Source organism: Molothrus aeneus, chromosome Z (assembly GCF_037042795.1).
Source record: "Molothrus aeneus isolate 106 chromosome Z, BPBGC_Maene_1.0, whole genome shotgun sequence".
NCBI lineage: Eukaryota > Metazoa > Chordata > Aves > Passeriformes > Icteridae > Molothrus > Molothrus aeneus.
This window is the reverse complement of record NC_089680.1, coordinates 17815351-17946412: the sequence shown is the minus strand read 5'-3', so window position 1 is coordinate 17946412 and position 131062 is coordinate 17815351. Positions and strand designations below refer to the sequence as shown.

Here is a 131062-nt window from a genome sequence, read left to right as displayed (position 1 = left end):
TGAAAATGTTCACTATGTTTAACGTATTCTCTGTTTTCTACATAGCACTGACTTAAATTGTCAGACATCTTTGTCTACTGTTGACCTTCTTTATCCATGCAATGTCATGCATTGTAGAGTTTGAGGATCCTGCCTTTGAATTATCACGAAAGAATGACAGTGGAGATTTTTTATTTTGTTTTTTTTTCAAATTTCACTAAGTCAGAGCTAAATGCCAAAACCAAAGAGGGCTGGGATGCTGAAGACAGGAGCTGAAAGATGGATGATGTCCTCTGCTTCTGTTTTCAAATGTGGGCATCTGAAATCCATGTTACATTCTTCAGAGGTACTGAGCATATTACAGGATCTCAAAGATCACATCTGCAACAACATTTTCAATAGCACAAAAAGTAATAGACAAAAAGTAATATGTGGGATTTTTCTTCTTCTGCACAACATGTGTGCATGCCTATTTTTAGTGTGTGGTGACTTCTGGGCACATTCAGGGTCTGACCTATCATCAAAAAAACCTTATAGGCCACCCACCTACTGAATGTCAAATTATGGCCTACATTTTTTCAGGATGTACACTTTAGTGATGACATTTGGCTTTGAAAATATATATCCAAAAAATCTTGAAGTAAAATGAGTGCAGGCTGAAACACTGAATAAAAAGCTGTCAAATGGAATCTTACTGCAGTCGTGTGTTACTGAAGCCCAGACAATGATAAGGGGTTTTCTTTTCTTGTCACAGATTCTGTGTGCTTTCTCTGAGCGATTCTGAATGGTGCCCCTGGGCTTAACTTGTGCAAATGGCAACATTTTTCTGGCTTCTTCAGGTCTACAGAAGTTGCCTCAGTGTCAGTTCTCTTGCTTAATTGCACTGCCTCTTTCAGAGAAAAAGCCCAATGTGTTCTGATATGCAAACAAAGAGCTTCATGAAAAATCCAGACCAGCTGTAGGAATTACAGTTAGGCAGGTTAGTCTTGCTAAGACAAAATCAACATCTACTGTAAGAGCAATAAAATGCCACCTTAGAAAAGAACATGTTGACTTGGAGAGCTGGATCTTTACCAGATGACCTGTCAGCTTCACTGATTGGCTTCTTTTTCTTCTTTTTTTTCTCTGTGTCTTTGGTATTTTGGCAGCTAACTTGTCCTATTCTGGGAAATAGGCTTTTCATTCATGAGATGCCTCTAAATATTGCTTTAGGAGGTTTATTGGTTGATGTTAATCTTCCGTATTGGTTGATGCCATTTTCTTGGGAAAAGTATTACCTGCAGGCAATGGCTGTATTCACTCTTGGTGGTTCACCTTGGATGCCTATGGAGTCAGAATTAAGTCAACCTTTTCTCTTCAAAAATTATAAATAAAAGAGTAAGACCCTTCTCTTCAAGCTCTTTTGGCTTCCATATGTGTAAGCCAGTAAGAGGAATGGAACACATTATTTTCTCTAGTTGTTATATTGATGGACAGCCTTCTATGATATCAGTTGCATATGCAATGAAGGATGCCAGTTTTGCAAGCATTTGCTACAACCTTGTGTGTATGACTACAGTCCCATGCATGGGTTACAGGCTAAACCTGGTTTTCCTAGAGCATGGGCTGATATTTGTAAAACTTAGGACTATTTGACTGAAATTCATGAAGTGAAGGATATAGCCTGACCTCTGCTGTGCAATTACAGAGCAAATCAGTCTTCTCTGTTCTTCAGCGAGTCAGAACAATAATGCTGTTTTTACCTAATGAGGGCACTGAAAGGCTTAACTTATGAGGGATAGCACATGGCTAGTCCAATACATAAAACAGGGTTTAAAAGTTGAAAAAAATTCTCTCTGGGTCTTGAATGTCTACCCAGGAAACAGTGATATTTTCTAGAAAAACTGTCAGTGATACAAAACTGCAATTCTGCAGCAAAGGGCAGTGTTAGTTGACATGGTAACTGCAAGTTAGCAGTTTTGGCTAACTTGCCTCACTTAGTTTATAGGAAGATAAAACATATAAGGATCATTTTTTCCACTTCTTAGTACCAGAGTTCACATCCTATAAGAGGATATGGTAATGTAATGATAGACTGTATGTAACTGTATTCTAGCTCCAGTGGTGCACAGTATTCTAGCTCCTTGGTACAGAGCTCTGGTGTTGTTACAAACAAATGTTTGATATCACTTAAAAAATCATTGGTGAGGGTATCATCAAAAGTCAGATTTAATATTAAATGACATCACGACAAAGCTCATTGGCAAGATTCACTCAACTATTTACAGGATAGTTAAGGCACGGCAAGGAACAACAAAACCATACAAAATCCAAAATCAAAAGAGACATGAATGGAGAACTCTCTAAGGGTGTGTATATGGCCAGGGGTTGGGTGTGTGGGTGTGTGTGGGGGTGGGTGTGTGGGTGTGTTTAGATATGTGTGACAAAGGACAGTGAGGGCAAGGATAAAAAGGAACACAACCAAAAACCTTAACAGCACTCAAACTTAATAGTAATTTAACTTAACTTATACCTTAAACTTAATAATTTAACAAAGGAACAACACTTAAATTATACCTAACTTAAATACCTTAAACCTAATTTATAATGTAACTTTAATAATTTAACAGAGGAATAGGTCTTAGTGGCATTTAACCTAATTTATAACTTCAAAGTTATACTTAGCAACTTAGCAAAAGAACAACACTTATCAGCATTTAAGAAAGGTTAAGTCTTAAGTCACAAGCTTACTTACGGGCCTAACTTACAGGGTACTTAAACATCTAAGAAAGCAGCATTTCTCTCAGATGTTGCACATGCGCACATGCATGCAATTCTTTCTAGACAGAAAGAGTCAGTGCAAGCAAGGTACCTGTGAAAAATTCCCCTTGGAGATCAGTGAAAAACTCACTTCAGATGCTTTTGCATTTCCTGACAGATGAAGGATCAGGCCTGGAGGAGTGGGGACATCAGACCAGGACTTGTTGCTGCTTGCTGATCCTCCAAGTATAGCAAACTTGAGAGTTAGCTGTCTCAGAAAGGCTTCCCCCTCAGAGGGAGGCTGCTGGTCACAGCCCACTGAGATCCAGGAGAGCTCAAAGGGTTTCGTTTGGACTGCTGTTTATAGGGTCTCAAGACAGTAGGCTTTAGTCATAATGTTTCATCCTGGCCACAGTTTGGATTGGCTCTTTCTTTGAATGTGTGAGAACAGGAATGTTGTGCCATTGAGGCAAGAAATATACTTTCCAAGGTTATTCACAAGGAAAAAAGGAGCTCCTTAGACAACAGTTCCTGGGAGCAGACCATGTTTCTCATAAGCTCAGGAAGAGCTGAGCCCAAGTGCTGTTTCCAAGGCTGAGGCCTAGTGAACATTTCTTAGACTGCAGTACAGCCTGGAATGGGGGAGAGGGGAATGCACCACTGCAGGTGTCTATAAAGCATAGGCTGATTTGCACCTCTTTACATGATTCTGCATTACATTGTACACAACACCTGCTACATATGCAGGTACAGGGCAAAAAGGAAAACAATTATAAAGGTTATGTATAAAGGGAATTGCTAGAACTACTTTGGAAATGCAGGTGGGAAATTGAGAAGTATCCAGCAAGGCAGTCTACCTACAAATCCAGCACAGTAAGACAAAAGGAGAAGTATATTCTGTTTAATTTACAGAGGCTCAAAGCATAGGTTTCATACAGTGGTATTTGTTTATGTGAAGGTAATGCTGTGTTTCTGGGACTGGTGCCTGAGAGGCACAAGAGTCTATGTGTGAAACAGATTTGTCACCTTACGGGTCACAACAGGGAGGTAGTACAGAGTGACAGCCTTGCCAGTGACTTAGCACCAAGACAAAGCAAAGTATTTCCACTAGGGCTGCTAGCTAATTGTTCGCTCTTGGGCTGAGACTGCTCCCAACATTAACTCCCTGGCTACCTGTGTCAAATCTTTTGTCAGCAGTTCAAAGACGGTATGTACAGGAAGCCACTGAAATTGAACAAATGTTTCCATACTTCCAACATAACAGCCGGAATAAGAATACATCACCTTTGAAATACATCACATCAACAGCATTTGCACCTTTTGCACCCAAAAATATGGTACCACAGCAAATCCTGAAGTTTCAGATTAGACACAGCCTCTGTGACAGTCTTTTCCTTCTGCAAACCTACAAGTATTACTGTACAACAGGCACATTAAAAATAAATTTTACACTACTGTTACCTGAAGAGACAGAAATAATTAGCAAATAAAAATACAGAGTGTGGCGATAGCCACCAGATGGTAGTAAACACATAGTGTAGATGTCTGTCAGATGTTCTCAATTATACTGGACTTCTTGAAAGAGAAAACACTCATGTACATGTTTAAACATCTGAGCTCAACAAGCTCATCTATAAAAATACAAATAATACATCTGTGGTCCTAATCTCCCTAGACATGAAGACAACATAACATTTAGGAAACAAGTCTTTCTAAAGCTGAGTGTATGTATAAGGGAGACTGCATGAGGCTTTTTGGGAGCTTCCTTTGCCCTTTGTTTCTGAGTGAAGTGCCAAAGCTTACATCTGCAGGGGTTATCACCACCAGATGTGAACAAACAAACAAACAAGCAAACCAAAGCAAAAAAACCAAACCAACAAATAAAACCCAAAACAAACAAGACAACCCCACTCCAGTCTATGCCATCACCACCACAAAATTACTGCCATTTTGTTTGTAGAACTCTCTGATTCAAAAATTGAGATATTGATCGGAAAGAGGATGATAGCTTTTGGAGAGCTCGCAATATCACTGTCATCTCTACACAAAGGATGTTAATGCTACTTCATTTTCCAGATGTCCCAGGCCTCTAAAATACTTTGTGTCAGAACCATGGGATATGGTTTTGGATCCTTTGCTTTTTAAAACATGTGAAAACAACAGTTTGGGGTTCTATATATATGGATAAATTGTTGCAAAATTACTGTCTTCAAGTTCTTTTTTGGCCCTTATGCTTTTTTGGATGTCTTTTTTGTACCTCCTCCCTTGATACTCCAGAGGCAGCCAGTAGAGCTGTTGGGCAAGTGTGCATCCACCATGAAAAGATCTCATCAAAGCCTCTACATTAAATAATGTTCTGTCTGGATTGCTTTGTTGTTTTCTGACAGCTGGGAAGATGTAACTTTATTATAGATAATCCCTTGCTTCTGCTTCTATTACCTTCCTTGTGATGACAGAAATTAACAGGTATCTGCACCTGTCTTCTTCACCAGTGGCTGCAGTTTTCCTTGAGAAGAGGTACTGTTCAGTATTATGTTCCATCATGTTTCCAGAAGATTAAATTATTTCATGGGGACTAATTATACAGACAGTAGAAGTAGTGGAAAGTGTAATGCTAGCAGTGCTAATCCCACTATTGAATTTGTATAGGAAACAGACAGCAAAAGTCTATTTGGAACAACAGTGATAAATTTATCACCCTTGGCACAGTGATGCAATCCTGCTGCTGTATCTTGGAAAAGGAGTCTGTGCAACTTTTGAAACATAACTCTGTGTACAGAATCTGTAACCTTTTGCCTGTTTATGGCATGCCAAGGATAATTCCTGAACTAAATTCACAGTCCTCTGCAGAGCCATGGACTGCCTTAGGTCCAGCAATAAACAAGCACCTTTCATGAGCTAGCAGCTCTGCAGCAAGAAAAGCACAGCTGGCCCAAAATAGACTAGAGCTGTATCAGATCTGCATGTCACCCACTGCACTACCCTGAATAGCTCTTTGTGGATGCCACTTTTAGAAGTGCAGTCAGACTTGGCTCTGAGACAACATCCATAGGCCTTTATAGACTTGAAGGGTCTAAAAATAATGTGTTTGGAATAATATACTTCAACTAAGACTGTGACAACCCACTGGAGCATAGCTCAGTACAGACTGTTTCTTTTGCTGCCTGAGGAACAGTAAGCAGGAACTAATTGCCTTGATTGTTTCTCTTCCTGAATTGTGTGAATTTGATTTTTAAGACCCTGGTATCAGCTGCATGAACAAGCAATTACAGACTTGAGAATAATTTCCCAAGCTGTTGCTGCCAACAGAACTTTGCCTGTTCCAGTATACTCTGGGAAAAAGGGAGAGCATAAACAGGTTCTCACTTTTCCCCTCCTCTCTCCACAATGACTGCTCAACAGTACTCCAAGCCTTCAGCCTTACTGCTGAGAATGATTTGTGTGCTATTCATTCTACTGATATTACACTGCTATCACAGAAAGAAGGAAATTTTCACAATCTTCTCATAACAAATCCACCTTGTCAGGAAAAAAAAAATCTCCCAAACTTTAGAGATTTCCAAGAATGATCTGTAACATTTTTCTGTGTCTGCTCTCTGAGAGATTGCCATTTGTCATGGGAAGGAAAATCCAGACTGTCTAGAGGTGTCTTGATTCAAATTTAGTCAGTCCCCTCTAGATAAATCTAATGAAGCAATTTGAAGCACTTGCCAAGCAGTTGTGCTTTGTCACATCTCAGTGTATCTGCTGTAGTTTATGCCACATCTCCAGCTCTTGACTTTTTCTTCATGATTTTTTCCACAGGCTGCACCCTCCCAGTCTGTTCTCTACAGTGCCTTGGGAAACCACAGTCAAGGTCTTGCAACTGTGTTACATAGAATTTACAACTGTGAATTCTGACAGTCATTTACATATAGTTCTGCTCATGCTACTTTGGCAATGCACAGGGACTTCAGAATCAAAAATACAAGAGAAGGAAAATTTGTGTTTCCTTTGGGACTATGCATGATTTATTTACAAGGCGCAAATAAAGAGACTAAAGTTAATAGCTCCTGAATGTTATTTCCAGCTGTTTTACTTCATCTATGTGACTTTGGGATACCAGTGTCTATATTTGAGCTTCCATGCATGTATTTGTTCCTTACAATGGCTCTAATCCTTTTAAACTGGTAGTTGTCCAGTGTGTGTATGTGCACCAAACATATGACACAACAGAAACATCAAACCACATCATAGAAAGTCCAAATTTACAAGCTTAAAAGAAATGGACAGAAATGTTGGCTTGCAAAGTGGGAAAATAAAAATAACAACAACAAAAACAGTAACAACAACAACAAAATTATATTACCTGGTAAAAAATTTTGAAACATTCTCTTACTCTGCCCTTTTCATGATCACAGCTTCAGTCACCAAGTGTCTGTTTTCAAGAGCTTGGGGACAGCCAGTGAACCACCCACTCAGATTTCTAAATCCATGCATGAATGTTAGGGAACACAGTCAGGCACTGCCACAGCCAAACCTTACCTTAGAACCAGGCACACAAACTAACAAACAGTAGAAATTTGTTGTATGTTAGGATAAATTGTTGAATACTGTAACTTGATAGGCATTGTAGCAAATCTGTACTAGGCAAATAACTATTCTACTGCATAAAAATCACAGAATCACAGAATCTTTTAAGCTGGAAAAAGCTTCTGCGATCATCACACCTAACTTTTGACTGATCAGCACCTTGTCAACTAGACCATGGCACTAAGTGCCACGTCCAGTCATTTCTTGTACATCTCCAGGGACAGTGACTCCACCAACTCCCTGAGCAGCCCATTCCAATGCTTAACAATCTCATTTATGAAGAAATTCCTCCTAATGTTCAGCCTGACCCTTGCCTGGTGCAGCTTGAGGCTATTTCCTCATGTCCTGCCACTTGCTGCTTGGAAGAAGAGGCCAATCCCCACTCGGCTACACCCTCCTTACAGGTGGCTGTAAAAAGTCATAAAGTCATCCCTGAGCCTTCTTTTTTCCAGGCTAAATAACCACAGTTTCCTCACCTGCTCCTCATCAGACTTGTGCTCCAGACCCTTCACTGGCTCCATTGTTCTGCTCTGTGCAGAGTAAAACTCCAGCTGCATCACACCATTGCTCCACCTTACTCTTAAAACATAATGATAAAGAAAGACATCAGTGAGGATTATAAACTCCTGATGGGGATGGACCATTTCTTTCCAATGTAAAAATGCCCCTGTTTCTTTATGTTTTATAAATAATTCAAAAGAGACTGGTCTGTTCACTCCATGGTAATTGCACAGTGAAGCTGTGCTTCAGATGAGAGAAAAAACAACCCACTGAAACCCAGCCATTTCTAGCAACTCAAGCTGTTACAGTACTGATCACAAAGCAAATAAAACTGGTGTGACTGCATTGTTGGATTAGAGATAGTAGCAGCCATAAAAGGGCAGAAGCCACCTCCCCCACACATCTTTCTTTTTTACAGATTTTATTTGTTTCACAAGAATCCACACTTGCGAGTCTGAAATATCAGAGAGCTAAAGAAAAACTGACTGGAGCTAGTTGGGGGAGGAGAGGGAACAGAGGGGAGAGGTTTAAGATATCATCTTTAATCATCTTGCTGCATAGCAGAATTCAGCCTCACAATAGACAGAAAGGTTTCCTCTGCAGTGAGCAGGCAGAGTGCATTCAGCCAGCTCCGGCACCCTGTGTAGAATAAAGCACTTCAGAATTAAACATTGAGCATCACAACCATCACTGAAAGTTGAAGTCTCATGTCTGAGGTGAAGTGAGGAGTAATAGTTCGTATTGTTCCTCAGTAAGTGTAGTAGATACTGAAAATTTGAAAAAATAGACTATATGTCTCCTACAAAATTTTAGTTCCTCAGTTTCAGCAAAGATGTTGCTGACATAAAATAATATTATGTTGCTGACATAATAATAATAATAATAATAATAATAATAATAATAATAATAATAATAATAATAATAATAATAATAATAATAATAATTGTTGCTGACATAAAAAAATAATTTGTATTAAATTATTTACTATAAGAACTACTACATGAATGAAAACATTCATACAAAACACAGGTTAGAGTGCATTACTAATTCTCATTTGTTTTCCCTCCAGGAGCTTCTCCAAAGGCTCTTATTTGGTTTAGCTTGTCTGTGAATTTTAAACATAATTAATAAAGACAGCTTAAGCTGATCTCCTGGAAGTTACACAATCTCTGTTTTATACTAGGAAGTCTGTCCTACAAATTACAGACTGTGATCAAGTATGATCTTACTACCACTGAAACACAAGCACCGGTTTTCTTTTGTTTTGTAAGCACTTGCTCAAGGATCTACACAAGCTGTAATTTGTGTTACATATTTGTGGTCCAGCAGTATGGACCCATCCAAAGAGATGTGAGATTCATGTTTTGAGTGTGGCTTTATGTACAGAAGGAATCAGAGTTTTTTTGCTTTATGATTCACTAGATCACTTTGCAAGGGAAGTACTCTCCAGTATTACACCAATATCAGGGAGAGATATGAGTCTGCAGGAGTTAAGGCACAGCCTTTCCTTTGGGCAGCAATAAAACCCCTCCTTCTTCAAAATAAGTATTTTCTACAGCAAATGTATATAACTGTCTTGCAGCTAGAACTCTTTTGTACATTTATTTTTTTTCAGGAAGCTCCTTCTCATGTCTGGGGAGGACACATATCTGGGAAATCAAGCTATGTGTCCTTACAAACTATAATTCTAAAGCAGGAACAGCTATTATCAGAAAATAGCCAGAATACTCACTGAATAGTAATCTTTCCTAGGTCAGAAGGAATCCATTCCACACTTCATGATTGTAATCCAAAAGTTCACTGAAGCCTGGGGGCTTTCATTAACTTTGAATGAAAGGTCTGATTATTAAAAAGAAAAAAACCTAAACTAAAAAAATCACAAAGCAGCACTTCACCACCCAGATGCCAGCCTCTGTGTGGGGATACAATTAAAGTTGAGCAAAGTAGAACCAGCTGAGGTTTTCACTCTGCTTTGTACCACACCACTTATGCATCTGAGGAGAAGGCTTTATAGTTTTATAGTAATTCTCTGGAGAAGTTCCTACACAGCTCTCACCCAGAGGGATTTCTGAGAGAACAGCTAGTGATGGCAGCTAAGGCAGCTCAGCATTCTTTTCTCAGGTATCTCCATAAACACCAGCCAGGACCATGCTTGCTGAAATAACTGTTTTTGTCACTGTGCTGAACAGTCTCCATATGTGTCTTCAAGGAATAATTTGTCTGCATGGTGTAGAGACATAAAGAGCACAGGAAGCTCTTTACCAGGAAGCTTCCAGCAATGGATCAACTTCCCAGTAGTCTGAAGTTGTTTCTGGGTACCTAGCAAGAAGAGAGGCTCTGCTGAGGAAACACTTCTGTACAAATTTGATTTCCTGATTGGCAACCAGGAAATCCAAAGATGTTGCTAACACTTGGAGACATATTGTGATCAGGCAGAGAGACCTCCTTTGTAACCAGAACTGAGAGAATTCTGTCATAAAACAGGAGAGTCTGATGAGTTAAAGGAGAATTGAAGAGAAAGGAGGAATACAACAGGGATATGTGTTCCTGAACAAAAGAAAAGGACAGTTCCCTGGGCATTGAATGCTAGGACTTCTTCTTCATGACCAGTAAGAGTAGACTGAGAGGAAAAGTGATCAAAAAAATATTAAGATGTTGTCTGTAAAGAGGGTAGAAGACAATGGATAAATACATAGAGAGAGCTGAATAGAAAAAAAGTAAGAAGAGAGAGAAATGAAAGGATGAGAGAAGAGGAAGGGCAGACTTGAGTTCCTTAGTCTGGGCAGGGCACAACCTGTTTAGTTAAGTGCAATGTTTACTGTAGAACACGCCTGCTCTCAGGACCACATCTGACCCAGGGATGTCTCAGACAGCAGTGAACTGAGCTAGTCTCTCTAGACTAGGAATTACATTGAACAGAAAAATGCATACGACATTTTATTTATACTATGTTCCAGCAGAGAAAAAGAAATATAAGCATATTGCTTTTCTGAAGGCTAATGTTTCCTTCCAGCTGCTCCACATTGAGGAACACTAAAACACTTGGGAGAGTCATATTTTTCTGCTGTGTTTGTACAGCATGAGAAGGTCATGCTTCCCACTCAATTTCCAGCTACTACTACAGTCTGAAGAATAATTTAAAATAATGGTAACTTTATAAATTGCCTATAGCACTTCAGCTTTATTTGCTTTCTCTGCTGAAGTGCAGTATTTTCCATTTAAATTCATGATGCAGAAAAGGATATAAAGGATAAGCAGAAAAAAATATTGAATCTTCTCAGACTGTGGAAAATCACATAGGTATTTGTGACATTGGCAAAAAAAGTATTATTTTAACACATACATATAATACAACATTTTCCTAATAATAAGTGTCAGTACATTGTAAAAAGGCAGAACATTGACCTCTGTATGTTGAAATTAAAACCAGTGCTCAGGACTCAACACTTTCAGTGAGATACCTACACTTGATAAATATCTCCATTGTTATTGTTATTTCTTAGCAGGAAAAAAACAAAGAAAAAAAAAAAACAAAGCAGAAAAAAGAAAAAGCAGTCCTACTTCTGCTTTCATTGGGGTGAATGGAGTGATTTTTACTGATTATAAAGTCATGATGTAAAATAACTAATACATGATCACTGCTTGGCACTCATCTTGCCAGTCTCAGTCACAAAGCCAAGGGCTAGATGTCAGCTCTTGACAGCTGTACGCTCTTACAAGAGTGTGTTGCTGGCAGGGCCAAGACAGATTTGAAGTGATGCTGCCTATGTTGCATCTGTTATTTGAAGCAAAAACCAGATCTTATTTCAGCTTGTTTCAGTCTGTCCCCCTATTAAAGCCTTTTTCATCTAGGTACTGATTTTGTTGCTGTTGGCCTCTGAGGAACATCTAGGCCGAGACAGTGTGTGAACCAACAAAACCAGCTGCATGAACAGTTGTCAGCTCCTTGGGAGATGAAAGGAAGGGGATGCTATGGCAGTCTTCAAGTGATGGCTCTCCTGCCAACAGCCTCCATCAAATAATTCCTTGAGGATTTGATGCTATATCTGAGAAGCCGAGAACTAAAACAGTTAGTTTTTCCTGAGCTATGCAGAAAGGCCACTCAGAGCTATGGTGTTTTGCTTAGACATGCATGCACACAGGCATACACACACACAGGAGGGTAATAGATGAAAAATTCATATGCAACCCTGAAGTACTTTGTAGTAATGAAGGTGGAGAGGAGGGAAGATATATGGAAAATATTGCTTTGGCTCAGATTCTCCCTTTGTTGTTCAAATAGAACTAAAGATGCACTGGTATGGTAACCTCTTTGCACAAAATTGTCACAGTATATGCAAGCCATTAGCTGTAGCAGATTCATAAAAAACAGCCTGTTAATACATTTCACAATAGGTGTGCTGTGTCATGATTTTAAGAGGTGAAAATTGTGTAGGTTAATCCAGATCCCACCAAAATCTACTACAAGTTTCCCACTGAATTCAACATCAGGAGCAACTCACAAGCTCTTTTTGTAGGAATCAATTGCCTGTATGCACGTGTATCTGAAAGTGCTCCCAAAAGCCTGTAGGGCTTGCATATGTTTTTAATATTTGTCATGATTTTGAAGAAAAAAATCTTGTTTTGTGTAAATAAATGTAGCAGATTGTTTGCCCACCTCTGCTTTGACAAATATCTTTTCATATCCCAGACATTCATGCTTCAATTACTGACAAATTGCTTCCGACTCTAATGTCTGAATTCCTGTATCCACTAGCTGACTCTTCAAATACAGACTTTTCCTTCTTTTCCTTCAGAATTTTCCTTCTGTGGTTCCTGAATAATTTGATTTGTAGTACTCTGAAACATCCATAAATAATTATCAGTACAGACTGCTCACCATCAGAATTGTGTAATGTAGACATGAATGAAGTCTTGAATGTTGACTGGAGCTTTTTCTCTTTCCTAAAGTGTTTTATTTTGCACAACATTTCTTTCCCCTATCTTGCCCTGAAATATTTGTCTTGGATCAAACAAACTGGCAGTAACACATAAGGAAGTATAAGTTTTTTCAATGGCTCACACACCAACCTCTCAGTGTCCTCCAGCAACAGGTACTTTTCACTTTAAGAGAACTGACTGACATCTTCAGATATGGAACTGTGTGAGATTCTTATTCCTGCTCTTATTGATTCAGCATTTTGCTCTTCAGCATCTATTTGCGAGCAGTTGCTAATAATAGGCTCATTAGAAAGCAAGCTGTGTTTGTTACATGCTGTAGCACTCCAATTGTTATACCTTACTGCTAACAAGCATAGAAGAAAGATTTGTGCTTGCTCCAGAAAACATAGGTACCTTGCTGCTGATTTTTAGTATTTGTGAGAGATGATGACAATTCCTGAAAAGCATATTGGAAAATCTTCATGTGGAGAGCTTTGTAGACAGTTGGCTAGCTGAGAAATGTCACGTAGACATGATACCGCTGGTTAAACAAGAAGGAGACAAGTCTAGGAGTCAGCAGTCAGTGTCCAATGATGGGCAAGGACATTGTGCCCTTGGTGCAACAACAGGATAGAGAAGGGGATCTTTTGCCAAAAATATGAGGACAGTTTGAGCAGAATAATCACAAGAATGTAGAAGTAGCAACACAATAACCATAAGAATACAGAAGTAGGCGTAGTTGGCTGAAAAGTAACTAACCAATAATGAGCTCTTCTTTGCAATATGTATGAGCTTCATTAACACCAATATAAATATGTGTGACTATCAATAAAGTTTGAGACTTGCTGATCACTCATATTGGGTGCCGCATTTCTCCCCCGATCCTACAAAATGGTGACCCCAGTAACATGATACCGGCAACGGCAACCACGGTGGATCGGTGTAGGGGTTCGGGTCCTGTCGCAGCAAGGACAGTGAACAAGCACCGCTGAAAAAGGGAAAGGTGCCGCGCCCTGGGTGACCTCAACAGAGAGCCTGGCTGATATGTGCTGCCGAGACCTTGTGGGGCTGCAACAGCACTGACGTTTTCAAAATGGATAGAGAAAGGCAAGCAGCATATGATTTATTTACTTGCTTTTTACAAAAGCGTCAGGTTAAGGGCATAGATTTGCAGAAAGACCTTCCCGGGTTGTTAGCTTATGGGTATGAACAGGGAGTTTTTCAAAATCCTCATACAGTACATGAATTAACGGAATGGCGTAAATTTGGAGACAAGTTGTGGGAGGCAGCTATAGATGAAGATAAAACTGCAAAAAAGTTGGGAAAGCTATAGCGAGTCATGCATAATGAGTTATTACAATATCAGGGAGAAAAGAAGGCTGCACAGCAAGCTAGCGTGGCGCATGATAAGAATAAGGGTTATGGGGACTGGTATAATTGTCTGTTACCCCCTGCCACATCTACAGTCATTTTGCCACCAACATCAGCTCCTCCTTCAAGCAGCAACTCACCCCCCACGTGTGCCACAACAGCACCATCCTCACCGCCTGTACCATGGCCAGACCCTCCATCTCCTCCTCCTAGTAATGAGCCAATCCCTGGGCCAGAGAATGACCTAGCGGGGGTCATTGCACAGGAGCAAAGGGAGGCATGGGCAGTGGTAGCAAAAGATATCATGGATTCGGGGGATAGAGAGGCTATAGCAGCAGCTATGGATGTTGCTTGTCTGGTGATATTTTCTCCTGTGGCAGGGGGCGGGTATCAAGCAACAATTACTGCACTAGACTGAAAGCTGTTGTCGCAATTACAGTCCACAGTTAGTCAATTCGGGGTAACCAGTGAGCCCACAAAACAAATGCCTGATTATATCTGGGGGACTCAGGTGTTACTGCTGGCTGATTGCAGAGGAATAGTGAAGCTTATCTTCACTCAGCATCAGCAGCTCTTGTTTAATGCACACTGGCAGGTACTCTGCCAGGAATGCATAGCAGTAGCATGGCAGCCAGGCGACCCATGCTACTGCTCTACCCAGACCTCTAGGAATAACCCTAGAGGAACTAATGGGTCTAGGGCCTTTTCTTTGGACAGAAACACAAGCATTAATCGGTCCTGATAAGTGTCGGGAGGCTATGCGCCTGGTGCGATTGGCTATAGATAGGATAAAAGAGCCAGGGGGGATTCCCTCTTATATGGGAATAAAGGAAGGAAGAGATGAGTCATTCAGATCTTTTATAGATAAGGCGGCCAATGCTATCGAGCAGGAAGGAGTCCCTGACTTCATGAAGGGTACTTTGTTGAAAAAATGCACACTCCAGAACAGTAATCAGGCGATGAGGAACGTATTAAATACCCTAGGAGCTAATTGGTCTATAGAAGAAGCTTTAGAACGATTGGCGAATGTGCCCGTAGGAAATCAAGCAATGTTAGTAGAAGCTATTAAGGAGTTAGGAGTAGGATTTCAAAAACAAGCAGCAGCCTCACAGAGTCAGGTGTTGGCTGCTCTTGCACCCCTACAAGCAGCGGCAACAAATACTGCTCGGGCTCCATCTGCTGGCCGATTCAAATGTTACCGGTGTGGAGGCATGGGACATACGTGATGGGCTTGTCAAGCAGCCAGCGTCTGGTGCCAAAGTTGTCGCTCGGACGCCCACAACACCGGAGCCTGCCGACGCTGCTCGGGAAACGGGAAGGCCAGCGCGTCCACCAGCCACCGCACCCAGACACAAGTAGCTGCTGTCAACACCTCAGCCCAGCTTCCCTTCAATCAGCCACCGCCGGGAGCCTCGAGCTAGACGTGGCAGCTTCAGTAGCAGTAACATTGATGACCACCCAACCGGAAAAGGTTCCGACTGGAATAAAGGGATCAATCATCATTGATGGACAACCTATGAGAGCTTTGCTCCTGGGACGATCATCGGCCACCATGATGGGATTATTTGTTTTACCTGGGGTAATAGACGCTGATTATACAGGGGAAATTTGTGTCATGGTACATACTCCTTTTCCTCCAATACAAATTGAGAAAGGACAGAGGATAGCTCAATTGGTTCCATTGGAGCAGATGACTAAAACATTACCCCCTCATCAATCACAGTTGAGAGGGGAACGAGGCTTTGGTTCCACTGGAGGACTCACTCTATTAACAATAAACCTGAATGATCGACCAAAGCGCACTGTAATAATAGAGTATCAGGGTGGGAGGCAAACCTTGGAAGGTTTATTAGATACTGGCGCAGACTCCAACATTATTAGTCCAGATTTCTGGCCCCACAACTGGCCATTACAGCCAACCACAGTGACAGTTACTGGGGTTGGAGGCCTAACGCTTGCAAGAAAATCACCCATGTTATCCGTAACTATTGATGGAAAAATTTTACGGAGTGTTTTCTCAACTGTACCTTTGCCCCCTACTGTGCAGTGCCTCATTGGCTGGGATATTTTGGTTCAAATGGGAGTAGTGCTGACAAATGAGCACCCTTTAGGCTAATGGCCATTGCGTGGACTTTCCCAATCCCGCTAACTTGGACCACTGACGTTCCAGTGTGGGTTAAGCAATGGCCGTTAAAAAGGGAAAGTCTGGAACAAGCTCATATACTAGTACACGACCAATATAAGCAAGGCCATTTACAATTGTTGACAAGTTGCAGTTGAGGTCCTGGCAAGCAGAACTTCAGGCATTTACAGGGTTACCTGGCCACCAAGGGTAACAGTTGTATGAATCCCCAGAACAGAAAATTCTAGCATGGTTTAGGTGGGAAACCCAGCACTTAGTCAAACGCACTTTAGGGCAATCTCAGTCGTGTATTTTACAGTCTAAGTGTGGTCGGGGTATTCCCCTGTCACAGTCAAGTGTAATAGGTCCGATTTCAGGAGATCAAGATCCCAACCAAGTGTGGGACAATTGTTTGAGAGACCTAAAGAGATTAAGTCTGGGCAGATCAGGGAGGAGAAAGGGAAAAGGAAAGAAGAGACATTTTTAATGATTTTTGAGAAACATGTTTATTTCCCAAATGTCTGGGTGGTTCAAAGCAGTGCCTGGAAAGATCAGGTTGACGTGGTGGACTTATGCTGTTGCTTTACTAATCTTCACCCTCTTAATAGACAGTGCAGACGTCGCTGGAAGAGTGGAAACCCATCAAGTATGGGCCCCACCTCAGCCCAAGACTAACATCTGGGTCACCCTGGCAAACTTAACTAAACAGGAGGCTATTTGTCTGTCATTATTTTCTCCCGGTAATCCATTTACAACCTGTTTGGTTGGGTTACCAGCGGATCCCTGGCCATGCCCCTCATATGTACCCACCTGCAGGACCAACGATGCTAGGGCAAGTGTAGATAATTGGGACCAATGGGTTTCCTTTTTTCGCATAGCACCGCAGGAACCCCAAGAATTGGAACTGTTAGGTTCAGTGATGGTAGACGCATGTCTTAATTTCAACCATAGAAGCCAGCTGCCAGACAAGAACCATTCCACTATTGTAACTTCCAGCATGGCTGTCTACCAAAATGCAACAGCCTGGTGCAATTATACCACAAAGAAAGTATCAATCTCATCAAATGACCCTATTCAATTGCCAGCAGGATACTTTTTAATATGTGGAGACTGCGCCTGGCCTGGTATCCCATCTATGCTGTGAGGGGGGCCATGTACAATTAGACGGCTGTCTCTACTTACTCCCAACACGTCCATAATAATAAATATGAGCCACCACCATCATCGAAATAAATGAATGGCTCATGGATTTGCTGCAGACTGCAAGGACGATGTAAAATTTAGGTCCCCAGAGGCCATAGTTGCAGCATCTTTCTTGGCTCCAGGGGTATCGGCAGCAGGTGCTCATGCCATTTTGAATAAGTTGGGATGTTGGCTTGCTAAGCAAACCAATGCCACCTCTTAGGCACTTTCTAGCCTTTTGCTTGATGTTGATTCTATTCGCCATGCAACGCTTCAAAATAGAGCTGCAATTGATTTTCTTTTACTTCCACAAGGCCATGGTTGTGAAGAATTTGAAGGCATGTGTTGCATGAACATTTCTGACCATTCACGATCCATCCACTCCCAGCTCTCTGAGTTGTGGAGGTTAACTGGAAACTTACAGGTAGAATTGGGTTTTAGTATTGATGAATGGCTCAAATCTTTAGGCCTGGGATCATGGTTACGCTCTATTGTTAAGGTTAGCATTATAGTGGGCATTATAGCTTTGTTAGTAGTATTAATTTTGCCATGTTTTTGCATGTGCCTACAGAACATGGTGCAAAAGATGATATCTGCTGCATTTAATCAGACCATGCTTGTTCAACAGAAAAACGGGGGAAGCGTGGAGAGCTTTGTGGACAGTTGGCTAGCTGAGAAAGGTCACGTAGACGTGATACCACTGGTTAAACAAGAAGGAGACAAGTCTAGGAGTCAGCAGTCAGTGTCCAATGATGGGCAAGGACATTGTGCCCTTGGTGCAACAACAGGATAGAGGAGAGGATCTTTTGCCAAAAATATGAGGACAGTTTGAGCAGAATAATCACAAGAATGTAGAAGTAGCAACACAATAACCATAAGAATACAGAAGTAGGCGTAGTTGGCTGAAAAGTAACTAACCAATAATGAGCTCTTCTTTGCAATATGTATGAGCTTCATTAACACCAATGTAAATATGTGTGACTATCAATAAAGTTCGAGACTTGCTGATCACTCATATTGGGTGCCGCATTTCTCCTGCCAATCCAACATCTTCACATTGATGGTGCAGGACTGTAAAAATATAAAACTTGGATGACTCTGAATTTTTCTGTTGCTTAAATTTTTTGAAGACCAGAAGTTTTGATAAATATGCAGTTCAGTAGCAATTGATCATCATACAACACAAACAAATCATCTTTGCAAAAGAAACCTGTAAAATCTAAACCAAAAATAATCACAGGCTGATTATGAAAGTAAATCACAGAAGAGAGAGACAACCATGTTCCCAAACAGTCCACAATAATGATGAGTACATTTCCTTTGAACGCATATGTAATATGCATATCTTAAAATATTTGTAGTAGACTGCAGATGTCAACTGCTCTGTGAAAAAAAAATTCTGCATTATGCCTTGGTTAATAAAATGGCCCAAAAGTAGTTCAAAAATGTAGTTTGCCTGGAACACTGTGTACATGTATAAAACAGATTACTAAGAAGAAGAAAGTGAGCTTTAGGAAGCTGTAACAGTGTGTATATCTCTGCTGAGTTTATGTCCAGAACCCAGGTCAGCCAAATGCCAACCTATCTCTTAGTAGGAAGTTGTGAAAATGAGCATGAATGGTGAAAAAACCCAATGCTTCAAAAGCTAAAGCTGGTCAGAAAGCTCCTCTGCTTTCTTTCCATCTTGGAAATGGTTTGGCCATTTCGATTTCTGTGATCATTTGCCAGGTGTCAGGAACAGATATAAAGCACAGAACAAAATGCAAGAAAGGCAAACAGCTGAGCTGAGCAATGCTTTCCACCTCTATAGGCAGAAGTACTCTGGTATTTGGGAAATCTAATAGGAAACTTGGAACACGGACATGAGGAAAGAGGCGATTTGCCTTTTGAAACGTGTGGACTGGAAACTTGCTGCAACCCAGTGTCAGAAGGTATCTATTCCCATGAACTAGCCTTTGGAATTCTACCCTGTCCCTAGACAGACAGGGTCTGGGGCCCCTGGGTTCTTGTGTGAGAAGCTTGGGGGGCACAGCTGCTGGCTAAGACACGGACAGGCTGAGGCACAGCCCACTGAAAGGGAGCATAAAAGGGGAGAATAAAGACCCTGGTAAAACTGAGTGGTTAACCTTCCCTTGCTGTACCTCTCTTTAAGAAAAATGCCAGAGATTGCATACAAATTTTGCTATTCAAATGCTGTTCAAGCCCAAATCCATGTGGAATTGCACTAAGTATGTACATTTTCCTCACCATGTTGAAGCAGGACATCTCTTAGGTGCTAAAAGTGGCAGTAACGTGCACAGCAGCCCAAACTGCTCACTGGCTGGCAGATTACTTCACAGACAAAAAGTTGTATGGGTCATCAGAAAAAGTAATTTCGAAGTATGATTTTATTTTAAAATTTAAGCACTCTTTTGAGGGTTATTTTGGGTTGAAGACTGAGGTGCACATTCTGACACTTCAGACAACTATGGAATACTTCTGAAAGAAGGAACTGCAAAATTTTAGCATCATAAAATATTTGTGTCATGAACAGCCAGGCAGCCAGTGTTAAGCACAAAGTGGTATAGGTGGAGATTTTTTCCACCATTGAAGGTGCTGATTTAAAGAAACAGGGCTAATAATAATTACAATTACAAAAAAACCCAACAAAAACAATAGAAGCAACATAGAGCATATAAGAATTAAGTTTAAAAAAAAGTTTCTTTTGCATGAAAAAAGTCCCTGAATCTTTTTTATTTTAGCTCCTATTAATTTTGTTCCATCACCTCATGTCCAGTTGACTTGCATATTGAGCTACTCATTTTTTTCCTAAACAAATTCTTCCTGAGCCATTCATAAAGAGCTATAAAACTTGGTTGAACAGGGATATCAACCTGGTTGAGCAAGCAAGTGGTTTTTCACAAGTTCTTAGAGAGCTCCCAACAGAAAAGCTCCTGACTGTATGAAGGATTTCCTCTCTCTCTCTCTGGAATCATGAATATGCAATTGTATCAATGACCTCTGACATTTTTCCAGAATTCATTACTTCACTTTCTATTGTTCAGAATCTTCACCTAACAGCAAAAGGAACCTTTAGGGGTGCAAAGACTGTATCTAAGAGAAAGCCCCAAACGTGTCACGGACATAGTACGCTATAGAATATGAGTGCCATGATACAGCACTGAAGTGGAACAGTGAAGAATACCCTTTGACTCTCATCCTGGAAACACCTAGCCAGCTCCAAAAACCTTTTATGTCAGCAGTTACTTCAATCAAAATCATTATCCTACATTGAGTCATACCATAAAGATTTTTGGTATGTGAAAGCCTTCAAGATATATTCATCTTGTCTGCTATAATTTTTACCATGAGAATAGTGTGCAATGAATTTTAATAGAAGGCTGTGCATTAACAGTGCACTCTCCCAGATGCATAAATATCTTGTGTACATAGTTAACTATTTTTTTTGCCATGTATTTCTATGCCATTTTAATGCTGTTAATATCTGAAAATGTTTAATATTTTGGGGGAATACTAAGTCAGGTAACAGTAGCATTGTGTCTACTTTGTAACCCCAGCACACAAGCGTGTTCTCCCCCCAGTGCTTTTTTTATTACTTTAAAAAATCATTCAAGATAGGAATATTTCATGGTTACCAACAGGCTATATTTATTGTAATTGAGGACTCTACACACATTGTTGCACAAAATTATAATGGACCAATCAACAAAACCATACAGTTTGTATGCAATTGTAAATAGCACTTTAGCAGAAGTTTAACATATTGTGCATTAGTTGTCTTAATGAGGTGACAACTTAAGATGATTGCTTCATGGCAGTACAAAAGTGCAAACTTCCATTCAAGGCATACACAAACACACAAAAAAGATTACTATACATGCCACAGGTCTAAAATAAACCTCAAACCAATGCTCTCCACCCCAAAACAAGTTAAATGAATAAGTACCAGCACTCTTAGCAACCACCAGTGTTACCACATTCAAAGTTTTATCTCTAGCAAGAAGCAGAGAAATGCAATCTGAAGAAATGCCCTTAGCTTGGAGTTTTAGATGTAATGCAACTATGTCACATGAACTCCATGTTTTTGTTTGGCAAGAGTGAAAGAGTTACATCACTAAAGAAGCACTTCACCAGTGTATTACCACTAATTCCTGAATCACTATATGGAGTAACTGTGTGCAACAGTTGACTGTGAAGGGAAATAGTGTCTTTACATCAAAAGGTGATATTCAACTAAAATTCAAGTATTTACTATTAGACTGTAAGTAACTCTGATCTTCTGTTCCTGTGCACTACAAAAAGCAGATGAAGCGTAATTTTTTTTTTCATTTTTATTCTTCCCTTTGCTCTGGGAAAAGGTGTAGAGGGAAGAACCAAAATGTAGGTGCAATCCTACATCTACAGCAGTTGGTGACAGGTCTGTGGGGTACAACTGTCCACATCAAGATGATCTCTGGATTTTCAACACGCAGCCTTAATGCTCTCAGATCATTCCCATCTCAACACCTACAAGACTCCTGCTGTCACCCTCTTTTTTATTTTCACCAGCTGTTCAAATCTGTTGCTCAAGCAGACATGTTACCTTCTATTCTGCACAAGTGAGCACCTGAGCTGCACAATGTCATCTCTGGACAATGAGGAGATAAAAGGATGGAACAGTTTCTCTCTCTCACACCAGGTTGGGAAGGTCTGGAGAGACTTTTACACTTCTGTATCAGCACCAGTGAAGAATTGCTGCAGATTGTATAAGCTTGAAAGACACTTGTTTACAAAACCAAAATTATGATTAAGTAAATTCCAAAGAAAAAATGGCCTCTTACAGTATTTTAATTACTGCCTAGATTAATTTAAAAATAATATGAAATACTAAGGGTTTTTCATAATTAAAAATTATTTTTCTCCTGTTATCAAGTTAAATCCAAGGCAGGAGTTAAACACAGGGGACCACAAACTTTGGTGAAAAAAATCTGCTACTTAGAGTTATGAAAAAGAGTTCAAACTCTAAATTAGTAGCATGCATGATTACAGAAAAAAAAAGTAATGAGAAATCTGAGATTTGTCTCTCAATAAGTTTTCATAGATTTTGGTGCAAACACAGCACATTCTGCGAAGATGGGGAATAAGAATGTGGAAGCAGTTTGCCACCTTTGCAAATTAATTGAGACAAGATAAAAAACTGAAATGTGAAAAACAAGGCCTGCGTATCACTTTTTAGCCCTCCAGTACCAGATACCTCATGCTTTGAAAATGACAAAGTACAGCAGGGACTATGCCTTCAACAAAGAAAGGAAAATCATTAAAATTAGGCTAGCCCTCTTCCAAGCATTTCTACAACAGGCGCTACCATAGCTTATTCACTATATTAATACATGAACAACATTTTTATTTCCCTGAATTTAAGGGAAAATAAACCACCAGAAAATGCACTTGTAAAAAGATGAAAGCATTGGAAAAGTACAAAGTAAGTAAGGACTGTGTGCTTGTATATATAAATCTTTATAAATACACAGAAATGGTTACGATTTTTTGTCCATTGGTTTGTTTGTTTTCCCCAAATCAAAGCAGAACACAATGTATTCTTTCAAATGGGTTTTGAATGGGGAAGTACGAGTAGGATTGACAAAGAAAATGACAGAGGAAAAGAACAGTGAAATTTTATTTCCTTGGCAAGTGGAAGTACAGAGATGTTACTGCAGCACTCACTGTTCTTACCTTTTAGATCCCAATTCATCAGAAATTACAGTGTAACTATATCAGGGTGGAATTTAACACACAGCTTATATTTTTGAATATGTAACTTTATTTTTCTTAATAGTATCCCCACTTTATGCAGCCTACAAACCTGAAGAAAATGCATTTACTTCTGAAAGTCATAATAGTAAGTGTTTTAGGCTGCTGAAAGTCAAAGAAGTAATCCTGAGATTTCAGATGTTAAAGCTTTCTCCACAGCCACATGTTCCTTTGATGTTTGGATTATTGAAGACAAATTCACTGGACAGTTTGTCTTCTACATAGTCCATTTCAGTTCCTAGAAGTGTCAGCTGTGCCTTCTTTTCAATAAACACTCTAACCCCTTGAAAATAACAGAAAACCAGAAATTACATACAGCAAAACCATCATTCACTTTGAAATTCACTTTTGACCAGTAATAAAAAAAGAGGAAGCTAAGCATAAAGACTACTAGTACAACTTGGTTTCCCTGGCCTAATGTGGGGCACTTCAATCACTATATTCTTTCTACCAATAGAAGTCTGGCAGACGTCTGGAACTGTTAACTTATGTGTGCACACGAATGTCTGCTTTTTGACAGGGGACAAAAAAATGATGCTGAGGGAAATAAGCTGTAGAACATGGCAACAAATCTCAGCTTGAGTACACAATTCCCATGCATAGCAGACAGTAACCCATTCCATACCCTTCTTAAAGTCTGTAAATCCAGCAAGATACAAAACTTTGACAATATAGATTTCTTCTCTCAAAATGGCCAGGTTTTATACCCTCCCCAAACAGAATCTTGTGCTGCTGCACCAGAAACTCACCATCTTGAACTACTTCTTCATCAGAGTCTCCTTTCGATTTTGTATATTCTAATGTGTAAGAAAGTCCATTGCATCCCCTTGTACGAACACCTACTTTCACACCTACCTAAATAAAAAGAAACAACAAAAAACACCACCACATGTACGACTTCCTTTTTAAAACCTATTCAGACCATCAAGTTAAAAAATATGCAGAACAATGAAGTGCTGACATTTATTTTTCTCCACTGCCTAAATGCAAAAGTGAATTACTGTAAACAGGTAAGAGGTAACTTTTTCTTTTTTCTTCTATAAATTTGACTGCCAAGATAAAAAACGCATCTGATCCTTGCTGGAGTGGATCACGCCCTCCAGTATGCACAATTTTTGAAGTAATGAACCATAGGCAGTCATATAGGAACCAAGTCCCAAAAAGACAGTCAAATTTCAAAGACAAGTATTTTGTGACTTCAAATTACAGTTTACTCAGATGCTAATTCCGGTCATATGACAGTAACATAATTATGAAGCTGTGAGGCCAAAATAAGGGCAGTTACCAGATTATCACAGAACTCTTCTTCTGTGATAATCTAGTAACTGCCCTTATTTTGACACCGTCAGAAAACTTACTTTAAACCAAAGTTCTGAAAAACATGCATTGATTTTTCATTACCTCTATTGCCAAGAAGCAAACCCCTCCCTAAATCAAAGTATGTATATGTGTATTGGTTAACTGGCCTTAAAAGCCAACTTACCCAATGTTTCTAACATTCACAGCATTCAACAATCAGACAAGAAGAGCATCCATGTACGGAGAAAATCAAGATGTTTTAACAATGTAGACAACTATTTGTATGTAAGAATCTTTAAGAAGTATCCCTCTCACCTTCTACGCACCAGAGCTTCATAACTGAAGAGCCAAACTTCACTATCTATGTCCATATGTTGTGATAAAAATGTATCAAAATGTAACACTTTTCATTAAATGGGCTCTCAAGATAAACTGCATCTGATCCTTTCAGACTAAATGCCTTTCTCTACAGGAACTGCTACAAATAATGGGTTGAAAAATGCAGACACCATTTAAAGTCAGGAAACGACTGACCATATAAACTGTAGGCTCAAGGCTTCCTTAGGATGGTTTAAAACATTAGAACAAATAAGTCTAGTTACAAACATGCAGGAAGCAAAACAAACAATGGCCTTGGTTAATAAAAGAAATATTCTTCTTGGAACAATACTTACTGTAAAAAAAACCCTAATGCTTGTTTTTACAATGATTATAAAAGAAGCCTCTGTGTGTCTTTCCCTCAAGAAGAAAAGATGACAAGCTCATTATTTGGTGAAACACTGGTTACTTAAAAAAAACACATTGTCTGGCAAGTTTCCTAAGAATTAGATATTCTCCAATGCATATGAATATAACTTTATTACTGCATATTTCACAATGAGAATTCCTACAAGAACTTAAATAATAACAGCTGAAGAGCTCTCTCCCTATCAGAAATCATTACTATGTCATACTAAAGGGCTTCATTAAAATGTAGCTCAAAAATATCTGAAGCTTTAAGCTTTTCCAACTTCATTAATCTCAAAAGTAACTGTACAGTGAATTGTCTTTACAGTCAGTTGTTTCCAGCATTTCATTTTATAACAAAACAAAGCTGGATATATAAATAAGCTTATGCATTCCTCACCAAAAAAATATGTCAACATCTCTAACAAACACCTCAGTGTTCAGTTCAAACTTCTAAGTTAGCCAGAAATGCTTTGCAATCATGAGCTGTACTAATATCTTAGCATACCCTACAGACTGACTCTATCTACACTTACATGGTCAGGTTTATCTTTCAGAAGCTCTTTTATCTTCTGGACAGCAGAAGGGGTCTGAAAGACAAAAGAATACATATAAATTTGATTTTTTTTGTTGCTTATTTGTATATTTGCAATGAGTGCTTGCATGTATTAAAGCTGATGCCTGTACTGCTGTAAAACAGATGTCTGCTCAACCTAACTGACACAGAGCACACAACCTCTTCTCACCCACACTGCCAACAAACAGATACCTCAAAAATTCAATCCTTAATACTTAACAGTGGGGGTTTTGGCTGTTAGAATATCAGAGTGGCTTGGGTTGGAAGAGAACCTTAAAGATAATCTAGTTCCAACACCCCTGCCATAGCAGGAACAGTAGGCCAGGTTGGTCAAGGCCTTGGACATAGGCCAGGTTGGTTCAAGCCCAAACTGGGCTTGAACACATCCAGAACTTCCCTGGGCAGCCCATTCCAGTGTCACACCTCGCTCTTCCTAACACCTCATTTAAATCTCCCCTTTGTCCTATCACTGCAGTTCCTGATGAAAAGTCCCTCTCCAGCTTCCCTGTAGGCCTCCTGCAGATTCTGGAAGGTTGCTGTGAGGTCTCCAGACAACCCTCTCTTCAAGGTGAACAGCCCCAACCTTCTCAACCTGTCTTCATAAACGAGGTGGCTGCAGTCCTCTTACCACCTTTGGACTTGCTCCATGTCTTCCCAGAGCTGGATGCAGGGTTCCAGGTGGGCTCTCAGCAGAACAGAGCAGAGGGGCAGAATCCCCTCCCTCCCCTGCTGCCCACGCTGCTTTGGCTGCAGCCCAGGGCACGTTTGGCTTTCTGGATTACAAGTGCTCATTGCTGGGTCATGTCCAGCCTCTTATCAACCATCACACCCAGGTCCTTCTTGATATGGCTGCTCTCAATCCATTCTCCACCTAACCTGTTGGTGTGCCTGGGATTGCCTTGCATTTCACTTTGCTGAACTTTATGAAGTTTGTCCACCTCTCAAGCCTGTCAAGATCCATGTTGTTTCTTTGCAACTTTTTCTTCCAAAATCCCTATCATAATTCAATCAAGTAACTCTTTCTTGTAAAACTTTTGTCACATATCCATTACAGATAAAAATCAGTAAGATATAGAGGGCTTATAGCCTACATCTCGCTCCCCATTAACCTTAAGGGGACCTCTGACTTAACAGCAGATAAAATTCACCATTCATGCAGATCTAGTTGATGCACAAATGCAAGAACAAAATGCAAACGTCGAAATTTCCATTACATTCCCACAAGTTTCTAAGACACTGAGAAAAGCATTAGTAATGTGAAGCTCTTGCCACGAGCCGAATTAAATACACAAAGCAAACTTCAAGTAGACTTGCAGCAGAAAATCCTTTCTAATTACCACTACCACTCTTGTTGCTAGAGACCCATTACTGGGCAGGAATTACCCGCTCTGACAAACGACTGAGCTCTGTGCACTTGATCTGCCCCTGTTCCCGCGGAGACATGGCTGTACTTTTCTCTGCAGTGCTCTCAGAATCAGAGGTTGGAAAAGACCTCTGAGATCACCGAGTCCAACCTACGACCAAACACCATGTTTTCAAGTTTGACCTCTCCAGCACGGCCGCTAGTACAGAATGCACGCACTTTACTATCAACAACAGGATGTAAAGCGTTCTTGGAAAGATCCTACGCGTCAGCCTCGGTAAGTAACGCATTACCCTTTTCCAAAAAATTTCATCACATACTTTTTTTGGAGTGTCTATGCGACCAGGCCCCGCGCTCGCAGGGGCCGCACGGGTGCTGCCCCGGAACCCTGCGGTTCCGCAGACGGAGCGGCGGAGCGTGGGGCCTCCTCTCAGCGGGACCGCCGCGGAGCAGGAGCCACCGCCCGCCTCTCAGCTCGCCAGGGGAAAGAAGAGCCCGCTGCAGCCCGCCCGCCGCAGCCGCCCCGCTGGGGCTACCGACGCCGGCCCGTCCCCGTCCTTGCGCCCGCCCCGCTGTCGCCAGGGCCCGCCTCACTGCCCGTGGCGCAGCTCCCGCACCCGGGAGGTGCCGCGGTCCCCGCGTCCCGCCCGCTGCCGGCCCGCGGCACTGACCAGCGTGAGGGCGGCGCGGGTCGCCTGGATCCTGCGCTTGCTGACGGCGCGCACCGTGGCGCGCACCACGGACGAGGCCATGGCCCGGCGCCCTCGGCCAGGGCAGCGCCGCCTGCACGCAGTGACGCCACCGCGCACGGGCCGCGGGCGGGGACGGGCGGCGGCGGCTCCACCCCCGGAGAGGCGCCCGGTCCCGCTCCGGCCGCGGCTCCGCGCGGGCGGGGCAGCGCAGGCGGCGGGGCAGCGCGCCCAGATAAGCGGCAAAGATAGCCGGGACGCCCTGCTTGCCCTTCAGCCGCCCTGGCGGAGGCCGCGGCAAAACAGCCGCCCAGTATCACGTGGAAAGGGGAGGTTTTTCCTGAAAGCCTTCAATGATTGGTCTGTCAGCGCCGTTGAAGGTCCAAGTTAACAGGTTACGGAATAACAATCTTTATTAATTTAGAGTGCTAGGGGGTTGGAATGGAGCTTAAAGATCATCTAGTCCCAACCCTTTTGCCGTGGGCAGAGACACTGCCCACTAGACTAGATTGGTCAAGGCCTTATCCAGAACTTCCCTAAGCAATCCATAACCAGTGCATCACCTGCCTCACAGTAACAAATGTCTTCTAATACCTCATTTGAATCACCCCCTTGTCTTGTCACTACAGTTCCTGACGAAGTCTCCAGTTTCCCTGTAGGCCCCCTGCAGATATGGGGAGGTTGCCATGAGGTCTCCAGTTAACTTTCTCTTCTTCAAACTGAACAGCCCCGACCTTCTGAGCCTGTCTTCATAAGGGAGGTGGCTGCAGTTCTCTTATCAGCTCACTGCAGAGAAGGCCACACGCTTAACAATTCCATATCCTTCTAAAATTGGAGGTCCCAGAGCTGGATGCATGCACAAGAGGCAAGCAGGAGAGACAGAATCCCCTCCCTGGTCCTGCTGCTTTGGATGCAACCTAGAATTCTGATATTTTAAGGTGCAAGAATTGCTGGTGACCGTAGCTGACCGTGAAAACATATTCAGAGCAATATTTTAATTCAAAGCACTGTACTAAAAACCTCTAATCCCTGACAAAAGCCAGCTCAAGACAACAATTTACAGAACACTGTTCTTACCCCATAGTTGTCCCCACAGGGGCAAAGACAGATTGAGCCTGTCAATTGACTCCAGAAGTTACAATGGAGTCTTTCCTAACTTCTCACCCTTCTGAATTCATTTTTGTACTATTTGCTTATGTTTAGATGGAGCTAGAGTGGCTGTAGTCATATAGCTTACCCTGTGAGGAGTGGTTGTACGTTGGGGGTGGGTATCTCAGAATACATAGTATGTCAGCCTAAGGAGAGTGATTCCACCACAGCTGCTGATTCGTCAACAGGACACCTTCCTTTATCTCCCTTGGTGTTCAGCTGCTGTGCAGCTTATCAGCCAGAAAGGACCACTAAGTTCAAGCCTCTGCAAGAGCCTGGTGATAGTGTATCTACTCCACCCACCTTTAGCATGTACAGTGAGTGGGAAGTCAGGCACGCTGGCGACATTCCACCCAGGGAGTAGCAATCCTATTTTCCTCTACAATTTCCGTACCATTATCTTTTTACCCCCAGACATTTTCCCACACCAGAGAACAATGGAGGCCCATGAGTGCATAGTTCCCCACCTACAAAATACAGGCACAGAATGTGAATATTTATGGACTGCCACACTGGCAAGCATTTTAAAATAATGCATATGGCTATTCAATATGAAGCTTTGGCTCAGAGGGCAAAATGCATGTGTAGAGTAATTCAGTTTGGACAAATCCCTGAGCAAAGTGCAGAGGACCTGGAACCTTCACAGACAATGCATTGTGTCTGCCCTCCTGCTGAGCAGGATCCTGCCCTTTCCTCTGGGTTCATGCCAGTCTGGGGCCAAGTAAGAGGATGGCCATGCAGTGGTCAGGGCCCAGCTGCCCTTCTTGATCCCTGCCTGGTGCAGAGGCAGTGTGGGAGGAGAGCGTGAAAGCTGCTGGATGAACTGAGCTGCCATTCCTCAACTCCTGGTGGCTGCAGCGACTTCAAGTTGAAGAAACCCCAACAGCCTTGGTACAGGGAGACTCTTACTTTAAGTTGAATGATGGCTATGCCAGAAGGTAAACAAGTACTCATTTTTCATTTCCACATTCTAGCATCCTTAAATATGCTAGATAATACTTTAAATCCCTGTTAATGAAGTCCAAGCACAAGAAACACATTTGAGTCTCATCACCTCACTTACTTCCCTGATTCTGAGCTTAGTAGTTCTGAAGAGCTTGGTAGTAAGTCAGATGTGTTAGGTGTTTTTTACATACATAATTATGCTCTTTTCTGAGGCACAGTACTACTACTTCAAATATAAAGACAGCAGGTGTATAAAAAATTTGTATTTTTTTTAGCTACAAAGAGTGTGTCTTTTCACATGTAATTCATGTACCTTGAGCATGCATCTCAACTAAACTACGCCTTCTTAGGGGCAAGGGGGGTTTAATGCACTACTGGGCTGAAAGCTGAAGTCAGTACACTTGAGGGGGGGAAGCTCATGAACAAATGCAGCTAATACCTCCTTCATCATTTAAACTCGACTATGCAGGCACAACTTTCTTCAGGATGCCTCCAATCATCAATCCTTAGTCCCCTGCCTGCTGAATATATGTCCACATGGAAGACTGAACATGGGCTAGAAAAATTGCCTTCTCCAGGACAGGATAAATGCAAAAATCAATTTTAAAATATAACTATTTCAAGTTAGATTTCAAGAAATATTGATATGGTATCAGTATGGAAGAAAAAGCCAACAACTTTCTATGCTAGAAAACTCCCATTCTAAGCAGCTATTTCAAGCCCTGGAAGCTTTAAGTAAAATTTTAACAGATGGGGAAGCAGTTTTAAATATAGCTAGGAAACAAACCCCACCAGAACAATTACATTAGGGAAAATGTATGTGTGTGATCTCATGGTTAAACAGCTAAATGACATTGAGTTACCTGTTTAAGAAAGTTAACTGTGTTGCAAACCTGAAAAACCTTCATATTTCTAAATTTCTGATAACCTACTGTTCACAGCAGGTTAGCAGCACTGATAACCTACTGTTCACAGCATAAAACATATTCCAGCTTTGGAAACATAGACATCAAAAGCATTTGAAATTCCTTTGAAATATGATGACAGCACTTTTTTCCAATAAAAAGGCAGCATAAATAAATAACTGCCTGTCCCTCCGTATCATTAAGAAGGACAGAGTATACACCTGGTTCAGAAGAGTTTATACACTTCAATCCCACCAGCAAAATTGGATGTAACTCTGTTAAAACTAAATAAAGCACAAAGGTAATATGCTTGAAAATGTGTTTAGGAAAGAACACAGAAGAAATTATTTGTGAAAGCAACACATCTGTAAGTTCATAGATAGCTGGCTTCAGATGGGTGAAAACCAGAACAAGACTTGGGATGCTAGTTCCCTAAGACCCCTTTGGCAATTCTAGCTTTCAGCTTCCATAAAAATAGCTAGGGAAAAAAAATTGAACATGATGGTTCTAAATCCAGATAATTATAGTAAATCCGTTTCTACATGTCAGGAAGATTGAAAACTACAACCTCAGGAAAAAAAAGAGAGACCTAAGTCTGATTTTCACTTTTTTTTAAAATTTATTTCAGATTCATAAATTAACAGTGGTTTCAATTTTAACACATAACTATTTCTCTTTTGAACAAGGTAGACGGTGCATTACCACCTCTGGAAGGATTTCAAGTAAAACTCAAGTTCGTACTACTAATGAATGTAAATTCTTGACTGGTACAAGGATCCTCTTCATATTCTATGAAAATGGACATGTATTTTTCCCCAGTTGCCAAATATAATACCTCTATTTCTTAAAGCATTTTTGTCTGTATCCCCAAGGCCTTGAAAAAGATTCTTAGCAGCAACAAAACAGGACTGACCTGTTACCTAATCTCTCTTTCTTTCTTGAACACGAGCACAGCAGCAAATAAACTCCCATAAAATCACAGAACAGAAAACAACCCCACAAAATCTCAGTGGCACTGCTTGTCCAGAGATTGTTTAAAATATGATGACTAGTGTCTATCTTTTTAGTTCTCTGGAGAAATAAACAAGAATATAGCAGTCTACAAACATCTCAAACACTTACACAAGGATTCAGTAAACAATCAACATTAATAAATATCATTTGCTCCTTCAAAAGATTCATTTTTGAAGAAAATATAATTTATTTGGCTAGCACATGTTTTAGTGCAGTTTAAAATGGTCAGGTGGAACAACAAAACCCTGAAAACAGTTCATTTTTAGTACCTGCCCTTTTCTAAATGCATTACCTAGTAAACAAATACAAAACATCATGGCTTTCTATTAAAATGCTCAAACAATCTATTGTAAAGAGCAGGGGTCTGTATTAAAATCCACAGTTGCTTGTACTAGCAATCTAAAAGAAAACACCCATATTTCATTGAACTTAAGCTGAAGGTTGTCTATGCTGCTGTCCTGTGAATTCAGAGGCTTTAGCCAAAGACATTTCTTTTAAGTGAATAATGGGCCTGTGTTGCAATTTATCAGTGCTTAATATCCCTCATCATTCTTGCTGGGTCCTCTTCTGTGAGGCTTTTCCCTGAGTCATGTATTTATTGGAAAGGCTGCCTAAATTGGGAAGAAAAAAGCATAATGCTTTAAAGGTATTATTTGTTGGTTTTTAAAAACCAAAATCAAACAAAAACAAAACAAACAAAAAAAACAAACAAACAAAAAAAAAACCCCACAAAAACCCCAGAAGGACATAAATGAACTGAAACAAAAAGACAGGAGAAAATTACTGTCAAGTCAAACTACAATGAAAGGACACACAGTTCAACTTAAGATCATTACCTGCTAATGGAAAGTAGGAAATAATCAGATACAAAATTGAGAACTAGCATTTTCTTGAACTAAACACCTTATGACAAACCACTTTGGTGGTTTCACAAAATCCCCAAACTAAATTTGAAAAAGCTTACCAGGAAAGACAAAAAAATGTGTCTTCCCAACAAAACTGATAATTTGATTTGAGGTACTTAATTGCAGTCAAGTCTTCACAAACTTCAGAGAACTAATTAGGTCCCCCTCCAACTGCAGAGAGATTAGTGTATACAATGCATATACATGGTGCTGAAAGGTTTGCAGATTTGTATTAGAAATTGCAATTAAAACAAAAGCAGCTATTCTTAAAATCTTCATTGTACTTGCTAATAAGTGCGTGAAATTGCAGTAAGGAAGCTACATTGTTAATCAGGCATTTAAAGCAAAACATTTCTGATTCAGAAGGAGTACACAAAGGCCTTTATAATACAATCTCACTGCTACTTCTAAATGTAATTTTTAACTTCTTTGCGTTTTAGCAACCAAGGATGTGGTTTGATAATCTCTAAGTTAGTTTATCATGTATAATTCTAGACAATTACTGCAAGAAATCCTCACAGGAAAGCATTGCATGTTTTGTCCCTGAAAAATCAGAGAACCAACCCCATGTAAGCTGAAACAGGTGAGATTGATACAAGTCCACCATACCCTGCTGCAAAATAAATCCACCAGAGTCAGTGATATAAAGGCACAGAATTGTTATGCCTAAGTTTTGCTTCAAATACAAAACTCAAAATTTGTACACTTCTCCAGATTAAAAATTAGGTGGCTTCAGCCTGTTCAAGCTGCCACTGTGTTCAGCAAATTGGCTTGAGTTTCTATAAGGACTGATGAAGAATCATACAATTATAGAACGATTTGGGTTAAAGGTCATTTAGTCCAACTCTCCTGCTGTGGGCAGGGACATCTTCAACTACATCAAGTTGCTCAGAGTCCCATGCAACCTGACCTTGGATGTTTTCAGGGGTGAAGCATCCACCACCTCTCTGAGCAATCTGTGCCTGTGTTTCACCATCCTTGTTGTAAAAAACTTCTTTTTTTAGTCTAATGTAAATTGACCCTCTTTCTGTTTTAAAACATTACCCCTTACTATCCCCTGCTAAAAACTTTCTTCCCACCTTACTTAAAGGCCCCTTTTTACAACTGAAAGCCCACAATAGCCTTCCTTGAAGCCTGCTTTTCTCTAGGCTGAACAACCCCAACCCTCTCAGCCTCTCCATAGGAGAAGTGCTCCATCCCTCTAATTATTTTGGTGGCTCTCTTCTGAACTGGCTCCAATAGGTCCATGTCCTTCCTGTGCTGGGACCCCAGAGCTGGATGCAGGGTTCCAGGTGGGCTCTCACCAGAGCAGAGCAGAGCAGAGCAGAGCGGTAGAAACCCCTCCCTCCCCTGCTGGCCAGGCTTTTACACATAGTTTCTGAATTGAAATGAAGATATACATACCTGACTGGGGACTCAAAAATACTTTTCCTTTTTGTTTCTTTTTTTCTTCATGCATAAGCACTCCCTATAAAAACATTCACATATCAATAAACCAACAAAACTGAAGTATTTGATTTCACCACATAGAAGTTTTTCCTTGAAAGCTTAGGTAAAGCTTTTCTTAATTACTTTATATGGGCTTTAAAACATATAAAAAGTAAAAGATGAAACCAAAGTGGCACTTGGTGTTTACCTGATTTAATCTACCAGCATGTTTGAGAGCAGTGGGTAAAGAAGGGGACCCGCACACCACTTCTGACTTTGAGCCATCTGAAAAAATCATAAGAAGGAGTTGCTAACTGGAAACTAGTTTCCATTTCACTTATCATAAAACAGAAAAACACCAAAATATTTTCTATCTAGAATCAGAAAATGTAGACTGTGGGACATTGTTATTTTCCTCAATTTTATAACATGGAAAACTCACATAATGTGGAGACATACATTTAAGCTAGGAACCTACAATAAATTAATCTTCGTATCCTGCTCCAGAATCAGCAGAAGACAGGGAACTTAGAATGAATGAAGGTAAGGTGGTAAGTGAAGTGTCCACAGTCTCACAAAATGCAGCAATGCAAAGAGTGAAGTCTAGACTCTTTGATCCATTTGTTTGTAGTACTTTATTCAACTAGGAAGAACACTTGAGGCAGTAAGCAAGCAATAAAAGACAAAGCCCAACCTACAGCAATTCTTTCAAATTGAAACATATTGAGTCCCAAAATACAAATCATAGATAAAAACACCAATTGCAGAATGTATTATTTTAGACATATATACTGTACAGCCTAATAATAGTTCTCCTGTGATGAATGCTAAATGTGATTGACTATGAAAGAGTCAGGAGTATTCCCCTCCACCTTAAAAGAGGCTCAGTATCACAGCAAACAGAATGGCTGGAAGAGAAGTTTAATGAGATAAGGTCAAAGATGAACAAACTCAAAAGTTAAATTTAGACTTGACATACATCTTCAAAAGGTTAGAAGCTGAATGAAGCATGGTTTCAATTTTTAATCAACTCTTCTGTCCCTCCAGTACTTCTAGTAGTCTATCAAAGTAAGAATACTTCTAAATATATTCACAATTTTGAATATACTTGCACCATTTTCCTCCCTCTTCCAGTATTTTAACACAGTCCTATGCTTTCTTCCACTAAATGCATCTGATTATGAAGAGTTTCCTGATCTAAGGCAGACAGGATATTTCTGCAAGTAGAGAAAAGCTGGTTTGAAAAATATGATATAAAAGACTCCAATCTGTTCCTTTAAGAGGTCAAGTTATGACTAATTTGTAAAACAAATTTTTTCCAGCCTGAACTTAAGTGCACCCAGGTTTACGTACAGGGAAACAGTGATACTTTGCTCCTTTGGAAGCCAATCACAAATACCACCTACTGTCTTAAGTCTCAGTTTTATCTTAGAAAGGTATTCCTTCACAACACACATGATGAGTGATCAATCATATTTGAAAGATGACTTAGATGATTATGTACTTTTGCTTAGCGGTGATTCATTCAGGTCTGTCAGTCAGGATCTATAAGACGAACTTTTGTATCCCTTCAACTGCTAAATCAAAACCATTTTAATTTTATTCACAAAACTCAATCTGAGCAAATCTGTACACTTTTCATTTTGACTTCAGGGTCATATAGAATCGCTCTGGTTTAGGTAATGTGAAGAGCTGTAACACAAGCTTCTGTTGCAATTATGATGAAATGGAAGAGAAGCTTCCAGTAATTTGAAATGTTGGCAAACTCATATATTGTGATAACAATGAAAGCAATTTCAACATATTTGATACTCATACCCTTTTTATTACAACTATCTTATCAGCTAAGAGAAATCATGCCAAATCTACCAGGATACAGCACATTTCTGAAAGGAAGGCGAGGATGAGGGGAAAATAGTTAAATGTGACTACATTAAAAAACCCCCCACATTTACATGATGCAAAAACCTTATCGGTTAGTCAACCACGTTAAAAATACAAAAAACCCCATAAGTGCTATTTAAACTACTCGGCTTTATCAGTTTCATACCTGCAACTCCTTTGTATTGTGGGCATTCCTTTTTAATATGACCTTCTCTTCTACAGATAAAACAACGTTTTTCTCTTATGTCTCTGTCTTCCAGGAGCTTCCATTTCTCTGCTGATTGCCTGGGAGTCTTCTCTCTCCCAGTTTCCACTATTACCCTTGCTAGTTTCCTCTTCTGAGGTGTACATAGGTGCAACTTTCCCTCCTTGATTGAGTTCTCCTTTTCTGTTGGTTTATTCTGCATTTCTTTGTCCTCTCTGCTTTTTTTCTCCTTGATTTCTCCATACTTTTGTGTACCTTCATAATCACGACGCCGTCTTAGTCTGCAGGAGCAGAAAAGTGCTGCAGAATTCAGACTCCTTACATTCACACAGAGACTCAATAAAAAAAACCAAACAGAAAACGCATGTGCTATCCTTAGACAAAATAATTCTTAAGCAGGATCAATAAAGTGAATTGCCGTACTTTTCCTTTGACTCTTCCACCAAACAGTGCTCCTCTTCATCACTCATGATGTTACATGTATTTAATAATTTAACTTTACAATTAGATGATAATACAGTCCTAAATTCTAATAATGGCAACTCAAAAAATATAAGAACAACTGAAAATCTGTCTCCTCAAGTTGCATACAGTGGAAGAGAAGAAATACCAAGCAAATTGCTAAAGAAGTACAAAAAAATAGGGCTACAGTTCTGGGTTTTTTCTATTTGTATGACTCAACCAGAACTCAGTTCTTTCCTTCTGAAACTGCATACTCACTTTAAATGTCTCTTCAGTTGAGAGAAGCTTCTAACACTCTGTGACCTGAAAGTCTAGTAGTGAGGAAACACTACCACTATCAGACTTATTTCATCTAACGTCATACATGACTAGAGAAGGTGACAGGAGTGAAATCTCCAAATCTGAAGGTGATACCAGAATCCTTTGGCAAGTTGGATGTCTTGCTAATGGCTAGAAACTTGGAAAATACTTCACAAAACTGAATGAAAGGCAAAAGAATGGCACGAGCTTCAAGGAAAGCTTCTTTTTTTAAAAAAAAAGGCATAAAAGGAAGGCCTGGGGAACTGGTCATTCTCACCTCTGACTGGTAAGATCATGGAGCAGATCCTCCTGAAAACTCTGCTAGGGCACGTGGAAAACAGAGAGGCAACTGGTGACAGCCAACATGCCTTTGCTAAGAGCAAATCATACCTCACAAATCTGGTAGCTTTCTATAAATAAGGGTTACAGAAATGGTGGGTAAAGAAAGTGACTGATAACATGTACCAGGACTTCTGCAAAGCATTTGACACTGTCTTACACAAAATCCTTGTCTATAAAATGGAAAGATGGATTTGATAGGTGGACCACTCAGTGGATATGTAATTGGCTGGATAGTTTCACTTCAAGCATTGTGGTCAATGTCTTGATGTCTGTGTCAACACTAGTGATGAGTGGTGTTCTTCAGGGGTCTGTATTGTGACCAATATTATTTAACATTATTGTTAGGGACACAGGCAAATGGATTTAAATGCACACTCAGCAAGTTCTTGGATTATTAAGATTAGCTTTAAACAGATACAGGAAAGCACTGTTTTACAGATCAGTCAGAGCACTTAGAGAACTGGTTGCCACAGGAGACTGCTAAGGACACCAAGAGAATCAGGCTCAGGAAAAAAAACAAAACCCAAAACTAAAAGGACAAAATCATAAACAAGTCCAGTCCACAAATGAGCATTAGCAGAGCAGGGTAGGTATGTGCTCTAACATCTCTTATACAGGAACTCCAGATGCTGAGGGAATGCATGAGAAGAGACTACAGAAAACAACTAAGTTTTCCCTTCATAGACAGCACTCCCTCTTGCAATAAATGGCTGAACAGAGGATTCAAATCTATCAGTGGTTTTACCCCACAGGGCGTTTCTGTTCTTAGATGCACAATCCCATTTACTTTTCCTCTAATGTTGTATAGAATGTAGCTGAGTATGTGCAATGAACTGGTGTTTTACTTCAGAATGCAAGATTAAAAATCGATAGATCTAAGACAGCAGTTTGGATGTTGGGAAGACTTTCACACCACATTCGGCATTCTTTAATTTCAAACTATCATCAGCTACTGTGCTTGCAATTGCTAAAGCTGCGTAAATTGCCAAATTAACAGCATCAACAATGTAAGTTCACAAGTCTCTAATGTGTAGTGGAACAGCCACTTCAACCAACATGACGTTAGTAGCTTTTTTTTTTAAACTTTGTTACAGGAAAGTGCAAATGATTTCTAATGACAGCTTTTAACATAAATAGATTCTAAACAATGGTTAGATTTTTCCATCCATCTTAAAAGTGAGCATAAAGGTTTTAAGATTTCACTGTTTTTCAGACATGAAGTCCTTAAAGAGCTTTGTTGTAACTAAAATAAAATAAAATAAATAAGTAAACTAAACTAAAATAAAAATTAAAGGAGGAGTTTTAGGTTTAGGCATTTCATAAGAGGAAGAACAGCAAAAGCCACGTTGCCATTCATCTGTTGCCAGAAGAGAGTAGCTGAATATTGGACTTGGCTACTCAGGGACAGGAAGCATTCTCTTGGATGTAAAACAGGACATTGTTCTCATACATGTGTGCTTATGAAAAGTAATGCTGTGACATTCTTGCCTTGCTTTTGATAGGAATTGCATGATTCTGTGAATTTGACAAAATCATGCCTTGCTAGGAGCAGCAAAATTCTGGTAGTGAAGCTATTAAATAAATAAAAATACAGACTATATCCATATGTACTTTTCACAGCATGCAGTTATTCAGCTCTACGGAATATTTAGATTCTCTGTGACTACTCCTTTCCTATTTAACAAGATGGAGAGTCAGTATTGATACTTTAACAGTTCTGCAGCAACACTATCCACACCACTGCCAAAAGAGGTACTGATACATTTTAATTCAGGTTATGAAATAATGGAATAAAGTTACACACAGATGCCAATACTATACTCACTTTCGTCTCATGGGACAATCTTTCATGAAATGGCCAATTTTACCACAGGTTCTGCAGCATCTATCATTTGGTGCCAATTCGCCTTCTGTTAGAACCTCAGGATCAAAAAAGTACTCCTGTAGAAAAAGTAATATATTTAAAATGAAAATCCAAACACCTGGAAACCAAGACAGATACAAAAGTGTTAAAACAGCAGTAAGAGTTACAGAAAGGAATACTCTTGGGGTCTGTAGCTGAACCCTGAAAGATCTAATGAATTAACTGGTCACTGATCTCTTTGACAGGCAGCCTACTCACCACCAGGTCTGCACACTGTTATAAAACTGCAGTTTTTAAGAAATGCTAAGGTGGTTTTGATTTGGATTAAAATATATAAATCTGTACAATTGAAGCGCTGACTTGACTAGTATTCTGCATACCAAAATATTTTAAATGCGAGTAACATCAAAACAGTACTCAGTGGTAACTTCCACGACATTCAGAGTAGTGTGGAAATTTAAGAGAAAGAGTTTACAGTGATGTAGCCATAGTCCTGCAAATGCTAAGTTATATGCCAAAGAGCTCACACACACTCCTCTTAGAAGTAACTCACCATTTTTGACGGGTATTCTTTAGGAAATATTTTTATAGGGGTACCAAATACCCTTCTGCCATTGATAAAAGCCTTCATTATAAAATTTGTCACTGTGGAAGAAAAAAAAAACCCAAACCAAAATAATCATTTAAATATCAAACTAGAATGTAAAATAATATTGAAGACAAGATCTTCACTTGGTAACTGAAATTGTTAACAGAAGACTTACTTTTTCTTGACAATCCAGCTCCAAGATTGTGGTTCAAATCAAAGGGATCTGTAGAAAATAACATGATAGGCATTCCTCAATGTGCAGACAAAAGAGTAGAAATTCTTCCCATGAAAATGAAATGGGCCAGAAAACAGGTTACAGATTATTTCTAAAATATCTAACTGTATTTTCTCTGTCAGAGAGCACAGTGATAATAAACAGCGATAATAAACAGTAATCATAGAGAGCTGAATCATTTAAGTAAATACAGGCTCAGCTAAACCTAGTATTTTTGAGAACACTTCAATTGAATTACACCTAATTTCTTTGCCAAAGGATTTTGTTGAATCTATTTTTATGCCATTTACTTAATAACGAAAAGTGCAAAGTTTGCTTTGCAACTTCTTTTCAGTAGCCAAAAATCCCTTAAGAATAATGTTTAGCACTACTGAAACTCAATGGCAATTTTGAGATGCTTTCAAAACATGGGCATTTAAAAATTTATAATCTAGTAATAGAAAAATAAATAAGCCTTGTGAAAAAAGCAGAATTTTCACATTAAAGAAGTTCTGTATATTCCTGTATTTTATACGGTTTTACCTTCAATTACAATATATTTGGAGGTCCACTGCTTCTTGAAAGTTGTAAGCAGATTTTTTCTCCTGATGCAGATGACATGCTCTTTGAAATCAAATTCTTCTGTGTAGAATCGGAGAAGTCCCAGCCACAGTTGCCCAGTAGATTCAGTGTTTTTCCCATAGTCTGGCCAAACAACTGACTAAAATGACAAAAATATTGTTACATTCAGTACTTACATTCAGCATTTTCATGATTTTCATTATATATTTTCAACATTTCTTTTATACAGAAAAACAACAGAGTTACACTAGAATACTTCCTTTCATAACTTTTATTCATAATCCAATATTGATTTTAAACAGTATATTTTTTAGTCTATTAGTAACCAAAGTGGACAATTACTAGAACTTCTGGCACTAGGTTTTGCCTCTTAAGAAAAGAATTTATCAATTCACTTTATGAGTCTGTATAAAACAAAATTATTCAAGGAAATTAACCAGATATGACCAGATATATAGGTGGTAGCAGTTATCTTCATCCAAAGAGACAAAGAACAATTAATCATCCTTAACAGCTTAAAATAATTTTGTGATCTATTTTGTCAGATTTTGGAGGTTTTTTTTTTCAGAGATGAATTATGACCGACCATATTTCTAAAGCTTTACGAAACAGGAATAGGATTTTCAAAACAGGAGCTACTCCACTTCTATTCCTGCATTTGTTCTGGATAGATGAATTTTTTTCTCAGTAGCTGGTATAGTCTGGGTTGTGTATTTAGCATAAGAATAATGCTGATAACACTGATAACTCACTAATATTTTAGTTGCAGCTCGGTAGTACCTACCCTAATGTCATGGACTTTCCTGTTTCCCATGCTCTGCCAGCCAGCAGGAGCACAAAAAGCCAGGAGGGAGCACTGCCAGGACAGCTGACCCAAAGCAGCCAAAGGGATGTTCCATACCATGTACATGAACTCAGGGGGAGTGGCCAGGAGGTACTTACTGCTGCTGAGGGATGGGCTGGGCGTCAGTCAGCAGCTGTGAGCAGCTGTGTTGGGCATCTCTGGTTTCTCTTGCGTTATAGTCCACTCCCTCTCTTTTAAATACTACCATTATTACTACTACTGCTACTACTGTTATTATTAACATCATTGTAACAATTAAAAGTACAAGGACTATTATTTTATTTTGTTTCAATTAATAACGTGTTTTTATTCCAACCCACAAATTTTACTTTTTTTCTCTTTTAATTAGCTTTCCCACCAGGGAGGGGTGTGGGGAAATGGGAGAGTGGCTGTGTGGTGCTTAATTGCCAGCTGGGGTTAAACCACAATATTCAACCTCTATATTAGGGAACGCTGTCTTTAAAAGGAATTTCTATTCATTCGCCAAGCTACAGACAACATTTCCAATTAGCCTGATTTACTCACCAACTCCTCTAGCTTATCAAAGAAATATACATTCCAGCCATCAACCAAAATTTCAGGCTTTTTTGGTTCTTTGTAGATCTGAAAGAGTAGTATTAAAACTCATTAGAAGAGCCTTTCACATTCAGCACTGACATCCTTCTGATCAATACCATGTCCAGTTACTCATTTCTTTACAGTATACTGTACCTCTTGAAGAACAGGGATGACTGGTGGATTTCTCTGTTGAAGGAAATAAAGCACCATAAGTGTATACGCGTAAGATGACAGGCTACCTCGAGATGCATCTCCAATGTCACATATCTAGAAAAAGAATCGTGATTATTATCTTTCATGGTGACCATCCCTTGCTGAAGGAACTACTGCTTCTAGAATGCCTGAAACATACTTACCTTTGTAAAGACTTTCATTGTGTAACACAGATATTTTACTCTAGGATCAATAGCTGCGTATGATGACAGAAGTCTGGTGTTATGCAAGGCCTACAAAAATAAGAAAGTCATGTAGATAATAAAGAAGCTCTGAAGTTATGAAGAAAATAAGCTGAAAACATGAAAAAGAAAAACTCTAAGGTGCATCATCAACTAATACATATGTGAAGCCCTGTGCAGTAGGAATATATATTGAGAAAGGAAGCACTCAACAATGAGGTTATCACCTGCTCTTTTAAAAGCCTATCAACTTCCTTGATCTGTATGGAAGTGGTACAAAGCAGCATTCACAGAATAATACTTCAAAACAAGAAGCATTAATCTCAGACTATAGTTTCAAAATATTTGGTAGAAGGTTGAACCCAGAGATTTCAGTCCAGATGTGTAAGAGCTACCAACGGACACATATGAAAGCATAACTTCAAGGAGAACACTTTTCACACTTAGTGGTTATCCTCCTCAAGACTTCCTTTGAGCCCATAAAAAACCTTCAGAAAGCCTAAACATTGTCTCTATGACTTAACTTTCCTTTGCTGTTTCAAGGAACAGGGTTTTGAAAATTAGAGACATTGAAATAAACTAAATCTGTTTTCAAAAAGTTTGGCCAAGAATACATGGATTGGTTTTGTTTGTGGTTTGTTTTTGTTTTTTTCTTTTTACTTTCTGATATGTTACATTTCAGGCAAGCTGGGTTCAAAATCACTCTTTCAGTTCTCAAGGCTGGGCAAGAGCCATGATGCTAAGAGGAGTCTAAAAAAATCTTCAGTTTATTTTGACTCTCATTTGACAAAGACTTACAATACTTAAACCACTCTTTCTTACTATAACTGAAAAACTAATAGATTTTCTTAGGAAGGACAACTCTGAAATCACAACTGTGCAGCTGACTCACTCATAGTCAAACAAACAAAACCAAAAAGGTTTCTTTGAAACACAAAACTGCAACAGGTAATTGGAAACAGTTGCTTTTTGAACCTCAACCAAACCATCACTTCAGTCTCAAGAAACAGACTCTCAGTTTTTTGTTACACAACATAAAATAAAAAAGGAGATAACCTTACCAGAGTATTATATAAACTGATGTCTACTTCAAGACCACTTCTGACATGGAAAAATTTGACAATTGGGACTTTAGCAGTTGTTATAGGCAAGACATTTCTTAAACCTAGGATGAAATGTTTTATTACTGAATGGCTACAATACAGTCCTACACAGTATCACTTAACTTCCAACTGTAGCCAAAAGGCTACAAAATAAAATCTTAGTTGACACCAAATTTGTATTTCAGTTACATTTTAACACTGATTTCAGAAATTTGTCAAACATGATCAATCTGATAAACATAGTTTATATAAATTCATGTTTAGCCCCCTCAAAAAATAAATAGCAGTCTAAATAAGAGTTTAGAATTTCTTTATAGAGAAATAAGCTTAAGACATAAATGATAGTTCATTACAACTCATTGGAGATACACCAGAACGAGCACTATAAAATTCATGATTTCTTGTAGAAAAAAGCAGGATTCAAACTGCAGACTTGTATCAGAATATCTTTTACTATCAACTTCACATACAAGTACGTAATTATTAAACTGAAGCCTCAAGTCTTAAATCATTATTTTTATGCATGTAAGTTATAAGCATACTATCTGTCCAGATCAGATGTGGTCCCATAACATAATAACCTTGAATATCTATATATACAAACAAAAGTAAACCCAAACGTTAAAAATATTCAACCTCACTCTTACTAACATAAACTCTTTTATGTTATTTATATCTTAATGATTTTCACCCACAGTGCCCCAGAACACTGTCACTACAGCAAATGAAGTAACAAAACTATAATCACTTATTTTAATTTTCCAGAAAATTACCTGACTGTTTCTTGAGAACTTTTGCTAAATCTTCAATGATTCTGATGCAATCAAGTCCCTAAGACATTAAGAAAAAAAGCTGAAAGCTGTATCTGCTGCAAGTATTTTAGGCAACCTTTTATTATGTGCCCTTAAGCTTAAAGCTGTATAATCAAATGTTTCATGTTATACAGAATTATGCAAATACAAGAAATTCTTTCAAAATGGCATATGTAAAATCAACAGCTGATAATGTAATAATGGGAACTTTTTAAAAGCTGATATTCAGCATGAAAGGAGACAGATGTGCTCTTCCATTGTTTCCCATTCCCAGTTGTTCATGCAATCAAAAATGTTACTTATCTGCACAAATAAAGCTAGAAATGCAGAACTTGGGAGAAAACTGGCTACTTCATTCTTATCCCTAGGGCAACAGTAAACACCCCCAAAATAATCTGTCTCAGTGGTACCTTAGTATTTCCTTCTAATATTAAAAGCTTTTATAAAATAATGAATTTGTTATGCTAAATGCACAATATAAGAAAATTCTGCATTTATTTAAAAACCAAAATCTGAACCTACCTCAGCAGTTTCCAGACCATCTATTGTCATACAGATATCAAGATCACTTTGTTTGAAGCCAAAGCCATTTTTTGAGGAGCCAAACAAATCCAGCTTGGTTCCTGTAAGGCATGAGTTGTATTACATCCATATATCAACAAAAAATATCAAATTATATATAACACAGAATCTCAAATTGTATGTAGCTGCAAACCACTGCATGTATTCTAATACAGGAGAGAAAACATTGTATTTCTGTAGTACATGAAAACTTTCTGATCAACTTTGCATATGAGAAAAGAATCTCTACTATTATTGATTCAAATAAGCAGTCTGACAAATCCAGAAACAAGTTAGGTTTTCCAGTAATTAAATCATCAGCATATAGGTTCAAGCTGACATCTGACTGAAGATGTTTTGTACAGAGATTCTCAGGGAAAGGGATATACCTGGCCCCAGCCAAAAAAAAGTATTTTTTGAATTTTAAAAGACCATGAACTGACGTCCAGGTGTTACAGGTAAGAACTCCAGAAAAAAACAAAGGAAAAACAAATCAAATGCCTAGGTTCTGTGAATAGGCCAGATCTTGTGCCCATATTTTAAAATATTCCAAGGCCAGTAAGTTTCAGTAGGAAGTACTAAAATAACCTTGTTATTTGTAAGAGCAGTTACAAAAATAAGTCTGATTAATAGTTAAAATAACAAATGTAAAACTATTCCACTTCTGCTTTGATTGTTTCTTCCTTAACTTGCCATTGTTCCTTCCTACTAATGTGTGCTATATATGAATAAATGAAAAAATTTCAAATTTAAAAAAGCCTGAAAAGACTTAGAACAAAAATTAATGTAATGAAGCATTCCAATGCTGAGCAACAATATGGGTTAAATATTCAAAACTAAAGTGTTTATTGTACTGAAATTATGTTTTCTTGGAAAACACTCAAGTATGAACAATCAAAAATATAAATACGAAGATAAAATGGCCTAATTACCTGGGAATTCCTGTCTAATGAAGATTTCCAAGCTTTGTCTTATATGTTCCCGAGCATGATCTTCTACTTTATTTGGAGCAAAATCATCTTTAAAAAAAGAAGAAAAAAAAGACAACAATTTAGGTAACTAGTTTTCACGAAGAGCAAAGATTCAAGTGAAAATAGAGAGGGGTTTACAGTGGGACAGGGGAAGGGAAAGAGAAAGAGAAAATTCACATGTGAAGGAAAGAAAGCAAGGATGAAGTAGAAGAGAAATACCTGCTCAAAGAAAAACATTAATTAGACAAATAATGCATTTTGTCTGGTCAGAAATGGCGAGAGAGAAAGGAGGAAAGTTGGGTCACTCTGAAAAGAACAAAAGTGGAGAAATGTTACAAAACTATATTTTTCACAATTTTTTCTAGAATACTGAAGTCTTTTTTTATGAAAACTACAAGTTAAGGAACAGTCAACATGATTCAAATCAGACAAATACAAAAGCATCAGTCAAAAAGTCCACCCAAAATTAGATTCTCAGAAAATGTATTTTCCTGTATGAGTAATCAACCAGCTAGTTGGAAGAAAAATCTAAACACTTTCTAGTTCTCTAGATAAAAACTACTCAGCAGTTCTTTAAGAGCCATTACCATTAAGCCAAATTGTAGAATTGTATCCAAGAGCTGGAGGCAATGTAGGAAATAAACTGTCACTTTATAACACCGCTAGTTGGTGGGCATTACGGTTTTTTTTTCAGATTCTTTTTCTATAGCACAATAATCAAAGGAAAAAACTTACCGTAACACTGGACACAAACTTGATCTAGAATAACTGAAAACTTGGGTGGCAGTGGTGGCAGTGGGTCAAGCTCAATTTTCTTGAAGTCTTCTGGACAATCATTCTTTAAATGACCTTCCCGTTTGCACAAGCTACATACTACTGTAGGAGACTGCATGAACAAAAAGCAAGATTAGTTTTAAAAACTATGGTACTTTAATAAATTGGAGCAACACTTTCATATAACTTATAACAGAACACAAGCAATATATTTATGCTCTGATACAGCTTGCTTACCTTGCCCTTTGTAAATGCTTGTTTACTGAATTCATAAAAAAGTTCAGATTCTAAGCACTGCCGTACTGCTGTGGTCTCTTCAGAATGGCTTCCCTTCTCAGTATGATATTCTTGACTCAAATTGCTCCTCAGAGGTCCACCTACACTTTCTTTGAATTGTTTCTTTTCATATTTACTAGGGATGGAAAAATCATCTTCTTCCTCTGACACTGCATCATCATCTCCAGATCCAGTATATGTGTTATCTAGTTCAGCTCCAGCTCTAATGGTAGCACTGCATTCTCTCTGATTTAGAAGAGTTTGTGCTTCCTCTTCTTCCTCTTCATCATCTGAGTTAATCATTTGGGATATCTGACTCTGTGCTGAACATAAGAATTTTTGTGGGGATTCATCCAACTCATCAGTACCTTCAGTACTACTATACTCATCAATGTCGATCTTATCATCTGTTATACCACTGCACTCCAAGCCAAATTCATCACTCTCTGTAAGTGCAGTGTGTTGAAAACCTTCTAAGTCTGAAATCCTACATGTCTCTACTTCATGCTCATTCACCATAACAGGGAGTTCTCCACTGTCACTGTCTTCATCAATTCTCTGCTCAGCAGCCAAAATAGTATGCCATTGTCTTTTTTGTTGTTCATGTTCTTCCTCTTCCTCCTCTTCTTCATCTTCATTTTCACTCTCTGTCTCTTCACAACTAGGTTTAAAATCCTCATTATCTCCAGAAATAACTTCCTCAATTATGCAGTCTGAGTCTTCATGGGTAATTCCCAGATGACTTATATCATCAGCCAATTCTTCTTCTGTGAAACTTTCTGAGCCATCACACAGTTTTGAAGGACCAATTTTATGTTCCCTGGGAATATGTGTATCCTCTGTTATGCTATCTTCTATTATGGCCGTGTTTGTTCTACCAATCAAGTTTTGCAAGTCAGAATCTTCATGCTTTATAACATCTTTTCCATGGTCCAGCATTTGGGATTTCTCTTCGTTTGCATTTGAAGAGGGTATTTTGCTCCATTTTGCACTTTTTTTGTGAGGCAAGGCAAAATACTTGTAAGTTGCTCTCAGACAGTGAAGAACATACACATACACTAGTTGGCTGTTCAAAGTTCTTGCCACATTCCTTTTGACTGAATATGGGTCTAGTAGAAAGAAGAAGTGAGCCAGCAGTGAAAGAGTTAATTTCTTAAAAGAAGAATACACTTACATCCTTACAGAGTCTGAATTGCTAGTAACTCTTAAATATTGTGTAGGGACACAAGATCTACAAATTGTGCTGAAAACAATCTTTTAGTTCACTTAATTATTTCTGATAATGTTTAAAATAATACTCAATAGAAATATCAAATAGATTTTTTTAAAAAGAATATTCTATTATAACCAGTCCAATATTAAAAATTTCTAAGTTGTAACACTCAACATTAACAGCCAAGTCAGCACCTTACAAAAATTAAAGTTACAGTTCTTTGACGTTTGTCGAGAGATATTTATATACCTTCCACAGCAATGCGCTTTTTAGGCCAGTCCTTTAATTCACGAGACACTGGTTCCTTGAGTCGTATGCTAATAACCAAATCAGCCATATTGAACTCCAAAGCATAGAAACGAAGCAGTTCAAGCCACAGCTGACCAACAGGTGCTGAACACTGCTGACCTACATCAAACACTAAGGGAACCTGTCAATTACAGAACAAAACCTTAAATAATATTTAGTACACAGGTGTTTAACAGTTTTACTGCTACGCTTCCTTTATGTCATCTACAATCTACTGTGGCAGAATTTATCATTGGTTCTTGACTCCTGCAATTGCAATAAAAACTGCAATTAAAAAATTAGAAGATACAGTATAAAGCTTCAAAATTGAAGAGTGCAGCAATGGTAAAGACTAGCATCAGTGATTAATAAAAATTGCTTCTTTAAATGTTTATGCCATAATTCATAGATTTCAAAGAAATAAGCATATCTCATGTCACAGGACAGAATAGATTATACAGCCTGTTTTTCAGCCAAGTCTAGCCTGAATTTTTAACTCTCACAACATGCAATCACATCATGATACTCTTTCTTACAAAGTTATTAAAAGAGGAATAATTTGTAAGAACAGCTCAAAGCAAAGACAAAATATTTTTCATATGCTTAATCTAATTCCAAGATAAAACTGGTCCAAGACTATAAACTATATTCTCCCAAATAGACTAAAATTCAAGGTCTTATCAAGGAGTTTGAAATTATATCTATTTTCCTGCCAGCTCCTTAGCACCAAGAGCTAAGCACAACAGACCTTGAAGCAAGCAGGTGTGCAATCTCTTAGTTCAGCTCATGGTTTTGAAACATAAGCACAAAACTGAAATAGAAGGTTGTCCTTTTTTGAGAACAGCAGTGTCTGCTGGACTACTACAGAAACAAATTTAAAAGTTCAGACCTTGCCCCTTCTAGGGGAAGTTTCTTGTGGCAAATCAGAATCATCAGTGGGGTTATGCTCCCAAACCACAGCATCATTCTTGACTTCTCTCAGATGAAAATTAGTTAATTTGTTTAATGAGAATCCACCGATCTAGAGGAAACAAAAAAAAAGAAACATAGAGCTAAACATCACGTGAACTTTAAATTTTAAGTCCCCACACTGCAGTAGACCAAAGTTGAAAAACAGCTGCTCCACATCTAGAATATGCCCCAACCTTTTTGTCTCTTCTCCCAATACTTCTCTACAAAAAAACTCCCAAGAGCTCAGTGTTCTTGGAAGGGTGTGCTGGTGTCCACAACTGAGGAAATACAGACAGTGAGGCGGATTCAAAACTGGATGAATGGATGAATGGCAGATCCCAGAGGGTTGTTATCAGTAGCATGTGGTCTAAACATGGGCTTGTCATTAGGGGTGTCCTACAAGGGTCAATACTGGGCTCAGTGTTGTTTAATTTGTTCAGCAGTGACTGAGACAAAGAGACAGAGGCCTCCTCAGCAGGTCATGATGACACAAAGCTGGGAGCAATAGCAAATACCCCAGAGTGCAGCCTTGACAGGATGGAGAGATGGGCAGAAAAGAACTGTCTGAAATTCAACCAAAGCAAAAGCAGGGTCCTGCACCTTGGGAGGAATAAGCCAGGCACCAGCACAGGCTGGGGGTGGTTCTGCTGGAAAGCAGCTCTGTGGAGAAGGACCTGAAGGTCCAGGTGGACAGCAAGATGTCCATGATCCAGCAGTGTGCCCTGTGGCCAAGAAAGCCAATGTTGTCCTGGGGTGCATTGGGAAAAGCATTGCCAGCAGGGCGAGGGGGTGATCCTGTCCTTCTACTCAGCCCTGGTGAGGCACATCTGGAGTGCTGTGTCCAGTTCTGGGCTCCTCAGGACAAGAGAGACATGGAGCTCGTTAAGTGGGTCCAGCAAAGGGCAACAAAGATAATTAAATGACTGGAGCATCTCACTTATGAGGAAAGGCTAAGGAAACTGGGCTTGTTCAGCCTTGAGAAGAGGCCTTGAGAGAGAACCTCATCAATGTCTGAAGGAAGGAAGGGTGTCAAGAGGATGGATCCAGGTGGTGCTGAGCAGGAGGACAAGAGGCAAGGGCAGAAACTGATGCAAGATGTTCCACCTGAGTATGAGGAAGAAATTGAGTCAAGGTACTGTGTGGATGACCAAACACTGGAACTGATTGGCCAGAAAATTCTGTAATTCTGTGTCACGTAACCATTTCTTTGCACATTAGACAACCATAAATATGTATCTTATAATTATATGGCCATATACAACAGGACATTTTTCTCATGCAGTTCAGAAAGTGCATGTGCTTTTGAATGAGTCAGGAATGTAGTAGGTATAATTGCTAACTGAAATGTTCTTGTAATTAGTTAGAGCAAACGGAACATGTGTGCTAAACATAACAAGACACTGTAAGTATAAAAATGGGTGCAATGAATATAATTGAATTGGAATTCAATTATTAGAATTGAATTATTGGAGTTGTATTATGGATGTCAATCCAGAATTGGATTCATTATTGGCATTCATAATACAACTCCTGATGCATTTTGGTTTCTAAACCAAAGAAATACATGCTGTAAACTCCTAATGCGATCCCTTCTGATGGTATTAGTGCACCAGTGTGTTCCCCAACCATGGCCTATTTTTTGGAGAATTAGATGGCAAATTCCAGGATGTTGTTTTGGGATGTAGCTATGTGGATTGACTTCTCAACAGTCTGGAGGAAAGGCTGAAAAAAATGAGGAAGTAAATTGTTGCAAAATGCATTATTCAATTATTCACAGAAGGGGCAACAGAGCACTTAATCCAGTGACTAGGATTGTGAAATGCAACCTTACAGTCAGGCATACTAAAGTTAAGTGTAGTCATTGAATGATGATGAATTCACACATGAATTCACATTTTTAAAACCTGCAGAAATGGCTTGCTTATGGCTTGCTCAGAGGAGCATAGAACTGACAGATTATATACCACCATAGGCAACTGGTCCTCTCATTTATACTAATCAGTGTAATAATACACATACCCATGATCCCAAATAGACTGGCAGAAAGGGCTCTTTCCTCTGTTGTAGGAAGAAAATAACCATTAAAGCGAACACATAAGGTGACAAGCCTCCCTCTTCAGGACGATCAACACAGCATAACTGTAAAAACAAATTGTACAGCCATTAAAGCTTCAAGTGATACTACGAAAAATATTGTTCTAATTACTGTTCAGAAGTCACATTGAATACTACAGAAACTCAGATATCTTTGAGCTCTTACCAGATGCAATTTTTTCTCAAGGCCTGCATATTCACTGCAGTTATGGTATGCCATGCTACCATAACATTTTCAGTGTAAGAGCCATAGGACACAGACTGGCAAAACAGACAGCATAGACCACATTTGCAAAAAATGATAGCTCCTTCTGCATAGATACAGTAGTCTTTCAATTTTTGATATTTTAATTGCAGACACATCAATTTCAAAAGTTATGTTAATTCCCAAGGTTGTTTTCATCTACAATAGAGGCAAACAGTTTTTTCATTTTTTTCATTTTTATGAGAAACTAGCAATTCCATCTCCTATACATTCCTCTGACTGGTTTGGTAATGGAGCAGGATACTTACAGTCTGCATTCCACTGAATGAAGCAAAAATTCCATTTTTGAAATTTAGTGGAACATTATCACACAAAAATGTACATTTTATATATTATACTATTATTGATTTATAAAAACTTATGTCCTTATTTCAACTGTTTTTCAAGGGCTGTTTCAACAATCATTTTCTAAACCATAACTACAGGCGTAATATCAAAGTTAATTCAATATTTATTCACAGATAAGGGAGTACAAATGACTCTCACCTTTGCCCAGTACCTGAAGGCAATCACTAAAGGTACAATAGTAGGTTCCAGCTTTCCAAGTGTAGCCAAATGGTTTGTTGTCAGACAAGCATTCTCATTCCCTGCACTCACTTTACAAATAAGGCCACTAAAATCCAAAAAGAAATGAAAGATCTTTAAGGTTTTGTAACATCCATAGATCAGAAAACACCTCACAGAACAGTGTAGCAGAAGGCTGTAGGGAAAGACTTGACAGCCTCTCAAAGACAGCATCTCTGCATGAAAAGCAGCATGCAATACTAATTAGATTTATAATTAGGTTGAGAATATGTGATTATAATTTTCTGTACAAGTGTTTTAAGATACAATTCAAATTTAAGTTTTTTCTAATATTAATTTACTGAATTGAAAAAGTTACAGTGCTCATTTCCTTCATGAAACAAAAATGTCTTCCCACACCATACCCACCATCAAACAGTTTCTATGCTGTTTTCACATAACATAAAATATTTTTAAACACCAAAAAATCAAGGTAGCACCAAATAACTGGTAATATTTTTATCAGTAGCTGTTCATAGAATGTTTCATGAATCTTAATTGACATTCATCAAATGGGCAAAATAAAATATTTTTCACTTTTCTCAAAATACAAGCGAAGCTAAGCAAACTGTTCTTATCCTTACAGAAATCTATAATTTAATATGGTATCTACTCTACCTATAAGAAAGGAAAGTTTCTGCTTAAGCAATAATCCCAAATGGAAGGGTAAGGGTACATGCTGGAAGCCATAATGGTTGAAGGGGTTGGGAAATACACAGCTGAGGACAGAACAACCCTTACCCTCTTATTCTAGGCTAGGAATGACTTGCCCATGAGTGTTAGTTTGTGTTTCAAGATCCATGGAACTGTAATAATTTAGTACAGAAAGGTCATTTATCAGGTGGTAATATAATTTACATTGCTATATACTATTAGAACACACAAAGTGACAACCGAGACCTTTGCTTTTCTCTGCACACCACCACTGGTACTCTAGCATGGAAATCTGCATCAACTTCCATAAAAGATTCTAAATGGGAAAAAGAAAAAGAAGAAGCCACATTAAGCATGATGTTGATAAAAAATACGTTAATCTGGATGCAACTAGAGGAGTACAGGTAGAATTTCAGCTTCTGATATAATGACTTATATTGAGAAAAATAAAGTACATGTGATAGGAAGAATATGGTCTATACATGAAGGACTGTTAGGAAAATACTGAGAAAAACCAGAACTTTTCAAAATTCATATATATACAGCAGGTAAAATTAAGGAGGTATATTTTTGTTAAGAGCTGGCTTCAGTAATTGAGGCATGCAGAGAGACCTACAACACCTATGGAACAATATTAGTGTGAAAAATAAAAAAAAAACCAACAGTGTTACATCACTACTATATAGAAAGAAACTTTTCCCTGGTTATCTGACAATCTTTTATGTAAATAGAGAACAGGCTTTCCTACATGATATCCTTTTGCTATGCTTTTTCTCTTTTTTTCCTTATTCTTTATATCATTCAGCTGTCAGCCCCCCTAGTCCCTTCTCTTAGTGGTGCTGATTTGATCCAAACTAGACTTAATTTTTGATTAACTATGGTTTCACTGGGCCAGGAGCGGAGGAAACTGTCAAACAATTTTAGATACTTTACTCAAAAATTCTGAAATGACAATATTTCTGTGATATTACTTAGCCAACTGGACACCTAATTTCACTGAAAATTATCTTGCTTTTGCAGCTGAGGTACATCAAACATTTAATACTCTATTCTTGTATCTTCTCACTCACAGAGAAGACTCTGCACAACATGTTAATGCAAATATTACTTGCTTTTGTGATACAACAGTGATCCTAATTTCTTATGAGATCTGGGTCTTCTTCCTCTAATCAAACTTAAAAATAACCCCATTCTCAAAGACCATAATGGTCCAGATAATAAAATGCACATATAATGATGGTGGGGATGCCACTGCGAAAATCTAGGTCAGTAAACATACATGTTTTGAATCATATGGTGTGGTTTCCCATCTGTGGGCATAAAGCAAGGCAAGAAAACAGTGAAGCTACTTTTTGCAATCTGCATTTAAAAATAATAGAGTTTTCTTCCCCCCTGCCCAATATGTTCATTTTTTTTCTTGTCTGCATATGCTTGAATTGGTTTGAGTTAGGGCAGTTTCTTAAAGGATCTTAAACTTTATTTCCTTGTATTAATGCGCAGAGCTAAGCTATCTGAAAAAAACCCACGTGCCTGTATGCAGTCATCAAGGCCATCATGTGCACTGACAGACACGTGCAGGTAATTACAGGAAAAGAGACCACAATGTGAAAGTACATTACTGGGTTTCTGTTATGTATGCTAAAGAACTTTGGCTGCTTTCTGTACAAGGCATGGCTAATAGAGCAGGTGGGGAAGGACAGCAGAGTCTACCTCACGTGTAATGACATCTTCACTCATAATGTAGAAGAAAGCCTCCCTAGAAATTTCTCACATCATCAAAAATAAGAGGACTTCAGCCCTTGTAATAATGAATGTCAAACCAAAAGTAGTTTTCCTAATGTATTCTTTTCTGCAGTATTATTCAGTCTCATATCTTTCTAAAAAACAAATAGCATGTGATACACCTGCTCAGCAGAGGTGAAATTCAACAATACTAAACAGGAATAGTTTAATGAAATTGACAAGGCAGCAATTTTTTCTTACCACTGTTCTGGAGACTTTCTTGCACAAGTAAGAGAACATCTGGTTGAGTCATCTGTCAATAAAAGGAATAAAGCTGGTTTTGTATCAACCACCTGTCAAGAAAGTGATTTTCTACAACTCAAATTTAAAACCACCTCTACGTGTACTTCACTATTATTAAGTTGCATCAAAAGGAACGGGAGCTCTGCTTGCTTTGAAGGAAATTGTTCCTGAAGTTTTTACCTCTATCAAAGATTTGGTTATGGTAAGAAAACCCCCACCAACAGAATTATTATTTCAGTGTGCTTAAATATGACTGCATTCTGACACAGCGGACCTACATCATGTTAAAGACTGGAATTATGGCTTTTTAGAATTCTATGCACTTTATGAACTTAGATCATTCTCGGTTTCCTAAAGGAAATGTTAAATTCTAACAATGTGACTGCCAAATCAACTACAGAATGAGTAAGTTTAAGTATGGAATCATGTCCTTAATTCCTTTTCAATGTTCAAGCACAGAGACGCATAAAAACAATTAACATGACAAATAAAAACCTTAAATTACTCCACATACAAATAACCATGAGGTTTCATGGCTCAGATATAACCTAGTAGTCAAAATGTGCATATGTGAATATATCAGTACAAAACCAGGATCAGTACTGAAACAAAATCACAGAAGTGTTATTTTTTCCAGCTGTTAGAGAATATAAATAATCATCTGTCTCAGAGGATTGCTAGAGTACAGATGTTTTAAGTGTTTTCAGAAGAAGTTTCAACAAAACACAAAGATGTATTACACTGCCTGATGACTACTGTTCTATGAAGAATGTTATTTTAAGACCAGACTGCCTGTTTTACCCAAGGGGCTTTTATAAAAAGTGTTACTACCACACTATAAAAACATATTTACAATATAGTCTACATGAAGATGCAAAACCCCAAAAAAACACATTCAAAACCACTAACACATACTTAATAAAATGGCCTTACTTACATTGGCAGGAAACTGGGTATCTATGTTTAAGTCTGAAGTTTTGAAGCCAAATCTGCTATAGGAGGAGCCATATAATCTTAATGAACACTCTGCAACAAAAAGAATTATACTTCATTTACACTATGCCTAACTCTAAGTCTGTAGCTACTTACAGCATTGCTAATAGATCTTAAACCTACACCTGGTTTTGGTAAGCACAGGAAAAGAAAAAAGGTCCTCAAAGCCCTGAACTGTTACTAAATCCTGCCTCCCATGCTATTGTTGGTAAAGGCTTATCATGAAGGTCAAATCTTTCCCACATCCTTTTTATCTTCACTTTTTACTACAGGCCTGTTTGGGTCACGAAGACCATTGTAATTTAATTCTGGAACAGGTTTATATTGCTACATCAAGTTGTTCAACCGACTAGTAACTAAACATGCTGTTTTAGAATTTAGAGAGCCAAGGTTTTTAATTCAGTTTTCACTTCATAAGCTGTTGGGGATTTTTTTTGGTTGATTTCTTTTTTGTTCAGTTTTTGTTGTTATTTTGCTTTTAATAAGTTGGCATATCTAGCACTTAAATTGCAAATAATACCTGGCAATTTTTGACGCAGCAAGTTTTCCATCATTGTTTTAATGTTAAGCCTTTCTTCTAGATCTTCATTACTTAAGCCAAACTCCTGCACAACATTTTCAATAGCAACACCAATAGCTTGTATCTGGGAAGGCGTTGGAGGAGGAAGAGCAGTCAGCAGTTCTTCTTCTTGCTTTTCCTTTCAAGATAAGACCAATGTTTTAATGAGTTTTGTGAGTTGCTTTACATACTAAAATGAATGCCAACAACTCATCCCATGTAATACCACCACCACAAATTTTCCAGGTAATGTAGATAATTGGAAGCAATAAAGAATCTGATACTCCAGGAGGCTTCAGTAACATTCAGAGATATATATATGTATATGTATTTGGCACATTTAAAAAAAAATTCACCAATTCTTTCAACACCTATGAAGTGTGAAAAGGCAGGAGCTAAAGAGGAAGAAACAGAAAATCTGCATAAGACATATTTTTGTCCACTTCAAGCTGAGAAAGTAGAAGATTTAAAAAAAAAAGGTAAAATTGATGTTATGCTGGAAGTTATTTTGAAGCTTATGCTCAAAACAAACCTATTTCCTTTACATATAAACAAATCTGTAATACTCCACAGGTGCTTAATTTTTGCAGTATTTCTGAACTGAAATATTAATTCTGACATATAAGCTATAACTTCTAATTCTTCCATACCAACTTTATTTGCTTATTCCTACTGCTCAAAGTCCAGGTCCCAAGCTTACTGTTTTCATTAGTATCACTATACAACAGATTTTAAAAAGATTGAAACATGGTAAAAGCTAAATGTGGAATGGTTTTAAAAGTAGTGCAGCTTAATAATTTTAATGGGGTAACAAAGGTTTCATTAAACTACAATTTATACTTTTTTCTTGTGCTAAACTCACCTTTAAGCTTTTCTTGTGTCTTTTTTCTTTAATATGCTTATGAGCAAAAGCCACTGACTCAATCAGAACATCACACAACTTGCAGGTATATTTTGCTGATGGGAAGTTTCGAGGTTGCTAAAACAAAGATAGTAAAAAAACACCCCTAAAATAGATATAAAAGTACTATTTTCACTTCATTCAGTACTCTCGCTAAGTTCAATGGATTAACTCTGAAACGTATACTCACTCACTTTAGCTTTCTTCACTTCTTATTTGCCATCAAAAAGTTTGCACATCAAATATAATGTCAGAAGAATATCATATCAATCACACCAAACACCTTATCTTTTACAGGAGAAAATACCCAATGCCCATGGAAGAATATATTAATTGAAGAAACAACTACTCCAGCAATTTAATTAAGATCTGATGTAATTTCAAGAACTAAAGGAGCAGCCATTTTTTTGAGCTTGAACTGTTAGCAATGTTTTAGCAAAAAACCCCAAAAGGAAAACCCTCTTTTTTCTACCATTCATTAACAGCAATATTGTTACTTAAATTCTGTAACTAAACTTTCTAGCTACAACCACAGATATTGCTCAAAGTGTACCATCTAGAATATACAAAAGTGCAAAAAATAGGAGAGGTCTATCTGTACAAGTAAAGACAGCAGCACCTTCTTCAGTCTATAAATGTAGTCTCGTTTCAAGCGTTCTTCAGCTTGCTGCAGTCCCAGAAGTTCTTTTGCTGACAGCACAGATTCATCTATGACTGGATCTTCCACTTCATCATGATCACACTCATCTTTTTTAGTTCTTCTCAATCTTCTTGGTTTTCTAAGCTTCTTCATTTCTTATAAAGAATTATGAGAGGAAACATGTCAAATAACTGCAGATTGCCACAGAGCATTTAATTTTTTTTTCCTTAATTAACATTCTACTTACTTGAGAGTCAAAGAAAGCACAATGCACCTACCTGGTTTGGTTTCACAATTTGTCCTGTGCAAGTTGGATAATGATAAGTGTATATTAGTATCACAATCTATAGTACCTTTGTCGCAAACTACAAATAAATAAATTAATTTGTTCCACTGAAGAAAATTACCTTATTTAGATACTTCTGTTAAAACTGGCAAAAAAAAAAATAGAACTAAATGCAATAGATACACCTGTATGTCATTACACCTATAATACAGAATATGTCCAAAGATTTTGGGATGCCTGGCTAGGCTTTGGTAGACAAATAAACTAGACTAAAAGTATGACAGAATTAAAAAGTGTAGTCCAATCTGAATGATTTATATGACCTAGTAGCACTCTGGTATGGCACTGTTGTGGTTTAGCTCATATATGACAATTTATTAACAAAGAATTATTACCAGTGATAATGTAATTTACCTTTCAGCTAAACCAGTATATGGATTACTACTACCTTCACAATATTAAATAAACAAGTGGAAAAAAGTAAGCACCACTGCTGGCTACAGAGTGTAAAGAAATGGACTTGCTAAGTATGTGCACATTGCTTTAATAAAGATGTAAAACTGTCATCATTATTATAATAGTAAGCCTTAAAAAGCTTGTTGTGTTTACAGCAAAAGGTCTGGAACAAATTAAGCTAAATACCACTTCTACTTTTAAGCAAATTTTTGAAGTAGAAGCTGCTATTGACCCAAAGCCAACAACAGATGTAAAATTCATCTCAGGAATAAATATACACATCGGATTTTCACACCTTGCCTTTCACTTGTACAGCTATACAGGATGTCCCAATGCCTGGGATTTCTAAAGTTCCCTTCTTTCTAAGGAAGTTTATGCCACTTCCTTAGACTCCCAAACTTTTATCATAGCATGAGGATTTAATTTGTAGTAATTAAAAAAGCAAAAAAAACCACCTCCTCTTCCAAATACCTTTAAAAAATTTCTTTCTCATGACCACAATTTTTGTCTCTAATGATTGGCAAAAGGGTAGCAACAGAGTTGTGTATTTGTGACCAGTTATTTGATTCAGTTCACTATGCAGCATGCATGTATTAGTGGTGTAAACAGTATCAGGGCAAAGATGGTAATATAATTTCTTTCTTTCAGCAGTAGCACAAGTTTAAGCAGCAATAAAGAGAGTTTAGGCCTAACAGAGTGTAGAAGCAGTACTCCAAAGGAATCTCTAGGGAGGAGAAATAGAAGTCTGAACTTCTGAACCTTCCCCACATGCTACATTTTTGCATCGACACTTCTGCTCAAATTCCTAAGATGGGCCACATCTGTTTCACTACATTTTTTAACTAATCAGTGTGGATAGAACCTGGAGGTATATCAATGTTTTCACAGAAAAGCCTGTGACAACTACCTACTTATCAATTATTTCAGTAGCCAGCAAGTAACTTAAAAAAAATTTACAAACTAAATAAATACTTCTAATATTTGGTAGGTACAACAGTGACAATCTAATTATAGGTTAATGATTAAATAAAGTACTAAAGACTAGTGTCTCAGAGATTTGGTAAACTTCCTTATGAGCTACAATAAAAAAAGACATGAAGGCAATGAAAAGTACAACTGCACAAAATATTTCAAGTAAATGCTAGAAGAAACATTTTCAGTAATTTTGCTACTTGACACAGAACTTCTGAAGGGACCTCAAGAGGTGAGCTATGCTATGCCTGTGCTTCACAGCAGGATGAAACGAACTCTGTCAAATCTGAGCAATGCTCACCTAACCTGTTCTTGAAGGCCTTCAAGTACCTTTTCCATGAGCTGTCCAGACAACCTCTCCAGAACCTCCCTAGCTTTACCTTTAGAAACTTGACCTTTATTCCTCATCTGAATCTTTCTTGCTCAATTTTAGGCCCATTGCTTTGTGTCCCATCTACTGGAAAGAAACAATATAGTTTACTACATCAGCTTTTTACAGCTTCCTACACAGACGATTGTTAATATGCCTCCCTACCCTCTTCATTTTGCAGAAATATTGAGCATTGTTTACAGTTTGAATAGCTTCTGTTTCCTACATATCTTGACAACCTTCTTGCTTTTCTTTGCACGGCTTCCATTTTATTCTTACAAGTGGGGTGTCAAAACTAGATGGAGGACTACTCAGAAAAAGGGGTACTTCAGACTGTGAGCCATTTTTCATGTCTCACAACCCCATGATAATGACTACTCATTATCATCTTCTGATTCACTATCATTTCAGATCCTTCTCCAAAAAAAATATTACTTTATGGTAACTTTTCCTCCTTTATTTGTACAGCTAATATTCCTCCTTAAACAACGGCATTTACATATCCTTTGTATTTCATCCTATATGTAGGTCATTTCTCCAACTGTGCAAAGTTATTTCAATCGACCTTCCTGCTTTCCAGCATTCCATTCCTACCAGCTCCACAGCATATTCAATTTTCAGAGCACACTATTAATAGGTCTGCTGTCTTCATTCATCATTGCAGTAGTATAACAAACATTGAATGGAATAGAATCCTCACTCACTAGATGTTAATTCACTACTTTCTTTAACTGATAAAATCTTCAGTAGTTTCTGAGTATAGTTACCTAATTAGCTCTGCAAGTCTCTTACATTAATTGAATCCAGACAATTTTCCACTAGTTTACTTACAGAACTGTCACATAAGAGTATCCAAAGTAGTACAGTACTAGTACAAGCAACACCTACCAACTGCCTTTCCCATGTCCACAGGGGACTGATGCCTATTTTAAATAAAAAAATTAGGGCTTGGCATACCTTTAGTAAAAAATGCATACTTACTACTTCTTATCTTTGTTACCTTTCAAATGCTTACAGTATATTATTTGTTCCAAATCTGACCCCCAAGATTTAAACTGCACACCAATTATTTTAATTCCTCTTTTAAGAGACACATGCCCATTCCTGTAATCGGTAGCTCACTTCTCTTAAGTTCTCAAGTATAATTGCCAGTGGTTCCAAAAATCTATTTTGGTGAGTTCCTGAAGTTTCACAGAAAAAAGTCCATTACATCCAGTAAAAGAAGAAACTGAAGAAAACTTTAACTGAAGAAAAAATTTGTGAAAACATCCTGCTCTCTCCTCATGAGAGAGATGAGGTTGAGCTGTGTCCAGCTTACTTCTAACAATGAGAGACCCTGGGAATCTGTTCGCAGTTTCTTTTTAGTGACAGCTAGTATCACAGGAAAGGACATTTAATTGCTGGACTTCCTAGTGTCAACCAGCCAGAGCTCTTCTTCTCAGCAGAGGGTCTGATCACTATTGTCTTTGACTCCCACTCAAATAAAATAAGACAGGTTTCTTGTCAACTGGCATTCCATGCTAGCAGCATCACACACACGTTATATTCTCTATATTATTTAAGCTTCCTTTTTCTGCTTTACTTGCATTCAATGAAAATACTATTGTATCAATCACTTCACCCTCCCTTAGGCTGTCGTTCCTGACATTTCAATGCTTTGGGTTTGTACTCTGAGTATTAGTACCAACTGCTCACAGTACCACTGCTTAACAGGGAAGTTAAATATATATGAAGAACTAGACTCATGTTACTGCTGTACTGAGTTCTCACAACACTGACACAGCATTGCTTTCAATCTTCAACACATTGTTAAAGACCTCATTGGTAGCTCCAAAAATCTGACCCTGTTATCAGCTTAATTGAAAGATCTCTCACCAGCCTTGACAGATCCATCAAATTGTATGGGAAAAACAACAAACAGGGACACTACACAGATGCTGCAATCTACTAACTCCTATCACTCACAGGCTAAACTATAAAGACAACACAATCTATAAAACAAGTTCTGTATTATTTGCTGTAACAATTTGTCTGAAGTGCTAGAAGTACAGAACAGTCAATAGTTTGCAATACATGACAGAACAAAACCACTTTTTTGCTTTAATAGTGAATCTTGAAATTTTACTTTTCAGTAACACATGTAGTAGCTATGCAAAACAAAAAAATGTGATTACCAGAACTTCCTTTCTGCATGTCTGGCACATCTTTGCTCATTAAATCTGCCTGAAGTTGTCGTCTTACATTTCTGTTTCCAGAACCTTCAACCTCGTGAAAAGAGTCCTTTCTTGTCCTGCCATGCCCAGGAATCCAGGCAGCAGAACGGTACTCTCTCCAGGTGTCAGAAGTACCATGGTGATCATCAGATCCCCACTTCTTCATGTGGTCTCTTTGGATATCATTTAACTTTGACCCTTGACAGTAAGCTGTGTTTTTGAGTGAATTTGGGCTACTCAAAACACTTCGTGGCCCTCGCCTGGGACTGCTTCCATAATGACCTGGAGATCCCTTTTTCTTTTGCAGGCTGGTATCTATTTTATTGCTACAGCCACTTCCATATTCATCCATGACTTGGTAGTCTCTCTGTAAGGGACTTTCTTTTAATTCTTCTGGATACAAAGTTTCCTGTCCCTTATTTTGTTTGGCAAAGCAAGGTTTTGCAGCATCTCCCATGGTTATTGCTGTTCAATTCAGCGATTCCCACCTAGAAATCAAAAAGTTAAAAGCTGTATTTTAAAATCAAGGAATGAACACTGGGTATTAACTGCTATGGAAATCTCAACAATCAAAGCCCTGGCTTAAACCAAGGCAAGAAAAGGCACTCCAAAACTCAGCTAGGTCTCTTGTCTTAGTATGTCTTAACACCTGTGGGTGGCTTATAAAATGTAGAGACGGCCTATGGCTTTTCCAGGCCCTAGGGTCTTTAGAACAGATATAAAATTTTAAGAGTCTAAATCAGCCTCAGCTTAGCACAGGAAAGCTTTGGAAGAATGGCTGAAGGAGGCAAAAAAGGACGGAAGGATGGCCCCAAGGCCATTCTACATATCAGAATATTCTTCTTTGCCTACAGTAGACACAGTTCACCTTGTTAAGAATGAAAATTGTGATCATCAGAAGACAGGCAGATGCGAAGTTAAGTTGCAATATAGTTATGAGGCAAGTATAATACAGTGACTTAGAAACAACGTGCTCTCCTGCACATTTTAGGCAGACCATCACTCAGTATTAAGCACTCCTATTTCATATTATTTTAGCATTGTCTAAAACATCTAGACCACTGAATTGCTTGCACATCCATCCCCCTTTCTTTGGTTACCTCCATTTTCTTAATGCAAAACACTCCCCCAGAGGTCTAACTCCAATGTTATCAATAAACCATGTGGACTGTGAAAAGGAAACTACAGGAAGAGACTATGTAAAACATGTTAAGTGGCAGTGGTCTTCTCAACACTGAGTATTTTATGATTTAAATATAGACACATACAACCAAACAAAACAGATTTTCTCTTTCAAAATACACATATATTCTCAAGGATGCAGATAAAACTGTAAAGAGCATTTTCAAGCACCTAAATATCACAAAATGTCCTTCTGTTACCATTAATATGGGAGTAGGGTCCCTGATTTTTCACATTTTAATTTTTTTTAAGTTCTACAGGCCACAAAGGCACTCTTAAGAAACTCAGTGTCTGCATTTTACTGAGGCTTTTAGTGTTTATGACCCTCTTAAAATGAAGGTAGTTTTTTGGTCCCACACAAGCAACAAAACGAACAGGATTCCTGTCCTAAAGAACAGTATTTTACCCAGTTATGTACATCTCTGGAAATGAAGCTGCTCCAACTAAGAGCGGAAAGAAAAGTTTCAAACACACGAAGTGCACTTGCTTCCCATTTTAGGCAAGAAACGCTGTCAAACCCGAATTTCAGAGTGACCTAAACCCAGCCTGTTTTAGAGTCATCCCCAGCAGCAACGCCCTGCCGCCAGGCTGGATGGCGACACGTCCCTGCACGGGAAGGAAACAGAAAAGTCAAAGTTTACGTTCGTCTCCGGCTCCGGACCGCGACTGGAGGTGCGAGCCTGGTGTGAGCAGGGGGCTGCCCTGGGGGGTCAGCGGCGTCGCAGACGGGCAGGACACGGCTGCCAGCGGGGCCTGCAGCATCGGGCAGCGCCGCCCAGGCTGCCGGCGGGACCCAGGCGCAGGTGTTGGGATACCGGCACAGGGAACACACTACGGCAGGCGGGCCAGGGCTCCCTTGCCGCCACGCTGCAGCTCCCGACTCACTCCTCCTCCGCCTCCCACAGGCTAACGAGGGTCCCTGGCCCCCTCCTGTCGAGCCCCGACTCCGGTGGAGGGACTGCGGCGCAGCATAACCCAAACCTGCCGCCTCAGCCGGACACAGCCCGCGAGCAGAGGGGCCGCGGCAGGGCCAGGCACGAGGGGACCGAGAGATGTAGGGAGGGAGAGAGGGACGAAAAGGGGCGAGCGAGGGGCACAGGCCGCCGGCGGACACAGGCCGCCGGCGGACACCGCCCGCCGCCGGGAAAGGCCTCGGCCCGCCGCCGGCCGCCAAGAGAAGGGCACTCACCGCCCGCTACCGCCGGGCCGCCCGCCGCCCAGAACTCGCCATTGTGGCGCGACGGAAGCGGCGCTGCTCCCCCGGCGCGCCCGACTCACGCGAGGCTTCCGGCAGAGCGGGCCCGCCCTCCGCGCCCGGTGGGGCGGGGCGGGGCGGGACAGGGCCGGGCGCGGGGGTGGAGCCGGCCCGGCGGGCCTGGAAAGCGGGTGTGGCTGAGCGCCGACGTGTTGCGTAGGGTCTTCCCTTAAACCTCCTGTCAAGGTGACTCCACCACCTCCCTGGGCAGGCCGTTGCCGCGTCTAATCACCCTTTCTGTGAAGAAACTACTCCTGATGTACAACTTGAATCTCCCCTACCTCAGCTCGAGGCTCTGCCCTCTTCTCCTGGCACCTGATGTTGTGAAAAGAGGCCGACCCCCACCTGGCTGCACCCTCCCTTCAGGCAGCTGTAGACTGCAAAGAGGTCTCCCCTGAGACCGCTCCAGGCTAAAACACCCGCAGCTCTCTCAGCCGGGAGTGGTGCAGGACTTGTGCTCCAGACTCTGCTGCCTCAGGCCTGCACAGGTACATGGCCCTTCTCTGGACAGGCTCTAGCACCTCAATGCCCTTGCAGTGAGGAGCTCAAATATGAACACAAGATTTGAGGGGCGGCCCCACCAGTGCGGAGTACAGGGGGACAATCACTGCCCTGGTCCTGCTGGCCACACTTGCTGATAGAGGCTAGGAAGCCATTGATCTTCTTGGTCATTGAAGAGGTGAATAATGTAAATTGCAGTTATCTCCCAGAAAACAAGTTTAATTTACTGGCTAATTTACTGGCCTAATTTGCTGGCTTGTTGAGAAGGGTCTCTTTCTACCATGCTTTTGAATTCATATTTATGGAAAAGAGGGACTCTTAATAAGCCTTGCGAGGTGGTCCTCATGAGAATTCGCCTTCCCCTTCCAGTTCAAATTTCCTTTGCAAAATGTGTGTACAAGTATATAGGTTTTGAAGATTGGTAAATAGCAGAGACTTCCCAGAATAATTTATGGTTCCTTTCCAAGATAGGAACTTGCAGCCTAGTGCTTTGCATTAACAGTCAAAATATACTTTTGACCTCCCTTCTATTACCCTTTCCTGGTAGGATGCTTTCTGGAAAGGGCCTGGCATGGAAAGATAGCATATCTTACCAAAACAACTGCTGTAAGCAGGTGTGGCTGGGATACAAAACATGAAAACGTTTCTGAACCCTGTCTTGCCTCCTTCTTCCATAAAATTGTTGAGTGGCTGCAGGCTCAGCATGTTTCATAGCTCAGCATATGTCAGGCTCTGCTTATGTCATAGTGGCTGTGGTGGGTCAAACAATCTTCGGTCTGATGAAAGCTTCTGCCTAATGCAGCCATGCAAGACTGTCTAAAGTTTTTGTCATTTTTATGAAGCTAAAATTCCTATGATTTTTATAAAAGTCAGTGATTAACATATAAATTTCAATTAGATGGATTATTGTATACTCAAATACTAGCATTTTCTATGGTCAGACAAAAATAAGAGAAAATGGGCTAAAAGCATCATGTGTCCTAAACACATATGCTGCTTGCTTGGAAAGCCTAAATTTTGATCCACTGAGTTTTTTTTCCTAAATAGGTAGCATGAAGATGCAATTAGTCAGTTTTTGTTTAAAAAAAGTAAACTTAGCATGCGGAATACAAATATCCTGAAACAAGAAAGATAACTAGCAGCTCTTTCTGAATTTATCAGTAATTAAATAAGAGAGAGAAATTAAGAAATAGTAAAAGAGTACAACTCACTAAATAAAGTAAGACCAGCCAGACGCATATAAATTATAAGACTGAGCTTGAAGAACAAACACAGAATTGGCCATCACAATTTTTTTGTTAAGAAATGTAGTCTCTGGAATTTTTTGAGTACTGATCTTCAATCTGATGCAGACATTTTGTTCTACAGTTTGCGAAAGCAAATATTTTATATATCCTTTAAATAGGTTTTGTTTTATTTTGCTGTTGTAGAAAAGATACTATTTTCCTTTATGAAAGCTTGTTCACCAAGGAATAAAGGATTGCATTTTTATGTGACTTTGCGAGACAAACTGGGCCAGTTTGGGATTACACTTTTGCCATACTTGTGCTAATGTGGATGGGATTGCCCAGGCACAGAGTTGGTAGGAAGCAGAGGTAGACTCCTGTTTTGACTGTGACTCAGACAGCTCTTGGATCCTCACCCCATACTTGCTTTGTCACCTCAGCATTTTAGTGTTGGAACACTCTCCATGTTGAAAAGCTACTAAGCTACTAGAAGCAATGTTGGAAGTGTTGCTCTTTGTCTTCATCAGTGATAGACTGATGAAGACAATGTTGCTCTTTGTATTCATCAGTGATAGACTGTGTCACTTGCAGATAAATCAGAAAATCTATCTGACACTTTATGATGAGATTTTCCGGAAGACAGTGGATATAGCCATTTACACCCCAAAAGAACTTGGCCAAATACGGTGTCCTTTTTCTTGTGAGTCTCCAGACTTCTTGCTGGTGGGGTAGTATGAGGAGCAGAAAAGGCCTTTATGCTAAGTGTTACCGAGCAGTAACTAAAAGATCTCTGTATTACCAAAACTTTTCCCAACATACATCTAAAACGTTGTCCCCATACCAGCTACCATGAAGAAATCTAGCTCTACCCCAGCCCAAACTAGAACATTCTCCACTAGTTATTCCATATCATTTATGTCATCTTAAGATCCCACCTTATCAAATACCTGACTCCCCTTAAAATGTTTGTGAAACGTCCATAATTATCAGCAAAATGCTCACTGTGTGTGTTTGTTGTTTGACTTTGTGCTCCATCTGTTATGGTGGTCACTCAGGATGGGAGAAGTAGTGTGTTGCCTGGAGTCATTTGGCACCGAAGGCAGCTCTGGTCAGGTCACTGCTGCACTCACACTGTGTGTGGAAAATCACACCATGGAAAGCCAGTGTCCGCAAATGAGAGAGAAGAGTCCTGCAACTTTATTTTATAAAGGGAATGGGCCCACTGGGGCATACCCCCATCAGGTTTCTCTCTAGAGATTTTAGAGGATGAAGCCTCCTTTTGTCCTAAATTCCCATTTAGGACAAAAGGAGGCATGTTGCCCTCTTACTATCCCCATTGGCTGAAGAACTATGAAGGCACAGGTTTCCTGAACCACTTACCACATATTTCCCCCTCGAACCTGTGATTTTCCTCCGAAATCCAAAATTTTAAGTTTTCTCGGTTCTGCAGTACACTTGGTCTGGACTCATTTGTCTATTTTCCTAAAATTCTACAGTCAATCTGTCTAGGTTATGTAACAAACCCGCTGCTTGAGGTTGGTAGAAACATTGAGACCCATTTCAAAGACATTAACAACCATATTGTCAGCCATCAAATTGTTTGATTAGACATTACCACACATCTTTTCCTGTCAACTGCTTCTTATGATGTTCATCCTTCATTGTATTCATTCTTCCATCATCCTTGGAGTAGTTTCTGCTGTAGGGCTTTCTGTAACAACCAGCTCAAGTCACGTTTTACAACAATTTAAAAGTACATCCATTACATTCTCCAGCCCTGGTCTCTTTGGACTAGGCTGTAAATTTTAACAAGACAATGAATTCCTGCTCTTGTCTCTAGCTTTGCTAGCAGCAAGAGGTTTTTGCTATAATACCTTCAATAGGTTGCAGCCATAGCAGTGGTGATATACAGTGTTGAGTAACACTGCCATCTTACAACTCAAATAGTGAATTATTTTCACTCATGATTAAAGCACCTTGAGGTGCACATAGCACTTGCCCATCTTACTGCGTTTATCAAGTCCATCCAGGTCCCTGAGTAAAAACCATCCCATGAATAGGTTTACCCTTTCCTGAAGAAGGAATAACTGTTTCTTTTAGTCAGTTTCTCATACATACTGGTTGGATCTTTCTTCTTCCACAGTGCACAGAGACCTTGATTCAGCAGGTCAAGTGGCAGATGCTCTAATATTAACTAGCTAAGTGGCTTCTGCTGAATGTTTTTCACAATGCTTGAATGTATGTCCTGGTTACTGGAGATGCATTCCAGTTTAGCACTGGGATGTGCCCTCTACACTAGTTCTGACAAACTATTAATGATGGGTTTGCAGTAGATGCCCAGTAGATGCCCAGCAGTTGCCCAGCTGACACCTCAAGCTACAAGCTGGGTGTTAAATGAGATAAGGGAGAAGAGCCAAACACTCTGAGGAGTGGAGGGTTTCTTTGTCTTCACAAATGACTCTGCAATGCTAACTCCTTCTGGGGAAACACCAGCACAGTCCCACCGATCCTGAAGAGGTCATCTCTGCCAATGGCCCATAATGGACTCAATGGCACTAGCAGAACAGGCAGCTGCAATGACTCAAAGTATTACATCATTCCATTGTGAAACTGCCTGCCCTGGGGGAGGTACTGAGCATTCCCATCTGAGCCTGACTATGTATAATTCTGGTGTTTGGGGACCCGCACCACCCCTGGGTAGATCCAGAGGAGGACCACCACTTTTGACTGCAACCATCACTTCAACAGGACTGCAATCACCATTTGATAGGACTGGGACCACCACCTTGGCCAACAGGATTCCAGGCTGTAGTCTGACTTTATGGATCTAAGCCAGTTTTAATGTGTATTATTGCATTATTGTAATCTTTCTATTAAATTGTAACCTTGACCTGAAATGTCTATTAAGGTAATTGGGTGGTCTTCATTTCTCCCACTGGTTTACTTTCATACCAGCCCAATGTCCCAGCACCTGTTACTCTCACTGTAGTTTTTAACAGCCATTCAGCTTTCCTGGAGGCTGGTGCATAAGTGGGAATGCGATCACCTGGTTGATGTTGAGCCCCTTGACCAGGCTACAAGTTTGCTTCTGGAATGAGTCCTGTTGTCTGATTGAATTATTTCAGTTACCACCAAAGTTGCTCTTTAAGGCCCAAAACAATAATCCCGGCAGTGGCATGGATCACAGGGTATGTTTCTAACCATTCAATAGTCACTTCCATCACTGTAAGCAGATGGTGCTTTCCATGGCAAGTTCATGGTAGTCTGATAGTCTTCCCTGTATTGGTATTTCAGCCATCATCTTCAAAATCAAAAAAGTTTTAGCTCCTGGCTTGTTTAATTGTGGTACATTCTTTGCATTCATGAGTAGCCTCTGCAATGGCATCAGTGATCAAATCCATGCCTTGATCATGGCCCCATTTGTATGTTTCTTCTCTTTGTACATGTTTTGATATATCATATCAGATATATGCCATAGGTCACCCTTATATTCCCAGTCCAGATGCATCTGAGTCACTTTCATTTTAGCAGCTTGGTCCACCTGCTCATTGTTTTGATATTCTTCAGTGGCAGACTATTTGCTACGTAAACCCTTATGTGATGTACTTTTACAACCAGGTTCACCACACGAGCAGCAATAACTCACTGCAATTCAACAGCCCAGATGGGTTTAATTCTGCTCTGCCACCTGCTTTGCTTTCATTGCTATAGCCACCCCTGGAGCATTTGCCACAATCCATGAGTCACAGCAGAGATAAAGTACTGGCCATTTTTCTCTTTCAGTAGTGTCTAAAGCCAGCTGGAGTGCTTTCTCTTCTGCAGACTGACTCAGTTTACCTTGTCCATCAGCAGTTTCTTCAACTTAATATATAGCACAGCAGCTTTCCACCTTTAATATTTCCTATAACGTGACAGGATCTGTCTGTAAACAAGGCATATTGGTTCATTTTCTGGTAACTTCTTATACAGTGGGGTCTCTTAAGTATGAGTCACCTCCTCTAGTGACACTCCAAAATTTTGTCCCTCTGTGCACTCCATGATCACTTCCAGGATTCCTGGCTGGTTAAGGCTTCCCATGTGAACTCATTGGATTATCAGTGTGATCCACTTAGTCATGTCACATCAGTTGCATGATGTGTAGAGGAAAGTCTCCTTTTGAACATTCAGAAGAGCATGGGCAATCAAAATTGCACCAGAAGGAACTGTGCTTCATTAGCAACTGGCGGCTCAAATTGCTTTACAGACTGCTAGTATTTCTTTTTCAGCTGGAGTGCAATGGCTTTCACATCCTCTATATCCCTGGCTTCAAAACCCTAGGGGTCAACTTTGAGTCCCTCTGAGAGCTTTCTGCCAGAGCCTCCACATATGGCCATTAACCATGGCTGAAGTATAAAACACATTTTTAACATCTTGTCCTCTTCAGACTGGCCCAAGTGCTAATGCATGAACTGTCTCCTACTGGGTTTGTTTGAAAGCTTACTGCTGCTCAGGACCCCATTCAAAGTTGTTTTTCTTATGGGTCATGTGATAGAGAGGGCTTGCAATCAGACTGTAACCTAGAATATGCATTCTCCAGAAACCTCCAACACCCAAGAGCTTGTGTTTCTTTTTTGTTAGTTGGTGAAAACATAGCTGTTATGTTATTGATCACATCCATTGAGACATGATTATGCCTATCTTGCCATTTCATTCCTGCAAACTGGATTTTCTGTGCAAGTACATTGACCGTACCTTGTTTCATAGCAAAACCCACTTTCAAGAGAATTGGCAATAATGTTCTCCCCTTCTCATACTTTTCCTTGTCTGTGTTGCACCACATAATAATGTCACTAATATATTGCAAGTCTTCAGAGGTCTCACTTTGTTTGAGTCCAGGCTGGATCTATCTGCATCAACTGGTAGGCCTGTGTTTCTACCCTTGGAGCAGTTGATTCCAAATGTATTGGATAACCCTCCATGTGAAAACAAACTATGGCCTGCACTCTGCTGTCAAAAGGATCAAGAAAAAGAGATTAGTGATATCAGTGTTTGCATACCATTTGGCTGCCTTTGCCCCCAGTTCCCATTGGAATTCTAGTATGTCTGATAGGGCACCACACAGTGGCAGTGTGGCATCATTCAAGACATGGCAGTCCACTGTTCGCCTCTACTTTCTGTTACATTTTTGCTCTGACCTAGAGGGACTTATTAAAAGGTGAATGAGTCTTAGTGATGATTCCTTGACTCTCCAGTCACTGGATTGGGTTATGTATGGGAACCACAGAGTCTCTGTTGGTTCAGTATGCAGCTGATGTATTGTCCTAACACCTGCTGTTCTCTAACCTACAGCAACCCCACAATGGAAAGATCATCTGAATGACCAGGCAAACTAGACAGCTGTTTAATCCTCTCTGTACTCATGGCAGCTACACGAAAAGCTCTACCTTTTTGGGTCCTTGAAATATTCTCTCCTGAGGTATTCTATGGCAAGGACACATGGGTCTGTGGGCTGGTCACAATTGCTGCTTGTAAGATAGGCTTAGCTCAGCCTCCAACATGGACAGCTCTCAGGATACTTGCATTACTCCAGATGCAGAGACGGATTCTGCCTCTTTGTAACTGGTGGTTTTGGTGTATACTGCGCACCAGTGTCCAGTAGAGCTTTAGACTCCTGTGGGGCTGATGTTACAGGCCATCAAATGCATGCAGTCCAGTAAAACCAGTTGTCCTCTGCCTGGCTGAAGGCAAGGCCCCTCTATTCCTGGTTGGGATCTTTATTGCTTGATTTTTGGAACTGCAAAATGGAAGTCCCTTAATCAGGGTCAAAAGTACAATCTCACCTTCTACTTGGCTCAACAGACAGAGGTACAGTAATTGTTCTGGGTGAATGCTTTTTGGCTGTTGCTTTTCCTTCCAGTACCCCTAGTCACCAAGTAGGTTTAGTGTCCCACTTCCACATGTTCTCTCTCTTTATCATGCAGGAAGAACTACAGGGTTGCACGCTTTGTGTGGTGGTGTGAGTACACTGGTACCTTCTCCCTTGAACAAGAAAAGAATCTTAGAATCCATAGAATCCTTGTATTTGGAAAAGACCTTTCAGATCATCAAGTCTAATTGTTAACCCATACCACTGTGCTCACGACTAAATCATGTCACATCTACATGTGTTTTAGATACTTCTGGGGATGGTCACTCCACCACTTTCTTGGGCAGCCCATTCCAATGCTTGACCGCCCTTTCAGTGAAGCAGTTTTTCCTGCTATCCAATCTAAACCTCTCCTGGTGCAACTTGAGTCCATTTCCTCTTGTCTTATCCCATTGTTACCTGGGAAAGGAGACCAACCTTTATCTTGCTACATCCTCCTTTCAGACAGTTGTAGAGAGCCATAAGATCTACTCTGACCTTCCTTTTCTCAGGCTAAAGACCTCCTCTTCCCTCAGCTGCTCAAGTCCTCATAGGACTTGTGCTAGGACCCTTCACCAGCTCCTTTGCCCTTCTCTGGACAAGTTTCAGCACCTCAATATCTTTCTTGCAGTGAGGGGCCCAAAGGTGAACACCGTACTCAAGGTGCAGCATCACCAGTGTCAGTACAGAGGGACAGTCACTGCCTTGGCCTTGTTGGCCACAACATTTCTGATGCAAGCCATGGTGCCATTGGCCTTCTTGGCCACCTGGGCATGGGCTGGCTCGTGTTTAGCCAGCTGTTGAACAGGAGCCCCAGATTCTTTTCCACCAGGCAGCTTTCCAGCCTTTCAACCCCAAGCCTGTTGCAGTGAATAGTGGTGTTGTGACCCAAGGGCAGGACCTGGTAGTTCACATTATTTGAACCTCATACAGTTTACCTCAGCCTGATCCAGCCTGGCCACATCCTTCTGTAGAGCCTTCCAGCCCTTCAGCAGGTCAGCTGTCCTACCCAGCTTGGTGTCATCTGGGAAATGACTGAGGGTGCACCTAATCTCCTAATCCAAATAATTGACAAAGACATTAAATAGAACTGACCCTGACCCTGAGCTTTGGGGAGCCCACTAGTGACAGGATGCCAACTGGATATGACTCTACTCACAAACACCCTATGGGCCCAGTCAGTTTTTAATGCAGTGAACAGTACACTTACCTAAGACATCAGCCAGAATGCCTTGTGAAATGGTGTTAAAATCTTTAGTAAGGTCCATAGATAGCCACAGCTCTTCCCTCATCCTAAGTGTATCACCTCTTCATAGAAGGAGATCAGGTTGGTCAAGCTACACACTAATATGAAGGGAGAGCAGAACAAAATCTTGCATGTTCTAGAAGTTAAAATGACTGCTGTCTGCAAAGCCCGTACATTTCAAATTGATGTCTGCTCACTAGATGGCAGCAGATTCAAAAACATTGCTGGAAAATTACAGCTCAAATCACCCATGAATACTTGATGTAAAGACATGCTTTTGCAGTGAAATAAAAGTATAATAAAACATGGTTAAAAATTTAGCTGGTCTGGATAAGGACAATGCATGGTCAGGGGGAAATGGGAGCACAGGCTTCAGACTGGTCCAGTAAGTAGAGCCTTTTGCCACAATTTCTGTGCAATCTCTGCTTTGCCTGCCCTCCCAGGCTGAGATTTCTGCCATTCCTCTGGATCACTAGATTACAGCTAGCATGTACCACATCCAAGACCTCTGTGTCAGTAGCATCTAACAGAATATATTAGAATAGTTTACCATTCTGTGAAAGACTTTCTTATTCTAATGATGTTTCACCTGAATAATTTCTTTACTCTGAAGTACGGAGACTGTATGAGAGGCAGGTGAAACATATTTAGCTAACTATCATGTTCTTAAAAAGCTCTAGAAGACCTCTTTATCTGATCTTTTCCTCAGAAGTGAGTCACTTCCCTCAGACAGAAAACATGCCTATATCTGTTATAAAATTAAGAATTTGAGAAATAAAAGTCCTGATGAAAAATCTCATAAATTGAAAGGGTAATACCTTCTGTTCATATACATAGAGTTAGAAGACATGTCTGTCCAGTTACATGGATCTGTAAACTTCAGTGTAGTTCCAAAGGTTTGTCAATACTACTGTTGCAGAATTGCAGCAGGGCTGAATTTGGAGGGGACATCTTGAGATTCCCTAGTCTATAAATCTCTGTCAAGCAGAGGAACCTGGAGCAAGTTACAGAGGAACACATCCAGTTGGATTTTGAGTATCTCCAAGGATTGAGATGCTGTGGCCTCTCTGGGCAGTCCTGTCAGGCTTTTAACTGTCTTCACAGTAAAAAATACTTTCAAATGGAAATCAGTATTTTGATTTGTGCTCATGTCCTTGTCCTCTCGGTGACATCACTGAGTAGAGCCTGGCTCTGTCATCTCTGCACTATCACATTGTGTACATATGTACACTGATGAAATCCCTTGAGTCTTCCACAGATGAAAAGGCCAGCTCTCTCACCCTCTTCCTCTATGAAAGATGCCACAGTCCCTTCATCATCTCTACGTCCCTCTGTAGGACTGGCTTCAATCTGACCGTGCTTCTTTTTTGTTTTGAGCACCCCAGAACTGGGCCAAACCTCTATTTAACTCATGAAGCCTGAGTAGAAGGAAAGGATCACATCCCTCAGCCTGCATGTAATGTCCTTTCCAGAAGCTGCTGACATGTTTTTCTTCAAATTTTTGGTTTGTAGTAAATTTGACCACCAGTCCCTTCTCTGCAGAGCTGGTTTTCAGCCAGTTCAGAACCCAGCATTTACCTGCCCCTGATATTTCTCCTCAGGGTTAAGACTTTGCACTCTGTTTGTTGAACTTCATGAGGTTCCTGTGACCCAGTTTCTCCAGGCTGTCCAGGACCTTCTGGCATATTAGCCTTTCCTCACATTTTTGTACTGTCTGCAGACTTGGTGAGGGCACACTGCGTACCAGTGTCCCAGTCATTCATGACAATATCAAACAGTAGGGGCTCCAGTATGAAACCATAGGGCTCGCCACCAGAAAATAACCTTCAACTGGACTGCACCACTGATCACAACCTTCAAGCTAGAACCGAAGAGACAGCTACACAGGCACATCCTCCTGATGGAAGTTACATGTCAAACCGGTGGTGCAGTGAAAAAGGCAAAATGGTTCACATGCTGATACAGTCTGCAATTTTTCGCCATATAAGTTAAAGGATGCTGGCAAGGGGACTTTGTTAGACTGTGTCTACAACAAAGCTTCTGCTAGAATAAGCAGACTATGGGATTTTTCCATGCCACTGTGAAGTGTAAACCATGCTCAACATGTGAAGGTATAATGAAGCCTGTTTGTGATGCTGTCTGATGGCAGACATTCCAGGATATGTGCTCACCCCGTAAAACAGATGTCTCCTACTCTCAGAGCAACCAGGGGATTTTGACAAGATTGCTGACGTTACGGAAAATATTAAGCAATAATCCTTTCCATCAACCTAAATCCCAGTTCCTCAGTTAGCTAAAAACATTGTAAGTCTTTTATTAAGTGGATAGTTTTATGACCCCCACATGTTTTTTAGTTCCCAGCTTAATGGATTTTTTGAATATTATAATAAATTATAGGTACAGAACATGACAAATTGCTTATTGTGCAAATTTCTTGTTGTATATATAGTATTGGTTTCTCTAATTTACTGTTTATAGGAAGCATTGCTTTGTAAGAAGAATTAAATGCTTTCAGTAAATATAGCCTACGTACATGTACTTACATATATGTGTATATATATGAATGTGTAAACATGAGGAGTCAGATACTCAGTTCTTTAGCACAGATATGTTTCTATTGACTTTAAAAATAGAAAACAGCCATAATTCAGCAAACAGCATGGGCTAAAGTCCCTTTTACATCAAGATTTTCTCAAGTTGCTTGCCTGTAACAACTGGGCAGTAAAGCTCAAAGTTGTGCACTCTGTGTAGTCAGAAATAACGATCTTCCTTCAATTCTGGGATTCAGTGATGGTCCTTAATTTCTCTAAAATCAGGTTGCCTATGTGTTATCTTTAGACCCATGTGTTATCTTTATGTATTTAAACTGAAAATGTTTGCTCTAAGTTTTAAGGTAAACTAGTTATAGTTGTGATTTTGTAATATGAGTTGTTAAAAGTGAAAAGCTACAGGCAGATGAGAGAGAATATGACTTTGTAATATTGTTCTTTCTGGGGAAAAGTTTCCCATGTTTTACCTCTAAAAGTCTGATTTGAAGCACTGACAATAACAGTTATACAGTAGGACAAGACCCAGAAAATTACTCAGTTCTGGACAGTATCTTTAGTATGTCATGTAGCTGCACAGTGCAGGTACATATGAACAGAGCTGTGTTGGAAGTGGTGCCTGTGGGATCACAGAAGGACCTGTGCTTTGTCCTGTTGCACTCAGCCTCTGTGGTGGGACAGCACACTCCCTGTGCCCCTACAGATGTAGCTTCTGTCTCTGGCCACTCTGGATAAACAGGGAGAGATAGGATTTTTGCTTCAATCCTCTTGGAGGATGGATGCCGTTCTTGTGCCCTAGTAGAATGTGGAGGATTTTCAGTAGTGTCTGGTGTGAACAAGCACTGCTTTCTACTGAGGCTGTTGTATGCCTGAAAATCTAATGTAAATATGCAGTCCCCCAACTCTTCCCCAAAAAGATTTCAGATTTGGCAAGAGGACATAGCTAAGAAAATTGAAGAAAGCCTGTTTTGGAGGTCACAAGTCCACAGAATTACAGAATAAGCTGAATTGGAAGGGTCCCACAAGAATCATCAAGTCCAGCTACCGGCCCTGCACAGCACCATCCCCAAGTCACACCATGTGCCTGATAACATTTTCTGAATGCTTCTTGAACTCCATCAGGCTGGTGCTCTGACTACTTCCCTGGGGATCCTGTTCCAGTGCCCAACCACCCTTCACTCTGGGTGAAGAACCTTTTTTCTAATATCCAACCTAAACCTCCCCAGATACAGTTTCAGGCCACTCTCTTGGGTCCTGTCACTGTTCAACACAGAGGAGAGATCAGATCCTGCCCCTCCTCTTTCCTTCCTGAAGAAGTTGTAACTGCAATGAAGTCTGTCCTCAGTCTCCTCCAGGCTGAACAGATCAAGTGGCCTTGGCTACATTTCAAGGCCTTTCACCATGTTTGGGCACTCTCTAATAGTTTACTATTGCCCAGAACTCACCCCAGTACTCGAGGTGAGGCTGCCCCAGCTCAGAGCAGAGCAGGACAATCCCCTCCCTTGCCCAGCTGTGATGCTGTGCCTGATGCCCCCCAGGACAGGGTTGGCCCTCCTGGCTGCCAGGGCACTGCTGACCCATGTTCAACTTGCCGGGACCCCCAGGTCCCTTCCCATGGCTCTGCTTACAGCATCTCATTCCCAGTCTGTCCATATATCCGGGGTTGCCCCATCCCAGATGCAGATTCCAGCACTTTCCCCTGTTGAGCTTCATATGGCTGGTGATTGCCCAGACCCCCAATTTGTGGAGGTCTCTCTGCAGGGCCTCTCCCTGCCCTGGAGGGAGTCAACAGCTCCTCCCATTTTTGTATCATCTGCAAACTTGCTCAGTATCCCTTCCAGTTCCGTGACCAGGTCATTTATGAAGATGTTGAAGAGCAGAGGGCTGAGGATGGGGCCCTGTGGAACCCCAGTAGTGACAGGTCCCCAGTCTGATGTTACCCCATTCACTGTAACCCTTTGTGCCTGACCCGTGACCCAGCTGCTCACCCACCCCATGATGTGTTTATCCAGCTGTGGGCTGCACATTAGGTCCAGAAGGATCCTGTGAGAGACAGTATCAAAAACTTTACTGGCTTCCCTTGGTCAGCTGGGTGGGTTACCTAGTCATGAAAGGAAACCAGGTTGATAAGCAGGACTTCCCTCTCATGAGCTGTGCTGGCTGTGACTGGTAACTGCGTTGTCTTTCAGGTGTTTTCCAGTACCCCTGGAATAAACTTCTTCATAACTTTACCAGGTACTGGAGTGAGACTGACAGGCCTGTCGTTTCCTGGGTCCTCCTTGCCCTTCCTGAAAATCAGGTCAGTGTTCTCCAGCTTCTGATCATTTGGGACTTCTCTGCTTTCCCAAGACCACTCAAAAATCATCCAGAGAGATTTTGTAATTGCATGAGCCAGCTCTTTGAGGACTCTTGAATGAATTTCAACAGGACCCATAGATTTGTCGGGATAAAACTGGAGCAGGACATCCTGCACAATTTCAGGGTTGACCGGGAGTTCATCATTCCTGCAGTTATGGTCCTCCATCTCAGGACTCTGAGACCCCCCTTGGCCTGTGTCTTGGTTTAAAAGACAGGTGTCTGCCAAGGAAGGCAGGAACCTTCTTGGAATGGAAAGATGATCCCCTCCCTCCAAATTATTATTATAATTTCAAAACTATGGGGCTTTGAGATAAAAATATGGGAAAAGGAATAATAGTTCTTTACTAGAAAATATATGTGTATGTAAGAAGACGTAGAAAATATATATGTATGTAAGAAGAGCAAGGAACAACAATAAAGCAGTAACAGTAATTCCCATGTGTACAGTGTGAGTATCCTAGCAAAGGCAGCTGCTGATGTTCCAGTCAACCAACAGCAGGGACCCTCTCTCTGGACAGAGAGAGGAAGGGGAGGGCCCAATCTTCCCCTGAAACACTCACACAGATGGTGAGCGTCCCCTGGGAATGGCAGGTCCCAGTCAGCCAGCAGCTCCTGTAAGCAGCGGGCTCACGGACAGGCAGCAAGGAGAATTCTGCAGCAGCACCGAGCCCCTGAGCAGGAGCAGTCGAGCACCCAGAACCACAACCATCTCCTCACCAAGCCGGGCAAAGACTGCCTACCCCCAGCAGAGAACTGCCAAACCCCCATTCCCTCCCTCCACAGAACCATTTCAGCAGTGTGTCACCATTTCTCTGGCAACAAATGGGAAGAAATTCCCTGCGAAGAACCCAGAACAGTCCATCTGTGTTGAAGGCAGGAGGCAAAGAATGCACTACATACCCCTGCATTGTCCATGCCTCTGTTTTTGAGGTGACCATCCTCATCCTGCAATGGGCTGATGCTATTTTATACTGCCTATTGCCACTAATATATTTGAAAAAAAACTCTTTTTACTGTTCCCCACAGTTTTGGCAGCTGTAACTCCAGCTGAGTTTTGGCCGCATGAATTTTCTCCCTGAAGTGGAAAGCAGCACTTCTCTGTTCTTCCTATGTCACTTGACCTTGCTTCCACTGGGAATACACTTTCCTTTTTTGTCTTATTTCCAAGAGAACGTTCTTGTTTAGCCAAGCTGGTTTTCTGCCTCTCCAGCTTGACTGGTGACTGTTTGGAATGGCTCTTAAAAGAGGCAATGTTTAAGTGGCCAGTACTGATGGATGTCAACACTTCAAAAACATTTTCCCCCGGGACCTGATTACTAATTGCCTGAGCAGCCTGAAGTCTGTTCTCCTCCTGTCCAGAGTTGAGGGTTTGCGGGCACTCTTCGTCCTGTCAACAGAGATTTTAAACTCAATCACTATGTGGTGTCTGTGGCCAAGGTGTTTGCCAGTCTTGACTTCACTTATGAGATCCACTCTCTTGACAAGCAGTATGTCAAGGAATAAAGAGAAATAAGGTAACATTTTTGGACTAGTTTCCTCTTCCAAGCATATGTAATTTTAAGAGGGCAGTGGACATAAGGAAATGCAGGTTTAGTTCCAGTCAGCCTCAACTACATAATTCTGGCATTTAAAGAATTGTTAGCATTATTATGGCGTGGTTTTCCAAGCAGTGGAGGCCCATTATCTTTATGTGGGAAAGGTCTTCCTCTAAAAGGAAGCAGAACAACAATAATACACAAAAGACTAATTCTGCTTTTTTGTTTTTATTCCTTTCAAAATATGCATTGTCCAGTGTTACAGACTGTCCAGTGTTAGAAATATATTGTATTATCTTTTCACATGCATCAGGTTATTTGTATTTAGGCAAGTTTAAAAAGCCTCTTGAGTATATCAGGAATGTAGGAAGATGTAAATATTTCTGAAATGGGGAAGCTAGGAAAGTGGACAGTCTTAAGCCAAAAGCTTTAAGATTGTCTTTCTAATGTTGGGTCACGAGATATGTGGATTAGAGGATTATTTGGAAAGAAACAATGAGGTTTTATCTGAACATATTGATGTATACTGCTGTTTATAGTTCCCAAGAAAGTGTGTAGGGAGTTTGGTTGCCAAAATTGGAGATGCAAGTTGTTCCACACTACACTGATGGATGTTTGATATATGTACTAGTACATTTGCCCTTAGTCTGGAGAAAATAGTTTTTTTCTTTAATGTTTCCTCTGTGGCAAGTAACAGTGAGCCAACATTACAAATAAACTCCGAGTAGTTAAAGGCTTCTGTGTGGCACAGGCAAAATTGAATTTTACTTCCCTGTGGATGAAAGCAAGAGAACTCTTTGTGGGCAGACAAGTGTGGTTTTGTGGTAGTGTTAGACCTGATGATGGGGATGATGGTGCAGGTAGGTGAAGGAATTTGGGAGGGGTCAGTGGGAGTTAGGAGAAGGGGGCTCAGAGGAATGTTTGGGAGTTCTAGGGAGCTGTTCAAAGGCAAGGAGGGATGAGTGGCATATCATATGTATTTTTTTAGGAATAGGGGCAAAACTGTGCACTTATATCTGGGAGGGGTGGGAGACCTCTGAGGCCCTGAGGTGACAGGTATTTGGGCAGTAAAAGGATGTGAAGTTGTAACATTTCCCATTAGTTAGCAAGGTTGAACATTGGTATGGCCAGAGCAGACAGCTGGATGATGGAGAAAACAAGGGTCCAACAAGCAGCCTTTTGTCTGGGATTAGCCTCCTTCATAAGCACACTTTGATCCCACATGCTGCTGTCCTTTATGACTTCAGATGTTGCACTGGTTTCTTTGCCTAGATGCTGCTTTATATCTCTGTGACCCTTTTATGCCTTCTGAGTAACTGCAGTAGTAGCAAGAGCAGGTGAAGGGAGGAGCCAACACTACTGAATCTCCTTTGGAGCACCTTATGCCCAGGACTTGATGTTATTTGCCTTTCTTGGTGCTTGGTTGCCTCTTGGTGCTTGGATGGAGCCAGGTACCAAAAAGAGGTTGCTGCTTTGGCCAGGGCCACCCATTTTAAGGAAAATTTTCTCGCTCCATCTTTCTCTTGTCTTTCCCAAGTTTGTGATTTCAAGCTATAGCCTAGATGTTAAAGCTGTTTTTGAGGTTGTTAAGCTACCAACATACCGGAGCTCCGAAAAATTGGGTAAGTTTATTTTTCATATTTTAATAATTGAAAAGATGTCCCCAAAACTAAATTTATATTGCCCCAAACAGACTTTTCTTTGTAGTAATCCCAAAGGCTGTGCTTCAGAAGAAGAGTGCCTGCAAAATCTTGAATATAGAAATATACCATGTACAAATCTTGAATGCACAAAATCTTGAGTATACATCTATTCAAAGTCTCAGATATACTATCTTGGATGTTTATCTGGAAGTTATCTGAAATACAGGCATATCCTGATATCCTTTATGCATGTTGTGTTGTAATCTATAATAGTTTCATAAATAATAATTATTAATTATTAATCAAGAAGGCTTCAATAAAAAATGGAGTATCTCTGTAGTACATAGTATTTCCCTGGAATTTCAATAGTTTTGGTAATGATAACAAACGGACATGGACCACAGATTACTAGCACCTTTTCCCTTTCTTTGTCTGTGCTGGATCGGGCCATGTTTCTGGGAGCATGTATGTCTCTCTGTGTGTCTGTGTGTTTGGGATCATGCAAAGGTATGTTGATGATGGCAGCTAGTTGCTGCTGGACCACAAGAGGGACCCAAAGACATGCATTGCTGCCTGGTATCCCTTGAAAACTGGAAGGGTCATTAGCTTCCAGCTTGGGTTTTCAGAAAAAGTAGCTTATTTTCTTTTAATTTTAGCTTTCAGGAATTTTACTATGACTCACCTATAAGCTTTCTGAAGGAAAGTCTGAGAAAGGCTCTAGAAAAAAGGCTGCTAGAGATAACAGATGATTTTAAGCCACTTTGCCATGGCTGCCAAGTGCACTGGGGAAAGCAGTGTAGCATCAGGACTAATAGTGATAAGTCATCTGAAGACGTTAGAAGGAAGGGATCTTCACTCATGTATTATATGGCAGGTATAAGACTAAGAAAATTAGCATCTGGATTTTTCCCTTTATTAGTATTTTCAACAGTATTAGTATTTTGAACATTCAGCCAAGCAAACAACTGCAGATGATGAGACCTTTCCATAAATTAGAAGAAAAACTTACCAAAAGTAAAGTAGCTCCAAAAATATGATAAATTTGAGGCATTCTGCTTTGCTGCAGAATGTCTCAAATTTATCATATTTTACTGCTGCAGCTTTGCTGCTGCAGTAACCCACTGTTCCTCCAAAAGACGAATGTAAATTATACAGTGCATGTGCAAACTGGGCATATCTTTTGTAGCGGTGGAAAACATCTTTGATATGGGCTGGTTTGGTCTGGAAAGAGCAGTGTTACCTGGATTTACCTGCCTCAGTGGACTCATCAAGTAGTCTTGAGAAATGTCTTCCTCTGTGAAGAGATTTGATCCCTTCTTCACTGGGACTGCTACCCTTCTCTTTCTCCTGTGGGCAGGAGACATGAGGCAGGGCTGGCTCTCAGTACTCATATACCCTATTCTTTTCAATGTAAATAGTAGCCATGTTTTTCTGTGTACAAGAATAATTTCCAACAGAAGGGTGAGGGAATGACTGGTGATTATTTTATTGCAGTGACAGCTCTTTATTTTTCAACTAAAAATTTAGTGTTATTGAGTGATGATGTGGTAATCTAGCATCATTGACAATGACAGAATATTGTTATACCATGTTGCATCTGGGTAGCACCCTCAGTCTTAGATCAAGCTGAATCACTGTCATTAACAAGCTCTGCTGATGTGTTCTTGGAGGAGGTAATACAAAGTTATCCATGATTTACTGTTAGGGCAGTTGGGCCAATGGAATATTTTCCTTGGTGTCAGGGAGTGAGTCAAGAGCATGACTGACAGCAGTGTCCTTCTTGGCCAAGGAGGTGATGAAGTGATCTTCTCCACAACCTTTCTCTTCTCCTTCTGCTGTCAGCCTCCAGATCACTTTGCTAGGCTGAGGGGCACTACAGAACAACATACAGGCTACAGATATGCACCCACCCACTGTGGAACTACTGCAATGGCTTTTCTCTGTCTTCTACTCAGGACAGACCATGCCAAATTCTGACCAACAAGAAGGGGCTGCAAGAAGTCAATTTGTATTTTCACCTCTGTGCTGTTTGAAGGGAACATACTGTATGAAGTGTAATGATAGACTGACATGAAAGGCTGTTCCCTTCCCTCTCTGCTTTTTCTGGCAGCAGCTGAACATGCAGTGACAACACACCTTCCATTACTAATATTTTGAAACCTAGAGCAGGAGAGTGCCTCAAACCACAGCCTTATAACGTAATGAAGAATACACACAGCTGCAGTAACAACCACATAATTATTTAATTAGTTTTTGACAGCTTCAAATTGCATAGGCGAAGGAATGCATGAACCGCACATGGAAACCTGCCAGCAAAGGTTTTACACGTACGCAGATGGTTTTAGATATTGTAAGCGCAAAGCCAGGTTGCTGCACTTTTATTGCAAAGCACATAATAGCACATCATGCTCTGCAGAAGTTATATCAGGGGAATAAAAATGGCATATGTAATTATTTCATCTCCTTTATGTCATAGAATTACTTTTCTTGTATATAACTTCCCATACGTGAGCACTGTGAGACCAAAGATGGGAATATTTTTAATCTGTAAAGTAACAGCTTCTTTGGGCTTTTGGAATAAGTAATTATGATACCACTACTTAACATTACATATACATTTTTATTTTAAGATCCTATTATGGAGATGAATTAATTATTATCTCTGTTGAGAAATTAAGTATTTGTGGTTTTATTGTGAAAAAAGAAAGACAGACTCACAGAAGTGGAACAGTTTGTCAGAAGCCATGGTGTGATTCAGGGACAAAAGAGATGACAAATTAAGAATTTCCTCAGTTTTCGTTTGACTCTGCAGAGAACTAGGGCAAGAAATTTCAATATATAAATGTGGGAAAAATAATTGTCTGCAACAAAATGGATGAAGAGGGCACTAACATTAGTAGAAAACTGTCTTTGGCAAATTGATTATTCCAAAGGGGAAGATAATAATTTAGAAGTGAAGCAAAGCATAATGTACTGTAAATATTTGCTCTTTGGCTGCTGCAAAACCAACACCCATCTCCCAAGTCACTCAAAGTGTTTATAATTTCCATGTGTCACAGGCTCCATGATTTTATATTAGAGGGGAAGTGATTTCTCCTGAATGTACCTAATTAAGGCTAACAGCTAAAATAAAACATGAATTAATTCAAAAATTCACTCTCCACTCTAAACAAACACAAACACTGTCTGAGGTTTAAAAAGTTAAGTCCCCTTTTTTTCCACATAATTGAAGTTTTCATATTTTCCAGCCTTTGCTTTTTATGGTTCTGGCTGGGATAGGAAATGCTAAAAGCCCACAAGAAAAGGCTATTCCCATAGAGCTGTGTAAGATATTCACAACAAAAACCTAAACCATGCAGAACACATGTGGTTTCAAGTTTCACAAGAAAGTCAAAACCCAGACTCTGTTGAAGTCTGTAACACGTTTTAAATGAAACTGGGCCCGTTTTCAAGAAAATCTGGTCAGATTCCTGGTTTTGAGTTGAAACCATTGAAATTTGGCATTTGGCAAGTTCTCAGGAGAAGTCTTGAGGCCTGATCTCACTGATGCTTCAAGGGGGACTTGCTGTGGACGGGACATAAGTGGAGGGGATGTCAGGTCTCAGCTGGGGGAGTGGGGCAAGGGCACTGTCAGGGGCTTTGGGGCTGAGGAAACAAACACAGTATAGGTGGTTCTCCTGAGGTAATGAACTGTAGTCAAGAATGGTTGTAAGAAAGTCATGTGGCTCACATCCAGGGCAGGAGATCCTGGATATATCCTGCACACCCCTCAAAGGACACTTTGCTCTGCCTTCTCATGTACTCCCGGAATAAAGATTAGGGGACCCTGAATACTTTGAGACTGTGTTCATCACTACACTGCATTTTGTAGGATTTATGTGGATGTCACTGCATCCACATCAAAAACACATCTTTATTTTACTTACAGAAATCTCTCTGACTAAGCAAATGAAAGACTGTGAAGAAATACTTGCCACCTATGATGAAACTGTGCACTTTTAAAAGAGCTCTGTATAGAAATGAGTCAATAGTTGACGCTGCAGCCTCAGTCTCTAAGATATTATCAAGGTAAAAGTTATGAGCTAAAGTCTGATATTGCAAGGATAGATATCAGGGCAGAATTTTTTCTTGTGCATTCCTAGAAATTCTTTATCTGATACTAATACTACTGTAAATTATTGAAACTGTAAGACTTTTAAATCATATTAAGTAATGTTAAAACCTTACCTTTAGCTTTCTCTCCTGCTATCACTTTTAAAATTTCTGTCCCTGCGAGAAGTGAAAATAGGCTAGGAAAGTTATAGTCAATGATTTAATAATATGATTAAAATGCAATATTATCTATACAGACAAGTTTATTTCTTGATCTCATAAACAGATATCGACAGCTACCATTCTCCCACATATATTGCTCTGTATGGGAGTATTTAACTGTGAAAATAAAAGCTGTTTTGTGCTGAGGCCAAAATGTAAGCAAAGAACAGAGCAGATGGTTTATGAGTACATGGAAAAACAGCATATGTCTGTGAATTAGGAAAGAGCTCTATATCAGACTAATGAGTAGAGAGTATAGTTTTCCTGTTTTCCCTAATGGTAATTTATATGTGCAGTTCTGTGAATCCAGCACTGTGAGGACAATAGTTATGCTCACAAATGAAATATGGCTCGTTAAAACTCCAGTTCTTCCAACCACACTCACTTTGATTAAGCACAGGTCAATCCTGTGTGAGATAATTATTTATTACCCTGTCACTACTTCTTTTTTTTTCCCCAGATGTCTGTGTTTTGGCTTTATATAACATGGTAAAGTCCCTTTCCCTAACAAGTCTTTTAATGCACTATAGTTCTGCTCTGAATCTTAACAAATGTCCACAGTGTGCAATTTTTCATAATTCATGCCTGTGGTTGTTCCTCTTAATAAGAATACCAAAGGAAGTAGGCACTGTCATCCACCAACTTGCTTCCCCAAGACCCAGTTGCCCTTACATTCATCTTGTCCAGAACTAGCTGAAAATCCCCCAGATGACTGGGTTTTCATCACTTCCCTAAGGGGCAAACAAGTGCCTTTGTGGTTTTTGTCATGATGCTCTTCTCTTGTTCAGAAAGAACTTGTGGGAAACACTCCCCAAACAGACTTGTTTTCTTTAAAACCATCTTTTTCTGTAGCTCCCCCCAGAAGCAGACAGCAGTTGAGCTTTGGGATATTGAGACTACTACTGAGTTTTTGCCGCACTGCACTCACAGACTGTCTGCATCTGCTTCTAACCTGTTGGCTGCAAACTCAGAGGCTGCTTTTCCCACTGCAGTGGGAAGTGAAGGAGCATCTACTGGCTCATGGAAGTCTGCTCCCTTGTCTTGCTTTTCTTCACGCTGCCCAGGCCCATGGGGTTGGTTCTATACATGGCATGTACCAGGTACACATCTGGTTATGCCATCCTTTATCAGGGTCTCAGATACAATGTGAGCAAAGTGCTGCATGGGTGTCCTGGGGCTTTAACAGGATGGAGATGACTGGTGGGAATGAGAATTGCAAATTATTTTCTGCTACTAGTGACAGTAGCCTGAGAAAATTGAGCAGCATTAAAACTCCTTCTGTTTATAGGACAATAATCATCTTACATGTCTTTAGGAACAGAAGCAGAAAATATAAGAGAGTCCAATTTAGTTCACCATGGCAGAATGGAAATGGAAAATTCCATCTATTTTGTAATCAAAATATATTTCATACTTATGCTGCAATATTTGTCAACATAACTACAACAAATAGAGTAATTCAACCAATGATTGCAAAAACCCAGAAGGTTTTAAAAATCATGTTAATTTGTAATGATTGCATTGCAGAATGGCAGTTTTTATCTTTGAAAACTTTCTTACTCAATTCTAAGGCTCATTTATGCCAAATTGCTAGTATTTAACAATAAGATCAGTAGACCTTAAAAACAGAGAGAAAAAGAAAGAAAGCAGAAGCTACTATGGATGCTGCCAAACCACTTCACAGCTTTGTAAAATGAAGCACATGGGAAAAATCAGCATAAATTGATTTCCAAATTATTTAATTTTTTTTTGCAGTTTCCACCCCAATATTCTTATGGAAATTTGATAAGCCATGAGAAAATATTATAATAAATTCTCTTTCAAAAGGAGATTTACAAGTATTTTGCTGCTTATTTGTGCAACACATTTTTTGTATTTCTTAATGCTGTATCAAAGGTCCTGGCACAGCACTGGCACTCTTTCTTTTAGGAATTCTGTTTCTGTCTCTTTTCCTCAGGTTGACTGGTTTCTTATTTGACAAACATCTTCACTCATTTCAGCACCTTTTGGAATTAAACATAGTGCAGTCTAAGCATTAACAATTAGTGCTTATTGTCTTGCCTGTTTTTTCCCAACACAAAAGAAATATTACTATTTCACAGACATTTCCAGTGATAATTATTGTGTGGACTTCCACATTTAATGTCACTCCCTTCTTGAAAGCTATATGCAGTTCTTACTTTGGATTACAGCTAAACAACAAGTTTTGATTGAAAGAATGGCTGTGACCCAATCGTTAACTACCATACATGTCAATTTGAAATGATGGAAATAATTGCCACTGACAGTTTTACTTTGTAGAAACCTATTTTCCTCCCTTCAGAATCTTTTTTATCTTGGTTTACTGGAAAAAGTGAACAAACACAAGGAAATACTTTCAAAATTATCAGCTTCTAAAGAACACCAGTAATCACTTTGCATAATCCACATCTGGGCTCAATCCAGTTTTCCTTAATTAGCTACAAATGCCATGTCTGCTTCTATGTCTGAATTTTTCACTCCATCTACCTATTTAAGTGTAAAATGAATTAGATTTTTAAGTTCAAGAATATTACTTAGGTAGTTAAGTGGATTTAAACACAATGGCATTTCTTGTGCTAAAAATAGTATAAATATGGCTACTTTTCAGATTTTTAGAACTAGGGCACTTCTGGATTTTGAGGATCACACTGGCTACTAACAGATCACAGGTACTTAACAGATATTATTTAACCAGTAAATCACACAAAGACACTCAGGCCTTTTGTTCATCCTGTGAATGGAAATAGTTTTGTAAACTGTGAATTACTATAGCTTCTCTGAGTCTGGTGTCCATATGACTGCTTGTCATGTTTCTTTTGTCAAGGCTGCATGTGGTATTTACATCCATCTAAAATCTCATGCTGCCTTTACACCACTGTCCAGAAAATGGGAAGCTCAAGCAGCTAACTTGCTCCAGAGTATCCCATAGCTCTGAGCTGTGGGATTAAAGGTACACAAAGTCATATGTTTTGCTTGTAGTGGAAAAGAAATCAAGTCCTCCTCAGACTTCTGTTGATTTGTTATCACTGGAGAATGTGCCCTACTAAGCATGAGTGGTGTAGGAATAGTGTAGACAGGTGAACACCATCTTCCAGCCCTTTATCATTAACAGTTTTTAGTTGTCACTGAGAATTGAAATTATATATATGTATATTCACAGCTTCAAGTTGAGCCAATATAGGTTTATGTCAGATATTAGGGAAAATTTCTTCACTGAAAGGGTGATTGAGCATTGGAACAGGGAAGTGATTGATTCGCCATCCCTGCAGGTATTTAAAACGTGTAGATATGGGGATATGGTTTAGTGGGTTTACTTGGGGATATGGTTTAGTGGGCACTTGGCAGTGTTAGGTTTACAGTTGGACTCAACTATCTTAAGGGTATTTTCCAGTCTAGATGGTTCTGTGATTCCATAACTCTGTGAATGACTGTCCAGTCACAATATGCTGTTTTTACCAATAGCAGCCGAAACAAGGAATACAGGAACGTTCTTTGGTGTCCTATCATCTGGAGAAGGATTTTGAAATGCAGCACCACCTATGTAGGGCCTTTGGCATATTGTGGTTGTCATCCCCATGTGCTCCCTTCTCCAAGCTTGTGCCAAGCCCTCTTTGAAAAGGGAATCTGCTGGAAAGCTGTCTGCTCTTGAAGATAATTTTTTTTCTTAAATTCAAAACTCAACAAAATGTGAAATTACTTCCTGTCTGTCTCTGCTTTCTTTTCCCCTGAATTTTTTCTCACTGATGCATTTTTAAAGGCATGATCTAACCCTTAGACAAGCCAAGAGAAATCTTTCCAAGGTCTTGAGAATAGGATAGATCAATATCTAAATGAAAATGTAAAAATGGCTTAAGAACTGATTTTGCTAAAGGAAGGCATTGAAAAAGCTTTCAGCACTTAAAAGAATAAATAAAGTTGCTAGGTTTCACCTTGATTTTTAAATTGCTGGGAGCAAATCTGGAAGACCACTGTGCTCCTTCAGCTGCTAGCTGCAGTGTGCAGGAGAGAAACACAGTCTACAGTTTAGATCTGTGTGCACGTGTCTGGGGATATTTCCTTTTGGAGGATGTTTCTTTTGTTTCCCCTCTGATTCCAACCTGCATGTCCTCTGCATCTCTTCATGAAGAGAAGAGACGCATGAAGAAAAACTTGATGATGTTTGAAGATGCTTTATCCTGGAGCACTGTCTCAGTACAGAAAAGGGTGAATTTAAATAAAATAAACCACTAATTGAATCTTTCCCTCCCTGCCACCACAGGGCTGTGTAAAGCTGAAGTGACTCTTTAAAAGTCAGCAGATTTATGTTGCTGTTACTACAGGACAGTGCTGTAGGGAGCAGCTAGCCTATTTCTGTAATTCATCATGCAGAGGTAGTCAGGTGGCTCCAGAAGGTTTCTAAGGAAGGAGCACCAACAGTTAACCTTCACTGCAGTTGCATGGGACAGACTCAAGAGGTGGAAGTCTAATCTGAATGAAGGACAATTGAATCTGAGAATTTGGAAGATGTTGCTATTCTATTTTACAATCACTTCTTCCTTCTGTCATTCCCCAGAATACTCCTCCCTGTCCTTCAGATTTCAGAGCACACAATAATCTAACACTTGAAATACATGTTTATGAAATACTGAGGCTCCAGACCTCTTCTTGTGTGTCATGGGACAGTTCTGGTGATTTGTCTGCAACTGGGCTGATTTATAGGAATAGAGGCTCTGGTTGATTGTGTCTGCTCAGAGCTTGGCCCATGGCTCTAAAAGTGTGCAGAAAATTCTCTCTCAAAATATGCTGTTCAGCTGTTTCTTACCCCTTTCAGTAGTGACAGCAGTTTGGGGCTTATGCTTTTTTGCTTTCCAAAATATGCTATTTAGGAACTAAAGACTGAAATGATTTCTCCTTCTGTTCACATTTTTGGTTGGTTTTCTTAGGTAAGATGTTCTCTTGGAAGTGTTTTTCAGTACTACCCACAACTATTTCCAAAATGACTAAGTTTGTTTTTTAAAGAAGGATAAAAAAAAAAAAAAGACAAATTGGAACCTTATGGACTATTAAAACTCTCTGGCAGAAAGAACTGTCAGCATGATTGATATCTAGAAATTCTCATTTCAAAGTCATTAAAAAGCTGTGTTCCAGTCTTTGAGGTCTTGGGAGAAACCTCACTAGATTGCTTCCTGTTGTCTAATTTCTGAAAATATTCTGCCCAGAAGAGGCACAACAATAGAATCATGTCAGAAATGCAAATACCAGGTAAGCCACATGCATCAGCAATAGTGGGGAAATGGCTTTGTTTATTTGTTATTCAAACATTTTTTTGGTAAGAATTAAAAAAAAAAAAAAGCTGGAATCTCTAGGTGCTCCAAGTAAATTGCTCATTTTGGAAATATGGCTGTCTCAAGAGTACTAAATCCTATGTAATCTTGACAGCCCAAAACACTTGGCTCGACTAAAAACAGAAGAGAAACATAAATTCTATTTGGTAAAAAGGGAGGTCATCCCACTTAGTGATTTTTCAGCTTTAATAAGAGTCTTTCATCCTGAAATGTGTACACATTTCATCCTAAGTTGATGCTCTTTCTACAAATGTTTTTCTTGTTCAGCAAATAAACAAAAGGCTGTATGGGAATTTTGCTGAAATCCTTACAACTGCTGAGCTCAATTTGTTCTTGAGACATAAATGTGAATTATGTGCCTGTTGCTACCTGTGAGCTGGTTGGAGCTGATGGCAGGCTGCAAGTGCTGTAGTGCCAACCTGGCAAACTTACAGCAGCAGCTGGCAGCTGCCTCATTTTCTGGCTTCCAGCAGTATGTGGGCAAAATAGAATAATGTTAGCATTTGGCTAACATCACACGATAGCTTCCAAAATATCAGAAGGCTTCTCTCATACAAAAAAATGGGCTCTCACTGGGTATTTGCAGTAACACACACACACACACACACACCCACACCCATAATCTGTGGGTGTAAAATGTGAAAAGGATGCTTGCCAGGGAGCTTTCAGATCCAAAGCTGTGAATGAGAACTGCATGCTTGGAATGGAGGCATCAGAATGCTCTTGCTGTTTGTGTCCTTTTGTTCTTCTGACATTTTGGGATTTTATGTGGGTGTGATGACATATTCCCCTAAAGCCTGCAGAACCAAGTCTCGGGTTTCAATGCCTGCTACCAGAGAAGGATAACTCCTCAGAAACACGACTGCAGGGAAACAGAGAGCAAGCCTCGTGTGTACTGGAAGGATTAAATTGTGCCTAGGGTCCCCTAGCTGGTCGCAGTGAAAGCAAAGGCAGAGGGAGAAGCATATCAGCCCCCTCCCACTGCTGCGTCCCCGCCTACATCCAGTTGCTGCTGCCATTGCTGGCTGCTGCCCAGCTGAGTTTCCCACGGGATGTGCGAGGCCCACACAGATAAGCACATTAGCACAGCTTGTATCTGCACAACGGAATTACTGTTTGCACAAAAGCATACTGCTTCTGGCTTACACTGAGCTGTAGCATAAACAAAAGTTGGTTCCAAACCACTTAGGAATCCAGGAGGGTTTGTTTTGAACGAGCCCTACTGACAGCAGAATTAGGCTACACATGTGGCTTCATGGAAGACTTGAGAGATGGAGTCAGCAGGGAAATTGCAATGCTAGATGGACATGTAATAGTTTAGCTGAGAAGAAAACAAGCCAACAATCTGGGTGAGATGTGGGGATTGGAAGTCTGAGAACTCTGCTTGGAATGTTGTTCTGGAAAGCATTGTGCAGCAGAGAGCAAGGAAGGGTGGAGTATGATGCCACAGATCACTACCCAAGTGATGGTCATGCTGGAGCACCTCAAGAGTCCAGGGACAGACAGTAAGAGTGGGATATTTCATCAATTGTCTATTCAGTACTGTACCAGACTTTGCAAAGAAAGACATTTCTTAGTTATGGAAAGAGGCTGTCAGGGGAGAGCAAGAAAGGCAAAAGAGTGGAGACAATATGATCAAAAAATTAACAATAAACCACCAATTAAGTAATAAAGGACTAAGAGTTAAAGAAAAAATGAATGGTGAGAGGAGAGAAAAAAAACTTTATAGTCTTCAACCTCCTGGACTGTAACTGCTGTTTTTGTTACCTGTCTTACCTTTTTCGTTACCTTTATTCCTGATTGCTGTCATAAACCTCTGATGTATATCATCTAGAACTGTTCAGATGACAAATTTCATGCAATTTTTTATTCTGACACCTCCAGCTTAGCAGATATTTTATTGACATTATTGAAACAGTAAAGATTATTGAAAGAAGTTGCACATCTCATCAATAGGTATCAGACATCGCTCATTTCTTTCATGGGTTTGCTGAGTCTGGTACACCTAATTGATCTGCTAGTGTTTCTTTTAAGGCTTTATGCTATTTGCCATGGAAAATCCAGTTTAACCATTTTCTTTCATAGTTCCTCCTCTAATTTATATTCTTGTTTGTTGACTTCATCTGTGTCAAATTTCTAAATCATGAAGACTTTCTCTTTTCTTCAAAGAGCCCTACTGCTTTCATTACACGGGAAGACCTTTTCCTGTCTGGTTTCCGTTCCTGGTTGTACATACATTTTCTGAGTCTCAGTAGTCATCTTTCACATCTAAACTACTTTTCAGGGTTTTACTCCCTCTAAGTTATCAGTCTTTTGTAACTAGCCTCGAGTTTTAGTGAAGTCTCCCCTTTATCAAATATTGCTTCTTTCCAATTCCTTTCCTGGGAGTCAAACGTAAATGTAACAGCTGCTGCTTGTTGTGACCTGAGTCCTTATCTAGGTGAAATAGCTCTTCTATGTTATTTAAGACTAATTCAGAATTAGCTGCACCTTCTGCTTCAGAACTTGAATTGTACTTTGGGTGTTGAGAACTCAGATGCTCACCTTTGCAGAATTTTGGAGCAGTTATAATATGGCACTCAGTAATGAAACTGAAAAGCTTTTTCTAGGTAAAAAGCTTATGTCTCTAAGTGCTTGGAAACCACTGCCAGTTTTTCCAATTAAGTAATGATGGCAGTTGCAGATTTTTCTCCCTGTGTGGAGTCCATGCTGAAGTAAGATGAATCTAGCAGAGAGAAGAGAAATGATGGGACAAGAAGATGTGGGGAATTTGGTGTTTGAAGCAAGCATGCCGTCCCTCTCACAGCTGTGAGTTTCCCCCTGGCTTCACACTGCTCACCCTCTCTTCAGCAGGTTTGCCAGCAAAGGAATTTCAGCAGCAGAATCTGCAATTCCCCAGTCTTCTGGAGTTGGAGTGGCCAGTGGGATGAGCAGTTGTGGGAAGGAAGACTCCCTGAGAAGGGCTTTTCCCACATCCATGAGTTAATTTTTTGCTGAGTTTTCCTGAGTCTTCTTCCATTGCCCTCTGTTTTATCTCAATCCTGTCCCAGCCCCCACTCCACTAGATTACCAACTTTCCTAAATCCTCGTGTCCAGTCTCCATGCCTGCGTAGCTCTAGCTCCAGACCCTCATTGCCTTACTGAGTTCCCTCACTGTTTCAGTCCTGTGGTTGTGTCCTGTCACAACCCACACAGCTGAACACCACTCACTTTCCATTCTGGCTTGCAGCATCACTGCCAGGTGCACCTGGTTGTCCCATTTGAAACACCCCTGAACTTGACATGCCAAGTCTCAGCTGACATTTTAACTACATACAGCAATGAATTACAGCTGGCCATTGTAATTGCAGATGAGCACAGCCTTTCTGTGGAAGTTCTGCTTTCTGCAAGCAGTGATAGATGGTTTTAAATCCTTTTGTCATCACCATCTAACTAGGAGGGAGGAGGCCCTGACATGTCTTCCACCAGGGCAGATTTACATGCAGATCTGGGTGCATGTCAGAAAAATACTGCAGAGGCCCTCAAGCTATTAGCCCTATTAACTAATGGGAAATCTACACCCCAGCTCCTCTACCCAGCTTTTGGTATCACTCCTGCCAAACATGAACCATGAGCTGGGGCTCCCTCCCAGAAACCTGCCTAGGTTCCTTGTGAGAACAATTCTGCTTTTCTTATATTTTGTGAACAGCCAATTTAGTCTTGTGGGGCACAGAAAAATGGCAGGTACATTCAAACTGGTGTCCAGATTTAGAAGGTATATAGCTCTTTTTGCATTGTAAATCTCTGGGGGACTGGGGCAGGGTGGAGCAATTACCAGTCTCCACACAAAACTTGCTGGCCGCACTTAAACATCCCCCCATGGGCTGTGTATTTCTTGTAAACTTAATTGCCAGGGATTAGAGTCTATTTCCTGGCACTGGTGTTGAGGTCACAGAAATTCTTTTGTGCCTGGAAAGCTTCTGCTCAGCAGTCCACAGTCCCCTGGGAGTCTGAGGCTGGCAGTGACAGAAGTGGCCGCTCTTTTTACCAGCTGCTGAGGTGCCCTCTGGGGGGAAGAAATTCCAGCACCATGAATTTTCCAGCCATCAGGAACCTTCTGGGATTCCTCTAGGTGGCAGGAAGCACACACCCGCTACTGAGGCATTGCTTACTGCAGCTCTGGCTGCAGGAATTTATGAACTTTAAAGGGTATAGGTGAGGGTTATTCTGAGGTCAGGATTGCATCTTAAGAGTTGCTTGTCCACCAGCTATCTGACTGACTGGCCCTAACTTCAGAAATTGTTTGTTCTGTACCACAGGCTTTTGATTTTGTGGTAATGTTAGCCACTAATTCCTTCCCATCACTCTGGGTAATGCCATCCAGAGTTTGCTTATCTATGTAGCAAGAAGAGGTTTACATGCCTTTGAAGCAATAAAATGAGGCAGTAGCAGGCAGATATGAGTACCACTTATAACCATTGAAATCTCTGTGCCTGCTCCACTGACATGCTAAAAGGATGTTGGTATGAGCTTAGGTGGATTTGATTTTTAAGTCATAAGTTATTATTGGATCTTTCCCCTGGCTGTGAATTCTTTATTTTTCCTTATCTCAGTTCATGTTACTGACAAACACCAGAATATGTCCTTCAAAGAGCCTGAGCATTAGTTTGGAGAGTGTTGAAGTACATAAGTAACTGTACTGAGTATATACCAGCATGGTCTGGTTCAACCTTCTATGAAGGCCAGAGAGGAAGGCAAGGTTGCACTTATACCCCCACTAACCCATCACCTGGAGTTTAACAAATCCTTTGGTCTCACAGGGTCTTTTCCTGTCCTCTCTGTTCTGTGTCCACTGGAAGAGTGTCTTTCCCAGGATATGTCTCATCCCTGGCTGCTCTGCATCTGGTCTCAGCCTGAGGTCCCTTAACAACTCCTTTAAGACAAGCAGGTGATGGAAAAGTATGCACTGCTGAGGAACTCTGCTTTATCTGCTTTATTTTTCTGCAGGAAAGGTCCCCTTGAACATCAGCTTAAATCACTCTGGTGCATGGTGAAGGGGACCTCGGAAGGGCTGTGGCTCTGGCTCTGGATATTTGGTGTGGACCAAGTTATGCAATGTACTGCTGTGACATCTGGAGATTAATTTTTGGCTCATTTCTTGGGACCATAGTTAACATCCACATGGGGAATTTTTGTTTTTAAGAACAAGAAGTACTATTCTAATTTCAAGTTTTTCTGTGATCTCATTCAATTTGAATCATGTCCAGCATACCTCTAGCTGCATCATTTATAAGGAAGGAGGAATTGGTTTTTTTTACTGGTGACACAGGTTGCTTTGGTGGGTTATGTATTGATAAGAAAATATCTTCCTAATGAGTTAAACATCACAGAAACTTAAGGACAATAAATACTACTCGTTCTGCTTAGCTAGAAAATTACCGTTTTCCTAGCACTTCCATTTAAATGCTATGATTATTCTTCAAAGTGATATCATAGAGATTTGTAGTTAAAATAATTTCAGATAATCAATGGTAATATTATGCACCAGCAGTGATCATCAATAAAAAGAGCTCAAAGAGCTTTTCCCAGCAGTATTTTGGCACCACTGTACCAAGCAACATCTAAATTAGCTAATCCCAGTTTTTAAGTTGTTCTCAAGTCTGCAAAGAACTGAATGCTAATGATCCTGCTCAGTTTACCTGCACTCTTGACCCACAAGGCAATCACCTCTTCATCTCAAAAAGCCTAAAATAAAAGGTGCTGATTTTGAGTCAGAGGAGAAAGTAATACTTGTCTTTGCACAATGCACATCAGTTTGTAACTTGTGAATTCGGACCTAATGCAGATTCAGGTTTGATAAATAACTCAATAGCAATCAAACATTCATGCTGCAAGAATCAATGCCCCAAACCACATGCAGCTTGCTCTTTTTGCCTTTATTTTTTGTCTGTCTCTGTCATTGATCAAGATGTCCCTCTGATAGATCATGAGTTTGTAAATAACAAAAAGATGTTGCAAGTTATTTTTTAATGAAATTGTTAGTATTCTCAGGGATAAGTGCCTACATTTTGAAGGAAAACCTCAAGAGCTTGAATAACAGTTTTAAGGCACAGATAACATGATCTGTAACTTTGTCTTCACTAAAAAGTGCAATGTGCAATATAAGTCAGCTGCACAGCAAGCTCTTTACCATCTCTTCTCTCACATTTCATTGGAGCATTTAGTTTACAGTAGATTAATGTCCTAACCTCTTAGCTTATTAGTGTGAAACACAATCAGCCCTATGTAATAAGATTAGACAGTAGGAGCTTAAGCCAGTGCTATTTTTTAACAAATTTTCCCCCATTTAGAAAATGGGATAAGAGCTAGGAGACTGGAAACTGATTACATGTTTGTGAACAGTAGGAAACTCACTTTTATTTTTCACAAAAGCAACCAGTTGCAAATAATTATTTCTTGTGCATTGCATTTTTTGCTGCTCCACCCAGATATAGGCTCTTTAATTTAAGAGGATAAATGGGTGTCAAATGGTTGGACAACATTAGTGAACAAGACTCAGTAAGGTCCTGAGATCTGAGAGGTTTGATCTGATTACCTTGCATAAAGGATTAAGAAATGATGGGCAGGTAACTTCAGTTTTTGTTGGAGACAGTGTTCCATGTTGCCAGTATCTCATTGTAATGAACAAAAAAAAATCCCAGAAAATCCCCTAAAAAAATCAAACAAAATCCACCAAGCGAAACAACCCAAAACTAACAACAACCAAACCAAAGAAAAACCCCCCAAAACCCCACAAAAACCAACAACCCCCCCTAGACTCTCCCCCCCAAAAAGAAACAAAACCCAAACACCAAACAACAACAACAACCAAAACCAAAACAAAAACAACCCCCCAAAAAACCAAACCCTCAGTGAACTATTTCTGAAACCCTAGAGCACAATTTCAGCAAATTGAATGGAATGGTTTCTTCCATGTGCTTCCCAGCCATCCGTCCCCAGAGGAACTTATTCCTATGTTGAAAGCCTCTTACAACCTTACTATCATGATAAAGGACACAATTTTCAAAGAGGTGGACTAAAGACAAAAGGCTAAATTCCTTCAATTTAATTGAAAATTCCCCATTTCATGATTGAAAATCCCCAACTCTGATAGCAGAGCTTGCTTACCATGAGGTTTGTGGTTCCGGGAGGGGAAGAAGTTAGCTATACATAGTGGGAAACCACTGTGGCTACGTAATAGTCCCCTTAAAATATTGCATGTTTCTTTGAATTTCTGTATAAAATTCATGCCAATAGCAAATCTATATTTTTTCCCATTGACAAGTTTTATCAAAAGCCTTCAGTATAACAGGGAGCTTTTCAACAGGAAAGTAATTTTGTCAGTTGAACATGCTATATAATTATAGGATTAGCATTTTCTCTGAAATGGAATTAAGACACAGAAATGGGTTTGGAGTTAACTCCTTCGTGTTTAGATGACTGGCCAAGGAACTTAAAGATGTAGAATTTCCTTGGGAAATGTGCATTTTGGCTAGAGCTGTGCAAAGTACTGCTCTGAAGATATTTTGGACTGAAATATTTGGAAAATTTTCTGTCAGAATTTTGGTGGAAGGAGACTATTAGAAGAAGAATGATGTGAAAAGCTGGAATGAAGACAAAGAAACATGTATTTTCCAACCTAGCAAACTTTCAATCTTACTGCAGACGATGATCTCAAACCCATACACATACTCGCTGGCATACTTTTACCTAAGTTTGAAAATACGCAAATGCAAACTTTGAGAAAATATCCCTTTTCAGTTTTTACATATTCAAGATGGCAAGTCTCCAGGACTTCATAGTAATTCTGTGTAACTTGTTACTGGGGTAACACACATGTCTGAGCATTACCCACTTGCATATGGATTTCTGGGCCTTGCATATGGATTTCTGGATAGCCAGACACCAACAGTTCTGGCAAGGCAGTGTGTCTCTTTTCTTACTGCCTTAGTGATGGGCTGCAAATACTAAGACTAATTTTATCTTTCTTTTACAGGAAGTTAAATCTCATTAAAGTATGACTATTGTATTAGATTAAAAGGTGGAATGGAAATTGATGTATTTTTAAGGTGAGGGTTTTCTCACATAGATTTAAAGAGCATTTTTTATACCCAGATAACTAACATCTTCTCAGTTTTGTGGGCCCCATACTAAATTGAAGGATTAACTGATAGGCAGCTATTAGGAGAGGACTGCATGCACGTTCCTGCCCTGATTACTGTGAACAGTTTATGTTTCCTGTGGCCTTTGACTGTCAGGGTGGAGTAGTTTCCTTGTCACTGGACAAAGTACAGTGATGGGTCATATCATCTGTGCAGAGATCTCATGCTATTGCTTTTCCTCTCTGCTCTAACATTAATGATGTCACCACCATTTCTTTGTCACAGCAGTTTGTGACTTGAGTAATATCTTGGTTCCATCTTCTGTTCTGCTTTTAGTCTTACTTTTGTCTTGACTTGTAACCCCTGGGACTGTACCTCAGCCCCTTCACACTAGAATCTTCCTTCACACCAGAAGAGTTGCCTTTCTCTTTCTCCTCTTCCTAGGCAAAGAGTTGGCAGGGCCTTACCTGGCTCCTGCTGTGCTGCCTGCTGCCTCCTTATGTCCCCACACCTGCAGAGATGCCTAGGGATAGGCTTCTGGAGATGCTACATCTCTCCTCCTTTCCTGCCACTCTCATCATATAAAATCTATCTTTAAGTGTCTTTGCTGACATCCCCTAAATCACCATGGAATCCTCTCCTCATGGTCACCATGGTCACCATGGGTTTCTGTACATCTCAGTGTCCATCCAGACTGGCTCTTGATGGAGTGGTTTGGGGATTAAGAGCAGTATAGTCATAACTGCTCAGAGTCATCTCTTGTAATCTATCCCTCCTCCACTCAGTCCAGCTCTCCTTCACTTACCCTTTGTGCTTCCTTTACAACAACCCTGGGTGTCTTTGCATGGTACTTTATTATGCCACTCTGACACCTGTCTAACTCAAAATATGCAGTTTACTCATTCAAGCCCTAAAAAGTTGTCCTTTCCACTTGTCTAGTGATACCTTTTACTGATGCATGTCTTGCACTAAGTTTGGTGCAGGATTTGTGAAACTGGAACATGTCTGAATATGAGAATAACTTTTTATTTTGAGTGTGAGTGAATGCTGGAACAGATTTCCCAGAGAAGCTGTGGAGGCTTCTTCACTGCAGATATTCAAAAACCATCTGAACACAAGCATGATTAACAATCTCTGGAATGACCCTGACTGCACAGAGAGGTTGTACTATGTGACTGCCTGTGGTCCGTCCCAGCCTTACCCATTCTATGATTGTAACTAACATGCAGCAGTAAAAACAGAAAAAATATTCTCTGTCAACTCTGAAGATTGTCATGAAGGTGGGTAGGTGAAAAAATAGATATGAATTGTTTGTGGAATGAGATGCTTCATTCAACTCCTCTTTTAAAAATTTCGTTGTCATTAAATAAAATTAAAACTGAAGTAAAATTTAAAGTCTTAATTTTGGAATCACTAAAATGCTGTTAGTACGTCTGCTGTTCTTGCACTAAAAATGGCTCAGGGCATAAAACTCCTGTCAGCTCTGTCTAGTAGAAGAGCTTGAGCACTGATTTGTGTGTCCATCTGTCACAGAGGTGTCTCTCTGCTTTCCTCTGTACTCATCACTAAGCATGAAACACTTGCAGCACTGTTTCAAATGGTCTTGACTGTCATGCAGAACTTTGCCTCAGACCAGCTTCTATCACAGTGTCTTATTTTAAAAGTGATAATTTAACAACCAGTCATTTTAGGAACATTTTGTTTGTAGTGTTTTACCTTAACATGATATACTTCGTATTCTCCATCAATCCTCTGTATAAATCTTGTTCCAAAAAAGTACTTTGCAATAATGAAGGAGTGCTAGAATAGATCCTATTGGCACTGTATTATCATTTAAATAGAAATGTTAGATTGATTTATTTATCTGTCAGTTCCTTATTGCAAAGACAGACATGAATGGAAATCAGCAGTATACGGTGTGGCATGCCCTGCAGATGGGCCATGTGTCAGGGCAGACACATGCATGTCTGACACAGGACGTGCACACACATGCTCAGAGACACACATGCACTCTGCAACACTCTAGACTTACCCCAGGTTTTTGGAAGGAAGGTGCACTTATGCAAGAAGGAGAAATGGGGTCTTGCATAAACTGTCCATGCTCCCACAGCAGACATTTCATTGCTTTATAGCTTTATAGCTTCTTTTTCCACTAAAAGAAGTGACATTGTTTGGGGGGAGGATTAAAGCCCTTGTCAATCTCCTTTTTTGTAAACGTAGGCCTGTTTACTTTAACAGAGAGAAGTCCAGCTCTGTATTTTTTTTCTGCTTTTACATGAGTAAAAATCATTTCCCTTTACAAGGAAATTATAAGCCTCTGCAGCTTCCTTTCTTGTCAATAAGGAATTCTTGTTTTAAAAATCTTAAAATTCTTGTTTTAAAAATCTTAAAGTAGGCTAAATATATCTCACATTTCCCATTTACATATTTGGAGAAGCCAATTTAGCATAAAAAATCTTTATGTACTGAAGGGAATGGAAGAAACAACTGACTGAAGTTTTTGAATGCCTAGCTGATGATTCTGCCTTGATCCTAATTTTGGTGCAGAATGATGTGGATGTTCACTTGTAAATCTGAGTGAACCTATAGGTTGAGAGGATAGATAGCAACTCTGCTTGACTGAGTTGAGACAGATATAAACAGGGATGTACCTGTGCAGTATTAATGCCCTCTTGATGGGTGATTTACATGGTGCAAGATAATCACTTCTGAAATATCTCATTTTTTCTTTGAAAAAAAAAGGATGATGATGGTCAGTGCACTTCTGTATAGATCATGATCATGTGGCTCCTGACAGTGCTGCAATGTTCCCTTTGCTCTGATTCATCTCATGTTAAAGCCACTTGGAAGTTCTCTGCTGACTCAGACCCAATCAGCTGAGACCCTGATGTAGAAATCTCCTAGAGAGGAGTTGTGATATAGAAGGAACAAGCCCGATCCAGCACCCTTGACTGTAAAGTATTTAGTTCTCAGTGATTGCTACAGCAGATAGTTTCCCCATCTACCTCATGCATTTTATTGATAGACTTAATTTTGCAGTGTATTTCTCTACTGTTCTGAGCTTCTTCAAAGAATTGATATTTTGCCTTTTTGGCAAAGCAACTTCAGGATCTGCTTCTGGCAGGCTGGCTCTCTGCATAATCATTCTTGTTACATTTCAAGCCAGCAAACAGCACCAGGTCAGGCTTAGCAAACAAATGCAGCTGTATCGACCAAGTCAGCCTACCATGTATTCCCTTCAGGAATTTACACAGTTGCCTGCTATAGTGAGACATGAAATAAAGTACCCAGAATTCAAGTTGCTCTGTCCCCATCTCAGCTATGCACTGTGTAACCATACTGCCAAAAATTGGAGGAGGCCTCTCTTGACCAGTGAAGGTGCCTTGTGAGTGGAGATCATTCAGGGCCTAAATGTGTCCCATCTCTAGACTGAGGCTCTTTGGTTAAGGAGAGATATTTTAGCGGGCTGAATCTCTCCATCCCTGGGGAGATTCATATTATCAGGCTATGGACATGGCTTTGGACAAGTACCCTTTGATGCAGACCTTGATTAAGACCTGATCTGGGAGAAGACTCTTTTTCCTTTCCCAGCAGTTCTAAAAAAGCCCCACGTGGGTGCCTTGCAGCAAAATCTTCTAGTACTGCTACTGTGGTGCTTATAAACAGTTTCAGTGATTCTCACATCTCCATGAGGTTTAGAAAAATGGTGGTTTTTTCATAGTTTTTTTACATTAAAGGGAGAGACTGTGCATTTTTAATGTTAGCATTCCACTGGTATACATATTGAGCATAGCTTTGGGCTTTTACATCACCCCAAAACTATTAACCAATATCCTTACTGTGCCAAAACCTGTATTCTGAGGTTGTTCAAATGCACTGTGATTTAGCACTAATTCAGAACAATGCAGTTTCAAAGTGGCTGAACTGGCCGGCATTAATGGACCCAAAACATTAGCCCACACTGACCAGTAAACTATATTAACACATTTCAACTTAATTTCTTAAAAAAATGTAGGTTAAATCTTGAAAGGTGAGTTCTAACCTAGAACTAGGATTTTCAGCCCTTGAACCATTTTTAATAAAGAAGCTGGTATTTGATGAAGTTATTTAAAATATGTCAAGAGTTAACTTTCAGCAAATATTTTGTTCCAAAAGTGAAAATTTGAGCCTGGGAGGTTGGGATGAAGTCTGGCTCAGTTCTTTCAATTTGGAAATATCAAAACACTTTCAATCAAAAGGAATTTTTTCTACATTCCCTTTGGGAAACATAACGTTATTGCTCCATCCAACATTAAAAACTTTCTGCATTGCTGTGATGCTTCATGGAAACTGTGGTTCAGCTGCCACATATCCTCTCCAATCTGCCAGGACCTTTTGGTGGGATGCATAATGGATACAATCCCTCTGTGATATGCCATGAGGGACCAGTCAGATTAGCGTGTGTGATAGGTAATGTAGCACAGCCATACATTTGTTGTGTGGGAGCAGATGGGTCATATAACTAAAACATATATAACTAAAACACAGTTTTCTGAAAGCCACAGAGTTTGGCCACAGTGTGTTGTCAAACTGCTTCCAAATGAAAGGTTTTTCCCTGGTTCAACACACTAAAATTTTTCATGTAAGCTTTCCCAAGAGAAACTTCAGATTTTTAGTTCCGTTCAAAGTTTGCAAAATCCTGTAATCAGGTTGGTATTTGGGAAAAAAAAGGGAAGTTATTGTCTTAAAAATAAGGCAGTTTATTCTGTTTAATAAAATGGCAACCAATTATTTTGCTTTATTCTCCTGGATTCTTACAAGAAGTCTTCCTTTAATCTGCAAGTTAAACTTATCCTTCAGAGCACATTTTCCTTCCAAAGTGCATCATATGTGAAAACATGATTCTTATGTCACGACCTAGGGTACTGTGCACAGACAGTTATCATGAACTCATACTCTGTACCTGAACTATCCCAGGGTATTAGCTTGAGATGGAAAAGATGTATTCACAAGCCTCAAGAAATCACATTCTATACAAAACTTAAAACTTAATGCATTCTTATCAAGAAATGTCATTTGTAGAAGAGGTGCGATCACATATGTGTGATTTTAACCAAATGTACCTTACAGCTGAAACAGTGATCTCTGTCTTTGTTATTTTACATCTTAAAATTAATCTGATTCCTCTAGTTGAAAAAAATACTCTTAAACATTGCTCTGAATTATTAGCGTAATATGCTTAACCTAATGACAAAACACTATTTTATAACTTCTCAAATACTTATACTATCCTCACAATAATTTATCTTTGTGTTTTTAATTGAGTTTATGTAAGATAATCTCTGCTAGAAAAACTAAACAAAGCAACTAATGTATTATCAAAGCATTTTAGAGGTGTGGTTAACCTTCACTTTGCTGAGCCTTCAATCACTTTGATCTACCATCCATCTTAGATGGGATTTGACAGTGTCTCTGCCTAAAGAATCAGTGTATTGACTCATAAAATTGTTCACTTTTCCAATATGGTTCACTAGAACTGCACATCAGGTATGTTATGTGGCCCTTACTTTTCCATTCAAAGGTTATTCAGAACAATGACTCATAGGAATCAACTGAAGCTATGGTTTAAAAGCATAGCTTGTACTTAATTCTCAATGGGATTAAGCAAAACACCAAAAGAATATAAACAGGTAGAAATAAGCAACATGACTTGTACAGAATTAATTTATGCCACATAGGAACTGTACTTATGTACTTACATTTTCTACCCAGTCACAGGAACGGCAGGTTTGGCATCTCTTTTTGATGGCTATTCTCACATGGCTAGAGAGTGTATGGATCTGTGGTCCATTATGCCTTCAGCACAGTGCAGGGGTACAGTTTTGTGTGAACTGGGTTAGGTAAGCAGCTGGATCACAGCGTGTTTACCAAAATCAAGGGATGCCCTGAAGCTTAGATTATGACAGATAAGAGATCAGAGCAGCTGATGCCACTGGATTTTGCAGGAAGAGATGTGAGTGAGTGAGTGAGTGAGTGAGTGAGTGAGTGAGTGAGTGAGTGAAGCGACACGATACACGCACAGCCCTGTGCCAAGGCCCCCACTCTCTCTGATGCGGGAGCTCTGTGACATACAGGAGGTGACATACCAAACCTTGCTGAAAGTATTGGTTTAAAAAATTTCTGATGGACGTGGTTGGGTAAAGAGAGGAATTCTAAAAAATTTTTGCACAGTGAAATGATTACATAAGACATACAAAGTGGAAGAAATTAATACAACACTCTAGCTGTAAGAAGCTCTTCTACCCTGCTAATGCTGATTTTCTTATAAACCATTGCTGAGAGAGTAGCAGAGGACTGAAAATTTTGATTTGATGCTAATATTTGTAAATTTAAACAGGATAAGCAGAGTATATATATAAATGGGTACGTGTGTGTAGGTGTTGAGTGAAGCTGAAGAAGGTTTATTACGGCAAATAATTAATGATAGTTTTGATAACAGGCCTCATAACCTAATCTTAGTATTCTGATGAAATTTGATTTTTTGTGAGAGGTAAGAGTGTTGGTAGCTTATCATCATCATTATCATGATAATTTTTCACCAGCGTTGCCCAAAACAGCCCTAGGGTTTGTTTTATGCTACCATGACATCCATAAGTAAAATGTGTGGGAACTGGCAAAAGCCATTTAAGCAGTTTAGTAGCACATCAGCCAGTTAAAATCTACTATTTTTAGTGCAGAAAATGGTAGCTCTCAGCAGACTGGCCAAAGTCCTGTGAAGCTGGATCTGGTACATTTGTGTGCTGTAGACAATAAGCACACTTAGGATGCTTCAGAATCTGCATGAGCTTTTCATTTTTATGGTTGCAGGGATAGTAAAGAGAAACAACAGAGTATTGACTGGGTCTGATTTGGTGTGCAGATAAAAGAAACACATTCCAGACTTAGGACTGTATTAAAAAGAGAGATTATAATAGGTATTTATTGAAAGCTGTTTGAAAAGAATTGAACATGTGAATCCAGTATGCTAGAAGATTATTCCCAGTATGCTACTCAGAGTTCTAATTTTGACCAAGGAATGCTCCATGTCTTTTGAACTGTATGTGAAGAGCTTACAAGAACAGTGCTAGGTGAAAGTAGGGAAGAATACTAGAAGAGGAATTTGTAAATAACTGTGTTGGTTATATCATCCATATGTACTGATAAGAGTCAGCTAGTACATAGAGCAATACATCAGTACTGGTTCATAATGCTAGCAAAACAGTAAGGATGCAATCTTCTCATAAAATATGGAAATTTACCCTGTGGATCAATCTGAAAAACACATAAATATCATATTGGGCAGCCCATGAAGCATGTGTTCTTATGACAACAAAGCAATTAAGTTTGTGAATGCCATCCTTATTGCAGAGGCAAGAGGCAATCAAAATAGGAAAAAGGCTATTATCTCTGTCTGCAACATGAATTAGAGCATAACCAAAGTAGAAACCTTGTGTCCTCACTTCAAAAATGACACTAAGAAACTGGAAAAAGAAAAAAATAGGAAAAAGTTCATAAGTTTATAATCTCAACAGAGTCTATAAAACATACCTGACACATTAAGACTTAAGAAAATTATTCTATTTTATTTATCCAAGAAAAAATTTAGAAGTGAATTAATTCCAGACTAGAAATGCTTACATGGAAAAATACTTCAGAGTGTGACAGATCTGATTTAACAGAAAAAAATCACATTGAGATCAAGTGTCCGAAAACCAGGATGAGACAGATGAAAGCAGATAAAAAAAGAAACAGAAATCTTTAAAAGATAAATTGCCTAAGCTTTGGAGTGATTTGGACAAATGATATTTTTTCAAGCACCTGTGTGTTAAGAGTCATAACTGGAGAGTCATTCTAAAAGATATGCATAAAGCTCAAACAGAAACTATAATCTTGGTGCAGAAGTTATTGAGCAAGGTTTTCCTAGCTTGTAGAAGGCAATACTATATGACTGTAATGCTCTGTTTGGATGCCTAGCTCTTTCTGCTGGCCACGTGAATGTGGAAGTAATATAGCTGAAGAGGACCTATGGTGAATTGTTATGCTTAAAGGACCTGCTAGGTAAAGTTATTCTAGAATTCCATCTGTGTTGGCTATACAGCATTCTAGGAAGCTTGGAAAAGCAGCTGCTCTGTATTTACAGAACAGGACCAGCTGAAACACATCAAAAACAAGATATGACCCCAACATCAGTTACATAGGCTACTCTACTCTCATGTGATTGTATTTCCAATGACTCAGCATGTATGACAAGCCCTTTATCCTGTTGCTGCCCTCAAACTAAACTGGGGAGGATTCACATGCTTCATGCATGAGCTATGAATTTTAACATCCTTGACTCACAAGAGCCCCCAACCGTCTCTAACATTCTTGAATTCAAGACACCTCAAAATAACTCACTGCTAATCCTGAGAAGCTAAATACAGATATAGAGTGCTCTGAGCACTTTCAAGGTACAGACAAGAATATACTCTGCAAAGCTATGTATTGATGTATGTATTCATTAGGTACAAATACATGGAACAATAAGGTAGAAATTATATGCTTGTGAATTCAGAGCTCTGATTTCATTGCCAATTTGCAGTTCTCTGCAAATCCATAATTTTTTCTTCCATTTTGCTCTATCTGGTAATCTACAGCAATCCTTTATCACTAAAACATCCACAAAGCTACCTGTGAATGATTCAGATCAAACTAATTCTGCATGAAGTTAGTTACCACCTGAAGGTGACATTGGCAATGCCTTGTCCTTTTCACCAGACACCATAGCTGTACCCAGCAGCCCCACATAACCCTGCTTTTTTTTTCTGGTAGGAGAGGATTGGCTTTTTTCTAGTCAATCCTGCCTCCTGTCTGGAAGGATGGGGAGATAGATGATTTGGACTAGTCAGAGGTCACACAAAGTCTACCTGGAGCAGCAGCTGAAGGTAGAATATCTTAGGGTGAAGACACAGAAGAGAACTGCTGGAGTCCAAGGTATTTCAGTGCAGCTCTGCTGATCACCATTCTGTTGCCTTCTCTGGAAAGACTGACATTTTTTGCCACCAAAGCTGCAAGTTTGCTTTGCTTTTTTGACCCTTCAGAGTGCTGTGTATTTTTTTCCTCCTTTAGGTTGTTGCTGGTCCTGCTGAAGTGTGACATGTCTGACCAGCACATACCAACCTGCACTGCAGTGCCAGCCATCTCCAAGGAAAGCTTTCACAAGGAAGCTACAATCCTTCAGCTGCCACCCATCACAATTCCAGATTTCTAAACAGAGCATTTTTCACCATTCTTCAGCATTCCTTAATCAGATGAAACTGATTATTTGAAGGAAAAAGGGTCAAGGGGGTGTTTTCTACTATTTTTCATTCCAAGATTTCTGCCAAGGTTTGTGGGCAATGGCTTGTTCACTCTTGCTGTCCTGTGCTGAGTTAGGTAATTTCTTCCAAAAGAACAGTAAATTATTAATGCAGGATATAAATCTTAAAGAAGGCCTGTTTTTCTGCTGACCCAGTAACTGTAGCTTATTACATACATTAACCCACATCAATTAAATAGTTATATTTTTCATTTTTGCACTCTGGAGTGGACGCTTACAACTATTCTCTCTGCAGCCTTCTGAAGAATGTTTGACATGCCCTTTCCCTATTTGCTTTTCACTGAACACAGAAACTCTTGGGTGACAGAGAATAAGAAATCCTTTAAAATCAAGACCAAAGTAAACCTAAACTGTCTTTAGATTTTTTACAGTAAGTTTTTCTCTCTTCTTCTGTGTTATCTTATAGCTGCAAGATACCATCGGATAACTGACTTTCAAAAAATAACAGAAAAGTAGAGAGGGGGTTGACATGGTCTAGCACTCATAATAATCCTTCTTTAAGGTGGAGACTGGACTCAATGACCTTCAGACATTCTTTCCAATTAGCATTTTTAGAAGTCTTCCAACCTTCCACTGATATACTCTAGTCTTCAGGCTAGAGTATATCAGTGGAGAAATTTAAGCGGTTTTACTGAGGGATAAGCATTCTGATCAAAGCTAGCCTAAAACAAATCTTTGCTTTCAGTCAACTTTCAGAGTGCAGAAGAGATAAAGAAAATTTTATATACTACATTGAAAAAGGAAGGTAGTGTAACAGAGCTGTGTGAGACATCCTTGTTTTTATGCAGAACAGGTTTACTGACTTTGTGTCAGAAAATTTGCAGGATTTGCAGATCCTAAAGTGTAGAAATGTATGGATTTGAGCAAATGTAGCTTCCCCTCACCCGAATCCTCTTGTGAGTCCAAGGCAAGATTCAGAATCCGTATAGATGGGTTGGTTCAACTTACATAAAGATAGAGCCAATAATGAATAGCATCATTTGAAGGAGAACGGCTATGGAAGATGACAGTGGGAAAGACTTGAGAGAATCACTAATTTCACCTAAAAAATCTTGTTAATTATTTTCATAAGGTAAAGTTGCTTATACCATGTTTGGGTGACTGGTATGGTGAAAAGTATTGGTAACTTACCAGTTGTACTTCATTAACACTTTCTCAAGAGTCTTATGTTACATAGCTTGGCACTTCTGCATTTATTGATAGCAGTCAGGCAACCTAAATATGTTCCTTTTTCATCCACTTAAACTGCTCTATGGAATTAAAGCCTACTCACATATCAAGGGCACAACAAAGTGTATGGATAATCTTTGCATTACTTCTACTTTTCCTGAAAAACTGTTTTGAGGGTTTAGTACTGAGAGTTAATGCTCCCTCAACAGAAGATGCATTAAGTGGTAGTGGTTATTGCATTCAGTTTCTAGTATCTATGCAAAATATTTAGCAGGAAAATAAATAATTTCTGATTTATAACATAACAACCTTGTCATAAAAAATGTGTGAGGTGAGAATCAGGACTGTACAATTTTGCATTAATTTGGATGAAATCCCAAATGCCCACACACTTAGGTGTGATAATCCTCATTTTGCTGTTCCATGCAACTTTATTTGGCCAACTCCATATTTAGCAAATATTGGAGATGTTCCACTGAAGTCCTATGAGAAAGGCAGATGATCAGAATTTCATAACACAAAAGTGTACTCAGAATGTATCAAGAGAAATCTCCCATCCCTCACAAAATTCACATTATAATCTGGAAACACCGCTAAAGATTTAATTCAGTAACCTTCTTTCACAATAGCCCACTCCACATAAAGACAATGGTGTCTTTCTACTATCATTTCATTCAAAACCCACTTTTCATTTTTCTTCTATGAAACAATAACTGCTATGCAAATTTATTTTCTAGCACAGGCCCAGACTAAAATCACAGCTTTAAGGATAATTTTGCTACTGACATAAAAAGCAGAATTTAATGGACTGTGCTTGCACTCTTGCATAATGAAGGCTTCCTTCCTTCCTTCCTTCCTTCCTTCCTTCCTTCCTTCCTTCCTTCCTTCCTTCCTTCCTTCCTTCCTTCCTTCCTTCCTTCCTTCCTTCCTTCCTTCCTTCCTTCCTTCCTTCCTTCCTTCCTTCCTTCCTTCCTTCCTTCCTTCCTTCCTTCCTTCCTTCCTTCCTTCCTTCCTTCCTTCCTTCCTTCCTTCCTTCCTTCCTTCCTTCCTTCCTTCCTTCCTTCCTTCCTTCCTTCCTTCCTTCCTTCCTTCCTTCCTTCCTTCCTTCCTTCCTTCCTTCCTTCCTTCCTTCCTTCCTTCCTTCCTTCCTTCCTTCCTTCCTTCCTTCCTTCCTTCCTTCCTTCCTTCCTTCCTTCCTTCCTTCCTTCCTTCCTTCCTTCCTTCCTTCCTTCCTTCCTTCCTTCCTTCCCTCCTTCCCTCCTTCCCTCCTTCCCTCCTTCCCTCCTTCCCTCCTTCCCTCCTTCCTTCCCTCCTTCCCTCCTTCCCTCCCTCCCCCCCCCAATTCTTCCTATCATATAATTTTCTATCTTTTCCTGTTTTTTTTGCTCTGACAGAGCATGTAGCTGCTGATAGAGAGTCAGTTATCCTTTGTAGTGAAATTGCTTATCAGACTGTAAATTCTAAATTCCCTAAGAAAAGTTTGCAGAACAAGACTTGCAAAGATATATTGAAATACCTCCTCAGCTCTCTATGTACATGTTGTATGGCATACCATTATATCATTTTCCCTACATCTGCCATAAAAGGCGAGAACTTCAGTGTAGAAGTCAAGGGGCCGATGAATGTGTGTAATTTACTGTAACTGTTGGGCTAATCCCCTTCCCCCACCCTCTTAGCTGAGCTGTGAGAGCCATAAACCAGCTGGATGAACTCTCCGAAAGGAGGAACAGATACCAGCACTCTGATAAGAAACAGAGCATTCACTTGTCTTGGTTACAGTTAGAGAACAAGCAGCATGAGGAGGATGACTTTCTTGTACAAGACATGACCAGTATTGTTTTTAGCACAGTTTGAAACACATGGAAGGACCTCTAGCAGCATTCATTACCTTTTGTTTCAAGAACAAGGCTTTGTGTGTTGTGACTTTACTTTTTAAAATAGTCATTTGGATGCTGCATTACCCATGTGAGAAAAAAAGTCTTTTGGTAAATGAAATGAAGAAGCACAGCCTATTCAAGTTCATATTTATATCCCAGTGTGTTTCCAAGCTAGTGACAATATATCCAAATGGATTCTGATGCCTAGATTACAACTGAGGTGCTTCCAAACCCAAAACTCTGAAACTTCCTCCAACTACAGCATACTTATAGATGCCTAGAAATCTTCTGCCCTTGATGCTGTTGTAATGCTCATAGTTCATATCAGCACGTATTGGTGAATGTTCATGGATATTTTAGATATGATGGAGATAGAAAAATTGTGGTCTAAACAGCAAAGGCCACTCATACACTATTAAACCAAAGGCAAGTGAAGGCATATGAAATTAGGCATTTGCAGAAAATACCTGCCCTTCCAGAATGGAGCTCGGAACAAGAGTGGCAGACATTATTTTATATTAAAATAGTTCTGTACAACTGTTAAATGGGGAGATAAAAGATGGTGGTCATTACCTTCTAAACAACAGCCTATCTTGATCATTTCTTCAGGAGTTAAAGGGCTTTGAACCAAATACCATTTTCTTCCTGAGGTTTTTAAAATGTGTTAGTAAAGACACATTTCTTCTCTTACTCACTGCAGGCTGAAATACTACAGAAATACTCTTCAATCTTCTAGCTGTAGCTGAGCAATTAGATGTATTGAGCCAGAAGAGGAAGTCTGTGAGAAGCACAGAGAATGGAGGTAAGAATAAAATGAATGATCAGCTATAGAAAATTACTTGAAATAGCTGTATAATATTGACCTGGCATATAATGTAGTAAAAATTATGAAGCCTAGGACATACTTATTTGACACTATTGATTTCTCAAGTTTCTGGTAATTTTCAATTAATATCTAACTACTAACCATTTAGAACAAAAGATGACTGGGAGCAGTTAGCAGAGACTTAGGAAGGGGAAGTAATTCCTGACCAACTAGATAGCCTTCTGTGATGAAATGATTGGGTCAATGGACATGCGGAGACTAGTGGTTACTTTTTATCTTGATGTCAGAGAGGCTTTTGATGCTTTCTTCAACAGCATTCCAATAGACTAATTGCTGAAATATGTTTTAGAGAAGTGACTGCTGAGATGGACTGAAATCTGACTGAACACCTGAGCTAAAAAGATTTTGGTTGGTGGCATGAAGTCCAGTTGTAGGCCAATTCCTAGTGATGTACATCAAGCATCAATACTGGAACCAATGCTGATTAAGATCTTTGCTAAATTATGGGTACAGACTGTACTCTTATCAAGTTTGTAAATGAAACACAATAGGAAGAAGTGATTGACAAACCGGAAGGCTATGCTGCCATTCAGAGAGACCTGGACAGACTAGAGAAATGATCTCAAAAGGATCTCATGAAGTTCAGCAAAGGGAAATGCAAGGTCCTTCCCCTGAGGAGGAACAACTCCAGACATGCAGCAGAAGCCTACTACCTGGAAAAAAGTTCTGCAGAAAAGGGCTAAGGCGTGGATTCCAAACATTGAGGTAGGATACATTGAGGCAGCAATATGTATCCTTCTGGCAAACAAAAGCTTCCCAGGAGAAATGTACACAGCAGGTCAAGGGGGGAGATCCTTCCCCTCTACTCAGCTCTGGCACGGCCTCACCTGGAGTGCTGGGGCCAGTTCTGGGCTCCTCAGCACAAGAGAGACATGGAGATACCGGATCAAGTCCAGCAAAGGGCAATGGAGATGGTTAAAAAACTGGAGTATGTCTGATCCAAGGAGAGGCTGAGAGAGTTGGGACTGTTCAGCCTGGGAAAAAGAAGGTTCCACAGTGGGATAAAAAAAATCTTGGTTTTATATTGTAAATAGTAAATATTGTTTGGCTCATACAAAACAATCCACATCTTATCCATAGCATCTTAGAGAAGCAGACTTTGCTGATCCAGTAAAACTTTTCTTCCAGCATACTTTGCTTCCACATGGCAAAAAACAGCACCAGAATTTGAAACACCTTGAATATGTCATCTGAATTATGGTGTTTAACATACCTTTTTGATTCTTGCCTCTTTCCAAGTTTCACAGAACATCGAGACTGATCAGGTTTTAATAGTAGCTTGTGAGTGTGCAGTGATCTCTCCTCCAATTCAAGAAAGCAAAACAAGGGTCTTTAGCCACCAAATTCCAAGTTTGCCTCTTTGTTCTGGAGCTTTTTACCTCCTACCCACAGGGGTGGGAGACTGACCTGGAAGAGATGAGCTGCCTGTCTGCACTCAGCTGAGACATTAGCCTCTGCTAGGACAGAGGAACATCTCACCACCCCAGCATGGAGCTGGAGACCTGGCTGGAAAAGCAATTGTTTCCCAACAGGTGTCAAATTTCAGTATATTTTGCTGTCACTCACCAATCCTATAGTTACTCACCCTAAAAGTTTAGTAGAAAGCTTCTATCTCAAGATTTTGATAATGAAGTTGATTTTAAAAGGACAAATAAGGTAAACCACCAATATTAAAACCAGACTTCTACCAGCCAGAAACTGTAAATATGATTATTTCTCCTGCCTTGCATAACCTAAGTGACAGCCAGGTGTTGTTGCACAATTAATCTTTTTGTTTTCCTATATGGGCAGTTTTAACTTCTGTTTTCATGTCTAAGAGCTGAGAAGAAATGGAAAGTTCAACTTTGAAAACAATTTCTTCTTTTGATCATAACAAGGGGCCAGGGAAGGCCTGTTAGTGGCTGTCCCTGCAACTGTTCAGGCTGACCATGTAGCTCCTGCTTGGAGATGGAGAGGATATACTCTAGAAAGAGAAGTATATCCATGTAAAATAAAATGTTTTTACTGCAATACCTTCTAGCACCTTGGACATCTTGGTTGTATTTTGGACAAAATAACTTTTGCAGGTATTCTAAACCAGCAGAAGGGCTAAAATAATCTCCTCAAATTGAAAGGTATCAGTGACTTTTTGGATCAGTACTTCTCTCAGTTGCTCCAGATTTAACAAAATACATTTCTTCACCCAGAGAAGAGACTTAGTAGTTTTCTGCTCTATGTCCTGAGCCTTCTGACAGGTCTTCTCCAGCATGGTAAGACATCCACATGTGCCAAGGCAGACATTGCAATTGTAGTAGCAAATATTTTCCTTCATTGCTTCAACTGACTTCCAGCAGGGACAAACTATCTTATTGAAAGGTGTTCATATTGATTTTACATTTGGGTTGAGATTTTAGACCAGTATTGGGAGTATTTTTTCAGGCACTGTGGTATCTGCCCAGAGCTGAGGGAGTAGTTGCAGTCTTGAAAAAATAAAGTAACAGAGGGGCAAGTCTTGATGCAAAGTTGATTGTTTAGGGTAAGTTACAGCAATATAGCTTGCCTGAAGGTAATATTTCAGGCTGTTGCTGGGATCGCTCTGGCAATTAATGTGGCAATTAATGGTCCTGTGCCACTGGAGCTATGTGAGAGAGCTGAAATGCATCACAGAAACACCTGAGGGATTTGGTGTATGCTTTGTGGGGAGAAAGGTGAGATAAGTGTCCTGATATGAGCCATAAGGAACTGAAACAGAAATGAAAATACATTCCCATAAGCATCTGCCTTTCAACTTTCCGATTTGTTTGATCATAAGACCCTTGGCATATGAGAATGGTGTTGATACTGCATGTGCAGAGTCTTGCTTGGGGATTGAGTTCCTGCTAGGCAGCACATGTAGGTCAAGGGCTGTGTTGCAATTGCCTGAAAGTGCCTGTGTTGGGTTAAAAAAGTCTGAAGCAGAGGCTGGGTCTATCTACCTTGTGTTCAGTGTGATAGGTACAAGCAGGCCACAGTTCAGGACTAAGCCCTCATGAATAGTCATGGTAAGATTGTGACTATAGGGAGAAATGTGAAGATGAACCTAAATCTGATTTGTTTGTCAAAAAGGGATAGCACCTCTAGTCAGTAGGGCTGATGGAGAAAAATAACTGCATATATTTACACAGATGAGAGCTGCTGTAGCTGCTCCAATAAGAAAATGTTTTAAATTAGGAGTTGTCTGTTTTTTTTTAATGAGAGAGTGGCATGGTGCAAATAATAAATGTATTGAAGACTTAAAATGCTGCTTAACAAGAACTTGGAGTCCTGACTATTTTTGGTATTCTCATCCTGCTGCTGCTTTGGAATCCACTCATAAAATAGTTTCATAGGAGTCTCTTCTCATTTTATTTGTCTTCTGAGGTACAATTAGTTCTTAGGAAAAAGTGCTCTGTATTCAGATGTAAATTTATATATCCAGCTTTATTTCTGCCCCTTTGACAGATTAAATCAGCTGTCTGTGTGTCTGCTTCTAGTGAGACAGTGCAAACCATTTTGAAGTTGTGCAAAATATGTTTTTATTGAGCTAATTTTCTGGAAAGCTGCCAGAACTTCTTCTCTGGTTTGAATATGATGTTGTGGAAAACAAACATGAGGAAGAGAAGCTGTGAAAGTTGAGATACCCATAGAGCTGCAAGGAGATTGTGGGTAAAGCTATACTGATTTGCAGAACAATCTAGACATATTTTTAGGATATAACAAGTCTCTACGAATAGAAGGTTACGCAGCACACAATGAAAAATATTTTCCTGACTAGAAGGTTTCATTTATGTCTATGCCAAAAATAAAATAGTCTCTGATTTACAGTTCTGCTGGCTGAACAAATTGTTTGGTATGGAAACTTTGACAAGCTGTTCTGGCCTTACTTTTTTCATTAGGCATCTTTTTCTGTCCCCTGAAAATATACTCCATGCTGAATTCAACTCTCTTTATTTCTCTTTTCCTTTTGCTGCTGCTGAGTTTGATCTTTTCAACATGGTGAGTTAGATTTCAGCCATTATATCTGCTTTTGCCGCCAAATTATTTTCTCCTTTCCAAGAGGAAGGCTTTTCCTACTGTGCTTTAAATCATTTGCCTTTATTTAGCACAATAAAGTGCTTGGAAGTATTTTTCTTTTGGAGACCTCCATCTCTTCAAGGTCTTTGCAGTGTAGCTCCTGCCTAACGTCATCTACTTTTTGTGACTACTACTTGGTTAGGATGCGCTCATTCACGCTGCTCTGAATGTCATCTGTTTGACCCAAACTATCACACCACCCAGTGCAGACTCACTGAAGAGATCTCTGAATCTCTTCCAAATGAGCTTGAGTTTTGTACTTTTGTTCTTTTTTTGCAGGCAGTACTGCTATATTAGCACAGTTGGACATCCACCATAAATAGCCTTATATTGTAACAAGGCTAGGACATGCAAGAATGGTTCCATACTGGCACACCTATTCTATTCCTGGGTCTGGAATGTATTGCCCTGGTGGAAATACAGGGACCTCTGTGTTGATCTCTGCTGTGCAATGGGAGCATGCTCCTGAGCTCCCACAACCCTTGTCACACCAAGACAAACATGCAGATGCACACATTTTACACTTTTCTTCATTCACAGAGAGATTTACACTGTCATTAAAAATTGAATCTATGTTTTTCAAAATCCTGACTTGGCAAGATAGCTAAGAACATGCTTAAAATTAAACAAATTGCAATTTATAGCACTTGCAATATCCACAGCAAATGTTTCTCTTTTAATGGAGAATAATGAACACCTGAATAAATATGATAATGACAAGTAATATAAATCTCCAATTAATACAAAAGGAAGTTAATATATTACTTCATCTTCTGTAGAGTGTAACATATTGTTGGGTGTATTCTTAAATATCTGCTTTATTGCAGATCTGATATGTATGAGCAATGAATCCTAAAATTTTACATTCCATCACATACATGGGGCTATATACCTTACATACATGTGGGAGCCATATAACTTACAATCGTTCATCTTTTGCAGCAACAAACATTTGTGGATGCCCCGGGATACAGCAGTAAGACCCATGTGTTGGTGTTAATGAGAGCCTTCTTTTTATTGACAATGGCTGGAAATACTGGCAGTGGAAATGTGCTGCCCAGAATATATCCCTCAAGCTACAGTAGGATCCTGTAGGCACGGTTGATTCTGTGTTGACTATTGCAATGGTTAGTCACAAGTCAGACTCTCTTTAGTAAAATTCCTCTTCTTAAAGTTTGATTTACTAACCTTTTACAAATACAGTAATGATTGGGGAATGTGAAAATGCTGTGGTAGAAAAACATTTGGTTACTCTCTATTTACTCTGGTGCATTAAGAATGAAGTTAATCAACTTTTGCCAAAGGGAAAGAATGTGTTACTGTTTTAATTTGTTCTTCATATAACTGTGTTACCAATATGTTCTAGTATTCTGCTTATAAGAGACACTCACTCTTACAGGGTCTCGCTTCTTCTGGATTTCTGGATAAAAGTATGAGACACCAATTTGAATAAGAACCCACCCTAAGTGATAAGTCGTAGTCTCTCCTACTATCAGCCAGCACCACTTAGTAAAAGGATTATGCTCCAAAGTATTTAATTGAGTCTAAAGGCAGTTTTTACTGTTCTGCAAGACCTAGCTCACAGATATCCCCACTTCCATATTGGTGTTGAAACTATCAACATCTGGTCAACCCTGAGAGCATCTTCATGGTGGTAGGATGAGTACTATTTTCAGTTCATGTGTCACAATTAAGATATTTGATGATAAGTTAAGCAAAAAAAGAGTCTGGAAGAATTTTTTGATTCTTAAATTTGATGGCAAAAATGCCCTTTGTCATTGTTTATCTTTCACATAGACTCATAATGAGGACAAGGTAATTGTGGAATGCATTCTGATGTATTTTGGTCAATGGTGTTTGCACATGGCTCACTCCTCCACCCTCTCTAGCATTACACTAAATGCACAAAGACAGGACCCTTCAGTGCTTCTGCAGGCTTCAAAACACCACTAAGTGCTCCTTTTTGCTTTCTGTGGCTGGTAACTGGGGAATTGTCCAGTAAATGACCACCTTCTAAAATTAAGATGGCTTGGAGATTTCTTTTGTGCTGTTACATCCAAGAGATGTAACAGGGAGAGAAGAGAAATATGTGCAATTTTCAGGCAAGGACAAAGCTCACTAATTTAAGACTAAACAGTAATGAAAAAAGAGAGGAGTTCACAATGAAAAAATGAAATTAAAAAAGAGACATTTGGCCACAATCACTAGAACAGCCCCTGCAGCTGTTCATACCATGTTCAGTACCAGAGATAAAGAAAATGTACTGAAGAACATGGTATTAGAATGGGGCAAAGGCTTTTAAATACATTTGTCCTTGGTGGCAAATCTTCTCAGAGCCTGAATGTAGTTGGCACAATATTCTTGTAATCATGGCATGACTATTAAGACAACTAAGGAATTCTTAAGTCCTTAATTTAGGAATTCTTAAGCCCAGTCCTCTTCCTGCCTTTGACAGCACGGGTAGTTTAGTGCCTGCAAAATGATTGTGAAGTCAACTGTCTCCATCCATCTACCACAGGACTTTGTTTGAAGCACTACTTTCTTGATTTCAGTGCCCTGTGCTGGTCCTTGCATGGCAGCTGCTTCAGGAGGGTTCCTGCAAAGCATCATGGCATATCAACCCTCGTCTAGACCTCGGAGCAAATGGTTAAGAAGATTGAGGGCAAGATCAGCATCTGTGTGAATTCTAGTTGAATGGTTTCTTCTAAAGGGACTATGGTTTGGGAGGTGTTACCAGCTGGAACCACTTGGGATTATTACTCTTATTGTAGGCAAGCACATTAGTCTTCAGCCAGACTGCCTAGGCTTAGATAGTTCTGTGCAGAATTGGGCTGTTAATACACATTGTGCTTAGGCACAATGGCTTTTTACCCTGCTAACGTCCACAAATGATTTCTTCATTCTACCTTCTTGAAAAGTGCAATATTAAATATGTTCTCTACAAAGCTGAAAAAGTGTACCCTCTTTTCACAAGCTCCTTCTTTTCCATTGGCTCAAGAAAATGCAAGTAACTCTTGGAAAGTTCGTGTATAATTATGTAATTTTATGCAGAAAATCTTATTTTCTGTTATGTCAAAATCAGTGATGATTAATTATGACCTCAGAGTGGTCAAATTTCTGGTCTTGCTGCAAACAGCTTCTCATATTGTAGGGACATATAATCATCTTTTCCAAAAAAGTGGGAGAGTGCATGTGTGAGTATGCCTGCTTTTCTGATCCATTTGTTGATGGATAGTGTTTCAATAAAGAAATAGTTCTCACTCCATTTTCATATTAATTAGTCAAAAATAACTTACTTATCACTGACACATGACTCAGGGATGCTGCTCTGCCCCTTTGCAAAGCACCAGTGTGGTTGTACACCAGATTTTGTCAGGCTGGATCAGTGACCAGCTAAGACTATAATTTGTGGCTGGAGCAAGATCCACTACAGTACTGGTTTTATTTAAAACAAAGACACAGGCACATGCTACATAGATATGTTATGGTCATCATTGGATGATTCATATTATTCTCTGAAAAAATAATGCATCATTATTTATTATAAAACATAACTGATTTGGTTCTGTGTCAATTTTATTTGCCATCAATACTGTTTTCGTTTTTGATGGAACCCTGCCAACCTTTCCTGTTCTCCTTGCTCTAACCAAGGCCCTGAAAGCTGACTTTCACAGGCTGTCTGTGATTAGACAGTGGGGTCTCTGTAAGTGTGGTCTCATATGAGCCGCTGTATGTTTTTTCTGTAGAGGGAACTTGTCATTAAAGAACTGAGAAGATGAGTGGGTGGTACCTTGGGCTGTTTTTCTTTTAATTTGGCCCTCATTTACTTAAGACACTGTGAAGGAGTCCACATTAGCTGATGGTGCCCACAATTCACTTGTACTGATGAAGGCAGCTTGACAGCTGCATAAATCACTGTTAGATTCCACTGATAAATTGCTGCATACGAATTTGTAGAGGACCACCCAAGCACAACTTGGGGGCGGCCTGCAGTCACACTAGCTTCCACATGAGTACAGTAATGCAAATTTGCTTAACTCTTTATTAGCACTTTGTATAGTTTTCCTTTTAAGAAAGGTGTTGACATTTCTCCACTTGCTTATTTTCTAGACCGATGAAGTAAATTGCCAGGATCCAGCACCTCCCATCATCTGTAGTTGTGGTATTAAGATTTATTTATTTGTTCATGCAGGGATACCAGGCTTGCTACCTCATTTTGAACTGCACAATCTGGTTGTAGGGAGGAGGAGAAGAAAGGGGAAAATAGAAATGAGCTTCTAGCTCAGTGTAGGTACTTATTGTGTGCTAGACAGAACAGCTTGGGCTGGGCAAAGTATCATTAAAAAAGCTGCAGTATGCTGCCTAGCAGCAAGGAATTGTATCCTGCCACTTCTAATTGAAGATACAGTGAAGGTTAGGACTTGACTCCATCAAAAGGAGTAATATAAGAGCACTGGAACAGGAACTTCTAGTGGCTGTATGTGCAGATCTCAGTGAGGAGCTTGGCTGCCTTATTAAAAGCTAGAAAGCTATTGATCCATTGCCACCTGATGTGACTCGAGCCCTGGGAAACATTAATCAATAGCAAGGTTGTATTCCTATAATGAGATATGGGACTAGAATTCGCAAAGCCTGATTCTTATCAGATGTCCTGTGTCACCTGCAGGGCTCTCTAGGTCTGCTGTGTCACTCAGCTACTGGTCTTACAGCTTTCTTAGCAGTGCCTGCTGCTAATGGATTATTGACCTTTTGTCTGATGACAAAAGCAATATGGTATCAGCAGCTTTGTGGTTGCTGTGTGTTTTATTAAGGAGTACTTTCCTCACTTTAAAGGACTTACAGACTTGTGCTCCCAGAGTCCATTTTTCTGGCATTCCCATCTCTGCTTCAATGCTGTAACAGAAAAAATTCCCTGTCTTTCTTTCTGGTATAACATTAATCAGAACACAATTATAACACCATCTGAAACATTTTTTCTTTAACTGTTAGTTATTACTACAGACAGTAGTATTTTAAAAAGAGATTGCCATATTCCACTCTCAGAGTCTGAGCTCTAACCTGGATAGAGGTACATAGAGTAAAAACTTCAAAAACACGCATTTCTAAAATTCGTTGATAATTACATAAACATGTGCAAAATTACAATTCACAGCTGGCTTTTTAGTACCAACAGTCATTTATATGGGCAATTGCAAAGACGGGGTGAATGGTCATGGTAACAGTAACTCTGTGTGTGTGTGTGTGTGTGTGCACGTGTGCGCCTGTGTGTGTACCTGTGTGTATATGCATGCACTGAGACGTGTGTCTCAGTTCCCATGGCCTGTCTTGTGAGAAGCAAGACAAAATCCAAAAAAGGAAAGTATTGTATAACTCTCATGAGAGAGTCATAAAGGGATTATTCTGGATTTCCTTTTCCTTTGGTGACCTTTCATTTCTAGACATACCTGTTTCCATTCTATCATCTGGAAATTCCCTCTACATGTCATGTGGGTTGATTTGACCAGCTTTTGGCATTTGAAAGTCAATTAAAATCTCCTCTGGGATGAGAACCTTCAGCATCACTGTATCCTACCCCAAAGTTTCAGTCTCAAGGAAGTGAGTAATGAGAAAGAAGACAACCTTCAAGAATTGACATGCTTGTTCACACTGGCGGGGGAAAAAAAAGAATTTAAGCAAACATTCACATTTGGCTAAAGATTTATCCTGTTTAAAAGAAGTCTTTGTGTTTCAGTCAGCCACCAGCAATACTACTTTCTGACTTGGAGTTGCTCATATCTCTGTACTGGATATGGTAGATTACTATGTAAAATGACATTGACTATTAGTGAATGGAAGATCTGTCAATCAGGAGTTTTGACTGCAGGAAAAAACACTCCAGCAGTCTCTACTAGGAGTGAAATGAACTGACAAAGGGTCTTCATTGCAAAGATCATTTAGTGTATGTTTCTTGGCAATAGTCTAATTAGTTTCATGTACCGTCAGCTATTTTTCATAATATGCCAAAGCTTGACATCACACCTTTCACAAACATAAAATCACAAGTGGTTTTGATAAGTCTAAAATGCCTTCATCAGTTTTAAGTATTTGCTGCATTCCCATGCTCATTTACATGTTCTGAGAAGCTGGCAAATGGGTGCAGCTTTAAAGGATAACAGGAGTGATAAATAGGGTGGTAACCAATGCCATACCAACTCTCAGATTACATTTATTGACTTGGTACCTCTAAAGTAAGGAAAAACCTTTATTAAGGAAAAAAAAGTCTGAACATATTCTTGTGAACATCTGGTTTGGTTTTATTTCTTCAAAATTAGATTTGTTTTCCTCTTTCTCTCACAGGAAATATATTTAGGAACAATGTTCATCTTGGAATGGCATGCAGTGGTATGGCAGCCTGACACTTTTTGAAATCTGTTTACTTTTTACCAGTCAACAGTTGCTAAAATGTTCCTGGAATGAACAGTGGTTTTTATCCATTGAGTGTTTGGATCTTTGCATCTAATTATAGTACTTTCTTACACTCAAAATTGACTTGTAAGCTTCCTTGGTGACTGGGAGATCCATTAGCAGGCACAGGGGAAGAAAAATCTTAAATGAGCTTGTGAAGTGAAATCCTGTGTTCTTTAAGGCTGCAGCAGTGTTTTCACGCTTCCGGTTTCCTGGAACTCAGCTCAGAGGGGCTAGCTGGCTCCTGTAAGCAGTGATCCCAGGCTGTCCCTGTGAGACAATAGGCTCTCATGCTGGTCCCCTTCCTGCTACCAGCTGCTGACAACCTCACACCATCACAGTGAGGCAGTTCTTGGCTCTAGCAGCAAAGCTTTTATAGTTTCAGGTATATACCAAGGTGGTCCAGAAGATACTTCTACATTGTTTTGATTCTGGCATCCCTTGGCTAATTCAAAAGATGCAAAAAAAACAGCAGTAAATTTTGGGTCTTATCTGTCACTGCATCTCTGAAGAAAATTTTGGATCTCAGCTCCAGAGCAGCCATTCCCTGGGTTCAGAAGTTTAGTTGCAACATTCCTTGCCAGATTTGGTCACAAACCAGACTCTTGGCCATGCCTCAGGCCAAAGATCCATGTCCTTCCAATGTCACAACAGGGCCTCAATGGGATGGTGCCATTGGAAGAGACCATGAGCTGCACCTTCAGGGGATCATTTATCCAACACACAGGGCTGGTTTCTTCATCTCTTGGGATGGCAGTTTAGCCATGTTGGCCTTGGGGTTTCACCAGTGACCCTGCTCAGACCCTTGCCTCTCCATGGGTATTCTTGCAATCTTTTGAGATGGCTTGCAGGGAGAACATGACCTCAAAGGATAATTGGTGCAGTGGCACAGATGTGCACTGGTGAGAGCAGGACAGGCACTTTCTGCTCCGTGTTACTGAAGCTGCCTATTTCAAGGTTTAGCAGTTAACCCTTCCCATTAGTCATCCATAAAATGGATTATGTAGGCAAAACTAGGTTTTGTCAGACACAAAAGGGAATCAGTTCTACTAATAACAAAAGGACATTTTCATCATGACATAAGTCTGAGTGCAAGCTGGCCTTGGGGCTGTGCAAATGTATCTCAAATCTCTGGGTGCTAGACATGTGCTGTGGAAAGCCTGCCTCCATGAAGAGTGTGGGAAAGTTAGTATCCAGTCTAGAAAGGCCATTTCACAGCTATCCTCAACTGTACAGGGCATGTGGCCTCTAAGCCCTTTCTGACCTGGGTGATGACAAATATTTTTTGTCAGGAAGAATGGTGTAAGGAGCAGTCATCAAATACAAAGTACACTAATGAACACTTAAATCAATCATAAGCATTTTGAGTATTTAAAATTATTCATTTTTCCATAATTCTTTCCCAGTAAGTCCTATGGATGTTTCTTTGTCTTGTGATTTACAAGCTGTTGCTAGTGATTCTTCAATGCTTAAAATTTAAGATATGTTCATCAGCATTTTGGGGTTTTTTTTTTGGGAGAGATCATGTCATACAATATGTCTCTGCTCCATGGTTGGACAATGCTATTTAAATTGATGGAGTTAGTTATGTTTACCAGCTCAAGTATCAGAGTCCACAAGCATTTCCTAATTTCCACAGAGAAATTGTTGGCATCAACAGAATTCCCTCTGAACAACTCAGTGGCATATTTGAAACAATCAAAGAAAAAGGCACCTCTTGAAAATCTAGGGTGAATTATTACTCTTAATTTGAGATAATGTTTCTGGAAGGGTTATGAGCTCAAGTTCTATGGTTATACAGAGCCATCATTGCCTACCAGGATGAGTGTTAGGATCCTTATGACTTTTTTCTGTTAAATTGCCATTTAATGAGGCATACCAGCCTCTGCTCTGATGCATTTCCAGATGCTTTGTTTTATGGTGTTCCACTTATTTAAATCATACAGTAGTCAAAACCACTACCTCACTACAGTACTAAAGTGATGGCCTGATTAACTGAATAATAACTGGAAACTTTAACACACAAGAATCTTTACAAAATAACCTATAAACAACTAGCTGCAGTTCAGTTACCTCATGGAATTGCCCTTGAAAAAATGGAAGGGGAAAAGAGCAACATATCTCTGACATCTTGTTTTAGCTATGAAGAAACGAGGTAGTTTTTAAATGGCTTTTGAGAAGCTAATGAGAAGGTAGCAAATATTGCAAAGAGATTGCACAGCTGTACTACAGGTTAGATTCACTTAACAGCCTCTTTAATATGGGTTTTCAGAAGATTTTTTTGTAACGAAATTGAAGAAATAAAAAATTATCATCAGTGTGATCTGGTTAAAGGCTCCTGTTTTCTGCTCTTGTTTTCTTTTATTAATTTTTTATCTGTGTTTCTTTGTCAGTAAAGCTCAGCTAATCTCCTGTATCTTGGAGCCAATATCTACTGACAGGGTGGAAGGAATAAAAAACTCCCACTCTCTTGATGAAAAGTTATCTTATGAAAGATCACGCATTACAAAAACTTTCTATGTTCATCCTTCTCAGATGTTTTGAGCTTTGGTAAGGATTAAAAGGAAAAAAATACAAAGGAGGATATGTGCTTAAACTTAAAATTGTCCTTTGGGAAGGTATGCAGCAAAGTAAAGCCTTCTCCAATCACGTACACTAATGTGACCCCAAAAGAATTACACAGGATTAAAGAGAATAGCATCAATGTAAAAATAGGATGAAAGAGAGAAAAATCATTCCCAAAATGCTTTAAAATACATGGAGGTTGCAGTGAAATGGATCAGGATTTTCACAGATTTTTTTTAAATGACTGCTGCTCACCATGTAATCTGAGCACACAGAAACATTGAAATTAAAAGATGGAGCCAAATTCTATAGCTACAACTTGTGAATGCAGCAGAAGTACAGATGTAAGGTTGGCTGCTGGAGCACAGTTATATCATGGCTTTGGCCAAGTTTCGAAGTACAAACACATTATATTTTAAGAAGATTGCAACAATAGGAGACATCAGACTTTATGGTTTGTATTTATTTCTGTTAAATATGTAGTTTTGTCAGTGAACTCTCCAAAGCTTGTGTTGGTATTTCAAGTGGAGCACATCAGTATAACGTTACAGAAATTACTGGAAGTTCATCAGTTGATCCAGCCATAAATACACAAATTGTAACTGCTTCCTAAATTGGGATTTTACTTGAGCAAGTGGATAGCTTTAAAATACTTTATAGAGAAACAACTAGAAATGTCCAAAAGCTGAGAATTGACAGGGTTTTTTGAAATTATTTTCTTTACAGCTTTCATGTCATGGAAATTCCTATCAAATTTACTAAAATTCCACTGAAAACACATTTCAGCTGGATATGATCCAGCATGGTCTCTGATGATCCAAACTTCAGTTGGAACAGGAGCCAAAAAGCAGCGCAAATCTTAATAAGTCTTCCACCAAGTCCAGAACTTTCTGACAGAAGATACGACATCTTAAATGTGTTGATCGCCATCTCTCACTCTGCTGGGGAAAGAAAGTCTAGGATTCATAATAGTTCTAAGATAAGAGTGCTGGTGAATCAACATTAACAAGATGAATTGTAAGTCAGTGTGCCTAGCTGTAGATAGGTATTTCTGAGGAAAGGGAAACCCTTGAGAGGTACTACAGAAAAATAGCTTGAATTTGTACATGAATTTGAACACTCGCAGAACTCCTTGTATGGCTTGTCTGTTACCAAGAACTTTATAGGAAAGTTTTCTTGGACACAGTCTTCCTTTAGTGCTGCATAAAGAGTGGTGCCTAATATCTTCCAGATTAAAGTTTGCTGTCCAAATCTTAGGTCCAAAACTTTTGTCCAATCCAATCTAAAGGAAGTTGGATCATCTTCTGAAGTGGTTAAAGGGATGAAGCCAAAGCTGCAGCATCAAAGGCAGGCTTAAGTTGTGTTACTTATCTAGCTGGAAAGAGCATATCTTATCCTGTGAAGTCTTTTGTCCCTGAGAATACATTCTCATACCCTACTGCAAAGATCTGATTCTTAGCTGAGGAGCACATCCACTGCCGGAAGTCAGATAGCCACCAAGGAGTCCATTATAAAGTTGGAGTTTTCTGCCTTGTGGTAAGAAAGGAACATATTGTTATCATTAGATTATTTTAACAAAGGGAACATCTGACTCACTTTCATACTGGTGTTACTTGTATTTACAGATTCCTTGTCCTTACTGACCTCTGAATTTCAGAAGGCAGCATGGAAAATAAAGTGAGTCATTACAGAAAAAAATGTTTTAACTTAACCTTTTAAACAAATTAAATTCAGAAAGCAAAAACTTGCAATGAGGGTGATGATAGGACTGAAGGAAACCTGAAGAAATCTTCAAATTTGAATATCAAAAAAGATACTCAGTAAGAATGACTATACCCCATAATGATAATAATAAAAAAACTTAAGAGACATCTGATATTGCTGGAAATAGGCTTTTCAGCAATTTCTGGACGTGAATGGTAAAAACAGAGAAGAAAGAAGTATTACCTAAGTTATGCCACTAACCCTTGGCCACACAGAGGCTGCCTGTTACAGACAGTAATTCAGGAAAACACTTCTCATGCCAAACCTCTTGGAAATCTTGGTCACAAATTTCTCAGCAACAAGGAATATAAGCTGAACTTTCTGTTGGGAAAACAACCTCTTTCCATGCTTTCATGAGACATGCAGTGTTAAGGTGGTATATTTGGTCATTTTCTCACTATACATTGGACACCATCCTTTCCTTCAGCAGATGTGGAGATTCCAGCCTATCCTTGTGCACTGAGAAGAGTGTCTACATATGGAGTGCTGTGATATGACAAATGAGTTGCCACCTGACTTACTGCAACACTGTAATGAGAAAAGATTTCTTTTATCTAATGACACCCTAGCCATCCATTTCTCAGCAAGTATCAGTCATCAGAAAATAGAAAACCTCTTTTATCCTGACTGGAAAACCATCCCTGCCTGGTATACAGGGGAAGAAATAATATGACTGGTCCTAGCATACCCAAATCTGCCTTCTTTGACTGCCCCCTGTGGTGAAGTGCAGAAATACATGAGCTTCATCACTCTCCTGTCCTGTTCAGGCTCTCAGACATCACTAGTGGAGCTTCACGATACTTGGACTTTATCCTATCACATCTTTCAATCCGTGGTGTCTTAAAAAGCAGCATGAACCAAACTCATCCTGGTCCTTGAATTTCTTGACACCTTACTCCATACACGTGACTGATGATGGTGATTATGCCCAGCTTCTCCCTATGACTTGGTGAGTAAGTAATAAGACAGAACCACCTTTATCACCAAACTTATTGTTTTCACCACTATCAGTCACCTCAGCTAGCTGATTGCCCTAGGTCAGATACTTCAGTTCAATAAAGAGTGGCAGAGACTATGCCTCTGATGGATGTCATTATGTGTACAAAATAGCTATTAAGTTTCCAGGTGGTTTATTTTTTTTTTTTTTTTTTTGCTGTAGAACCCAACCAGCCAATCAACCAACCAACCAAACTCAAAAGACCTCAAAAAACCCTCAACCCAAACCTCAAACCAAACCACCCCATGCCTTTTAATATTGAACAGATATAATTTTTAGGATATTTATCAAGCTGAGAACAGTTTGTGATTGTACTTTAGTAGCATTTTAATTGCAATGAATAGCCTAGACCCAAATAGTTGCATGAGAAATGCTCCCAGCTGTAACATTCTTCTTCCCAGAAATAATACCATGCTGGGATAGCAATTCAGTGTTGATTGAGAGGGATGAGTGTTGAATCATGCTCTCAAAGCACATTCTATTTCTGATCCATAGAGTAACATAGTACAGTTTTGTAAAAAATATTTCATATGCTAAAGTAGTAAATTTCTCATTTAATTCCCCAGCCCGGATGACAGAAGAAAAGAAGGACACAGGACTGATCCTTTCTTGCCATCCTTTAATTATAACCAGATTTATGGAAAAGGTGTACTCTATCTTCTTTGTCCTTACATGGGATTTCATTGTTTCTCAGTGAAACCTCTACCAGAGTTACATACCTACTTCCTGTGCTTACGTACCTTTAACACTTGTAAGCCTAAAGAAGGAAAAGATTTTCAGAGCTTCATATTTTCATCCTGTCTGGCTCCTGACAACAGAACAGAAGGATCCTCCTGAAGCCAGAGAGTATAGGTGAAATGAAGCTACCGTAGGAAACTGCTGATTGAGGAACGCATTATAAAAGCAAAGTATTGCAACAAGAATCATCTTATCCAGTGACAAAAGCATATAAAGCTCCAATATGCAAAGTCTGAGCAAAACATGAGATACTCTAGGATTCAAAAGGCCTTCTGTTAGCTCTGATTGCATCACCGTTCTTTGTTCCCACTGAGAATGAGACTTGGGATTAATGAGTGGCTTGCCTTCTCTGAGGGTATCATTTAGGATGCTGGTCTGAAAGTTGTCAGCACATTGCCTTCCGTAATCAAACTTATACTGACATTTCTTACAAATGTAAGCTATGTATGTGGCTGCCCTTCATTTTTTACTGTGTGTGGAAAAAAAAGGAGAGAGGAAAGCTCCTAGGTTAATAGGTGGTGAACATAGCTTTCAGAGATTGTTGAACTTAAAAAAGCCTAAATGATCCTAATCAGATTTAAGAAAATTACATGCAACAAGAAGTTTATGTAAGTAAGCCAACTCTCTTCTTCTCCATTGGCAGAAATTATGAGCAGCAGCACCAGGCCTTATTTCCTTTCCTCTTTTGTTTAGGAAAACTTTATTTTTGTGAGAAAGGTTTCTTTAGGCCCATCAGAGTAAAACTGCTCTTCACAATTCTTCCACGTGTTTGATACAGTGGATGTGAGAATATGAGCTGCTAAATGAGATACTGTGGTGTGTCAGGAGGTCAGGCATTTTCATAAGGGTTTTTTGTCCAGGATTGCATTGTGATACTTACCATATGATAGAGTTTCAGTACCATGCAACTGTGAGATTTCTTCTGTAGTCCTTTAGCACAGGAACCAGAGAGTTAATTGATCTATTTGATAGAGAGTTAAAAAAATGTAGCTAAACATTTTATTTTTATTGTTGGTAAGTAATCAGGAAAAGAGAAGTAGGGTCGCAAAATTAAGGATGCTTGTAGATGCAAAAGCATGCTGTAGTGGTATAACTCCTTCTTTTTATGCACGCTGTAATGAGATACATACCAAGACTTCAATTTTTTCCTATCACACTCCTCTTTTTCAAACAAGGTGTGCTACATCCTTGACATTTATTTTGAAACCACTCCTTTGAACCAGTGATCACTTTAAACCAGAGCTGTAGTCTGCTAATGGTTATTTAACACCGCCTGTGCTATCATTCCAGGAATCTTCTTCTGTCATTCTTGACACTAGAAAGTACAAACCAGTAAGATCATAAGATTTCCTCAGGTGTGAGTCCCACTCTGCTCACAGTCTCACCCTTGCAAATTCAGACTGAGGTCATTGATAACAATGGGACTGTTACAAACTGACATTAACTTAATTGAGAACAGGGCCTGTAGGGCATAATAAGTTTCCTCTATATTTCACATCAGGATAGGGATGCAGGAAGTTTGATCAGCTGCAAGAGCAGCATTGTTCTGAATTCCCTCTTGTGAGGACTATGCAGGTGCTGCTTGGGTTCAGTTCATATTTGTAGGGCTAAATTCACTAGATTTCTTTGGAAGGGTTAGACCCTGTACTTCCTTACTTTCTAT

General features: G+C 39.6%; 2 protein-coding genes across 2 annotated transcripts; both read right to left on the bottom strand.

Annotated features, from left to right (window-relative positions):
- Positions 1-21009: 21009 nt before the first annotated feature.
- Positions 21010-27958, bottom strand: ISCA1 (iron-sulfur cluster assembly 1). Its single transcript, XM_066569566.1, has 4 exons — positions 27813-27958; positions 25738-25791; positions 23926-24031; positions 21010-23459 (listed from the first exon to the last, which is right to left on the bottom strand). Exons 1-4 carry the CDS (start codon positions 27891-27893, stop codon positions 23311-23313), a joined length of 390 nt encoding a protein of 129 aa, XP_066425663.1. The 5' UTR covers positions 27894-27958; the 3' UTR covers positions 21010-23310.
- Positions 27959-31428: 3470 nt separating this feature from the next.
- Positions 31429-62813, bottom strand: TUT7 (terminal uridylyl transferase 7). Its single transcript, XM_066569497.1, has 28 exons — positions 62318-62813; positions 58039-58214; positions 57381-57497; positions 56480-56657; positions 55904-55992; positions 54925-54976; positions 53188-53257; positions 52210-52336; positions 51384-51503; positions 49303-49434; positions 48375-48555; positions 46874-48021; positions 46598-46748; positions 45824-45910; positions 44853-44953; positions 44292-44349; positions 43477-43580; positions 42377-42466; positions 42174-42287; positions 41988-42065; positions 40580-40757; positions 39998-40045; positions 39787-39878; positions 39195-39310; positions 36227-36546; positions 34385-34461; positions 34153-34216; positions 31429-32454 (listed from the first exon to the last, which is right to left on the bottom strand). The coding sequence occupies exons 1-28, from the start codon at positions 62811-62813 to the stop codon at positions 32390-32392; spliced, it is 4629 nt and encodes a 1542-aa protein (XP_066425594.1). The 3' UTR covers positions 31429-32389.
- Positions 62814-131062: the final 68249 nt, after the last annotated feature.

Excerpts from the sequence above, each read along its gene's own strand:
- ISCA1 (XM_066569566.1), bottom strand. The coding sequence starts at position 27,893 with ATGGCCTCGTCCGTGGTGCGCGCCACGGTGCGCGCCGTCAGCAAGCGC. Across the intron at positions 25,792-27,812 it reads CCCGCGCCGCCCTCACGCTG|ACCCCTTCTGCTGTCCAGAA; the intron begins GTCAGTGCCGCG and ends TTTGTCTTTCAG. Across the intron at positions 23,460-23,925 it reads TGAAGAAGTAGTTCAAGATG|GGGTTAGAGTGTTTATTGAA; the intron begins GTGAGTTTCTGG and ends GTTATTTTCAAG.
- TUT7 (XM_066569497.1), bottom strand. The coding sequence starts at position 62,813 with ATGGGAGATGCTGCAAAACCTTGCTTTGCCAAACAAAATAAGGGACAG. Across the intron at positions 53,258-54,924 it reads AGAAAGTCTCCAGAACAGTG|AATCTTTTATGGAAGTTGAT; the intron begins GTAAGAAAAAAT and ends TTTCCCATTTAG. Across the intron at positions 32,455-34,152 it reads ATTTTTGAGTCCCCAGTCAG|GCAGCCTTTCCAATAAATAC; the intron begins GTATGTATATCT and ends TTCCCAATTTAG.